The sequence below is a fragment of the Pinus tabuliformis genome, chromosome 5_2 (assembly GCF_031772625.1).
Source record: "Pinus tabuliformis cultivar Carrire ecotype Pingquan chromosome 5_2, CPIR1, whole genome shotgun sequence".
In the NCBI taxonomy this organism is placed as follows: Eukaryota; Viridiplantae; Streptophyta; class Pinopsida; order Pinales; family Pinaceae; genus Pinus; species Pinus tabuliformis.
Window position 1 is genome coordinate 467053495 of NC_142306.1, and position 144179 is coordinate 467197673.

The following is a 144179-nucleotide window of genomic DNA, read 5'->3' on the forward strand; positions in this document are numbered from 1 at the left end:
ACATGATGCATGGACAGCATGATGTATGAGATCATGTGCATGGGCAGCATAATGATACATGGAGCATAGATAGAATCATGATGAATGTAATCATAAGCATGGGCAACTTGATGATGAATGAGACCATGGAAGATGTAGCATGATGAGCAGCATGAAGATGAGAGCAGCTCAGTCATCTAGGTCCAGCACTGTGATGGGGCAGCATGGTGCTACACGGTAAGGTGCGGCAAATGGATGAGATGCAGTACTATGATAGGTGAAGGAGTCACCTTAGAGAATCAGTTGAAGCAATATGTCTTCAACTGATCTCTGCAGATATCAAAAGTCAAAATGTTGACTTCTATTGTAAATGTACTATCTCTCTCACTTTCTCTGCTGAACTTTGAAGAACATAAAAGAAGAATTGATCAAGGGTTTCCCCACATTGTGGGGTTTGTCCCTGGCTAGTGCCACATCTTGTGTCCTCTTGTCTTGGCTTATCTTCTGTTATTTATATTTATGTTCTATCTACAGTTTATCTTAATACTAATGTGATTGCTAACTATGAAAATTTAAATAAATTGCTCTAGCATAGAACATACCTAAAATTAACATGGTATCAGAGCTGAGGTGAAGACAATGCCCAAGCAAGAGTGAAAGAGCAATCACCAAAGACAGTTGGGACAAGACAAAAGGATCAATGGGTTCCTCATAATTCACCTAGGGTGAAGTCGAAGCAGAGAATGTTATTAGAATGGCGCAGCAGAAGGTTCTGATGGCCTACCTAAAGATCACTTCATTGGGAAGTTTGGATCTAAGGGTGGGAGGAAAGACAGATGCCTTGGTTACAATAAGTTCGGCCATTATGCGAAGGAGTTTCTGAATGGCAGGGACACTTCTCTTGATGAATATAGACAAATCATTCCAGGGCAAAGGGAATGACAAGCAATACAATTCATCAAGGAGAAATGGTCGACTCTTCAAAGAAAGCAAGGAACCCCAGGCACTTCATCGGATAGATAATCGTGGGATTATACTTGGAACTGATGCCACCTATCCTGGAAAGGATGTTGGGAATGTTATCCCTCAACTAAATGGGGATAACTCAATTCATTTACAGAATCTCTTTTATGTACCTGATTGCTAGAAGAACCTAGTGTCCATCTCGGAAATGGGTCAAAGGTTTCACGGTGGCACTCATCGATGGAAAGGTACATGTTTGAAAATAGATTTTTCAAAGATGTTTTAGAGTTCAGGGTTGTATCAAGTTCACTAGGGACCATGTCCATTGACTCAGCACTGGAGGTATGTAAGTTAGATGGTGATCGGGATGCCTGAATTCAAAAAGAGCATGAAGGTACATGTCTGAGATGTACCGAAGGAAAATCTTACAAGGGGACCATTCCCCTCATGTAGCAGGACCACAGGTTTGGAACAACCCGTGGAGCTTGAGATTCATGAATGGGAATCTCATGTATACAGGTGGAAGAAAGCCCTCTATGGCTTGAAGCAAAACACCTCAGGCGTAGTATGAGAGGATTGATAGTTGTTTGATGAAGTTGAGATTCACTAGGAGTGAAACCAATCCAAACCATTATCTGAAGATTGTGGATGATAGACCTCTCATATCAACACCTTATGCGGACGAACTATTTCTGACAGGTGCAGACCCTCTCATTTTCAGAAGTAAGAGGGATTTGGATTCCAGACATATGTTTTGCAGTTAACATGGTGAACTCATATTTGGTTGAACCTCACTAGATTGGTGCCAAGAATCTTCTGAGATATCTTCGAGGCACAATCTCTCATGGATTGAGATACACTACTGGAAATATCAAAACTACATGATTATTCAAACGTTGACTAGGTAGGAAGTGTAGAGGATCATTAGAGCACTTTTCAATGCTAGTTCTCTTTGGATTCTGCTTCGATATCATGGATGAGCAGGAAGCAGAAGTTAGTTGTTATAAGTATCGCCGAGACTAGATATATAACTACGAGTATGACCTCATATGAAGTTGCCTAGTTGTAAAAACTCCTCAGTGAGTACACATGACGAATACCACTGTGATTCTTTGTGACAACCAGAGGTGGGATTCAATTATTGAGGAATCCTATATTCAATGATTGCTCCAGCAGATAGACATCAAATACTGCCTTATCTAGGATATGGTAAGTTAATGAGCAAGGAGGCTCCATCGCACTGAAATGATGTACAGATCGCTACACTCTGCCAGAGCCCTGGGGAAAGATCAAATTTGTGATTTTCCCAAACTACTTGGAGTCACTGAGAGACCCTTGTAAAAGGGTCTTTCATGTTGCATACATTGAGCTCTGGGAGCTTTGGGGGCTTGCGGTTCTTACTAGAGCAACATACGACAACAGGGTGACTCACCCTTGTTGGAAATAATACTAAGAGGGGGGGTGAATTAGTATTATCTAACAATTATTTTTCATTTCACAATCAGATTTGTATATGCTACTTCAGTTATGGGAAACTGCGTATATATGCTACTATATCTAAAGCAACCAGCGTATATCAGTAAACTTATGATTCATTAAATGTTGATCTTTAATTAGTGCATCAAAACTTCATTAACCATAAGAACAATAAACCAATGCAGTAAAATAGAACAGATAATCACACACATGGACACAAGATATAAGGTGGAAACCAAATGTGGGTGAAAACCACCTACTGCAATTCGTCTCTATCTCATTTTAATAAGAAACTTCTTTTTACAATATTTCTATACTGGTGCAGTCTTATACCAATGCACAGGCTTCTACCTGTAGAAGGCTACAACCTTCTCTTGTTCTCCAGCTTCTCTTGGAAGGGAGCTACAACCCCCTTAGCTCTTGTACTAGCTGATGTACTAGAACGTAGGTGCTGACCTACAGAAGGCTACAACCTTCTCTTTACTTCCAGGGACCATGTTTCATAAAGTTTCAGAATGGATCCATCAATAACAATAATCAAACATCAAATACATCTGCATCAACCAATCTCCTTTGCTTCAATAAAAACTGAATCAAACAATTACTTCTCTGAATGTTGTAACCATAATACATTAACAGTAACCAAAAACCAATCCTGAACCCAAAACACTGCATCAATAAACAGAAGTGGCTAAAACATATTTCATGAGACGTACGCTACTTTAATATGTAGAACTTGTGTGTATACGCTCTTGTATTAAGGCCAACCAGTGTATACGTTGTTTTGGCTTACTGAACCAGCGTGTATACGCATCTCTGCTATGATGAACCTGCATACAGATCTATAAAAGATAATTTACCCTTTTCACTTATTTAGACATCAATTATACCCAGATTGTCAGATTTATAGATCAAATCATGCGTTAAATATAACAGATCAAAATCACATAAAGATACTACTATTCAAGCCTTAATATCTTGACCCATCAATAGAACTTATCCTTCTTCTTGCGCCTAGGTTCCTCCTTCATTCAAATCCAGCTATGCACCATAACCCAATGACCAGTATTCCAGATCTTGCTCTTCATAAGATATTCAATGCTTGAGTGAGTGCCTTTGCCTAAAGATTTCCTTCGCCTTTTATAATCTTAGGCCTTACTCAATACCATGGTCCAAAACCATAGAGAACCAATACCATGGACCCAATACCTGGGTTCAACACTTCGGACAAGATACCATGGTCCAAAAAATAAGTTTTCCCACATGTATGCGCTTTTCCTTGCATGAAAGTGTGTGCATACGTATACGCATCTTTTGATCAGCGATCCCGCGTGTATACACGACTTAGTTAAGAGGAACCTGCATATAACTCTTCTTCCTTCATTCTGAGAGGCTGAACTATGATCTGTCATCTGAGTGAGTTGCCATCAAGGACAACACCTATGTCATAGTGCCAAACTTGTGTCATAATGCCAAAAATCTCCCCCTTTGGACTTGATGGCAACCCCAAGTCACTCAAAGCCATTCTCCCCCTTTGTCATCAAGGGCAAAGGGTTATGCTCCCCCTGAGTACATGGTAAAATCTCTGCTCTACTGTGTTGTCTAGGCTCCCCCTAACTGTAGGCAAGGTCTACAAAAAGATGTTCGACAAGAAGAAACATGACTTTATACATCATAAATGACCTTCCTATCACCAAAGACTCATACATACATCCATCTCCCAACCAAGTGGGGATATACCAATATTGACTCATCCACCCAACCAAGTGGGGATACACCAGAAGTTTACACATGATAAAACAAGAACATTACATCATCCATCCCAGGCATAGTGGGGAAACCAACATAGGTCGTTACATGACCTTGATACTACAAGAAATACATGACATAGAGACTAAATATCTAAGACAAGACTATGATAGTCATCAGCAACTAATCATCAGCAGCATCTGTCAATCATCATTCAAACCAGCAACCATGATCTCCCTCTGCACCTATTCCACTTGAAAGAAAATGAACCAAAGATCTTCTAAGATAATGCCAACAATGCATTATTAGAAGTATATGCTCCCCCTGAACTTGTGCCAGATGGTCTCTATCAGACCCATATCAGACTCTTTTCATCCTGAGTCTAGCCCCACTGTTTGTCTTCAAACCATAATATACACGACTGTGTCTACAGACACGTGTGTATGTACGTGGATACACTTCATGAAACTCATGTACAACCACTGTTCTCTGAAACATATAATTTCAACAGCAAGATAATGCATCAACTACTCCCAGCTTCTATCTGAGGTTTTCAAATGTCTCCCTAGGTAGTGGTTTGGTGAATATATCAGCAACTTGTTCCTTGGAGGGGACATACTCCAATTTGACCTTTCTTTCAAGCACTCATTATCAGAGAAAATGATATTTGATAGGTATGTGCTTGGCCTTCGAATGCATGACTGGTTCTTTGAAATAGTGATTGCACTTGTATTATCACAAAAAATGGAGATAGGTGGAGTACAAGTGATTTGAATGTCTTGCAATGTTTCCATCATCCAAAGGAGTTGTGTGCAGCAAGATGCAGAAGCCACATATTCTGCTTCAGTTGTAGATAATTCAATTGAACTTTGTTTCTTGCTGAACCAGGATACTAACTTGGAACCCATAAAGAATGCACCACCACTAGTGCTTTTTCTGTCATCCATGCTTCCTACCCAATCTACATCTGTATATGCATGAAGTGTGAGATCTGTATCTCTAGGATACCATAAGCCATAATTTTGAGTTCCTTGAAGATACTTGAAAATTCTTTTGACTGCCTGAAGATGAGTTTCCTTTGGATTTGCCTGAAATCTTCCGACTATTCCAACTACATGCATGATGTCTGGTCGAGTACCTGTTAGATAGAGAAAACTTCCAATCATTGATCTATAGGTTGGTTGATGCACTACTGCTGATTCATCATTTGCGCTGAGGCTGCATCCTGTTACCATAGGGGTACATACTGGTTTCGAATCCTCCATCCCATATTTCTTCAAGATCTGCTTGAGGTACTTGGTTTGTGATAGAAAGATACCATCTTTGTTTTGTTGGACTTGTAAACCAAGAAAATATGTGAGCTCACCAAGTAAGGACATTTCAAATTCTTTCTACATCACCAAAGTGAAGTTTTGACTCATGGCTTCTTCATTGCTACCAAAGATGATATCATCAACATACACAACAAGTATTAGCAATTTATCATTATCAATTTTTATATATAGATTACTATCTGTTGATCCTTTTGAAAAACCTTGTTGATGGAGGTGCTTATCCAAACGATAATACCAAGCCCAAAGAGCCTGTTTAAGGCCATAGAGAGCCTTTTTGAGTCTGCATACAGGTTTTGGATCATTCCCAAGGATGAATCCATCTGGTTTCTCAATGTACACTTCTTCTTCTAAGTATCCATTTAGAAAGGCAGATTTCACATCCATTTGATATACTTTGAACTCCTGAAAGCTAGAAAGAGGAAGGAACATTCTTATGGAATCAAGTCTAGCAACTGGTGCAAAAGTTTCTTCAAAGTCTATACCTTCTTGTTGAGCATACCCTTTGAAAACAAGTCTGGCCTTGTTTCTAATAACATCTCCATTCTCATTCATCTTGTTTTTGAATATCCATTTTGTCCCTATGACGTTCTTATCATTTCTTCTAGGAACCAACTCCCAAGTTTTATTCTTTTCAATCTGCTCAAGTTCTTCATTCATGGCCTTGACCTAGCATTCATGTTTGCATGCTTCATAGCTGGAGAGCAATGCTAGATAGCTTGAAGCTTCTAAAATAGTTCTTCTTGTTTGTACACCTACCTCTTTCTACCCCAAAATTTGAGTTTCTGGATGATTCTTATGGACATACCTGGATGGATTCTTTTCTTCTACCCTTATCTGTTCTTCTGGTGCCTCATAGGTTTCTTCTTCATCATTAGTCTGATTTGATGTTGAAGGATAGTCCTCATCATCTCCGAAATCTTCAGATTTTACCTACCTTGGAATGTTTCCTTCTTCATCAACCACTACATCAATACTTTCAACAATTTTTCTAAGTATTTTATTGTAACACTTATATCCTTTGCTTTGGGGAGAGTAACCAAGGAGAATGCCTTCATCTGCTCTAGGTTCAAACTTGCCAAGGTTTTCATCAGTCCTTTTGATGTAACATTTGCTTCCAAAAATTTTGAAGTATTTTACCGTAGGAGTCTTACCGTACCAAAGTTCATGAGTTTGAGTGTTGTTCACCCGGACGTTTGTCTTGTTGAGAATAGTAATGCCAACAAATGCAGCTTCACCCCAAAAGGTTGTAGGAGTTCCAGATTCATCAAGCATAGCACGAGCCATTTGTTGAACCGTTCTATTCATCCTTTCCACTACTCCATTTTGCTGAGGAGTCCTTGCAGTAGAGAATTCCCTTCTTATTCCATGTTCTTCACAAAAATCGAAAAATTCATCCGAGGTAAATTCCCCTCCTCGATCACACTTGAGGCATTTGATTCTACAATCTAATTCATTTTCAACCAAGGCTTTGAATGCTTTGAACTTTTTGAAAGCTTCGTCTTTATGCTTCAGTAGTCCTATCCAACACATCCTGGAAAAGTCGTCAATGAACAATATTAAGTATTCTTCTCCTCGAGGTGGCCTTTTCCTGGATGGACCACATACATCAGTATGGACAAGTTCAAGTGGCTTACTAGCTAATCCTTCCTTCTCAGGGAAATTAGTTTTGGTTTTCTTACCGAATTGACATGATTTGCATATTGTATTGTCTGGAATTTTGATGTCAGGGAGATCATGAAATGCCTGATATTTGCATGCTTTCCTTATCTGAGAGAAGCTCAGATGCCCCAATCTTCTGTGCCATAGCTAGTGTTCATCATTCTTGCTTAGATAGCATTGTTGTTGTCCTCCCTTGAGAATGTATAAATTATTTGGAGTTCTTATCCCTTTGATCACTATTTCTCCTATATCAAGCTCACGAACAATACATCCATTTGATCGAAATATTACCTCATTTCCTTGATCACGCATTTGACTGACACTCAATAGATTATGTTTTAAGCCATCAACATACATAACATTTCCAAATTTGACCTTTTCTTTCAAAAGAATAGAACCTTTACCTTTTATGAGTGCAAGGGTGTCATTTCCAAATGGCACCTTCCTTTCCTTTTCTAAGGCACTATATGGCTGAAGTTTTTCTTTATCACCTGTCATATGTTTCGAGCATCCACTGTCGATGTACCACTGATTTTCTTGTCCTTCCACATATAAGGCTATACCACATCTTTCTGGTTGTGTCTCTTTCTTTCTCCATGTTTTGGGACTCAATGGAGCTTTCTCCTTCTGAGTTGTTTGCCGAAACCTACTCCTGCATTCAGAATCTTCATGACTGAAGTTGTTACAAATAGAACATTCTATTTCATTTTCAAGAGCGGAAAACTTATTGTAGGTCCTCTTCATGATCCTAGTCACACTCCTTTGATTTTGTTCTTCTCTACTCATGATGGTCTTGTAGGCAACACATTGAGATGCTTTGTGTCCAAAGTTATGACAATAGAAACATTGGCCATTGAAGAAATTCCTGTGATTATCAAACCTACCATCCAGGTGATTGTAGTTTCCATAGACATTCATTCTTGAGGCAAATTAAGAATGATTTACCTGAGGTTGGTTGTAGCTTATATTTATCCTTGAAGTAGATTGCCCCTGATGTACTTGGTGATCTTTGTTCATCCTTGAAGTAGATTGACCCAAATTTACCTGGTGATCTGCTTTATGCCTTTGTTGTCGATTGTCAACTCGTTCACTTCTCCTTGCTGCATCAAGATAACTTATGGAGGTGGATGGCTTCTGTGCTTGAGATGCTTCTTCAGTATATCCAAGACTTGTCTTGATTAGAGGAGAATGCTACACTTTGATAATCTCATCTAAAGTTTCAGATCCTTTAGCAAATCTAAGATTAAGAGCTTTTGTTTTCTCAATATTTTTTCTAAGTCCCACAATTTCACATCCTAACTTTTCATTGTGTTTTTCCCTTTCAGCAAGTTGGAATGTCAGAGTATCTATGATCATACTCTTTTCTTCTAAACAGATTTTAAATTTAGAAATTTCTTCATTGATATCATCTTCATCTATAGCATTCAAGAAATCATCATCTTCAAAAGCCATCAAAAGTCTATAATCATTACATTGTTCATCTTCATCACTAATTGAAAATACATCACTGCCTTCATGTGTATAATAGCTCTTCTTACTTACATTCTATTTTTTGTTCCATCTAACTGGTTCCTTACCTTTGTCAAGCTTATCTTTATGAGGACACTTGGCTGCATAGTGACTGACTCTTCCACAAGCAAAGCATTTGAAAGGTAGCTTACCTCTGAATCTTCTAGAACCCCGTTGAAGGTTCTTGACAAAGTTTTATTCTTCCTCTCCTTCTGACATATGTCCTGACTCATTGTAATCTCCTTTTCTTGAAGCTTTGAATGTGGCTTCTCTCCTATCTGATGGTCCCCCTTTTCTCATTTCGAAAGCAGTTAGAATTATGTGTAGTTGCGACATGGTAATGCCCTGTAGATCCTGTTTTTCTTCTATGGTAGAGACTTTTGGTTCAAACTTAGAAGACAAAGATCTTAGAACATTTTCAACCAAAGTAACTTCTTTTATCTCTTCACCCAAGTTTTTCATACGACTAACAATCTCATCTATACGTAAGAAATAATTAGCCACACTTTCATCATTATACATTCTGAGTTTTTCATATTGAATTCTGAGAATTTGTAGTTTTGCATGTTTTACCTGATCGTCTCCTTCATAGCTCAGAACGATCTTGTCCCATATTTCTTTTGTGGTTTTGAGCTGCATAACCTTGACAAATTCTGATTGAGATAAACTCCCTAATAGAGTATTGACAGCCTTTGCATTTGTTTCATACTGCTTCTTACCAGCCATATCTGTAGGAGTTACTGATGGAAATGTGTATCCTACTTCCACGATATCCAAAGAGATTGAAGATAGGTAGTGATTCTTACCTTCCAATAGACAAAGTTTCTCCCATCAAAGATTGGTGGCCTGATCGATGCCTCTTTTTTGTAGTTTCTCATGATGATAGATCTTCCTTCAAGCGATCAAGCTTCTTCTGAAGGACCTGCTCTGATACCAATTGTTGGAAATAATGCTGAGAGGGGGGGTGAATCAGTATTATCTAACAATTATTTTTCATTTCACAATCAGATTTGTATACGCTACTTCAGTTATGGGAAACTGCGTATATACGCTACTATATCTAAAGCAAGCAGCGTATATTAGTAAACTTATGATTCATTAAATGTTGATCTTTAATTAGTGCATCAAAACTTCATTAACCATAAGAACAGTAAACCAGTGCAGTAAAACAGAACAGATCATCACACACATGGACACAAGATATAAGGTGGAAACCCAATGTGGGTGAAAACCACCTACTGCAATTTGTCTCTATCTTCTTTTAATAAGAAACTTCCTTTTACAATATTTCTGTACTGGTGCAGTCTTATACCAGTACGCAGGCTTCTACCTGCAGAAGGCTAAAACCTTCTCTCTTTCGCCAGCTTCTCCTGGAAGAGAGCTACAACCCCCTTAGCTCTTGTACTAGCTGATGTACTAGTACGTAGGTGTTGACCTACAGAAGGCTACAACCTTCTCTTTACTTCCAAGGACCATGTTTCATAAATTTTCAGACTAGATCCATCAATAACAATAATCAAACATCAAATACATCTGCATCAACCAATCTCCTTTGCTTCAATCAAAACTGAATCAAATAATTACTTCTCTAAATGCTATAACCAGAATACATTAACAATAACTAGAAACTAATCCTGAACCCAGAACACTACAGTGATAAACAGGAGTGGCTAAAACATATTTCATGAGACGTACACTACTTCAATATTTAGAACCTGCGTGCATACGCTCCTATATTAAGGCCAACCAACATATACATTGTTTTGGCTTACTAAACTAGCATGTGTACACATATCTACTGTGTTGAAGCTGTGTACAGATCTATAAAAGGTAATTTACCCTTTTCACTTTTTCAAACATCATTTATACCCAAATTATCATATTTATAAATCAAGTCATGTGTTAAATATAACAGATCAAAATCACATAAAGATACTACTATTCAAGCCTTAAGATCTTGACCCATCAATAGAACTTATCTTTCTTCTTGCGCTCAGGTTCCTCCTTCATTCAGATCCAGCTATGCACCATAACCCAATGACCAGCATTCCAGATCTTGCTCTTCATAAGATATTCAATGCTTGAGTGAGTGCCTTTGCCTAAAGATCTCCTTCCCCTCTTATAGTCTTAGGCCTTACTTAATACCATGGTCCAAAACCATAGAGAATCAATACCATGGACCCAATACCTGGGTTCAACACTTCAGATGAGATACCATGGTCCAAAAAATAATTTTTCCCACATGTATGCGCTTTTCCTTGCATGAAAGTGTGTGCATACATATACGCATCTTTTGATCGGCGATCCTGCATGTATACGCGACTTAGTTAAGAGGAACCTACGTATAACTCTTTTTCCTTCATTCTGAGAGCCTGAATGATGATCTGTCATCTGAGTTAGTTGCCATCAAGGACAACACTTGTGTCATAGTACCAAACCTGTGTCAAAATGCCAACAACCCTCCCTTGGTGGTGCGTACTGGAACAAGATGATTCGCTCTCTTGTGGGACAAGATGATTCACTCTCTTGTGGGACAGGATGACTCACTCTCTTGTGGACAGGATGATTCACTCTTCTATTAACAAGATGATTCGCTCTCTTGTGGGGCAAGATGATTCGCTCTCTTATGGTATAGGATGATTCAATCTCCTATGTAGTAGGATGATTAGTTCTCTTGTGAGATTTAGATGATGTGTTCTCCATGACGATATTGTAGCAGGATGATTAGTTCTCCTGTGAGGTCTGGATGATGTGTTCTCCATGACGATTATGTAGCAGGATGATTAGCTCTCCTGTGAGGCCTAGATGATGTGTTCTCCATGGTGATTGTGTAGCAGGATGATTAGTTCTCCTGTGAAGACAGAATTGATTAGGTTCTCTTGTCGAGGCATCCCACCCATGCAGTCTGGGACTCATGGGAAGTACCTCTCATCTGATCAATGAGCAGGGAAATGAGGATAGGGACCATAGTAGTATTGATGGACGCATCGTTGTATTTACCATACTCCCTATGCTAGGATGACCTTCATTGATCTGGGATCAATGATACTAGTCTGGGACTATTGGTTCATACTCTGAGACTGACTTTGGGTCAATGGAGGACTGGTCTGGGACCAGTGGTAGGAGTTGTACCTACTATGACACTGACTTCAGGTCAGTTGAGACTAGTCTGGGACTAGTGGTACATACTCTGAGACTGACTTCGGGTCAGTGGAGGACTGGTCTAGGACCAGTGGTAGGAGTTGTACCTACTATGACGCTGACTTCGGGTCGGTTGAGACTGGTCTAAGACTAGTGGTACATACTCTGACACTGACTTCGGGTCAGTGGACGATTGGTTTGGGACCAGTGGTAGGAGTTGTACCTACTATGACGCTGACTTCGGGTCGATTAACATTGTACATACTATGAGACTGACTTTGGGTCAGTGAAGGACTGGTTTGGGACCAGTGGTAGGAGTGGTACCCACTATGATGTTGACTTTTGGTCAGTTGAGACTCGTCTGGGACTAGTGGTACGCAGTCTAAGACTGAATTTGAGTCAATGGAGAATGGTATGAGACATTCTCGATCAATTCTTCTTCTTCATAGTTCAGCAAAGCTAAGTTGAGCAGAGCAGAGCCAACAGAGCTGAGTAGAGCCAGCAGAGCTAAGCAGAGCATAGCAGAGCCAACAGAGCTTAGCATAGCAGAATAGAGCCAGCAGAGCTGAGTAGAGTTGAGCAGAGCCAGCAGAGCTGGGTAGAGCAATGCAGGGCACTGATGGCAGAGATAGTACAGTCAGACATATGGATCGATGGATGGAGTTCTCCCTAGTTGATAGGGAGTGTTAGAATTGGCAACTAGGGCCAAACTCCATGTGGGTCAGCTTATTTGTGGTAGCTGATATTTTTATTGGATCCCTCTTATCGAGTGGTGTAGGATTGATCTAAAGATCGTCTGATTCCAACAAGTATTTATGGAGATATGAATTTATTTTTATTATGGATTTATTATCTAACCGACCAGCATCTTGTGAAGGCTTGGAAGCCCAACTGACGTGTCTATTCAATCTCTATGTTTCTAGTATAAATAAGAGAGGATTTGGAGTCATTAGAGGACACACTCTTTAGGTGATCTCCTCTCCACATCTTGGGTTTTTGGAGAAGGAGAGATACTAAAGAGTATGATGGCCTAGCTATAGTACAATGCCCTAATCCATTAATGGAGCAATTATACGCACAGCAATGGAAACAGTTAAGTGATGCCCTAGATGTAGTTATACGTTGTCATAAAAGGAAATGCAGTCAAGGCATGGAGCCACAGTTAGAGGAGATCTAGCCGCAGTAATGGAGCATCCCTAAACGCAGTCAAGGGTGACATTGATACGCTGTCCAAGAAGCCTTCATACGCTACCTATAGCAGCCTAAACGCAGACATGTTCACGCAGACAATGGGATAGACCTAGACCATAGTCAAAGCATATGGAACCACACAATCAATACGACCTTTAATATATATGCTGTTCATTGATACCTAGCCGCAGATCTAAGGACCTATCTATGGTGTTAATGATACCCTAACACACAGTAAAAAGGGCTGACCTGTAGCCTAATACGCAGGGCATGAAGCTACAATCATAACCGTAGTCCAACATGGAAATGGAGCCATTGTAATACAAAGTTGTTGGTGACAACCTGGTAAAGGAAAGAAGCGGTCTTTCCAAGCATATTGGATAGTGTAACCTTGGACAAAGGGACTATATTACACACAGCAATCCTGAGATATAGATCCCAGTGTCTTATGGCATCGACAGGATGATAATCATGATAATGCACATTAGCAAGGGTAGCATGATAATCATGCACATTAGCAGGGGTAACATAATGATAATGATGCACATTAGCAAGGAGCTACATGATGCATGGGCAGCATGATGTATGAGATCATGAGCATCATGATAAATGAAAGCATGATATATGGGCAGCATGATGTATATGGGAAGCATGATGTATGAGATCATGTGCATGGGCAGCACAATGATACATGGAGCATAGACATTATCATGATGAATGTAATCATAATCATGGACAGCTTGATGATGAATGAGACCATGGAAGATGCAGCATGATGAGCAGCATGAAGATGAGAGTAGCTCAGTCATCTAGGTCCAACACTATGATGGGACAGCATGGTGCTACTCGATAAGGTGCAGCAAATGGACGAGATGCGGTACTATGATAGGTGAAGGAGTCATGTTAGAGAATCAGTTGAAGGAATATGTCTTCAACTGATCTCTGCAGATATCAAAAGTAAAAATGTTGACTTCTATTGTAAATGTACTATCTCTCTCACTTTCTCTACTGAACTTTGAAGAACATAAAAGAAGAATTGATCAAGGGTATCCCCACATTGTGGGGTTTGTCCCTGGCTAGCACCACATCTTGTGTCCTCTTTGTTAACGGGAAAAGTGTCTATTCAGAATGACCCTATCCCACTAAGGTGTGACAGTGACCTCAGAAACAAACAGGGAAAACTACTTTCGTATTCTTCTTTATGAACTATAAACGAAGAGGAATAGGATGAACCAACCTGTGTCTTGCGCTAGTCCTTTGATCCAATCTCTCTCCTCTTTGACAGCTTCCAGCTACCTGCTCCCTTACTTGCCCAGCGTCACCAAGTTCCTCCAAGATCACAGAAGAAGGAAACTACACAAAGACATGGATTTATATTCATAAATAGCTTAGGATCAGATTTAAGCTAAACATACAAATGTAACAAACATCAATGATACACAAGCATGTAGGAGAAAATCAAATAGTTTTATTGATAAAACAAGAAGATCCAGGAGGAGTTACAACCGATGATTCCCGATCCAGCATCAACCTCCTAGCATAGAATCCCCTCTTCACCTCCAACAAAGCATAAATCACCCAATACTCTGATATCTATCCCAAAACCAACAGCAATTCTCTACAATGTACAAAATTCCAGCCTTTGGATCTCTGGGATGAGGGATCCATATATAGATGTATGCAAAGAGGATGAGTCAGCTTATGGTTTGACTAGTGGCTTCTCTCTGTCAGTTCTTGCTTCCACTTGGAGACTGAGAGCCTCTTACTCATCCTTGGTCGAACTCAGTGAGGCAAGTGTCATTGGGGAAGATTCTGGAAGCTTCCATTGTCTGTCCACCTCGCGGAATGACACTGCCATTTGTCATTTCCCGCTCAACGCACCCCGGTAGTGCGTTTAGGTGCGTTGCAACGCACCTAGCTAGTGTACTTGGGTGCTATGCAACGCAGCTAGCTAGTGGAGCAGCTGAAATGATCCTGACTTGACTAATTCTGAGCAGTTTCTGGTGGAGAACTTCTGGGAGAAGCTGTAATTTGTTGACCTTGTTCCTTTAGGGGCCGGAACAACACTTTTAGGGACTTAGGATCCATTGGTTTATGGACATTTCATGCTTAGAGCTGTAAGGCACAAAAATGTCTATAACAGTTGCCCCCTAAAGTATGAGGCCGTTTATCGGGTGAAATGATTTATTAGGAGGATCCGAAGTTCTTTCAATGCTGGGAGGAGACCTGTAATAAGATACAATACAATACATTATCTTCATACTGTTTTCATGATTTAGCTGAGGCGGGCATTCCCATGCTCAACTTTATAAATTCATTTTCATGTACATAGGACAGACAATTGTCTGATGGTAGACTGATGATTCTGATAGAGTCATCATCCTTTTGGTAGGATGATTATCTGTGCTACAATGCTATACATTTCAATGTCTTTATTTTCCTGAATATATATCGCAGCCCGGATGGATGAAACTAGATCCGGGGTCTTCAATCTCGTCCGATCTTCACTCGAAGTACAAGTCGATCCATGTGAGAAATGTTTTTGAAGTCGAACATGGAAAGACATCGCTTGATTACCAGTCAATGATGTAAACTGTTAACAAGCGCGAGAGGAATCACCGATAATGATGATGACCCTCAAGGTACTGCAGTACAATTTACGTGGTGTGAATAAAGGACTTGGTGTCGAACACCACGCGAAATCTTTCGGTCAAAGGTCATTGATGTATACCTGTCGCCGGAAGTGAGAAACTTGCCATTGAGGCATGCAAGCTTCATAGTACTGAAGGGGGTGTTCCTAGATCAACTCCTTGGATAATGAGCTGGTGTCGACAAGAAGCGATCCGTCAAAGGAGGGCCTTAATGAATCCCACATCAATGACACGGAACAGAGCAAATGATTTTGATGGAGGTGAAAACAATCTGATGATATATGGTTCAGGATGGCGGTCATGAAAGAATGAAGTGTAATGTATGGTAGTGGATAGGACACGGATGACTTCTCTGGATGACTTCTCTTGAACATGTCGGCGACACTTATGTGATGGATTGGTAGCATTTACCCCAAATGTGGATGGTATGGCGTGACCATGGTGATGTGACCGGTGAATGAAACAACCCAACCCGACTCAGGTACGGAGTGGAAGTGTCATGTTCAAGAGCGACTTGCTACCAATAAAGATTCTTTGAGTTTCTTCCCAATTTTTCCCCAGTCATTGCTGACCATTACCTCTTTATTTTTGTCAAGCTTGAGGAGGATAACATATGCTTGTTCTATAATTTGCCCTTCGGGAAAACCCATCGCTATGTTTTAACGAGCCTAGCGATAGTGAAACTCGTTCTCGTCTAAAGACAAGTTTGTCGCTATTAATCTTTTTAACGAGTCTAACGACAAAGATAACTCGGTCCTTTTCATTTTTAGAGAGTCTGAAAAGGTACGTAAAGGTAACTCCGAAATTCCTTTTTCGTCATCTAATCCCTTAAGTCCGAAAAAGTATAAAACAATACAGAAGGGATGAATTTTCGATAGTTTTAACGAGCCGAACAAAACAAGCGCTCGATCTTTTTGTGCAATAATCCCTCAGGTCCAAAAAGATTAAAATCTAGAGGAGGGATAGAACTTCCGGTCGCTTTAACGAGCTGGAAGGCCAAAACTCGGAAATCTTTTCATATTTCACGAGTCAGTTGAAAAGAGATTAAAGAAGACTCGTCTTTTGAGGAACGAATGATAAAAAGGGTAGCAGCTAATTCCAGGTAAGGTTTGGAATTTTCCAATCACGGCAGTGTCACAAGGATGGCTAGTGAAATCACTCTTCGCAGCTATTCCTCAAAATGGGTAAACAATCAAATGGAGGTGAGTGATCGGCCAATGGAAAAGTGGAGGTGACGGTGCAAACACGACCAAGGCTTTAATGGCTGAAATGCTTCATTCACGGTGGTTATTTACCGGAGAATAGTTCATTTTTTAATGAGCTTAAACGCGGGTGGAAACATTTGCTCGGTCTTATGTTTATTTTTTAACGAGCTTGAACTATGCGCTAAAACTACTCGATTAATCCAGTCATATGATAAGAATGTCTCATAAAAAACGGCAACTTTTAGATTTTTGCCCCACATCCTTTCTTTATGTAAGTTAGGAAACGATTAATCCAAAAAACAGATAAATAATCGCTCTTTGCTTGCACTCCAAAAGGTTTGCATGCCCGCAGGTATAAAATATGGTTTCAAGATTACCCCTCAATTTGCAGACAAAACATTTGTTCTATCAGGAGAGGCCTACCTCTTACAGGTTACCAAAGATTGTCTTATTCGCGCAGCAAGCAAAAAACTTCTTCGGCGATGTCTACCGAGATTAAAAAAGGTGAGCAACGACGTCCGCCACTCACATAACTTTGACAAGAGAATCTTATTCTAGAATAACCCCTCTTCCACTGATGGACGAGGTACAGACTAGTCATATTCTCCCGCGGAAACCTACCCTATACCCGAAGTTTTCCTGCCGAAGCAGACCAGGACGCATGCCCCCTGGGTTTCAGTCATATCCCTCCGAATTACTCGCGCTCATCGGGAGGACGGACTGGGAATTGAGACATTTCTTGCATGAAGAGACCATTTAGGGATGGTATATGACTATTTGCTATGCGTGATCCGGGAAATGAAAGCTGGTCCACGAGCTTGACCACTCTTCCTTCGTGCGGAAAACACATTACTCTAAAGAGTGAGGAGACGATGGCTCCCATGCAATAAATATAGTCTCATCCAAGGAGTAGGTTATAATCCAAGGGTCCTTGAACGACCATGATGTTCATGTGAACTGTCTTCCCTCTCAATGTTATGGGCACATCGAGAAGGATCCCTAAAGGCCGACTGGTTCCTTTATCAAAGCCTGTCAGATTTCTCATCTCAGGCAACAGCGATGGCAAACCAAGCGCTTTCCAAGCAATAGAGGAAAGGATACTCACAGAAGCCCCCTCATCTATGATGGTACCAGCCATGACCATTCTATATATTTGAAAGATAATTCGGAATGGTACACTTGCTGGTAGGCGGGGTCTGCCTAGTTGATTCCAATCGAAGGAGACAACTAGGTTGCTTGGAGGTGGGACCGAGTAGACGGTCGGGTATGGCTCTGACGAACTTCCCTCCTGCGGTAAGGGAATGGGTAGATTGACCCATGTTCGTTGGAGTCTGTGTTGATGAAGAGAATTTGGACGGTGTCATCCTTGTTCTCTTCAGTGACTGTATCATTCGAAGATAAAACCTCTGAAGGCAAGACCGGGTCAACTGCCGCCTCGACCTTTTGACTTTCGTCTGGTATGGATTCAGTTGGTTTATCTTCAATGATAGGCACTTCAGCCGACCACTTGAGAGGGCCAGCTGGATTCTCAACTAGCGACGGACTCGGCAAGAGTTTTTTATATCCAGGAGGAAGTCGTAACGGTGAAACCGGACGATCATCGAAAACTCTTTTCGCTTCATCTAAGAAGGGACAACGGTGGATGGCATGATTGCCTTCGCACAGTTTACAGGGAAATCTAGCTTTCCCTTTTTGTCCTGGGGCTTCAATTTCGCTAGTTGACGGTGTGCTTTCAACGTGATCATCAGAGGTTGATGACACCAGATTGTGCAAACGAGGAGACCAGTCCCTTAGTATCTGAGGGATGCAAGGACAACCTTTGTGAAAGTGGTCTCCTTTGCAAATGACACATGGCGATTTAGGCCTGGTCGGTGCAGTGTGTGGATTTTCGTTAGACGACACTCGTTTTCCCCCATTCGCCTTTGGCTCCTTCTTCTTCTTCTCTTTCTTCTTCTTCTCCTTCTTCTCCTTAGGAACCTGACTTTTGGCTTTGCCAGCCCCATCAAGCGAAGAGGAAGGAGGAGAGGAAGAATTAGAGGAAGTAGAAGGTTGGTGGGCAACTCTGGACTCGTCTAATTGCTGATTCGATTATTCAGGAATAGTGGTGTTCTGAACGACATTGGTTGAGAAGAGCCATACTGGCAAGCCAATTGTCAGTCCTGGAAGCGACAATGTAGCCATATGGGGTGCACCAACATCTCCCCAAGAGGAGAAGGGACTAGGATTTCCACCAAGGGGAATTCCTTGGTTGGTAGACTCCATTTTCTCAACCTAAGATCAACGTAGGAAAAGGGTATTAATATTTCGTTTAAAATAAATTTTTAGACGCTTTGACACAACTTGTTTTTTCAGTTTTAAAGAGTCGAGAAAAAACAAAAGATGACTCTAGTCTCCTTCGATTTTTAATGAGCCTGAAGTGACAAGTGCTCAGATGGACCTTTTCCGTTAAGGAGTCTGAAAAGGAACGAAAGGGACTGCTCTGGAGGTCTAGGTAGAGGGAGTACCAAACCAATCGCAAAACTGCAGAATAATTTTTACGGTACGGCAGTCAATCTTCCCGAATGCTGTGTTCAGTGCATTGCGATCAGTAGGGCGACCGACACGGCTTCCTATGGATGAAAGATTTTAAGCCTATAGGGGTCTCCCAATATATACTCGACGGTACGTGGGAGCACAAGTCCGTACTGGCACTTATCATCTCAAAGTGGGGGAATCACCCAACCATCAGTGAGGACAACAGTTACCAGGCTTTACGACGCCGGAATACGTCTCTATCCTAGACCTCTAAATGTTGTGCGTTAAGTTCCAAAGCGTTGTTAGATTCATTCAATTTATTTTAAGTTGATCTTTCTTAGAAGTTTTCCTTTTGGGATCACCACGAGATGTAGATGTAATTCCTAAAATGCAATCTAAAGATGATAAGCAAACTTTTTTCTCTTTTCAGCAATGAAAATCCTAGCTACAAGGGGAAAAGAAAGACACAATCTTTTCTCAAAGAGCAAAGAGCACACTGCAAATGCACTTTTCCTAAATCAAGCCAAACAGACTGTCAATATGCAAATGCACATGTGCATGTATTTGTTTTTCACTTTCTTAATATTGATGCCTAAAAAGAAAGTTGTTGTACAAATTTGAATTCGTTTTCAAGTGAAAAACACAAACAAGCTTCTTTTCAAAATCAAAAGGTATAGACGATTACGATACTTTACGATTTTGAAATAAACACTTGTTTCGACACTAGAAATTCACAAATTCAAGCCAAAGGCAAAAGTAAAAGCATAATCAACTGTCAACAGCAAATAAACTTTCTCCTAAGATCAAAATCGACACTTACGACAGATCTAAATCAAAGGATGACAGTATGGCTATTCTACTTTTACAATGGGAAATTGTAAATGACGCAACAAACACACAAAAACACATACAGTTTCTTTCATACAACTGAGGCGGAATTAAGGCAAAGAAAAGGGGCTTTTAAATAGACACACACACTGATCACATGCTGCAAAAATCAGAGACAAAACTGAAAAAATTGAGCAAAGAACCTCAGCTGCACAAGGCTAGGCTGATCAACGCACCTGCTACACAGAGAAACTGGATTGCAACACAGGTTGCCCTCTCGGGAACTGCGCTGAAATGCAGGATCTCTTCACAGAGCCTGCGCTGGGGCAGAAACGAGAATTCTACCCGGGTTCTGGGTCACGGTTTGCAGTTTAATCTATGGTTTTTGGTCGAGTAAAAGCAATCAGTAATGCACAATTAGAGGGTTGATTTAAAAGAGGTTTAAGAGCTATCACAAAGGGTAATCAGATCATTTGTGAATCAGCTGTTCAAGTCATAAACAGATCCAGTGAATGGATTGAAGCAGCAGATGTCTACTTTGCATTTGTTAATGACAAATGCAGTTCGATTCGCTACTTCTAAGTTTATGAAACAAACAACAAGAGAAACACAAACAAACTAACTAGACACGATCCCCAGCGGAGTCGCCATTTTGTTAACGGGAAAAGTGTCTATTCAGAATGACCCTATCCCACTAAGGTGTGACAGTGACCTCAGAAACAAACAGGGAAAACTACTTTCGTATTCTTCTTTATGAACTATAAACGAAGAGGAATAGGATGAACCAACCTGTGTCTTGCGCTAGTCCTTTGATCCAATCTCTCTCCTCTTTGACAGCTTCCAGCTACCTGCTCCCTTACTTGTCCAGCGTCACCAAGTTCCTCCAAGATCACAGAAGAAGGAAACTACACAAAGACATGGATTTATATTCATAAATAGCTTAGGATCAAATTTAAGCTAAACATACAAATGTAACAAACATCAATGATACACAAGCATGTAGGAGAAACTCAAATAGTTTTATTGATAAAACAAGAAGATCCAGGAGGAGTTACAACCGATGATTCCTGATCTAGCATCAACCTCCTAGCATAGAATCCCCTCTTCACCTCCAACAAAGCATAAATCACCCAATACTCTGATATCTATCCCAAAACCAACAGCAATTCTCTGCAATGTACAAAATTCCAGCCTCTGGATCTCTAGGATGAGGGATCCATATATAGATGTATGCAAAGAGGATGAGTCAGCTTATGATTTGACTAGTGGCTTCTCTCTGTCAGTTCTTGCTTCCACTTGGAGACTGAGAGCCTCTTACTCATCCTTGGTCGAACTCAGTGAGGCAAGTGTCATTGGGGAAGATTCTAGAAGCTTCCATTGTCTGTCCACCTCGCGGAATGACATTGCCATTTGTCATTTCCCGCTCAATGCACCCCGGTAGTGCATTTAGGTGCGTTGCAACGCACCTAGCTAGTGTACTTGGGTGCTATGCAACGCAGCTAGCTAGTGGAGCAGCTGAAATGATCCTGATTTGACTGATTCTGAGCAGTTTCTAGTGGAGAACTTCTGGTAGAAGCTGTAATTTGTTGACCTTGTTCCTTTAGGGGCCAGAACAACACTTTTAGGGACTTAGGATCCCTTGGTTTATGGACATTTCATGCTTAGAGCTGTAAGGCACAAAAATGTCTATAACACTCTTGTCTTAGCTTGTCTTCTGCGATCTATATTTGTGTTCTATCTGCAATTTATATTAATATTGATGTGATTGCTAACTGTGAAAATTTAAATAAATTACTCTAGCATAGAACATACCTAAAATCAACACATCACCCACTGTCTGATAAGCAATCTCTCATGCCAGTAGTTTATCCGAAACATAATATGGGAGAACATGGGGAGTTCTAATACTCCCAAAAACTCTGATATAAGTGAAAAATTCCTCACCAAACCATCTTTCCACCAGCAAGATGTCTATCTTTGCTTCCTTTGAAATCCTGGGGACTTTCTTATTAAAACTGGTCTAATAAATAGGCAACATGATTCCATGACATATCTTATAAAAATGGGTGCCAAGCTATGATTCCCGCAATATTTTATGATAAACGTGAATGGGTGTAGGATCATTTAAAGTCCATTTCCAGCCCATGTTTGGAAAATGTGAGAAAAAACATATAGCATCCATGACATAAGCACTCACGTAAAAGGGGGGGATAACTCGAGTGGAGACAATTCTATTACACCTGTATTCTCTAATGGCCATGGCTAAATTATCCGACAAAATAGTACTCCAGTTCAAAATGGTAGAATTTACAATTGCATCAATCAAGGGAACCCATTCAATGGAAAACTTGGTGGTATCAGCTTTTTCAAATAGCCTACACAAAATTGCAGCTGCAAAATTATGTGGGGCTGACAGAGGTGTGATGGGGTACATACCAGTTTTCTCTCGTCTAAACTTGTTGGAGCCAGACCTCCAATTCTACATAATTTTCTTTGGAACTTCATTATTTTCGGCAAAATACTCGATAAAAGCTTTGTCATAGATCTTCTGTGGCTGCAGAAGATGGTACATTTGGCTCAAATTGTCTGATTTGAATGATCCCATAACGTCTTTCCTAGAGTTTCTAAACGTTCTATCTGAAACATCCACTTCATCAATAATCCATCTTACCATAGCTATGCATGGTAATATTGTTGGTCTTGTAGAAATCTTTTGTTGCCTTATTTTCCAGGGGGCTTGGGATTTCTTCCTCTAGTAAATTGTACATTGCCTCCCAAGATGTAGTCCCAACATATTTGTTACAAGTGGTATCAGAGAATAGTGGTTGCATGTCTGACTGCTCAGGTGCAGTAGCCTCTGTGGTATTTTTTCCTTTCTTAACCATTTAAGTGAGTGTTGTGTTATTCGAAAACTTCTTGAAATTTAGGCAAATGGAGAAAACAGGATAAAAACATAGAACGATGAATGTAAGCGAAAACACGTTTATCACAGTAAATTTTGAAAGAACATAGGATGGAGCTATTATTTCAAACACGAATAAGAAATATATATGTCATCTTGAGTCGTTAAACAAATAAATGCCTTTAAACCTCATTAACTATGCATTAAGGCTTACACAAGATTTTCTTTATGTCTTGTCAAAATACCGCATCACATGTTTCAAACTGATATTTCCAATTGGTTTGAATTATGTGTGACACTGATTCTTGCGATTTCGTTGAATCGTAATATCGCAAATCACAAAGTGCAAATCTCGTAAATCAAAAAGATTGCATAAATCACATATCGAGAAGATCGCAAATCGAAAATCGGGAAGATCGCAAATCGAAAATATCGGAGATTATGAATAGAGAAATTCAAAGTCATTTTAAATTTTTGTGATTTATGATGAGCATCATTCCTTTTTCCTTTTTGAGCATGTTTCCTTAAATATATATTTACAATATGTTGGACCCGAATGTAGTTTTATAATAGTTTTAATATTCCGTCGGGTTTGAATTACATCGCATTTCATATTTTCTTGTGGTTTGTATGTTTGTGCTCTTTTAAAAGCCGTGATGTGATTGTGATAAAGACTTTGAGTAATAGTTTAAGCTTTAAGTATTATAGAATCTAAATGCTATCTCTAGGTCTTTTACGGGGATTTCACTTATTGCATCTTGCGGATTCTGCCTCATTACTAACCCCCTTCTTATTATTAGATCCTGCGATTTCTGATAAAGCAGGAATGTTTCATCATGAAATGACTTGGTTTTCTATCTTAGTTTCTCCAAATTTTTATTCTGAATTCTTACAAAAGGCGAGCTCTTATTCGCTAAGTCTTTTGGAGATTTTTTTTAAAAGGGTCCCCATTTATTAATACAATATTAATTATTAGATCAATAAATGGGGGGGGTTGTTGAATATTACAATAGGTGGCCATACATATGGCATATGGAGCACCTAAAATGAATTTTTACATATTCCATCAACTAATTATATCCAACATCCATCCAATATTATTACCTATCATAGCTAAAACCATATTTTTCCCCAGACATAGAGGAAAAAGACAATGCATTATGGATATCATGAGAAATGTAATTCATCCTTAATATGCATGTGTCTTTTAAACAAATAAAAACATGCACAATTTAGTTATAGCTAGAAATGACAATGCTTGATATGTATTTTTGAGATGAGATTGACAATGTGGTGTAAATCCATACTAGGTCCAAAATTTTAACTATCCTAATGCATGTAAAACCTAAGATGGTAATGAGGTAATTAGTGCTAATAGTGGTGAGGAAGTTAATGACAATAAATATGGTTTCATGGGACCATTGGAGGCATGCCTTACTAAGAAAATACTTATTGTTTATTTTCCCTTGGATAACAACTCGATATGTAGTGGGTTGTAGAAACATTGTCTTCATGTGCTTGCACCTAATATGTCATATGTCAAATTTAAGCACTATAAGAACTTGTCTTATGGAATATTTAGCTGGCACAAAATTTTATTATTTTTACAAATAAGTTTATTTCAAACTTTTACATATATTTACATATTTATGTTCTATGAATAAAATGCATTATTTAGAAATGGGAAAAAGTGTCAAGATAGATTTGATCACTTCTTTCGATTGTGTTTACATGGAAATCAATACTTTGGTTGATAAATTATCAAAAAAGGGACTCTAAAGTTTAGGAAGGCTAGATGATTCTACTTGAGTTTAGAAATGGTTTTCTTGTCAACATTCTTTAGTCAATCTAAACTTTCTATTTATATGTTTTTTTTCTTGGATTAGTTTATATGTATTATATATATTAGTTTTTTTTCAATTCTAAAGGTCTATGATGGAAGCTTATACAACTTAGATGACTCTTACATACTTAAAATAAAATTATATTGCTTCTATTCCTCTATACTAGTCTTTCCTTCTATTCCTTAACTCTATTCCTCTATACATATCCCTATACTAGTCTTAATTTTAAATCATGATGGCCTAGCAAACCTACCTCACCAACTCAATTTAGTTTGAAGTGTCAATTATTTATTATATCCCTTCATCAACTTAGCATTATATTTTCTCAAATGTTCCATTTCTAATGTTTCTACATTATAGTTAAAGTTAGATCTTTATGTACAAAGTAATTAACCTTTCCCACTGAATGTAATTTTAGGTGTTGGCACTTTCATATATGGTTTCACTCAACCTAAAATTCTATGTTTTCATTTCTATTTATAAATTTTATATATTATACTTAGTATTAGATTGCAAAAACCTAACATCCTTATGTATTACATGATTATGTGCTTTTTATATGATTTGAATCAACTCTTAATTTTTCTACTTTATCCATATTACAATCAATCCCCTTCCAACTAAATTTATGCAGAGCCTTCTCCCATGTCACCCCCATCGGTAGGCCATCACAGTGTGGATAGATTGACGACACATGGTCGGGGTCATCAAAGATCACGTAGCCCGACCAGATTCATGTTTCACTGGAAGATCCTAGCTCCAACACCAGTGGGAGTGTTAAAGGTTGTGTATCTGTCTCTTCGATGATGTTGCACAGAGTCCAACTTCACCTATCCTAGGTACATCTCCTACATTTTTAAATCTTCTTTAATTTATGTGTTAGGCCCCTATAATACTAGTGATTCCCCCATTACCATTGTCATTGTATCCCTTATTTTTATTATTGTGCCCCTATTGTCCTAATATTGTTATTATTGTGCCCCATGTAAATAAGACCAGTTTTCCATGTTTCATGTTTAAAGAAGGTTATATGTGACAAGCTCCCAGTTCAAAAAATATTTCCGGAACTTGATGAGGAAGGAAAAATCATATTGGAACCAAAAGCAGTCACAGAAAAAAGAACTCGATAGCTACGAAATTGATCAATTTCAAAGTATCTCATCAAGTGGAAGAACTTATCCGCTAAAGGTTAGACATGGAAGGATGAAGATTTTATACAGAAGCATCCATAACTACTCAAGCATTGAGGACAACACTTTTCAGAAGGATAGGGGCATGTTAGACCCCTATAATATTAGTGATTCCCTCATTAATATTGTCATTATATCCCTTATTGTTATTATTGTGCCCCTATTGTCCCCATATTGTTATTAGTATGCCCCATAGAAACCCACTATTGTTATTTTTGTGCCCATATGTTATTACTGTTATGTCGGATTGATTACATTGTGACCCCTTAGACTCATATATATATAAGGGAGGTTTAGTCATTTGTATTATCCAAGAATTTTTCATTTGTGTAATGTAAAGGTTGCCCCCTCGAAGAGGCTAAATTCTAAGGCGTTGATCTATCTTTTCTATCTTTTTGTGAGCTAGTTTCCTAACATTATGTGTTTATGTCTTCAAATTGTCTTTAATTTTTAAATCATCTTCAATTAAGTGTTTTAATTTAATGTATATGTTATTATGTTTAGTGTGTTATATATGTTAAATTGTGTTTATGACTTGCAAGGCCTAAGCAAGGCGAAGCTAGGCATGATAGTGCAGCTTTAATCCCTTTGTGGGACAGCGCCACGACCACTATAATGCTTGATGATGTTAGGGCCCAGCATGCCTAGATTACATGAGAGTTTGGTACACTCCCTACTGGCATGTAAAATAGACATAGCTTGAATCTAATGTTGGAGAGAAACAATAAGTCAAACTAGGCCTACCATAGGGTAGGTCCACAAAGGACTAGGAGGCAAAATGTTAGAGGAATAGATGATTGGGCGGTGGTGAAAGCCACCACTAAGTAAATTGATGTGCATGGGGAATTGTTTGATATTCCTTCAGGTTATGTTGGACATCATGGTCTGATTCCACTCAAATATTTTAGGAATGTTGATGTGCCTCCTTTTATTTATGATCGATTCATTGGATCTTGCGGCTAGATCCCACACCTTGACCATACCCCCTTTAATTTTCCTGGAATTTATTTGTGGATTTTTTGTTGCATATGATGTGATATTACACTAGCACAGGATCACAGTTTTATGGATCTAGCAAGGGGCATAGCTATGATCATCTTGAGGCTTGTAGGGACCCTACACATGTACCACTACCTCGGAGATTAGTGCCACCACTATCTCAGACTATGCAATTGCTAATTGAGCTAGAGGACTCGTCACACATTAGCATTAATACTAGGGATACCATTGTGTAGATCATGTGGATCACATTGGTCAATGCACACATCGCATTGCATGGAGATGCATGGAGAGAGGATCATACCACCATCATTTCCTCATGACCCTTTAGTTGAATTTGTTGTTGATTCAGTGCTTGAGATTTTACTCCGTGACCAGCTTTTGGCATATGCATGTAGATGTTGTGATGTCATCCATGATACTTAAAGGATGTACGACTAGCATTGCACAGGCGAGGTACATATATACGAAACTTTGGTCTCTTATCGTCAAATTATACATTATTTATAGTAATAATTTCATATCATATTTCATTTATATTAATAAGTTCATGATAACATGTAGACACATGGTTATATGGATGAGCTTAGGAGATCATCCAAGGTATCAGTCGATCATCCAAAGAAGCCTCAATTAGTGTTTGTTTCCATGGGGTCATTGACACCTCCACCTCCACATCATCACACTCACATGGAGGAGAGTCATTTTTTAGAGCCACATGGACTAGCACTTGAGGTAAAAAAATTATTCCTAAGATTTCAACATTTTCTTTTGTTAAGTTACATGCATTCTAATTGATTCATAGGCTACTTATAATGTCTTTGTCATTGTCTACAAATGCCCATTTTCAGGGTGGTGTCAAGACTGCAATGATGTGGGTGCATGAATGAGGTGGGTGTTTTAAAGGTGATCCCAATGTGGGCCCATCAACACAAACCCCAAATATTGAGTCACAAGCGTAGGACCTCCAAACTCAGATTAATGAGACCCCCATGATCTCACACGCCTTTCATTTGGACTTGAGTTAGGCTAGTAGATTCATATGTAATTAAATGTGGAAAAATCATTTACTCTATATTGTTTATTTTGTAAATAATAATAGTTAATTTGAATTTGAATTTATTATATTGTAGTACCAGGATCCTGACATCATTTTTGACTCGCGGTCACATAGGAGTAGTGGTACTTAGACCACATACTTTGCATATTTCTAGGCCCATTTCATAGGGCACATTCACTTGTATACTATACTTTGTATATTTTCATATGGATAGTTTATGGATACATTAACATTATTTCTGTTTATTGGTATTCATGTAATGTATTTTGTAAATATTTTTGTATGGACAGTTTATGGATACATTCATTATTTCAGTTTATTGACGTTTAATAATTATTTTTTATGAATGTTCATTAAATTTCAGTTTATGGAAGTTTATGGATGTGAATTATTTCACTAGTTTAAATAAATTTCTACAATATAACTTTTATTTAAAAAGATAACAATGATATTTTAAAATATAATTTTACTTTGTATTACTAACTTTTATTGTCCATTTTTTGTGAATATTTCAATATGCTAGACTGAAATTATCTCTCCATGGTATTGTAAAATAAGAGGTTAACTAATCCATATGTTATAAACTCAAAACTCCATAGTATAAGAAAAACATTATGTCGTCACCATCAATCCATGAATATGGAATTTACAAGATTCAAGAAGTAAAATAATGATGTAGTCACCATCAAGCCACGAATATGGAATCTACAATATTCAATAAGTAAACTTTTACAAAAAAATCATTTGGATTTCTAGTTTCATGGACTAAGAAAATAAGTACAATTTTACCATGTTGAAAATCACTTTGATACTTAAAATAAACTAAAATGGATTGGTTAGAATACAAATGAATTGAAATGATAATATAAATAGATTTCAATAAGACAAATGTATATATATATATATATATATATATATATATATATATATATATATATATATATATATATATATATATATATATATATATATATATATATATATATATATATATATATATATATATATATATATATATATATATATATATATAGATATATATATATATATAGATATATATATATATATAGATATATATATATATATGTCTTTCATATTAATGTCTTTCAAATTAATCACATCATTAGGATTTGGTCAACATTTCGAACCAACTAATGTGGTTCATCCTCAGGACAAGGTGAAAAAATCAATCAGTCTTCAAGAATAAATAGTATGGATGCATCATTGCCCAGAGTTAGCCGTTGAAAACTAGTCATTGGTGATTAGTTAAAAATATTCTAAAAATGGTAGTTAGGAATTATTAATTAATTAAAATATTATAAATTTAGTTACAAATATTTTAACTAAATTTATAATATTTTAATTAATTCATAATTCCTAACTTCCATTTTTAGAATAATTTTAACTAATCACCAATGGCTAGTTTCAATGGCTAACTTTAGGCAATGATGCATCCATACTATTTATTCTTGAAGACTGATTGATTTTTTCACCTTATCCTAGTAATGAACCACATTAGTTGGTTCGAAACATTGACCAAATCCTAATGATGTGATTAATCCGAAAGATATTTATTTACAATATGGATCACAAAAGTCTTAGATCTAAGAAAAATGAATTTAAACTTGAAAAAAATGAGTTATAAATATTTCATTAAAAAATGTATATGTTTAAAGTACATATTCTAAATTGGCTTGAATGTACATATCTCAAAGTATATGTATTTTGATATATTTACATGTGTATACTACATTTGGCATATCATTGCACAAATTAAAATTAGGATGGCATGCCCAAATACTAGAATGGATAATTGAGGAATTCAATAACTCTTTCCACCCTCACCAATGACATGTGCTTCTCAAAAGTTAATCTTTCTCTTGTTTTCCCCCAACAAAGATTAAGCCTAGTTATGTCTAGGATCAAAGTACATCTCCATGACTATGAATAAAAAATCAATGTTTATAAGTTTTGTCCTCAAAGTTATAAATTAACAAACTTAAAAAAATTAGTTGTTATTCAATAATTTGTAATAAAAATTCATTGCAACCAAGAGGGGTATGGGTGCATGGTGTCCTCCTCATAAAAATCCTCTCTACAATCTCACTTTACAAAATTTAGACAATCATTTAATTCAATGAATTATGAATACATATAAAATTCAATGTTTGATCATTAACAATTTCATCTACTATTCATCACACCACAAAAAGTGATTATGGGATTAAGAGATTAGCATCCTTCACTAGGAAACAAAGCCATTGGTCAAACATTATTCTTAGATGTAATAATAGTGGATGTGACTACACTGGGCATAGTAGCATGTGAAGGGGATACTCTTTCCAATGGCTATAATCACCAAGTGTTGAACTAATTAGATACATGATTTAATTATCTAACATGAATAACATACATGTGTAACTTGTCAAATACCTATGAGACAACAATTATGGATTATCATTCATTACCTATATGTGAATTATCACTATCAAACATCTGGAAACAACGACTACTTGATACATTATTTTCAAACCCAACATAGTTATATCTCTGGAAGATATGACAATGCAATCAACTAAAATGGGTGATGAGGAAGGAACAATGCCCTATCCAACTAAGTGTTGCAAACACACATAATTAAAAAACTGATAAATGTATTTGTAGTGAATCCATTCAACCAACAATAATGAATAGGTTGTATATTAGAATTAAATTCATTAGTTTGTTTTTATCTATAATTTTTTATTTTTAATAGTGCGTATTATTGTAATGGTGATATGAATTCTAAAAAGGTGTCTATTTTATATGGATTCACTCTATGCTTCATTTTCACATTCATTTTGATTTTATTTCTCTATTATTTTATTCCTAATAGATAATATCAGAGGGAAACATCTCTCTATGAATTTTATTCACATTCAAAATTACAAAATTACAAAAGTATTCAATTGTCATATACATAAACTACAAAATTTGTATGTTCATCTCTTGTTCAAGATTAGATTACAATTGACTATTATATACTCAGCTTCATGGCTCACCATTTGCATCATCTACTCATTTGGCCAATGGGTGATAGGAATACAAGTATCCATTACATTCATAGTCATATTTGGCCATCTTCTATCTCTTTGGTTCACTTGTCTTTGTTTTGATTTTTGTGAGACTGAATCGAACTGCTATGACTAGATGATTGTATTAGCAAGATATATATACAAGCATAAAATCTATATATATAATGTGACCACCCTTTTTTTTTACCTTTTCAAAAAAATGACCCATCAAAACGATGTCACTGTGTTTAGATGTGAACTTTCCATCTTTATACCATTGCACCAACCTACTTTTTACTTGTGTTTGTCGCATAAAATAGTAGGCCATGTTCTCTTCTTTTCATGAGGGGGCAGTGACAACAAAGACATTGCCTACAACTGAAATACAAAATATGTATTAGTTATATGTTTGATATTTTAATTTATTGATGGAACCATTAATGATGGATGCCACAAACCTTCTCTTACAACCTTAGAGACTCGATCATGATCAAGTGAAATAGAAGCGTCTTCAGCATGCATTCCTTGCCACGTCGTAATTGGATGAGGCCCCTTTGGATTAAGAGGGGACATATTTCCATAATTTCACGTACCCATATTTTTCACATTGATCAAGTCTACATCTATTTGCACCAATGCAAAACTCACAAAAACATGTGAATTTTCTTATATCGATGGAAAATATTCCCCCCATGTATTTACTCTGCACTGATTATAATCCCCTTATTTCTTCTATAGTATTACAATACCAAGGAATGGATCTACTCACATCTCCAAGTTCAAAATTCCAGAAGAACCTATGCACATGCCTAATTTGTTTGTGACCTTCATGTCCTAAATGGGATCTGCACTAGTTGACCACCTCTACTAATGATTTTCAATCTTCATCATGGATCATTTGGTACCTCCTAAGTGCTCGCTTCACGGAAAGCACCTACACCATCGTGCTCACCTTTTCAATGTCCCATTTCAAAAAAATGCAAGTATGCTAAAGCTTAGTCTCTGTGTGTATTTGACTCAACCAATAAAAGTTGTGTTCTGCCTTGAACTATTCTACACAACCATCTGACCAAATCCTATGTTTTTTGAATGATATATCATTTTTTTTTATAATTCATAAATCAGGCCAAAGAAATTTTGCACGAACAATGTGTCATACTCATGATCATCACTAATGTAGAAGTGATACTCCTTAATCACATCACATGACGCGTTAGTCTTATCCCTACCATCAACATTCAATTGTGCATGTCTGTATAGAACATGCATGAATATGGACACTTGGTCTGAGTGAGAGTAATCACTTTGTATCTTTGTTTGAGGAGAAAATTTGTAATTTTGGGAAAAGTCTACCACTGAAAATATTGGGCTTGAATGGAATATCTCATGAAAATGCTTAAATTAACAAGATTTCCACCTATATTTATGCAACTGTTTGGCGTATTTATAGATCTAGTTATAAAAATTCCCCATGAATTTTGAAATAGGAATCTCATCCTCAACATAGTTGATCCTCCTAGGTGCCAGAGTTGAAGAAGATGGTTGATTTACCACGACATACTCATATCACTTCCATGTGACCATGACATCTGACATCCTAGACTGGTTGGGATCAATAGGAAAGTTCCTATGGAATAATTCCAAATCACCACATTCAGTGCATCTTCTCCCACCTATACATATTTTCTTGTAAAACAACTCTTCTGACAACCTCCTGCACAATATTAATGAAACAAAATTGCACATTGTGGGAGGAGGGTCTTCATGCTAGTTATTCTTGGAAAATTCCCAAATTGTGTCATAATGAAATTGGAATTCAACTGATATCGGAAAAAGCATGTTTCATGATTTGTATTAGGCTTAATAAACCATGGTTTCAATTTCTGAAACATTCTTATGGATTTCTTGACATGGCGATTACTTTCTTGAAATTCCTTGAATAGTGCAACTTCTATCATTTCTACAATGTGCTTAGTGTGATCTACATACTCACCTTTATATAGTCAATGTCACACGACATGATTTCTATTTGGAATAGCACAAGAATGGCTCTCCAAAAACTCTACCACAAGTAGTTTGATTCCTATTGTAATCCTATCTCGATAGGGTTTCCTAGTGATAAGAGCCCAACAAGAAGCTTCATCATTTTCATTTACTCAATGCCTGAATTTTGTTGAGAAATGGCAACAAGAAATTCCAGTTTAATTTGTCCTTGAATTAAAGTGAGAATTAAAATCGAATTATATTCTCATAACAACTTGTAAATAGTTAATTAAGTTTAATTAGCATAGGAATTTCGAGTTGGAAGTCTTTCTGTAGTCAAGTATAGGTTCTCCCTAAGTTTTAGGGGTCATGTATGAGTTTAAATTGAGTTGGAAATTAGATCACTCAGTTTATTGAGTTAAGTTCAGTTAAATTAGTTCTAAATTGTTTTTGGAACTAATAGAGGACTGACAGTGAGTTAGTGCACTAATGCATACACTAGTTCTACTCCAATTAACTGAAGATTCCCTCATGAGAAAATCATGCATGTTAGTTCAGAGAAAGACCCAGTTGAGACTAGAGTGCAGGTACAATGTACTATCAGTGGTATTATTTACTGGAGTGTAAATATCATGCAGGAATCAGAGATTGATCCTATTTTTGGATTTCACATTTTTGGAAGCATTAATTCCCTTTAAATACGGGTTATTCATCCTAGTAATTACACAAGATATTAGGAGCTTGGAGAGCTACATAATTGGCTAAGTGTTGGCCAAGAGCTAGCTTGTGAGCTAAGAGAGTTGAGCATACTTGTGTAGAATTTTTGTAGTGAGAACAAGCTTTGTATCTTCACTCGTATTTCTAATATATGCAATATAGATAGCGGGGTTTTGAGCAGTGGCTTTCCCCAGATAAATCTTGTGTTATCTACCATTAATTTATCTTCCTCTTGTTCATATTGTTTCATTGATCTATTGGCTTCCGTTGGTTGAAAGTAGAAGTAGATTCTTGTCCTATGCTTTAGTACATTGCATGAGCTTGTGAATATATAGGATTTTCTACATGGTATCGGAGCTGAGAACAGTATAATAGAGGAGATTTCGAAGTTTTTAGTTTTGGGTTACAGGTGAAATTTGAATTTGCAATACATACTTCAGGATTGGTAGATGGCATTATACAGTGTGCGGCTTGAGTATTCCTTTGAAGGAAACTCAAATTTTATAGTCTGGAAGGACAAAATGGAGGTTGTGCTAGAGGATATTGTCTTGAAGGAATTCTTTGATCAAGAAATTCCTAAGCCAACTGCATCAGATGCACAAAATTTGGTTGAATGGAAGAAGTGTGTGGCGAAGGTGAGGCGAATAATCCTTAAGTGAATTCGATACCACATTATCTCGAGTCTCCATCGAAAGGAAACATTGTATGCTATGTGGAAAACATGACAGAATTGTATCAGAACAAAAGTGACCAAAGGAAAGTGGCACTAAAGGAAAAACTTTTGAAAATCAAAATGGAAAAAGGCGAGAGTATTCCAAAATACTTGACCACGTTTACTCAATGTCACGATGAACTTGGAAGTGTTGGAATCACAGTTGCAAGGATGATATGGTGAGTCTTTCTCTTCTTGGACTCCTAAAGAGTTGGCATAGTTATTAGGACTCTATCAATGGTCAAGAGAAGCTGCCAGATTGAGAACAACCGTGATCTGATTTGATGCAAGAGGTGATCATGAGGAACATCAGGGATGGATCTTCATCAAAGACTGATGATGAAGAGAATTGTGCCTTAGCAATTAAGGCGAAGAAGGAGAAAGGTAAAGCTTCCTATTCCAAATCGGATTCTTATCATGGAGGTAAGAAGAAAGACATGACGAAAGTTAAGTGCTTTCATTGTCATGAGCTGGGCCATTTTGCTACAAATTGTCCACTCAAGAAGTCCAAGAAGAAGTCCTCAGGAGGAGCGGTGTGTGAGTCTTTGGCCTCTCAATTCGAATTGGACTTTTCCCTCATTGCATGCATCGTGTCATAAATGATGGGAAGTGTATGGTACTTAGATAGTGGAGCTTCATTCCACATGACTAGAGATAAAGAGTTATTCAGTAACCTGGAGGAGAAAGATCCAGATGCATATCGAGATGGGTGACAACGGGAAGTATAGTGTTACTAGATTGGGCGCGATTACTTTTCATAGGGAGCATGGGGCTCCACCCACCTCGAATAATGTTATCTATGTGCCCGAGCTCAAGAAGAACTTGGTATCCATTGCCATGCTTTATGATAGAGGCTATGATGTGATCTTCTCAAAAGGAAAGGCGTTCCTTCAACACATAGCCACAGGTCAAGTAAAGAAGATAAGGATTCGGGTGAAGAATCTCTGTAAGTTAGAGGTAGAGGATTGTCCTGCTTTGAGCACAAAAGTAGAAAGGGTGTAGAGCCAAGACATTAGTGAGTAGTGGCATAGGTGATTGGGCCACTTGCACCATGGGGCTTTGAAGATATTGTAGCAGATCTCTAACAGTCTTCCCAAAGGTACACTTGAGTAGGTTGATACATGCAAGGGGTGTACTTTGGGAAAATACACCAAGTCTTCCTTTCAAGATAGAGAAAGTCAAACAGAGGCTATTCTAGAGCAATTCCATTCAGATGTTCGTCGTACATTCTCAACAGTATCCATGGCCAAACATAGGTATTATGTTATATTTTTTGATGACAATTCTCATAAATGTTGGATATTTTTCACACAGAAAAAAGATCAAACTTTCACAAATTTTTGTGAGTTTAAAGCATTGATGGAGAAAGATTCGAGCAAGAATGTTAAATCTCTATAGAGTGATAATGGTGGTGAGTATGTCTCAAATGATTTTAAGAACTTTTGTGTAGCGAAAGGGATTAAATAGGAGTTGACGACACCCCATAACCCTCAGCAAAATAGGGTGGCCGAGAGGAAGAACAGAAGTATAGTAGGGGAAGCAAGGATGATGTTGCATGATTAGGTCCTACCACTACACTTGTGGGTTGAGACATGCAACATAGAGGTTTATGTTCAAAACTATAGCCCACACCAGATACTTGAGATGAAGACACTAGAGGAGGCTTATTTCTGTAAGAGGCCAAATGTTGGTCACTTCAGGATTGTTGGGTCATCGATATATTTCCATGTGACCAAAGATGCATAGGAGAAGCTTGAGCTAACAGTAGAGTTGGGGATATTTTTGGGGTACATTGATACACCTCACAACTATCAGTTGTACTTGTCGACCAGCAAGATGACAATGGTTCGCAGCTATGTCAAATTCGATGAGGAGAAGGCCATACAAGTTTCCCTTAAGAGGGAAATTGAGCTACATGTATATGAGGAGCTTTTATCTCCTAAGGTTGAGGAGCCTCATATTGATGTGGAGAGGCCACATGCAGAGGATCTGGGAGTGGAGACATCCACTTAAGCAGAGTCTTCCAGCGAGCGAATAAAGCGCACTAGAGAGGCTGACAAATTGTTGGATGATGCAGGGGAGAATGTGGGAGAACCCACTTCTCAGCACACGAAGAGGAGGTCACCTGAGAGGTACACTAGATACATGGCTCTTATTGGAGAATGTGTTGTGACAGAGCCATCTTCCTTTAAGGAAGCAGTGCAGCAGCAATTTGGGTTGATGTCATGGTCGAGGAGTATGACTCCGTAGTTCGTAATAGTGTTTGGGATGTGGTCCTAAGACTAGAGGATAGGTTAGTGGTGAGCTCTCATTGGCTTTACAAGGTAAATAAAGTTGCATAAGGGAGTGTGGTGAAGCATAAGGCTAGATTTGTGGCCCGTGGTTTTTCATTGGTAGAGGGGATTGACTATGATGAGACCTTTGCTCTTGTTGCAAGGTACTCATCAATCAAATCTATATTGTCACTATCAGCACAGATGGGTTGGAATATACATCATATGGATGTGAATACAACCTTCCTTGATGACATGATTGAGGAAGAGGTGTACATAGAATAACCTGAAGGTTTTGAAGCCTTTTACCGTGAGTCGCATGTGTGTCAGCTCAAGAGAGCGTTGTATGGGCTGAAGCAAGCACCCTATGCTTGGTACACTAGGATAGATAGCTACTTCACCAGGTTGGGTTTCACGAAGAGTAAAGAAGATGCGAACTTGTACCACATAATGGTGGAAGCTAAATTGTTGATCATTGTACTTTATGTTGATGATCTCATACTGACAGGTGATGATCAATTGATCAAGTCTTGCAAGGAGGACCTTGCAAGAGAGTTTGAGATGAAGGACATGGGGCTCATTCATTCTTTCTTGGTATGGAAGTATGGTAGGAAGATGGGGAGTTGTTTATTTCTTAGGGCAAGTATGCCAACGAGATACTTAGGAGATTCCACATGGAGAGAAACAAACCCATGGAGACTCCTCTAGTAGGTAAATGGAGGGAGGAGGATCATACTTCAGGGGAAGTAGTGGAAGCTATTGTTTACATTCAGCTTGTGGGTTCACTCATGTACTTGGTGAACACACGACCGGATATATTCTATGCATTTAACCAACTTAGTGAAGTGATGGTTAGGCCTACCAAGTTGTATTGCAAGGCAACAAAGCATGTGTTGAGGTACCTCATGGGCACTTCTCAGTATGGATTATGGTACAGACAGACAAAGGGAGTGAAGCTTCAAGGCTTCACCAATTCAGATTGGGCAGGGAGTCCATCTGACAAAAAGAGCACATCAAGAGGGATCTTCAGTATTGGGTCAGTAGCAGTTTCTTAGTACAAAAGGAAACAGAGATCGATTGCTCTTAGTTCGGTAAAGGCAGAGTACATGGTTGTGAGTCAAGCAGCATGTGAGGCCATCTGGATGAGGAAGATCCTGGTTGGTTTGTTTGGTCAGCAGATGGCTCCAACTATGATTTATTGCAATAATCAAAGTTATATCAAACTCTTTGAAAAGGCATTTTCAAGATGTAAATTTGACTTTCACAGAGACAAGATCAGGGTAGTTTATAATCCATTTCTTTTTGAGAGGGAGTGTTGAGAAATGGCAACAAGAAATTCCAATTCAATTTGTCCTTGAATTAAAATCGAATTCTATTCTCATAGTAACTTGTAAATAGTTAATTAAGTTTAATTAACTGAATTAACATAGGAATTTCGAGTTGGAAGTATTTTTGTTGTCATGTATATGTTCTCCCTAAGTTTTAGGGGTCCACTATGAGTTTAAATTGAGTTGGAAATTAGATCACTCAGTTTATTGAGTTAAGTTCAATTAAATTAGTTCTAAATTTTTTTTGGAACTAATATAGGACTAACAGTTGGTTGTTGCACTAATGCATCCACTAGTGCTACTCCAGTTAACTGAAGATTCCCTCATGAGAAACTCATGCATGTCCTTTCAAAGAAAGATCCAATTGAGACTAGAGTGTAGGGATAGTGCAATATTAGTGGTATTATTTACTGCAGTGTAAATATCATAAATGCATCAAATATTGATCCTATGTTTAGGTTGCACAGTTTTGGAAGCATGAATTCCCTTTAAATACAGGCTATTCATCCTAGGAATTATGCAAGAGATTAGGAGCTTGGAGAGCTGTAGAAATGGTTGTGTGTTGGCCAAGAGATAGCTTGTGAGTTGAGAGATTTGAGCATACTTGTGTGGAATTTTTCTAGTGAGAACAATATTTTTATATTCACTCATATTTCTAATATATGCAATATAGATAGTGGGGTTTTGAGCAGTGTCTTTCCGAGATACATCTTGGATTATGTGACATTGATTTATCTTCCTCTTTTTCATATTGTTTTCATAGATCTATTGGCTTCCATTGGTTGAAAGTAGAACTAGATTCTTGTCAAGTTCTTTAGTACATTGCATGAACTTTTGAATCTATGGGACCATGACATCTGACATCCTAGACTAGTTGGAATCAATAGGAATGTTCCTATGGAATAATGACAAATCACCACATTCAATGCATCTTCTCCCACCTATACATATTTTCTTGTAAAACAACTCTTCTAACAGCCTACTGCATAATATTAATGAAACAAAATTTCACATTGTGGGAGGAGGAGGGTCTTCATGCTAGTTATTCTTGGAAAATTCCAAAATTTTGTTGTAATGAAGTTGGAATTCAACATGATATCGGAAACAACATGTTTCATGATTTGAATTAGGCCTAATAAACCATGGTTTCAATTTCTGAAACATGCTTATGGATATCTTGACATGGGGATTTATTTCCTAAAATTCCTTAAACAGTGCAACTTCTATCATTTCTACAATGTGCTTAGTGTGATCTACATACTCACCTTTATATAGTCGATGTTGCACGACATTATTTATATCTAGAATAGCACGAGAATGGCTCTCCAAAAATGCTACCACAAGTAGTTTGATTCCTGTTGTAATTATATCTCGATATGGTTGCCTAGTGATAAGAGCCCAACATGCAGCTTCATCATTTTCATTTACTCAAACCCTAAATTTGGTATGCTTGTGCAATATTTGTCTTGATACATGGAGCAATTTCGATATTGTTTCCAACATTTATTGTCTTGATGTACTTGGTGCAACAATAGAATTTTTTAATTTCCCTACGAGTAGTTTGAACATTAGGTTTTCTTGATTTTCCAAAAATAGAGAATGTCTTTGATGTAGTTTCAGTGACATTCACATGTGTCTTCCTTCTTTTAGCATCTTATACCCCAAAATATTTGTGGCATGTGTTAGTTTCTTATTTTTGATCAACCCATCAAGTATTTGAGCTTGTATGACAACTAAATGTTTATCAAAATACTGTTGAATGATGTTACTGACATGCTCTCTAACAGTGTGATCAGGGACAGCCTCCCCAAGGTCCTCTCTTGTGATTGCATCCAAATTTTCTGTAAACCTTCCACCCCTTTCCAAGCCACTGCATCTCCTTGTTATCCTCTCTATTTGAGAGGGAAAAACGCATTCTTCTGGTGGTTGATCAGCTTGAGTGCACATCTTGTTCATATAGTGGTTGACCAGCTTGATAGGGAACATATTGTTCCCCATTTTTTTGATCAAATTTTCATCCCTACATAATGGAATATAAAATATAATAGTGAGCGAATCATAATTATTCAATATTATATGGTGGCTTAGGGGGAGTCCTTTGAATGGATCGAAGGAGTGATGTTGTGAGTAAATAATATCTTACTACCAATGCCTAAGCAGGTGTGTGTACACTTACCTTTTTGTGAGCTGTAAGGGGAGAAAATCCCCCTTTAATGGGAGGAAGACTTTGAAGTTTTTGGAACCGGTGTTTTGGGCCAAGGTCCATAATCATGACTGTTGAATTGAGTGTAGGGAGATGTCAGGAAGATGCAATTTGTTTTCCCAATTAAATACACATGTTTATTTAAGAGGACAAGCAAAAATTATGCAATAAATTCAATAAATATGTTATTAACAAGTGCCAAGTGCTTTGAAATCTACACATTCATGCCACGGGAAAATAAAACATCCTTGGACACCTATGTGTCTTGTCCACTCAATGCAAGTCACTAGAACCTTTCTGCAAGCCACCACTAATGGGGGTCTCAAGCACATCCGATGGATGGTACACACATACTTGGTGAAAAATGGTTATAAATATGGAGAATGGAGAGCATACCAATGGCTGCTGAAATATGATCCATGTACCATTGCTTCCCACAATGGTCACCTATAGGGTATGATAGTTTACCTAAGATTGGTCACTATGGTACCTTATCCAAATAGGGGAGAAGTAATTAGACCTCAAACAGTATTTGATCGACTTGTTAGCGCTTGAAATTTCACCTCAGGCTGAGAAAGGTAAACTTCAAGGCAACAGCAAACCACTTAGCCTCGTAGCTAGCCCTACGGGGCAGGAGAGGGCTCTCTCCGGTCTATCTCGGTAAAGGTCTTCAACGGGCGAGACAACCAATGAGGAAACACTGATTTTAGGCTAGTAATCTAATAAAAAAGGTTTAATTTGGGATTTTTAGGGTTTTGGTGGAAAATTGGGGAAAGGCAATTCTGGGTGCGGGGATTGGACACAGTTTTTGCAGGGGGTTCTTTAGGGCAAGGTAGGAAACTGTACTGATGCCCTTAAATTAAGTGAATGGATAGAAATGACCAGTGAGGAGCTAAAGAGAGCAAGAAACCTTCAAGAGTTCTCTTTAGACAGATGAAAACATAAATATTAAGCAAACTTAAAAGCAGAGCATGGCAATCATGAATTCTACTTTAACACTTCATTTGCCTAATTTGCAGAAGGAAAAGTAAGAAGATGAGTCACATAAAAAACTTACAAGTACAAAGAGAAACACACCATCAATACATGTAACCACAGGAATCCCAAAAAGGACTGCAAAACCCTGGTCTTTCTTCCTTTGCCAAAATTGCAGAGATACAATGAGTAGTACAATAGAAGTTTTCTCCCTCAAGAGTCCAACCATGAAAATGACCAAGAAAGTACATAATATAGGCAATCTAACATCTTTACTTGCCTCTAGGGGTCGAGCTCATCATCCTAGGAGTTGTTTCAACCAATTCTAAACTGAGCACTAAAATCTAGGCAGTCAAAACAACTTGCCTCTATAAGCTAGGAAACCAATTCATTCATTAAATGTTTGCTATTTCATGAATGAATCTTCTAGAATAGGTAAATAAGTGTCATATCAACATGAAAATACATTAATTACATCAAAGAGGGTGAAAAATCCCATCACAAGTCAAAACTGGTCAAAGCTGGGCGAATTCCTGAGCTGTAGATGAAAAAATGGCAAACTTTCCCAACAGGTCGCGCCCTGATCCTGAACAGGTCGCTCTACTTTGGAGCTGATTTTGAGGCACTTCCAGGTGTCCAAATGAGGCAAAAGTGGGCTTTTTGGAAAGTTCTGGATGTCTACTTTCCAACCCAAGTGTAATTTCTGAATTTGGTGGCCATTTTACCCTCCAAAATTGCAATCTCCCAAGACTGCTTCCTGTGTGTCAAAAAGGTGGCAGAAAGTCATTTTTTGCTTGTTTTTTTACTTTCTGGAGGCCCACAACTTGGTGAAATTTCTTGGCAATTGCTGAGCAAGTGTATCTTTGCATGAAAAATCCAAAAATGCTGAGTTTTCCCAAAAAGGAGTTGCCCAACAAAAAGGTCGCGCGCGGCGCGCGACCCGTTGGTGGAGAAAACCTGTTTTTTGCCCAAAAATTCACAAATGACCAAAAATGCTCAAAATTTTTAGAATTTTGTGCTGGAGTTAAGTCATTTAGCATCATGCTCCTTCAAGGAAGCCTCAGCCAAGATGTGGAGGGGATCGGGCCTTTTCCTTCGTTTTAGTGCTTTGGCCAACCGCCCTTGGATCACCTTCATTTTCGCCTTGCATACGTGCATTCGGGCCCAATAGTGGTTTTTCATGTTCCGGAGAAGGTCCTTATCTCTATTGGCCTTGGCCAGCAGCCTCTCCAAATGAGCATTGACCCGGAGAAGCATAGCCTCTCGCTCAACGGGTACCAAATCACCGAGTCTCTTGCGCGCCAAGTTGCGGTCTTCATGGATCCTCCGCAACTCATCAAGAGTGTGCTCCTCTTCAAGTTGCTTGTTACGCTGCTCTAAGTAGGTGATTGTCCAATTTTCCATTTCCAGTCTGTGCTGCAACGAGTCATTTTCAGCCTTTAGGTGCTGAATGATCTCCTCTGACTCTAGGCTAGGAGAAATGATGTCAAGATCAACAACCTCTATGTCTGGAACACCTGATGGCCCCTCATCAATCTTGGGTTGCTTGCCTCTCTCTGGTACCTGTGCTGCTGAAGAAGGCGAGGCCCCTTCCACCTGGTGTGGAGATAACACTTGCTGAGCTGATGAAGAAGGTGAGACCCCTTCCACCTGGTGTGGAGATAATACTCGCCTAGCTGATGCAAATAAAGCCCTGTGGCCTCTCTGATATGTGACCAATGGAGGAGAGATGACATGTCTGGTCTCAGGGATATCATGTTGTTGTGATGGTCCTCCCTCCTCATGAACAACCTCAGGGGGTGGTGATGCTGGTGCAGTGAAAAAATCTCGAGAGATAAAATCTTCCCATGTGATACCCTGCTGAGCCAACTGATGTATGACCACAAGCTGGATCAAACCATAATGATAGAGGCTCTTGTATTGTTGTGCTGGGCTCCTTCTCTGCATCAAGGGCACCATCTTCTCAATATTCTGGCACAGCAAAAAAGGGATGTTCATCATCCGTACCCGTGTGAAGTGCATCAACAAGCGAATATGGTACGAATACACACATGAAAATCTGCCCTCACAGGTGAAATAGCGCATGATAAGCCTCATCAAGGGAGCATACTCATCCCTCAAAAATCTGAAAGGAAATACACCAGTCATGTGCCTCGTATAGGCAGGTTTAATGTAGGGCTCATACTGAAATCTATCCAATAGTTTGCGCTTGTTCCACACTTCTCCAACATTAGGTATCCCTGTTGCTTGAGCAATCATCTCAGGTGTCAATGTAAAATCCACCCCTGCAAGGTTCACATGCCCATCATGCAAATGCAAAACAAACAAGCGGGCCAATTCCCTGTGATGCTGAATTTGAGAGATCCTCTCGCAAAATTCATAACATGACTGATAACGGAAACATGTGACTGCAATTGGACAAGCCTGCAAATCGGTCAAAGAGGTGGGCTCCTCTCTCCTATGGTGACCACTCTTACCACCCCTGTGAGGCCTCCTTTGTACCTCAACCTCTGGAGTTGACTCACGGTCATCACTTTGCTCATAGTCGGTTTCGGTTTCTGACATGGTTTCGAGAGAAAAGTGGCTGGAATGTACTGTTGCTTCTGCTCAAAAATCTGCTATTTTGATTGTTGAAATGTTGTTTCAAGGGGACAAATAGCACAAGGGAAATGTTAGGGAAGGGAGACTTTTAAGGGAAATTGGGAAAAATATATGAAATAGGGAGTTTACGGGAAGGAATCATATTAGTTTGCAAAGGTTTTATGAGAGGTAGGGTTTAGGGTTAGATTCTTGATTTTTAGGAATAGGGTATGGTTTTAGGGCTTTTGGTATTTTTGGTAGAGAGATTGAGTATAAATGATGAGGGAGGTGGAAATGGGATGTAAGGAAAAAGTGGGGGTGAAAAGGATGACCTTGAAAACAGCAAGACAAACCCTAGCCTTACTAACACTTTGACATTCTTAAGCAAATATACATTGGACTCATTATTTCAAAATGATGACTTTAAAATACATTCTCATGCTTTTCAAGCTTTGGCAAACAATGTATTTTAATGATGGGAGGCCTACCTGCAACCTTGAAGCAATCCGGGGTTGTTTTGCAGTTTACAGGCGAATTTTGGTGGAAGAATTCCCAACAGGTCGCGCGCAAGGCTGAACGGGTCGCGCGCGCCCAACAGGTCGCGCCTGTGCTTTTCTTGAACTGCGATGGACACCCTGACACGTCGCGCTAACCCAACACGTCGCGCGCAGGCTTGAACAGGACGCGCGCGGGCACTCTATGCAATTTCGCCAAATTTCTCTTCAATCACTCTTCACTATTGCTTTGAGGCACAATGATGACTAAATGGAGGGAGAGAGGAGCTTTGTAGGCTCGATTTAAATTAATTTCCTTTCAAACCTTCTTTCTAATGTTTATATCATGACACTTTTTCAAAACTTGAATGTTGCTGATTTTATGGTTTCCTTTTGTCCTGAAATTGGTTGAACTGATGTTTTTTCTTGAAAATTTTTGCAGGGATAGCTTCTGAGGAATCTTGGCAAAGGGGACCAGGGCTGCATGCTGACTTTCGAAGAATTTTGAATTTTTACAATTTTTACAAAAATTTGAGAAAATGACCTTGGGCTTTAAAAACAGGGTTTTTAAATCCAAGGTAAAAATTAACTGTACAAGATGAAACCTTTTGAAGAAATACTTTGATAGTCATCCCTCTGGCCTGCTGGGCATTTATTGACTTTTAAAGACATGACCTTAAAGACAAATTGGACCTAAACCCTAGACCTAGGACTTTTGACCTCAAGACAAGACAAGTAACCTTGAAAGAGTTTATTGACTGAAACAACTTGATCAAGCAGTGCCAAGAGGGGAATAAAGACACCAGCTCCTCCATCAGGGTCATGGCATGCCTAATGGAATGCAATGAGATGACACTGATGAGACACCTACTTATGCAAATGCAAAGAGCTTTGATCGCTGATGGAGGGCTACTAGACCGACTCTAACATTGGCTCCAATGGGGATGGTAGCTCCTTGGAGGTACCAAGAACCTTAGACCTCTGGGAGAGCAGACCAGTGCCTTATAATCATTGGGCAATGGAGTCATTATTTACACATGCGACCCAAATTGGGACAGCTTTATTGACTTTGACAACTGACTGAAAATTGGACTAACTTTGACACAAACTAACTCAACTTTGTACAGAAAATTGACTGATAAAAACAACATGAAAAACTCACACCAACTAATCTCCATCTTCAGAATTATAGCCTTCACCGCGGGCCCCAGACTAAAGATGAAAGATCAGTTCACACTTGCAGCGGAATAAAAGTAAAATGGTAATTACAATGATAATGACTAGAGCAGAAAATGCTCAGACATGATACCTTTTGAGCAGCCGGCCATTGACCGACCCTCCAAGACAATCATCACCGTTCATTTCTTTGAGAAGAAAGGCATTTGGACCACGGTATGCTGCAATTTTGTAAGGACCTTTCCATAAATTATCAAACTTTCCATGTTTCCCTTTGTCTTCATTTCGGGCATCCCACCTCAAAACAACATCATCTATCTGGAAATCATCCGGCTTTGCTTTTCTGTCATAGATTTTCTTTATGCGCTCTTGCAACTTAAGAGTATTTTGAAGAACCTCCTCCCGAGTCTGCTGTAAATGAATCATTTGACTAATCCGCCTTTGCATTGGATCCTCCTCACCACCAACTTCTTGAAGCAACTTTGCTACCGGAATACTAAGTGAAGTAGGAAACACCGCATCTGTTCCGTAAACTAGTTCAAAAGGTGACATACCAATTGACTTTTTCTGACTTACATGATCAGCCCATAATGCATTTACTAACTGTTTGTGCCAGATCTTCTTATTGTTTTCCAGCAACTTCTTGATGATGTTTACCAAAGATTTATTCGAAGATTCAGCCAGCCCATTTCCTTGCGGATGATAGGCGGTTGAATGCCCCAAGCTGATGTTATATTTGTAGCAAAAGTCAACCATCTTCTTTGATTTAAACGTTGCTGCATTATCTGTGATCAACTTATGTGGACAGCCGAAACGTGACAATATGTTATTTTCAAGGAAAGAAATAATTACCAAGTCTGTGGCCTGCCGGGTGGGAATGGCTTCAATCCATTTCGTGAAGTAATCGATGGCTGTCAATATCCATCGATGCTGCCCGGAAGATGCTGGATGAATTTCGCCGATGAAATCTAAGCCCCACTGCTGAAACGGTGCGCTGACTTCAATGGGCTTGAGAGGCAAGGGCTCTAATTTCTGCTTTCCTTGAAAAATTTGACATTCATGACAACTCTTGACTGCTTTATATACATCTGAAAACAACGAAGGCCAATAGAAACCTGCCCTTAGGATCTTGTTTGCTGTGGTCTTCCAAAACAAGTGACCCCCGCAGTCACCTTTGTGAAAATCCTCTACAGCTCTCTTAGCTTCCTCGTCGACCAAACAATTCAGCAAAATGCCACCGGGGTCTTTCCAATATAGTGCAGATTTGATGATGCAAAATTTGGCAACCTTTAACTTCAATGTCCTAGCTTTGTTTCGAGGCATTTCGGGAGGTGAAGACAAATTTTGAAGCACATATACAATATCAGCATACCAAGGAGAGGAAATAAAGATATCATATACCTGTAGCGCTGAATTTTCTTCATCTTCGTCGGACAAGGCAGCAATCAAATTAATGTCTAGGACATGGAGATTTGTTTCAGCCATCAATTTAGCGAGACCTTGGCCCTTGATCAGCTTGGTAGGCTTGATTTCCACATCATACTCCAATAGTGCAGCAATTCACTTACCCTGCTTTCCTTCCGACTCCACTTGTACCAAAACATCTTTAACAGCCGCATTAGGAACATATGCCAAAATGTGAGAATTCAGTATGTACACACGGAAATCTTTCAAGGCTTTTACCAATGCCAATGCTTGTTTTTCAATGATATTATACTTCAGCACTCCGTCCCTTATAATACGACTGAAAAAAGCAATAGGCTTCTCAACTCCATCTCTCTTTGCATCAGCACAGCTGCCAATGTATGCTTAGAAGCAAATGAAAATAAAATAAAATCTTGTGTATAATCTAGGCTGATTAGAGTTGGGGCTGAGGATAAAATTAACTTTACCAAATTAAAAGACTTTACCGCCTCTTCGGTCCACTTGAGCTGGCTGTCCTTTTTAAGCATGTTAGTGATTTCTCTAAGGTGCTCGGCAAGATTCGGAATAAAGAGGCGCAGAAAATTCAACTTGCCATTGAAGGATTGAATCTCTTTCTTGTTTCGGGGCTGCTCTAACTGCTGAATGGCTTCCACACGTGCAGGATCTATACGAATGCCATCTTTGGAAATGATGTGGCCCAACAACTTGCCCTCACTCATGGCGAAAAGACTCTTCTTTGGATTCAATGAGATACCATATTTTCTGCACTTTTGAAACACCATTGTCAAATGATACAAATGTTCTTCATCAGATTTAGAAAACACAATTAAATCATCAAGATAAACGACCAAAAAGACATCCTTCTCATTAGCAAAGGCCATGTCCATCGCCCGCTGAAAGGTGGCACCTGCATTTTTCAATCCAAATGGCATCTTGGCATAATGAAATGTTCCCCATGGAGTAGTGAATGTAGTCTTTTCGCGGTCATCCTCATGCACCAAAATCTGATTGTACCCGAAATAACCATCAAGTAGTGACATCCTTGATGCCCCAACTACCCGCTGCAATATATGGTCCATTTTGGGCAACGGATAATTGTCCTTTAGCGACACCTTGTTCAGATTTCTAAAGTCTATACACAAGCGGATCTCACCAGTTTTCTTTCTCACGGGCACCAAGTTGGAAATCCAATCGGAAAATCTGATTGGCACTATAATTCCAGACTTGTACAACCGGTTAACTTCCTTCTCGATCAATGGGAGCAACTTAGGATTAATTCTTCTCAACTTTTGTCGGAAAGGCTTTTGATTTGGCTTTATGGGAATGGTATGCTGAATGATACTTGTGTCATAAGTTTTCAAATCTAAATAATCCCATGCAAAAACATTAGAAAATGAAGACAACAATATGATATACTCTTTCTTTACCTTTGGCGACAATGCTTTCGATAGTTTCACCATCTTTGGATTTTCAGCTGTTCCAAGATTCACTTCTTCGACACCTTCTTCTGTTGGCCTCAAGGTTGGTTTGCGAGCCACATCATCTTGATCGAACAGCTCTTCCAAAGGAATTAATCCTTTAGGAATGAAATTGTCTTTAAGCTGCAATACATCCATTTGATTTACTTCCTCAGGTTCTGTATCTATGGAACTGTCTTTGAACTGACCTTCAACTTGCAGAAAATCCTTGATTTCTTCATCATCTTGGAAAACATGCCAACATCTTTGATTGTCTGGGACTGTAGGACGGTGCTTCACATAAATCTCAAACTTATTGCTGGAATTCATGGGGATTTTTAGATTACTTGCTGCCTTAGCCAATGCATCCGCAACACCATTTTGGATACGGGGTACACATGTCAAAGTATGTTCTGAAAACAACTTTAAGATATCTAAGACAGCATTTTGATATGCTCGCATACGAGGATGCTTGGCCTGAAACTCACCTTTCACTTGCTTTATAACCAGCTCGGAGTCGCCATATACTGCTATCTTCTTTGCCTTCAATTTCCGAAGAATTTTCAGGCCAGCAATGAGAGCCTCATATTCCGCCTCATTGTTTGAACAATCAAATGCCAATTTGTAAGAGCATACTCGTACCTTGCTTGGGACTTTGTTTCGGACAGAAAATGGGCTTCGAATCCACACACCTATACCAGCACCATCGCTGCCCACAACGCCATCAAAATCCATGGTCCAAAGACCATCCTCATCATCTTCTAAATGTTGAAATTGTGATGTCTCTGCATTTTCTGTTTGCTGCCCTTTCATTCCAGCTGTTGGCTCCATGACAGCGGTCCTTTCTTCACTTTCTTTTCTCAAAATTTCTCTAAAATTTTCTGTAATATCTGGTATATCTTCTGCTTGAACCAACTGGCTATCTATCTCATTAAAATTATCAGCAAACAAAACAAACGATTCCAAATCTATATGTACATAATTTACAGGATGATTAACTGGCTTTTCCTTACTAGTGATCATGTATTTCATCTTTTGCTCCCTATATAACTTCCTCATCTGACCAAAGACCGGGATTGTAGCATAAGAAAAATCAAGCTGAAGTGTACCTTTGAGCTTAGCTCCCCAAGATCTCGAAAGCAACATGTCGAACCATGGAGGAATATCCGCCACCACCACATCCATCAAAACATTCTTTGCTGGGATTTGATCTAGGCTCACCACCAAGTCCTTGATCAAACCAATACATTTTACCCGGCTGGAATCAAATGAATACAAATCATGATATTTCCTTGTGATGTCTAGCCCCAGCTTTTCCATAATTACTTTCGGCATCAAATTATGCGAAGCTCCCAAGTCAAACATAGCATTATGTAAAACATACTCATGCAATCGCAAGCTGATATAGAATGGAGGAACATCACTTTCAGGAGACTCACCATTTAAAGCAGGCCCAAAAATCAATTCCAGCTGATCATCTTCTACATTCACCGTGTCTAGCATTGGATCAAAATTCAGCATCTTGGAGATTTGGCCTCGGTAAGTGCTGTTCTTCATGATTTCCGTTAAAGGAATGGACACTTTCAACTTTGAAATTTCATTCTCCAAACTGAAAGCTGTAACCTTCTCACCTTCTTTAACCGGAACTTCTCTTTTTTCCACTTTATCTCTCGGTGTACTTGCTGGCTGATCTAACTTGTTTGTTGATGATGATTGACTTGCTGAAGGATCAATTATGTCTTTTCCTTTTGTCTGTGGGGAAGCTGAATCATTCTTTGCTGAAGTATCTTTCCTTTTCTGAATGGGATTTATGGGAACAGCTCGGTTTCTTAATTGCCTCTGCTGAGCGGACAAAGCATTGAGATATCCTCTTTGGTATTCCTCTGATTCTTCCTCAAGTACTACCTCATTTGATAAGATATAATGCTCATCCTGATGTATGACTGAATTTCTCACAAATTCTTCTTCTTCTGTAATATAGGTAGGCAGATCATCAGGAGTGAAAAAGTGATTTTCCTCTCCCACCGTATCACCTTCATCCTCTGATTCTTGCTAACAAAATTCTGCTGAAAAGGAGGTTTAATTTGCTGTTGAACTGCTGCCTCTTGTGCTCTTGTTTCACGCTGTTTGATTCTATATTGCGGCTGCTGCGGACCTCGGAAATTAGGATTACGGATTTGCGGTTCCGGCTTGCTGAGATGAGTATGTTCAAGTGCTCTTTCAATCTTTTCAACCTTACGGAGGAGCTGATCTGATGTAGAAGCTTCTTCTTTGATTGTGACTCGCTTTTCCGCCTTCATCCTCGCTCTTTTATCATTCAGATTCTCTTCAACACTAACAGCAATTTTCTGCATATCCTCCAATGTAGACGGATCTCTATCTCGCAATGAATAAGCCATCTCCGGATCAAAGCCATCTGGGAATTTAAGAAGTGCTGATTTTCTTGACGGTCTCAAATCATCAGGAATAGCATTGTACACTGTATTAAATCTGATTATGTAATCTTGAATGGACTCACCATGATTACGCTTGAGGTTGTTGTATTCGGCATTAATCTGAAGCAGATCCTTTCTGATTTCCCATCGATCTAAAAACGGCCTTTGAAGTGCCTCTAAGGTAGCAATGCTCCGGGCTGTCAAACCTCTGAACCACTTTCTTACTTCGCCATCAAATGTTTGTACAAACAAACGCATAGTTACATCCTCTTCATCTATCTCATATAGATCAAAGAAAGTCGTCATTTTGTCTATATGTTGCTGAGCAGAAATACTCTGTGGAGTGCCATCAAACATGGGAATTTTACTCTGATAATCGGCTGGCATATCATGCAGATTTTGGGGAAGAGCAAGAGGAGCAAATCGGGCAGCCATTGCTTTAGATAGATTAGGTCTAGGAGTAGCAGGTGGAGTGAGTGTAGCTGTAGTATGAGGAGTATGAGGAGGAGAAGTGGTATGGGATGTAGAGGGCGAACCAACTGTAGATTCCGGATAAGTGATTATAGGAGAAACAGAAATAAAAGGAGGATTGGACTGCTCATGCGCCGTGATAGTGGATCCGATATGAACAGATATAGTTTCAACGAACTCAGCAAGATTTGTAGCGTGAATATCTGACTGAAGAGATCTTAGGATGAAATTGTCAACCAATCTATTGTGTCTCTCAATTTCAAGGGCGGCTGCAAAATCAGGGTTGGGAACTAAAGAATCAAGTGCACTTTCAGATTTAGTTTTGAACAAGGACAACTCAAAACTCTCGTCAAAATCAATGTCTTCAAGATACTCAAAAACAGCAGGACATGAATGAGATTTGAATATATGACCAGAATCTGAAGCCAGTTTGGATATCAAGGAACAAATAGCCAATCAGCCTGTGAAAACTCTTAACCAATCATCCAAAAGTTTAGAGTTTACAAATATACTGGGGTGAAATACAATCGAGGTGGTTGTATTCACAAGCTCACGGAGATTGACTGAAGCAGCGTTTATCTACTTCCGCTAATGCAAAGCAAAAGCGTTTCGAAGGCTACCTGGCGTAACTTCAGGCTCCGTCTAAGACTTATGAAATAAACACATCAATCCACAGACAAGTTTGTTCTCCCCAGTATGGTCGCCAATATGTTAGCGCTTGAAATTTCACCTCAGGCTGAGAAAGGTAAACTTCAAGGCAACATCAAACCACTTAGCCTCGTAGCTAGCCCTACGGGGCAGGAGAGGGCTCTCTCCGGTCTATCTCGGTAAAGGTCTTCAACGGGCGAGACAACCAATGAGGAAACGCTGATTTTAGGCTAGTAAACTGATAAAAAAGGTTTAATTTGGGATTTTTAGGGTTTTGGTGGAAAATTGGGGAAAGGCAATTCTGGGTGCGGGGATTGGACACAGTTTTTGCAGGGGGTTCTTTGGGGCAAGGTAGGAAACTGTAATGATGCCTTTAAATTAAGTGAATGGATAGAAATGACCGGTGAGGAGCTAAAGAGAGCAAGAAACCTTCAAGAGTTCTCTTCAGACAGATGAAAACATAAATATTAAGCAAACTTAAAAGCAGAGCATGGCAATCATGAATTCTACTTTAACACTTCATTTACCTAATTTGCAGAAGGAAAAGTAAGAAGATGAGTCACATAAAAAACTTACAAGTACAAAGAGAAACACACCATCAATACATGTAACCACAGGAATCCCAAAAAGGACTGCAAAACCTTGGTCTTTCTTCCTTTGCCAAAATTGCAGAGATACAATGAGTAGTACAATAGAAGCTTTCTCCCTCAAGAGTCCAACCATGAAAATGACCAAGAAAGTACATAATATAGGCAATCTAACATCTTTCCTTGCCTCTAGGGGTCGAGCTCATCATCCTAGGAGCTGTTTCAACCAATTCTAAACTGAGCACTAAAATCTAGGCAGTCAAAACAACTTGCCTCTATAAGCTAGGAAACCAATTCATTCATTAAATGTTTGCTATTTCATGAATGAATCTTCTAGAATAGGTAAATAAGTGTCATTTCAACATGAAAATACATTAATTACATCAAAGAGGGTGAAAAATCCCATCACAAGTCAAAAATGGTCAAAGCTGGGCGAATTCCTGAGCTGTAGATGAAAAAATGGCAAACTTTCCCAACAGGTCGCGCCCTGATCCTGAACAGGTCGTGCTACGTTGGAGATGCTTTTGAGGCACTTCCAGGTGTCCAAATGAGGCAAAAGTGGGCTTGTTGGAAAGGTCTGGATGTCTACTTTCCAACCCAAGTGGAATTTCTGAATTTGGTGGCCATTTTCCCTCCGAAATTGCAATCTCCCAAGACTGCTTCCTGTGTGTCAAAAAGGTGGCAGAAAGTCATTTTTTGCTTGTTTTTTGACTTTCTGGAGGCCCACAACTTGGTGAAATTTCTTGGCAATTGCTGAGCAAGTGTATCTTTGCATGAAAAATCCAAAAATGCTAAGTTTTCCCAAAAAGGAGTTGCCCAACGAAAAGGTCGCGCGCAGCGCGCGACCCATTGGTGGAGAAAACCTGTTTTTTGCCCAAAAATTCACAAATGACCAAAAATGCTCAAAATTTTTAGATTTTTGTGCTGGAGTTAAGTCATTTAGTATCATGCTCCTTCAAGGAAGCCTCAGCCAAGATGTGGAGGGGATCGGGCCTTTTCCTTCGTTTTACTGCTTTGGCCAACCGCCCTTGGATCACCTTCATTTTCGCCTTGCATACGTGCATTCGGGCCCAATAGTGGTTTTTCATGTTCCAGAGCAGGTCCTTATCTCTGTTGGCCTTGGCCAGCAGCCTCTCCAAATGAGCATTGACCCAGAGAAGCATAGCCTCTCGCTCAACGGGTACCAAATCACCGGGTCTCTTGCGCGCCAAGTTGCGGTCTTCATGGATCCTCCGCAACTCATCAAGAGTGTGCTCCTCTTCAAGTTGCTTGTTGCGCTGCTCTAAGTAGGTGATTGTCCAATTTTCCATTTCCAGTCTGTGCTGCAACGAGTCATTTTCAGCCTTTAGGTGCTGAATGATCTCCTCTGACTCTAGGCTAGGAGAAATGATGTCAAGATCAACAACCTCTATGTCTGGAACACCTGATGGCCCCTCATCAATCTTGGGCTGCTTGCCTCTCTCTGGTACCTATGCTGCTGAAGAAGGCGAGGCCCCTTCCACCTGGTGTGGAGATAACACTCGCTGAGCTGATGAAGAAGGCGAGACCCCTTCCACCTGGTGTGGAGATAATACTCGCCTAGCTGATGCAAATAAGGCCCTGTGGCCTCTCTGATACGTGACCAATGGAGGAGAGCTGACATGTCTGGTCTCAGGGATATCATGCTGCTGTGATGGTCCTCCCTCCTCATGAACAACCTCAGGGGGTGGTGATGCTGGTGCAGTGAAAAAATCTCGAGAGATAAAATCTTCCCATGTGATACCCTACTGAGCCAACTGATGTATGACCACAAACTGGATCAAACCATAATGATAGAGGCTCCTGTATTGTTGTGCTGGGCTCCTTCTCTGCATCAAGGGCACCATCTTCTCAATATTCTGGCACAGCAAAAAAGGGATGTTCATCATCCGTACCCGTGTGAAGTGCATCAACAAGTGAATATGGTACGAATACACACATGAAAATCTGCCCTCACAGGTGAAATAGCGCATGATAAGCCTCATCAAGGGAGCATACTCATCCCTCAAAAATTTGAAAGGAAATACACCAGTCATGTGCCTCGTATAGGCAGGTTTAATGTAGGGCTCATACTGAAATCTATCCAATAGTTTGCGCTTGTTCCACACTTCTCCAACATTAGGTATCCCTATTGCTTGAGCAATCATCTCAGGTGTCAATGTAAAATCCACCCCTGCAAGGTTCACATGCCCATCATGCAAATGCAAAACAAACAAGCAGGCCAATTCCCTGTGATGCTGAATTTGAGAGATCCTCTCGCAAAATTCATAACATGACTGATAACGGAAACATGTGACTGCAATTGGACAAGCCTGCAAATCGGTCAAAGAGGTGGGCTCCTCTCTCCTATGGTGACCACTCTTACCACCCCTTTGAGGCCTCCTTTGTACCTCAACCTCTGGAGTTGACTCACGGTCATCACTTTGCTCATAGTCGGTTTCGGTTTCTGACATGGTTTCGAGAGCAAAGTGGTTGGAATTTACTGCTGCTTCTGCTCAAAAATCTGCTATTTTAATTGTTGAAATGTTGTTTCAAGGGGACAAATAGCACAAGGGAAATGTTAGGGAAGGGAGACTTTTAAGGGAAATTGGGAAAAATATATGAAATAGGGAGTTTAAGGGAAGGAATCATATTAGTTTGCAAAGGTTTTATGAGAGGTAGGGTTTAGGGTTAGATTCTTGATTTTTAGGAATAGGGGTAGGGTTTTAGGGCTTTTGGTATTTTTGGTAGAGAGATTGAGTATAAATTATGAGGGAGGTGGAAATGGGATGTAAGGAAAAAGTGGGGGTGAAAAGGATGACCTTGAAAACAGCAAGACAAACCCTAGCCTTACTAACACTTTGACATTCTTAAGCAAATATACATTGGACTCATTATTTCAAAATGATGACTTTAAAATACATTCTCATGCTTTTCAAGCTTTGGAAAACAATGTATTTTAATGATGGGAGGCCTACCTGCAACCTTGAAGCAATCCGGGGTTGTTTTGTAGTTTACAAGTGAATTTTAGTGGAAGAATTCCCAACAGGTCGCGCACAAGGCTAAACGGGTCGCGCGCACCCAACAGGTCACGCCTGTGCTTTTCTTGAACTACGATGGGCGCCCTGACACGTCGCGCTCACCCAACACGTCGCGCGCAGGCTTGAACGGGTCGCGCGCGGGCACTCTATGCAATTTCGCCCAATTTCTCTTCAATCACTCTTCACTATTGCTTTGAGGCACAATGATGACTAAATGGAGGGAGAGAGGAGCTTTGTAGGCTCGATTTAAATTAATTTCCTTTCAAACCTTCTTTCTAATGTTTATATCATGACACTTTTTCAAAACTTGAATGCTGCTGATTTTATGGTTTCCTTTTGTCCTTAAATTGGTTGAACTGATGTTTTTTCTTGAAAATTTTTGCAGGGATAGCTTCTGAGGAATCTTGGCAAAGGGGACCAGGGCTGCATGCTGACTTTCGAAGAATTTTGAATTTTTACAATTTTTTACAAAAATTTGAGAAAATGACCTTGGGCTTTAAAAACAGGGTTTTTAAATCCAAGGTAAAAATTAACTGTACAAGATGAAATCTTTTGAAGAAATACTTTGATAGTCATCCCTCTGGCCTGCTGGGCATTTATTGACTTTTAAAGACATGACCTTAAAGACAAATTGGACCTAAACCCTAGACCTAGGACTTTTGACCTCAAGACAAGACAAGTAACCTTGAAAGAGTTTATTGACTGAAACAACTTGATCCAGCAGTGCCAAGAGGGGAATAAAGACACTAGCTCCTCCATCAGGGTTATGGCATGCCTAATGGAATGCAATGAGATGACACTGATGAGACACCTACTTATGCAAATGCAAAGAGCTTTGATCTCTGATGGAGGGCTACTAGACCGACTCTAACATGACTCATAACCAAAGCGGTGGGTAGCCACTAAGTGAGCACACTAACCATCATACCTTGAGTTTTGCCTCCTAGTCACACAGTGTCACTTCTCTCGAGAATCCTTTTCCATATGGTGATGAAGGATTTTTTAAGCTCCCTACTCATGGCTAAGACATAATAGGATTTCATATTCCAATTTATCATAATCAATGCCAACAATTAATAAACATTTTTTATGCTCTACAACATGTCTTACAATTAGAGAATTCAATGATTTTAGCATCTTCCTGTTATGCAGGGTGACCAAATTATTTGTTGGAAGCAAGTGCATTGTTGAATGAAAGAAACTCTTTTATGTAGGAGGAAATATCATATCAATATGTAACATGGGAATATCCTAATCATCAATAAAGGGATCTACGTTTGTCACATTAGTTAACATTTTTCATAAAGAGGATTGTTTTAGATCATTTCCTTGCTAGTGGAATATTGTATCAAAAGAGAAAACAATGTTGAAATTTTTCCACAAGACATTCCTCACTATTTTACTTGCATACAAAGGTTTATCTCTTACATGAGGTAATTGACCAATGTCACCCACAATAATGATGAATATACCACTAAAAGGATTAGATTTGTAAATGAGAATCTATCTGTATGAATAACATTGGACCTATAAAGCTCATTTTTCAAAGAAAATATATCCAATATGTGTTGAATTTCTTCTTGAAATATTTATGGAGATTGACCATGCATTTGTTTCATATATTTAAGAGGAATATTGAGAGAATAATGTGTTTTTTTTTTGCATGTATGTTAAACAAATCAATACCAATTGAAGTGAGCAAAATCAAAATCCTAATACCAATAACTACCAAATTAAAAAGAGCTTGATAAATATAATGAATAAGTGAGACTTTCTAGTGCCAACTATGAAATTAGAAATAGGTTGATAAATATAATGAATAAGTGAGACTTTCTAGTGCGAGCTATTCCTTAAATAATCACTTTAAGATGATTGGAATTTTCATATTCAATTGGATGGCATAAAATCATCTGAAAAGAAAGTAATTCTTTTATTAACAATGAAGATGTTGATAAAAAATTGTTCCCATCTAAATTATGAGAAACATCACCTTTGGATTGGAATTTATTATAAAATTATAGAAACTTTCTTTGCAACACCATCTAAGAACATAGTTTGTTCCCAATTAAAATATATATCAAAGTCTTTTCAAAAAAAATTATGAAGGTATGAAATGTTGACCTTATTTGTCAAAATTATTGGAGACAAGTCATCATTTTTTAGAATATTCTTAAACATCAACTTCTTGTGTTAGGGAGTCATCATCTTCTTTAGCATTTTTATATGACAAGGGGACCTAATCAACATTCCATTCGTTATATCCAAAATTCCACAAATTTCCAATCATTATTTCACTTTAAAAGCCTATATTTAATACAATGTTATGGAATGGTAAATGTAGCAAAGCAACTTTGTCCAAAAAAAGTATTGAGTTCTTTTTAACCCTTATTGGGAATGTAATTTAGAATAATGACTAAATTTGAGTTCAATGGAATGGACACATCTATGTTTCCATGTCTCTTTCTTACACTGGCCATAATCTGAATGGAAATTGGCATCCACCCACATTATTTATTGACCCATGGTATTTATCCACTCATGGAATACACCCATGGTATTGTAAGTGGAATCCACACATGGTATTCATCTACCCAAGGTATTTATCCACCCATGGAATTTACCCATTATATTGTAAGTGGCATCCACCCATGGTATTGTAAGTGAGTTCCACCCATGGTATTCAATCACACACGGTATCTACCCACCCATGGAATTTACCTGTGGTATTATAACTAAAAAAAGGCTATAAGTAACAAGTAGCATTTTGTAAAAGCATATATTGTACACCATAATGTAGCTTTTGCAGTTATTTTACATTTTAATAACAAGTTTCTTGGTGGTTTTGTTTGATGTGTGTTCTCCTATTTTCTTCTAGCATTTCAATTTTTCATATCTTGGGGGTCTCCCTCCAAGATCCATTTCAATTTTTTAGATCTTGGGGACCTCCCCCCAAGATCCAGATCAGGCCATGAAACATAATATATATATCTATATATATATATATATATATATATATATATATATATATATATATATATATATATTTCTATTAACACCATTTTATACTCCTTAAGATCTATTAAAGACCTTGTGGACCCTAAGAATATGAAAGGTGTTTATGTAATTCTATGTTCTTATGGGACACCCTACATTGGTGAAATTGGTCGCTCAATAAATCAAAGGATTCATAAGCATGTAATAGAAATAAAACATGGGAGGACCTACTCCTTAGCTTTGGAAGAACATGCAGAAAAGACAAAACATCACATATGAATTGAAGAGGCTCAGGTCATTACAAGGGTTGATCATTTCTATCATCGGAATTTTAAGGAGGCCATTGAGATAGAAAGGAAGCTTAGTAATCTAAACAGGGACGATGGTTGGAAGATTAGTAATTGTTCGGTCTTTACCCTTATATATAGATATATATAGCCCCAAGGGTTAGCTCAACCGATTGAGTCCCCGTTGTTAAGTGCCTCGCTGATCAAGAGGTCAAAGGGTCAATTCTCCTTGATGCCCTTGGTGTTAGGCCCTGCTGGTCTGGCCAGCAGGATTTGATTCCCTTCGGGTTGATCTGCCTGGATTTTCCCATAAGAGGAAATGCGTGCGTGTGTGTGTGTGTGTGTGTGTGTGTGTGTGTGTGTATGTATACTATTATTCTCATCTAATTACTATTATTTCTTATTTTCTTTGAACTTCCTTCCTTTATAACCTTCTATTGAGTGCCTTTTTCCTCTCTAATTAGTTTGATTTTAGTCATTTTGTTTATATATATATATATATATATATATATATATATATATATATATATAGTCATTTGGTTTCACTATATGTGTGTGTGTTTGGTATATATACAAAGAGAGGTTTTATATATAAAAGAAGTTTATAAATTTATTTATCTTTTATAGTTCAAAATTAATTAATTAATTCATATATAAATTGGTCAATCGTTTTATTTATGATCTTTATATCACTTTTTAAAATTTATTTTTAATACTTTTGTTAATTTTATTCCTTTGATTTAGTCTCAACCCCTATTTATGAATCTTGAATTTTTTTTGGATTTTTTATTTTAATATACATTGATTTACTCCCCCTTGATTAGTTGTTAATTCCTACCTCATTTATTCCTTTGACTCTTTATTATTTAATTTTGACCAATTTTTGTTTGACCTATAATAGGTTGGTCCCTTTTCTTTCCTTTATTTACTTTTAATATTTAAAATATATATTTTAATTCTTTTTTATTTTATGTTTATTATAATGTTCTTTATTAACAAATAAATTGTCCCTATTCAAAATTAGTTGTTAGATTCTAGTTGTTAGAAGTAATTATCTCTACTTTGCCCCACTTATTTAATCTGATGCCATGATCTGATTCTCCATCTAGTCCTGATGATGAATCACACAGGATGGTTCGAAGCGCGTCGACAAATTATCTCTAATGTGATTATCACTGAAAGGTTTCTTAACAAAAATTATGAAGAGTTTTGTATATTTAAACAATAATATTTTGGCATGATAATTGATTAGCATCCCTTGATAGTTTCGTTAATACTTTTTTTCCAACCTTCAAAAGAGAGAATTTAAACTACACAAAACAAGAAGTAGATTTCTTGTGTTGTAATGTCAAGGTATCCAAACGTTTATATAAGGAACCTTTTTAATGCATACAAAGAAGGATATCTAATGTCTTTTATGTTTTCAATTATTTTCATCATATCTTGACAAATTTATAACCTCTTTTATACTTTTGAAGCATACTTTGCAATATATTTCACGACTACATGTTGAGAAACAACTAGCTGAAAATCAACATTAGATTGCCATAGTCTAAGAAGATTAACATTGTAAACATTTAGCATATCATCAATACATGCATGCTAATATTTCTTTTGCATTTATAATATATGAATAATATTGATTAATCATGAGCCTTATGTGGAGCATTGTAGTGATATGCAATAATAGACTCCTTTTTGTGCAAGAAAGAATCTACACTACACTTTGTATGTATTTGAACACAATTGAACAAATTCTCATAACCTTCATGAGGATTGCAAGAAGAAACTTGTGAGGTGATAAAAAATTACGGATAATCATTTAAGATTCAAGGAACCATTATGTTATGATGATGGATGTCATGAATATTTCATGTTGTTATATGTTTAACAAAGAATGTTTTCTCAACATGCACATTGGAAGGAGGGATACTCTTTCTCCTTCTAGATCTTGACACATTTTCTCTTGTTTAACTCCTACAAAGATATCAAGCTTTAATCAACTAATGTTTCTAGGTTTTGGAGCACCTATGTGACAACTGTTTTTGCTAATCCCTCTTCTTCTTTTTTGTCGGTCAAAAAACCTACTTTATATTATCATAACTTCAAGAACAAAATACATCATTGCCAAATAGTCTAAATACATCATTGCTACCACACGAGTCAAAGTATTAGGGTTTAGAGCTAACATGAGTCCTTCTCTAAAAAAGATTAAGCCTGTGAAGATGCCAAGGCAACCTGTGTCATTGGTTATTTCCAATCCAAAAGTTGCACAAAAAGGAGAATTTACCAGAAATACACATTACGAGGGTGGGTTCGGAGGAAACGGTGGTGGGATAGCAAAGAACGCAACCATCTCATGCGTATGGTAGTCAATGTGTTCCACCCAAGTCTCCAGAGCCCAGAGGTGGTCATTTGTTCATCAGAGCTGTTCCTGAAGGTTGTCTATGGAATCCAGGAGCCCGTTCTTCGTTTGTTGGATGTTTTTGATGTAGGTCACCAATACATCCCGATCATCATAATGTTTCTCCTCAGAGTCTCCATGCTCAGATAGAGATTATTCAATTGTGTCGCAATGGAGTCCAAGGTTGTCAAAGCCTCTGCGTAACCCAGGGAACAACCTGGGGACATGGCTGCCTCGGCATTAGAATGGCAGCTCTCAGTCGACTCTAAGATCGAACTAGGCACACCCTATTGCGGAATATTTTCCATGCGGTTACCAACTCCTCTTCGAGCGCGGCCTCTCTATCTCAGCATACAGCCAACGCCACCACCACCAGTTGCACCACCGGAGAGTCAAATCTAGCTACCCCGTGCAACCCACCCCATAGGCCTGATATGAACCAAACACAAAAACACACTGCTTACCACCCCTGTGTCAAGGCGCCCTAACCCGCTAGTGTAATTCTTGTATCCCTCTCCATTGTTTGTTTGTGAACTGGGGGGCGTGTTACTAGTCTGTGAAGTGGATGGGCCACTCCAGGGAAAGAACCAAGACCCAAATTCTCCACCACAATGCCTCTAGAGACGAGAAACCCCTTTCCATTGATAGAACTAGAGTGAGGAAGGGGAAATGAATGCACACCACCCACACTCTCCAACCCCGGAACTGTATCCCTCATCGCGCCAGCTTCTCTATTTCTCCCTTGGATCCCACATCCATATTAATTGTAGGTTCTAGTCCCCCGCACAACCACCTACCCCGAGCTCATCCTACACTGTTGCCCCAAGCCTCAACCTGAGCTAGGACACCAATACCTCACTACTTTGTCATGCCACACACTCCCTCCTCATCACCCAACAACTGAAAATTTCCACCCTCCTACCTACGTTGCACATTAAGTATCACTCATGGGAGTCCAGCCCAAGTCCCAATGGGCCTTTAAGGAATTCGTGCTATGCGTGGAGGCCCAACTGGCTCCACACTCCAACGCGTGGTCACTTGTCCCGTGGATTTGACACCCCATCGGGGACTGCTAATCCCTCTTTTAAATATTTCCATGAATTGTAATTCATGTAAATAATATGGAAATGTTACAATTTTCTTTGGTTAAATCATATCCTTTGTTTATGTGGGTTACCCTCAACCATTACAATTTTTAGGTGGTTCATAATTTGCAATGGATTATTAATCTCATTGTAGGGAGATTTAATTGTATGCTAAATCCTTGTCATTTAATTTTTCAACCTAGGGGTTTCGTAAACTTAGAAGCAAACCAAAATATATGGAACCTCAGATGAAACTATTGTAGAAAGTTTGTTTAGAATGGAAATGCATATTACAACTATAACTAAAGAAAATTGTAAAATAAATCACATGCAAGAAAACTGAATTCGATTCTAAGGGTGAAATGGATAAATTCCATGGCCTTTCTAAAAACTTATAAACTAATCTATGAACAACTATAAAAAGAAAACTATGATAATCTAGAAAGCAGTAAATAACAACTAGTGAGAAAGCAGTAAATAACAACTAGTGATTTAGTTGTCAAGCAAGAAAACTAGGATAACTAGTAAGCAATCAATTTAATTACAATCAAATCAAATCTAGGAAATGAAATCATACTTGCAAAAATTAAATCATACTTGCAAAAAGGAAATAACAAAAATCAAACTATGTTACAATTGTATGCAGATTGCGGTTGATGGGGATCCTTCCATTCCTCAATGAGCACACATGAACATCTATCACAACTTAAGAATCAAACAACACTCATAACTCATAATTTTGGAGAAAATGATATTATTCATGTTGAATGAACAATCATAAATATGATGCTAATGAATAACTGATAATTGTTGGCTTCCTTTGAAGGATGCACCTCTTATTTATACATGAGTTAGGGTTATCTGTGTTAGGTTCCTATACCAATAGATTTCATTTTTCATGATTGACTATGGAAGTGCCAAATATGTTCATCTTTTCATGCTGCAAAGGTTCCATATTTTGTAAAGAAGTGAAGAAAATTAAAAAATGTAAAGAGGGTATGCCCTAAAAGAAAAATCAAAGGGCAAAAAGAGTAAATTGGTCAACAAAAGAAAAGAAAATGAACCCCAAACCAAAAGACCAAGAAAGTGGCCAACCAAAATGCCACTGCTATCTTATTTGCAAGTTTATAATGTGCAAATATTGTTGCTGATCACACTTGATGGATGGCCCAACAGTCCAATCTGGACCACTCCATATTTAAATTTGCTGTTGTAGAATAGAGAAAAAATATCTGTCCAAATAGTTCAAGCTTGGCAAATAAGTAGACAGATAGAGAAAATAAGGAGCCCAATTGCTTAATCTAGACCCTTGGAAGAGATAAGAGTAGACCTAGATAGGAGGGTAGTCAAAAGAAAAGAGGATAATCAGGGTTTGCAAATTCAAATGCACACAATCAAAAGGAAGAAAAAATGCTAGGTGTAGGCTGAGTAGGCAGTTGGAGGTTGCAGAAGCCAGTTTATGGTCACTTTTGCCTTATCAAGAAAGGATTCATCTCATCAATGATACAAGGACCATGACTGTTATTTGGTTGCATAGCAACGGAAGCATGACTAAGTCCCCCATCACTTCTCCATAAATCTTTTACTAACATCCCCTCAAGGACCCTGGGATCCGCCCAACTATCCTGTTCCACTTCATTCTATGAGAAATGCTAAGCTAAACTCTGAGTTGACTTGATGAAAAGAAGCCACATTTCTTGTGTAAAAATGATCATTCCCTACTCCTTTTATTTCTCTATGTCTAAGTTTCACTTTATAAACTTAGCATTCACTCATGTTGTTTCATTCCACAAAGTCATACTAACCTCTAACTCTATTATTTAGCTCCCTCAAACATTTTTCCTACCCCTATTCTACAAAAAACTATATAAAACCCCAAAAAATACTAAATATCCCTACCCCTTGGCACTATAGCCATATAATACAAAGTTAGGGGAATATTAAGTCCGTTTGGGACTTGTATTAGCCCTTCCGCGTCCAAAATACTTGGGATTAATTTAACATTTGGTTAAATTAATAACCATGCTGACCCCCTCACACATAAACCTTACCATATTACCCACCGCGCTAATATATTTTGGGTTTCATTTGATATTTGATTAAATGAATAACCATAACCACCGGCGCCGAACACACAAAACCCATTAACCCAAATTTTAGACACCCGTGGCATTTTATAATATTTAATATATGGGCGGGTCCCCGCAACGTATTGTACCAGCAGCTATGCATCCCGTTAGCTGTTAGATTGCGCCCGGCAGATCAGACGACCCTCGCTGATATTGGAGCCACCCTGCTGTACGAGGGTTAGCTCCCAATAGAAAGTGGTTTTGCTGCCGTACGCAGGGACGCGTGGCCCATTTCGATTGCATCGGGCCCGCGCTGACACAAACCATCCCCGTACCAAAAGCAGTCCGATGGAAACCACTTACCGCTCGTCCTCCCCGCCGCGCACGTCACCCCCACGTCAGCTTTTGCGTCAGCACCTTCGCTACGTTACAATCCGCCGTGGCTGCCCCGTCACCCATCTACGTCAGCCGCCACATTACCCGCCGTACCTTGCTACAGGACTAGGTGATGTCATGCTGATGTCAGCACAAAAAGCGCCAAAAAGTCTGAAAAACCACAAATTTTCGTTAAAAACCAACGAAAGTGATGTTTTGTTTGTTTTTTATGCAACCAATAGCGAAAGTCTCTGCATGAACATTACGTCCAATCCGCCATTGACGTCCCAGTCTGCCACCCGGGCATATTCAACCTGCAACCCAACCTCCTCGGCTCTACCTGCAATTGCATTCCATAGCATAGTCTCCAACAAACAGGTATTTACCCGGGAATGCCCATAAAACCTTGTTTTTCGTAATTTCTCTGCAAAAGATCAATTTAAAGACATTCTCGTTTGCAAACTCCTCCACTCTGCCTCATTAAGCAACCATATTTTTGAGCAAAAACCTGCCAATTTCTGTGACTCTGATAAAATTATCCATTAAAAGCTTGAAACCCAGCTCCTGTTTGCCTGCATAACCACCAAAAACCTGTAAAATCCCCGCTTTCTCCACTATTTTCAAGCTTTCTTGTTGGAGAACCCTGCATACTCTCTATTCCCGTTGAGTTCGATTCAACAGGGCCACCTTTGCACAGAACTCAGACTATAAATTCCCTGTCAAAAAATCCACTGTCAAGACTTTGTTTCCTACTGAAACATAAGACTCAAATCCCACTATAATCACAGTCAATCATGGAGGCTCCAGTGGCCCTGAATATTGCACCACTAAATGCACCTCATAAAGAGTTAGAGTGGATACCTCTTGCTGACAGAGACTATCAAATTGATGATATGGAGGGAATCAAGCCTCACCTTCAGGTTTTCTGTGAACTAAGGAATAACTTCAGAAACAAAGCTGACCTGTTAGGAATATGGGAATCTAACATGCCCATATATTACCTGCCCTTAGTGAATGTCTTCCCTGACCTCATCCATCAGTGTTGTGCTAATTATGAGCCTTCTCAAAGGGCAGTGATGGACCCTGCTGGAAATGTCCTCTTTTACATTACCCCTCAGTCCATAAATGAGATGCTACAATTCAAGCCAACTCAGCCTCTGGTCCCCCTTTCCATGAGACAATTGTTGGATCAAGCCTCAAAGTTGCCCTCTGCAGAAGTTGACCAAATTGCCAAGCTGTTCATGCCACCAGAGTGTTACTCCAGATTCACAATCCCCTATCACCATGCTTGGTTTACTGAGGAGGGAAAATGCTCATAGACATGATCTCCTACATCCTAGGATTCAGAACAAGTGAAATTGTGGATGAGACTGTCTTTGCTTTGATGTCCATGTTTACTCCAGGACAGCCCCCTGTTGTCAAGTATGACTATGCCACCTTCATAGCCAACAAGATTCATGAGTAGTTCATGAACTTAGAGAGGGAAAGGGTATTCAAATATACTTCATATATATATCATTTGCTGTTGTACTATCAATCAGATAGTTTCCTGGTTTTCCTTAAGAAATTGGATGCTAGGGGGGAGCGAAGGTCTGTGATATTTTGGTCATCAGTGTTCCATCATGTTAATTACTCCCCATACACATACTGTGAGTTCATTGACCTCTTTGTCTATCCAGCCACTTGCTTTTTTTCAACAGATCCTCATCTCAGGCTCACTGCTGAAATGCAAAGAATCCTACATCTCTCAAAAAGATACAGCATTGGTGACTGGTACTTCTACCAAAACCACATTGTAATAAGAATTTATGGCTGTGAATTAGTCCCCTACAGACTGCCAAAATATGTCCCCATGATACTCTTTGCCTTGGAGTACTATCAGCAATTCAACAGTGCAGACTTGACTCACTTCTATGGTGCTAGGAAAAAAGCACAGCTCAAGATAAGACATCAACTGGGCCCTTTTATCTTTAATAAAAGGGAAGAAGCATGGAAGGATGTTGATACTATTCTGAGAGAGAAACTTAAGCTCAATCTAAGTTTCTATTGGGCACCTTATGACCCTAAACATTTCATAGGCTGTAGAAGAGTTAAAAACAAGCTCACGGGATATCTACACCACAGAATCCATGAAATTGAACAATATTCCAATCAACAAGAATGGGTAGAGGGCACACTAGTGGAAGAGTGTTGAGTCTTGAAAATGTCATTCATTTCCATTACACTTTCACTATTATGTCCATTATATCACCTCCATTTTACCTCCATTTCACTACTATGTCACCACATTCATCCCACTTTCATTATCATTGGGCCACCTTTATGTTTTTCCAATCTTTATTATTTCTAAGCCTTTTAAGTGAATTTTTGGTTAAACATTAAAAAATAATGTGCATATGCTTATACCTAACAAATGGGTTGAGATTGTTGACATGTGTAGGTTGAAAGGAGGCTTCTAGAAGACTCTTATGTGGTACTCTAAGGCCAAATTCGAATTTGAGTGGAAAGAATCATGGGATCATGAGGATATGTGTCACATCTTCTAATTGTATTGTAACTCTAAGAAGACATGTATCTTATAAATTCCTATTTTGATTAGGACTCTAGAGGTAAAGGGAAAGATTCATGGACTCTCATTAATGAGATGGCTTCTCATCTTTTGTATAAATAGGAGATCTCTCTCCTTCATTTGTTAGTCTATTTAGCTTAAGCTTGTTAGTCTTTTAGCTTGTGAGTTTTTTAGCTTGGAGTTTGTAGTTCTTCCTTGATGTCTTTTGAAAGCTTTGGAGAACTTTGTTGTACTTTGTACTTTTGAAGAATTTGAATAAAGCTTTGATGTTCTCAACATGGAAGGAGATGTGAAGTAGATGTCATGGAGCACATTAGAATGTAAGGTAGAGTAGATTTCATTTTGTAAATTTTGCTTTGATTTCATTATGTCATTTGATTGCTTTCAAGTTGATAGATTAGATTTTTCATTCATGCAATTTTAATTCATGCAATTTTAATTCATGCAAGTGTGTTCAACCGGTTGATTGTAGATTAGTGATGCACATAGCCTTTTAATGACTAATGACATGATAGAATCATCTTGTCCTCCTGCTGATTTATTTTCTGAGTTCTAATTCCAGCATTGTTATTTCTTTCAGTTTTGTTTTGCTCATTTACTTTCCTGCAATTTAGATATCATATTTCTTAACTTGTTCATGATTGCTTCCCATAAGGTAGATTGAGCTAAAGGGTAAAGGATCAGAAGAGTTGAAGTAGTGTGATTAGTTTCCTTTATGTAATTTAATTTCTTGCAATTTAGATATCATATTGCTTAACTTGTTCATGATTGTTTCCCATAAGGTAGATTGAGCTGAAGGGTAAAGGATCAGAAGAGTTGAAGTAGTGTGATTAGTTTCCTTTATCCAATTTAATTTTCTGCAATTTAGATATCATATTGCTTAACTTGTTCATGATTGCTTCCCATAAGTTAGATTGAGCTGAAGGGTAAAGGATCAGAAGAGTTGAAGTAATGTGATGAATTAGTTGCTTTGCTTTCAGTCTTTGATTTGCTTTAAGTTCAGTTTTTACTTTCTTTTTTTCATACAGCAGCAAGGATACTGGGTCTCATAGTCACTAGCTCATTGTTTGGTTGTTGCATTCTATTTTAATTGAAGTAGCTGCACATTTACACTTTTGTTTAAGTAGCTGCATATTTACACTTTTGTTTAAGATCTTTTGAAGTGCTAAGTTTTGGAAGTTACCATTAGGGACATAGGCTTTGTCTTGAAATCCATACTTGTCTTTTAAAAGTATTCTTAAGACCTTAAAACAAAATAAAATCTATAAAACAACGAAGTAAGAAAAAGGTTAACTAAGCACATATGGTGCACCACACTTCATCAGTTTACGATACCCGGATTGATAATTTATGTAGAGCAATTTAAGACATTAAATTGACTAGACATTTTGGCGCCGTTACCGGGGAAGCGTAATTAGGAGACCTTATTTCTTACATCTAAAAAAAATTAATAATTCTTAAGTATGCTCTCCTCCTACACTTTGTGTGATTTGGAGGATCAGAAAAAGGATTGTTATAAAAAAAAAAAAATTAATAATTCTTGAGTATGCTCTCCTCTTGCACTTTGTGTGATCTGGAGGATCAAAAAAAGAATTGTTATGTAAAAAATAAACTTCATCATTTCAATTGATTCAACAAAAAAAAAAAAAAAAATGAAACTCAACTGCTTTGATAGGTTCAAATTGTCCAAAATTATCTGGTTATGGTTTGTAGTGGTCTTCAAAACATTGTATCCTATTTTAATAAGGTTTTGCAACTTAGCTGCGGAAACTGCCCTGATTCCGCAGCTAGTTGAGAATTCCGCAGCTGTTTTAAGGTTTAGCAGGTTACAGGCATCCAATGAAAAAATCGACCACATGGGCATCTCCAGAATTGTCCCGACATTGATCCTATCCTAGTCACCCACCTCAGATAGAAAAAAAACCAGCTTATATAGCTATCTCTATTCCTAGCTTTCACTGTGGCTTCAATAAAAAAATCAGCCTCCTTGATCAAGCTTTGGCCTGAAACAAACCTGCAACATAAAAAAATGCACTATATATATATATATATAAAATTGGATTGAAGCAAGGACTTTTTAGAAAAAAATCTAAAGCTACGAGCAGCACATGGGGGCTAGGTTGTAGAATTATAATTCACACTAAAAAAATGACACTGAACCCTGCTCACTCCCATGACAAAAGAAAGACAAAAGCACATTAAGCTTTTTGTTAGGGGGAACGAATTGGGCCATGATGATGACCAGTGGTAGGAAGCTCGGCTGGTTGGCTGGTTGCTGCTTATGGGGGTTTAGTTGGGTGAACAGATGGATAGGCAAATGATAATTTTTTTTTCCATGAGGGAAACAGCAGAGGCTTAACAGGCAAGTACTTGGACTCTTTTGAGGATTCGCTCTTCTTCTTCTTTTCATTGCTGAGAAAAGGTGAAAATTATGGTGGACAGATTGACATGTATGAGAATGCACAAATTCGTATCATCCAACCACTAATTCGGAAAATTTGCAGGCCGAATGCAGAACAGTGAACATAATAACTCAGAAAAACGTAAACACAGAAAAATGTCAAATTTCAAACGCTCGATTTTCCCAAACAGAGACGAATTTGGAAAAACTAAAACATGGGTTTTTTTGCCAGGTGGGTCAATTAGATAACCCAGAAACCGTTTGAAGAAATTTGTGGCGGTCTGGGAGAAATCCTCGGTTCTTTGGAGCCTCTTTTTTGCCGCCGCGTGAAGAAAAACGGAATTTGAGTTAATTAACTGATAGTTTGATGTGTGATTGAATTCGGCGTGCCTGAAGAAGGGGAATTCCAATTTGGTTCTGTGCTGGCACCTACTCCACCTCTACCACGTCTTCCACCCTTTGCCACCACGTCCTCTGCCCATATGCCACCCGTTGCAATTCATTAAAACCTGTTAAACAACAGTTCCAATCCAAGACGGCTCTCCATTATGTGATCTGGTTGGGTACGACTCTTCACAGCATCACTCTATTTTTAATTAATGATTATGGTATTCAGAATCTTGTCTAGGATTACTGCCAGTTTTCTAATAACTAAGGACAAAATGGACAGTTGTTTTATAAACGTGCTTGCGTCCATTCTACAGCCACCCAATTTTAAAACTTTGTCGGATGCACTTTCTTCCCCTATCGTTCTATTGACCTCACAGCTTCATTTCCACTATGCTCACATAAACCTTCACCCCATTTTGTTCTCTATTCCACCTCATTCCATGTATATGTTCTCTGATATCCACTTACAGTTGCTGGTCTTCTTCATAAACCCTGACCATTTTTGCTAATTCAAATGAGTTTTAAAGAATAGAAGGAAGGATGGGAGGACTGTTGAGGGCAGAAACTTGAGTTAAATTAAGTTACATCCTTCATATTTTTTTCCCTTTTCCACGCACACAGCCACTCCATTTCACAATATTTTCTACACTCTGTTTTCATTAGCTGCGGAATCCAACCACTTTCCGTAGCTAGCTCAACTTTCCGCAGCTGACTCAACTTTCTGCAGCTGGCTTAACTTTCCGCAGTTGTTTTGTTAAACTCTAGGTTGCAGGTGTCATCAAGCAAAACAAGCCACATAGGTAGCTGGGGGAATGTCAGTACATAGATGGTGTCCTATTCATTTGGTCAAATTTGATGAAAAAGACCCCAGTCAAAAGGAAGTCAAATTGTGTGTTATCACTAAGTCGCCACACTAAGTCGCTGCATGTCAAGAAAAAATAATAATTTTGAATCAATGAAATGAATAAGTTATTTGCTCACTTTTCTGAAGGTATTGATTAATTTTGGATTGATGATGAAAGATGAATGGCTAACTTTTTATTCAAGATTTTTAGCTACAGAAACTGTGCACATTCCGCAGCTAAAGTCCAATTCCGCAACTGTTCTCCAATTCTGCAGCCAGAAAAACCTCATTGTTCAAATCAACCTAACTTTTTCATACAAAATCAGATTTTGATGATTTAAGTACCATTGGAAAGATCTCAACAAGATCTACACAATGAGAAATCCATTATTTGAGTTTGAAATGGCAAATAATGAAATAAATTGCTGAAAAGAAGCAACATCAACTTGAGGCACTAATTCCAATTCAGGTATAAATTCTTTTGATTTTTCTTTTGAGAACTTGTTTCATTAATAAAAATTCTTAGTTTTGTGTGTAAATATCATAACTAGAGAGATTGGTCATCTCTCTCCTTTGATAATCTTACATTCCATTGCAGAAGAAGTATTAGTTTTTTTTGCAGGTTTCAGGAGGAAGGACAAATGACTACAAGAGAATGGTGTCTCTCTAAGAGACCAATTTGTTTCATAAGAGGATGATCAGCAACAAAGAGGAAATATGCTGATGCAAATTCAGATCCAAACACTTGAAAAACTTTCAGATACTATTGTCTCCATCACATCCATACTTCATAATAAACCATTCACCTCATTCCACTCCATACTTTCCACTTACATTCACATATACTTTCCATCTCTTTTTGTCCATTCATAACCCACAAATAAAAGCAAGAGGCTCATTCATATGCTTATTGCCCATTGCCATTTCTACTCTCCATTGCCATCTTCCATTTTCATCTTCCATTTCTTGTCATTTTCAGTCCCCAAATAAGCCCTGCTTCAATGCAAATTATTGAGTCCATAGTCCTTTGAGTCTAAGTTCTTTGTAAAAATGCCTTGAGGCTTGCATGCCTTAATGGCAAGTCCTCATGCTGACAAACAATGGGAATACATTAATGTCCTTTGTTCGTTAGATCTTCTAGGTGACTCGACATCAACAAATTCATTCATACCTAGCAAGATGTGTTTGGGCATCTTGACTCTCATTGTCATCAATGGTGAGAGTTCTCGTGTTGACTAGTGGCATCCATTAATGGCCACTAAGCCAACAATTTCCTACTATGTTCGACATTAGAACATCTTTTCACATAGTAGGAATTGTGCCAATGAGTTTTGAAGACGTGAAGACTATTATTTTCAGCATTTTGGAGCAGATTCAACAAGTTTTAGTAGAAGCAATAAAAAGTCATCCTATCTCTCTATCCATGACTCCTCTTGTTCAGCCACTTGAAGAAGAATATGATCAGAAATTTTCAGCCACCACACATACAACTCGTCCATTCCAAAGGGTAAGTGAAGGTACGTCATTTTCTAAGTTTTGACCATAGAATTCCATAAAAAGCTAGAATGATAATTGTTGGAAAAATATTTCTCTTCCTCATTTCATAAAATTGCCAATACCATCAGTTGGGGGGGGGAATACATTCATATTCATATCTTACCATGTCCATATCATATTCAGGAGCTCACATACTTCCAACATATATTAATTATTACATTGCTATTATGAGCAAACAATGGCTTTTAAAAAAAAAAAGTGCTTAAAGGATAAATTGGATACAAACAAAATCATGGTTGTCACACAAGAACCAACCATCACGCAATCCAATAAAGATATACTTTGCAACAATAATCAAAATATCATTATGCAAAGTTCAAAGATCAAAATAGAAGGCAACAAAAAAAAAAAATGGTTGTAACACAAGAACCAACCATGTTGCAATTCAAGTGAAACACTTTGCAGAAATATGAAGTTATCAAATGATATCATGCAAAGTTAAGCCAAAGCTCAAGGATCAAAAGAGTTAATGTAATATATATTGCATGAGGACATGCAATAGCTTCAGTTGGGGGGTATGTTGAGTCTTGAAAATGTCATTCATTTCCATTACACTTTCACTATTATGTCCATTATATCACCTCCATTTTACCTCCATTTCACTACTATGTCACCACATTCATCCCACTTTCATTATCATTGGGCCACCTTTATGTTTTTCCAATCTTTATTATTTCTAAGCCTTTTAAGTGAATTTGTAGTTAAACATTAGAAAATAATGTGCATATGCTTATACCTAACAAATGGGTTGAGATTGTTGACATGTGTAGGTTGAAAGGAGGCTTCTAGAAGACTCTTATGTGGCACTCTAAGGCCAAATTCGAATTTGAGTGGAAAGAATCATAGGATCATGAGGATATGTGTCACATCTCCTAATTGTATTGTAACTCTAAGAAGACATGTATCTTATAAATTCCTATTTTGATTAGGGCTCTAGAGGTAAAGGGAGAGATTCGTGGACTCTCATTAATGAGATGGCTTCTCATGTTTTGTATAAATAGGAGATCTCTCTCCTTCATTTGTTAGTCTATTTAGCTTAAGCTTGTTAGTCTTTTAGCTTGTGAGTTCTTTAGCTTGGAGTTTGTAGTTCTTCCTTGATGGCTTTTGAAAGCTTTGGAGAACTTTGTTGTACTTTGTACTTTTGAAGAATTTGAATAAAACTTTGATGTTCTCAACATGGAAGGAGATGTGAAGTAGATGTCATGGAGCACATTAGAATGTAAGGTAGAGTAGATTTCATTTTGTAAATTTTGCTTTGATTTCATTATGTCATTTGATTGCTTTCAAGTTGATAGATTAGATTTTTCATTCATGCAATTTTAATTCATGCAAGTGTGTTCAACCGGTTGATTGTAGATTAGTGATGCACATAGCCTTTCAATGACTAATGACATGATAGAATCATCTTGTCCTCCTGCTGATTTATTTTCTGAGTTCTAATTCCAGCATTGCTATTTCTTTCAGTGTTGTTTTGCTCATTTACTTTCCTGCAATTTATATATCATATTGCTTAACTTGTTCATGATTGCTTCCCATAAGGTAGATTGAGCTGAAGGGTAAAGGATCAGAAGAGTTGAAGTAGTGTGATTAGTTTCCTTTATGTAATTTAATTTCTTGCAATTTAGATATCATATTGCTTAACTTGTTCATGATTGCTTCCCATAAGGTAGATTGAGCTGAAGGGTAAAGGATCAGAAGAGTTGAAGTAGTGTGATTAGTTTTCTTTATGCAATTTAATTTTCTGCAATTTAGATATCATATTGCTTAACTTGTTCATAATTGCTTCCCATAAGGTAGATTGAGCTGAAGGGTAAAGGATCAGAAGAGTTGAAGTAGTGTGATGAATTAGTTGCTTTTCTTTCAGTCTTTGATTTGCTTTAAGTTCAGTTTTTACCTTCTTTTTTTCATACAGCAGCAAGGATACTGGGTCTCATAGTCACTAGCTCATTGTTTAGTTGTTGCATTCTATTTTAATTGAAGTAGCTGCACATTTACACTTTTGTTTAAGTAGCTGCATATTTACACTTTTGTTTAAGATCTTTTGAAGTGCTAAGTTTTGGAAGTTACCATTAGGGACATAGGCCTTGTCTTGAAATCCATACTTGTCTTTTAAAAGTATTGTTAAGACATTAGAATAGGATTTGCATTTGCATTAGACACTTTAGGAAACCAACAAAAACAAAACCCCAAAACAAAATAAAATCTATAAAACAACGAAGTAAGAAAAAGGTTAACTAAGCACATATGGTGCACCACACTTCATCAGTTTACGATACGCGGATTGATAATTTATGTAGAGAAATTTAAGACATTAAATTGACTAGACATTTTGGCACCGTTGCCAAGGAAGTGTAATTAGGAGACCTTATTTCTTACATCTAAAAAAAAATTAATAATTCTTGAGTATGCTCTCCTCCTGCACTTTGTGTGATCTGGAGGATCAGAAAAAGGATTGTTATATAAAAAAAATAAATAAATAAATTAATTAATAATTCTTGAGTATGCTCTCCTCTTGTACTTTGTGTGATCTGGAGGATCAGAAAAAGAATTGTTATGTAAAAAAATAAAATAAAAAATAAAAATAAAGAAGAGACAAATAAACTTCATCATTTCAATTGATTCAACAAAAACAAAAAAAAAAATGAAATTCAACTGCTTTGATAGGTTCAAATTGTCCAAAATTATCTGGTTATGGTTTGTAGTGGTCTTCAAAACATTGTATCCTGTTTTAATAAGGTTTTGCAAATTAGCTGCGGAAACTACCCTGATTCCGCAGCTAGTTGAGAATTCCGCAGCTGTTTTAAGGTTTAGCAGGTTACAGGCATCCAATGAAAAAATCGACCACATGGGCATCTCCAGAATTGTCCCGACATTGATCCTATCCTAGTCACCCAGCTCAGATAGAAAAAAAACCAGCTTATATAGCTATCTCTATTCCTAGCTTTCACTGTGGCTTCAATAAAAAAATCAGCCTCCTTGATCAAGCTTTGGCCTGAAACAAACCTGCAACATAAAAAAATGCACTATATATATAAAAAAAAATTGGATTGAAGCAAGGACTTTTTAGAAAAAAATCTAAAGCTACGAGCAGCACATGGGGGCTAGGTTGTAGAATTATAATTCACACTAAAAAATGACACTGAACCCTGCTCACTCCCATGACAAAAGAAAGACAAAAGCACATTAAGATTTTTGTTAGGGGGAACGAATTGGGCCATGATGATGACCAGTGGTAGGAAGCTCGGCTGGCTGGCTGGCTGCTGCTTATGGGGGTTTAGTTGGGTGAACAGATGGATAGGCAAATGATAATTTTTTTTTTCCATGAGGGAAACAGCAGAGGCTTAACAGGAAAGTACTTGGACTCTTTTGAGGATTCGCTCTTCTTCTTCTTTTCATTGCTGAGAAAAGGTGAAAATTATGGTGGAAAGCTTGACATGTATGAGAATGCACAAATTCGTATCATCCAACCACTAATTCGAAAAATTTGCAGGCCGAATGCAGAACAGTGAACATAATAACTCAGAAAAACGTAAACACAGAAAAACGTCATATTTCAAACGCTCAATTTGCCCAAACAGAGACGAATTTGGAAAAACTAAAACATGGGTTTTTTTGCCAGGTGGGTCAATTAGATAACACAGAAGCCGTTTGAAGAAATTTGTGGCGTTCTGGGAGAAATCCTCGGTTCTTTGGAGCCTCGTTTTTGTCGCCGCGTGAAGAAAAACGGAATTTGAGTTAATTAACTGATAGTTTGATGTGTGATTGAATTCGGCGTGCCTGAAGAAGGGGAATTCCAATTTGGTTCTGTGCTGGCACCTGCTCCACCTCTACCATGTCTTCCACCCTTTGCCACCATGTCCTCTGCCCATATGCCACCCGTTGCAATTCATTAAAACCCGTTAAATAGCAGTTCCAATCCAAGACGGCTCTCCATTACGTGATCTGGTTGGGTACGACTCTTCACAGCATCACTCTATTTTTAATTAATGATTATGGTATTCAGAATCTTGTCTAGGATTACTGCCAGTTTTCTAATAACTAAGGACAAAATGGACAGCTGTTTTATAAACGTGCTTGCGTCCATTCTACAGCCACCCAATTTTAAAACTTTGTCGGATGCACTTTCTTCCCCTACCGTTCTATTGACCTCACGGCTTCATTTCCACCATGCTCACATAAACCTTCACCCCATTTTGTTCTCTATTCCGCCTCATTCCATGTACCTGTTCTCTGATATCCACTTACAGTTGCTGGTCTTCTTCATAAACCCTGACCATTTCTGCTAATTCAAATGAGTTTTAAAGAACAGAAGGAAGGATGGGAGGATTGTTGAGGGCAGAAACTTGAGTTAAATTAAGTTACATCCTTCATATTTTTTTCCCTTTTCCACGCACACAGCCACTCCATTTCACAGTATTTTCTACACTCTGTTTTCATTAGCTGCGGAATCCAACCACTTTCCGCAACTAGCTCAACTTTTCGCAGCTGACTCAACTTTCTGCAGCTGGCTTAACTTTCCGCAGCTGTTTTGTTGAACTCTAGGTTGCAGGTGTCATCAAGCAAAACAAGCCACATGGGTAGCTGGGGGAATGTCAGTACATGGATGGTGTCCTATTCATTTGGTCAAATTTGATGAAAAAGACCCCGGTCAAAAGGAAGTCAAATTGTGTGTTATCACTAAGTCGCCACACTAAGTCGCTGCATGTCAAGAAAAAATAATAATTTTGAATCAATGAAATGAATAAGTTATTTGCTCACTTTTCTGAAGGTATTGATTAATTTTGGATTGATGATGAAAGATGAATGGCTAACTTTTTATTCAAGATTTTTAGCTACATAAACTGTGCACATTCCGCAGCTAAAGTCCAATTCCGCAGCTGTTCTCCAATTCCGCAGCCAGAAAAACCTCATTGTTCAAATCAGCTTAACTTTTTCATACAAAATCAGATTTTGATGATTTAAGTACCATTGGAAAGATCTCAACAAGATCTACACAATGAGAAATCCATCATTTGAGTTTGAAATGGCAAATAATGAAATAAATTGCTGAAAAGAAGCAACATCAACTTGAGGCACTAATTTCAAATCAGGTATAAATTCTTTTGATTTTTCCTTTGAGAACATGTTTCATTAATACAAATTCTTAGTTTTGTGCGTAAATATCATAACTAGAGAGATTGGCCTTCTCTCTCCTTTGATAATCTTACATTCCATTGCAGAAGAAGTATTATTTTTTTTGCAAGTTCCAGGAGGAAGGACAAATGACTACAAGAGAATGGTGTCTCTCTAAGAGACCAATTTGTTTCATAAGAGGATGATCAGCAACAAAGAGGAAATATGTTGATGCAAATTCAGATCCAAACACTTGAAAAACTTTTAGATACTATTGTCTCCATCACATCCATCCATCACATCCATACTTCATAATAAACCATTCACCTCATTCCACTCCATACTTTCCACTTACATTCACATATACTTTCCATCTCTTTTTGTCCATTCATAACCCACAAATAAAAGCAAGAGGCTCATTCATATGCTTATTGCCCATTGCCATTTCTACTCTCTATTGCCATCTTCCATTTTCAACTTCCATTTCTTGTCATTTTCATTACGCAAATAAGCCCTGCTTCAATGCAAATTATTGAGTCCATAGTCCTTTGAGTCTAAGTTCTTTGTAAAAACACCTTGAGGTTTGCATGCCTTAATGGCAAGTCCTCATGCTGACAAACAATGGGAATACATTAATATCCCTTGTTCGTTAGATCTTCTAGGTGACTCGACATCAGCAAATTCATTCATACCTAGCAAGATGTGTTTGGGCATCTTGACTCTCATTGTCATCAATGGTGAGGGTTCTCGTGTTGACTAGTGGCATCCATTAATGGCCACTAAGCCAAAAATTTCCTACTATGTTCGACATCAGAACATCTTTTCACATAGTAAGAATTGTGCCAATGAGTTTTGAAGACGTGAAGACTATTATTTTCAGCATTTTGGAGCAGATTCAGCAAGTTTTAGTAGAAGCAATAAAAAGTCATCCTATCTCTCTATCAATGACTCCTCTTGTTCAGCCACTTGAAGAAGAATATGATCAGAAATTTTCAGCCACCACACATACAACTCGTCCATTCCAAAGGGTAAGTGAAGGTACGTCATTTTCTAAGTTTTGACCATAGAATTCCATAAAAAGCTAGAATGATAATTGTTGGAAAAATATTTTTCTTCCTCATTTCATAAAATTGCCAATACCATCAGTTGGGGGGGGAATACATTCATATTCATATCTTACCATGTCCATATCATATTCAGGAGCTCACATACTTCCAACATATATTAATTATTACATTGCTATTATGAGCATACAATGGCTTTTAAAAAAAAAGTGCTTAAAGGATAAATTGGATACAAACAAAATCATGGTTGTCACACAAGAACCAACCATCATGCAATCCAATAAAGATATACTTTGCAACAATAATCAAAATATCATTATGCAAAGTTCAAAGATCAAAATAGAAGGCAACAAAACAAAAAAAATGGTTGTAACACAAGAACCAACCATGTTGCAATTCAAGTGAAACACTTTGCAGAAATATGAAGTTATCAAATGATATCATGCAAAGTTAAGCCAAAGCTCAAGGATCAAAGAAGTTAATGTAATATATATTGCATGAGGACATGCAATAGCTTCAGTTGGGGGGTATGTTGAGTCTTGAAAATGTCACATTTCCATTACACTTTCACTATTATGTCCATTATATCACCTCCATTTTACCTCCATTTCACTACTATGTCACCACATTCATCCCACTTTCATTATCATTGGGCCACCTTTATGTTTTTCCAATCTTTATTATTTCTAAGCCTTTTAAGTGAATTTGTGGTTAAACATTAGAAAATAATTTGCATATGCTTATACCTAACAAATGGGTTGAGATTGTTGACATGTGTAGGTTGAAAGGAGGCTTCTAGAAGACTCTTATGTGGCACTCTAAGGCCAAATTCGAATTTGAGTGGAAAGAATCATGGGATCATGAGGATATGTGTCACATCTCCTAATTGTATTGTAACTCTAAAAAGACATGTGTCTTATAAATTCCTATTTTGATTAGGAATCTAGAGGTAAAGGGAGAGATTCATGGACTCTCATTAATGAGATGGCTTCTCATCTTTTGTATAAATAGGAGATCTCTCTCCTTCATTTGTTAGTCTATTTAGCTTAAGCTTGTTAGTCTTTTAGCTTGTGAGTTCTTTAGCTTGGAGTTTGTAGTTCTTCCTTGATGGCTTTTGAAAGCTTTGGAGAACTTTGTTGTACTTTGTGCTTTTGAAGAATTTGAATAAAGCTTTGATGTTCTCAACATGGAAGGAGATGTGAAGTAGATGTCATGGAGCACATTAGAATGTAAGGTAGAGTAGATTTCATTTTGTAAATTTTTCTTTGATTTCATTATGTCATTTGATTTCTTTCAAGTTGATAGATTAGATTTTTCATTCATGCAATTTTAATTCATGCAAGTGTGTTCAACCGGTTGATTGTAGATTAGTGATGCACATAGCCTTTTAATGACTAATGACATGATAGAATCATCTTGTCCTCCTGCTGATTTATTTTCTGAGTTCTAATTCCAGCATTGTTATTTCTTTCAGTTTTGTTTTGCTTATTTGCTTTCCTGCAATTTAGATATCATATTGCTTAACTTGTTCATGATTGCTTCCCATAAGGTAGATTGAGCTGAAGGGTAAAGGATCAGAAGAGTTGAAGTAGTGTGATTAGTTTCCTTTATGTAATTTAATTTCTTGCAATTTAGATATCATATTGCTTAACTTGTTCATGATTGCTTCCCATAAGGTAGATTGAGCTGAAGGGTAAAGGATCAGAAGAGTTGAAGTAGTGTGATTAGTTTCCTTTATGCAATTTAATTTTCTACAATTTAGATATCATATTGCTTAACTTGTTCATGATTGCTTCCCATAAGGTAGATTGAGCTGAAGGGTAAAGGATCAGAAGAGTTGAAGTAGTGTGATGAATTAGTTGCTTTGCTTTCAGTCTTTGATTTGCTTTAAGTTCAGTTTTTACTTTCTTTTTTTCATACAGCAGCAAGGATACTGGGTCTCATAGTCACTAGCTCATTGTTTGGTTGTTGCATTCTATTTTAATTGAAGTAGCTGCACATTTATACTTTTGTTTAAGTAGCTGCATATTTACACTTTTGTTTAAGATCTTTTGAAGTGCTAAGTTTTGGAAGTTACCATTAGGGACATAGGCCTTGACTTGAAATCCATACTTGTCTTTTAAAAGTATTCTAAAGACCTTAGAATAGGGTTTCCATTTGCATTAGACACTTTAGGAAACCAACAAAAACAAAACCCCAAAACAAAATAAAATCTATAAAACAACGAAGTAAGAAAAAGGTTAACTAAGCACATATGGTGCACCACACTTCATCAGTTTATGATACCCAGATTGATAATTTATGTAGAGCAATTTAAGACATTAAATTGACTAGACAAAGAGCTTACTAAAGAAGAGATAACAGAAAAAGCAATCAAAACCTTGAAAAATCAGTTGACCTGGAATCTTTTGGACAGGTGTTTTTCACAAGTCCTTGGCACCTTGGAGAAGGCACCTCATCTACCATGGTTTCCCAGCAACCTGCCCAAGTAAGTGCTCCACCAACAGACATATCTAAAGGAAAGGAGGTGCAGCATTCAGAACAGCAAGTGCACCATTCTGAGAAGCAAGAGATAATGGCAGACCGGCCAACTTCAACAGATGAACAAAGTCAAGGGAAAGACCCTTCAACACAAGCAAAGGCAACTGAAATCCCAGTATTACAGACTCCTCTTAATGAGGAAAGGGCCAAGAAAAGGGATAGACAGGAAGAAACACCCACAGGGACATCTGCAGATCAGCAAGGAGAAAAGAGACAAAGATTAAATCCTTATTCAGAAGAAGAATTGCCAGAGGGGCCAACTGAACAACAAGTTCCCCCAAGTATGGAGACGTCAGCCAGCTCCTTCCAGCCAGAGCAAGAAAGACAACAAGGTGTGGAGGTTACATCCACCAGGCAACAGAGCAGACAGGGCTCTGACATCAAAAAAGCATTCACTGATATCAAGGCTAGAAATGAGCCAGTGAGGTTCCAGCTTTACAACCAACTGCTAAGAATGGCTCCCACTAATCAGCAAAGGCTAATGGCAACCTATGACATCCAAGAAGGGAAAATGACCCTTAGTCATTTCAGACCTATAATGCAGCAACCACAATCAGCTGCTGACTATATCAGAACCAATCTGGAAGTTCTCTCCAAGGACATCCATCCAATGGACCAGATTGAGTTACACAAGCAAACCGACAAAATGGTATATTCTACCTTGGCAGACAAAAAATTGTTGGCCCATAGATTGAAAAACTCATTGCACAATACTTCTACCTAGTTGTAATTAGAGAAGGCCTCCTCAATGGCTAAGGATAATAGAATCAAATCCTTGGAGGAGATTATCATAGAGTTGGGACATGATCCCAAGGATCCGAAGGGCATTCAGGCCTTGATCAAAAAGAAAGAGGAAGACATAGCAGCCCTCAGAAGACAACTCAGGCTGCCAGCTACACTACATCCTCAAACTACAGAGGTGGCACAACAAAAAGAAGAGGAGGATGTGGTTACCTTGCTCATGAGGATGCATAAAAGATTGATAGAAACAGAGAGTGCCTTGGAGGCATCACTACAAGGGAGACAGGGAGAGTTGGCCTCTCAGCCAATTCAAACAACTCACATTCTTACAGCTGCACCTCCTACGGCCACCACAACAGTCCCTCCCACTGATCCAACATCCATAGCAGGTACCTCAAGTTCAGCACCAGTTTCAGCAACAACTACAGCAGCAGCAGAGCAAGAGACCAGCCTGAGTATGGAGGAAATGATGAAAGAAATAAAGGCTCTGGAAGTACAGATGGCAGAATTGAAAGAGGCCAAAGAAAAGCTGGCCAAAATTGAGGTAAGATATGATAAGTCAAAAATGGATGTAGCTGAGAAGACAAGAGAAGTAAAGACCCTAGAGAAAAGGATAAAAGAGCTGGAAAAGGAGCTTACTCTTGACAAAACCCTAGCTGAAGTTAAGAAAATTTTGTGGGCCAAAATTGGCCAATCCATTACAGACCAATGGAAATCCATTGAAACTATTCATGAGCAAATGGAATTGATAGGCTTAGCTCAGTTTGAAAATCAAAAGGCTAGAGCATCTTTAGGAAATATGCCTGAGCAAGCCAACAGAATGATCCAATTTCTCAACACTCATACCAAAGAGTAGTTGGCAGCAATAGGTATCAGGAATAGGACAGATACCATCTTACTAGTAAAAAGGGTGCTGACCCTAAGGAATTTTGTGCAAACTCTGGAGAGAAAATGCCAAGAAATGCAGGCAGAGGTAAATGACTTTAGAATAAAGTTTGCAGCATTACAGAGCAGAGGGCTACCCAGTTTATTAACCAGCGCTGGAAGACTGCTGTCACATGAGCAATATGCCAACAGGGTAAACAACTATGCCTCCAATCAAATTACTGCATCTTCGAGCACCTCAGAAGAAACAGGGCCTCCATCTGGACAAAGTCTCTATGACAAACTAGAAAATCTGTTCTATATTAAACATGAGATAAACCATCTTTTTGAAGTCCAGCCCAACTTTTATAAATACACTGAAGCTGATGAAACACTGATAAAGATACAAAGGCATTAGTTGCCTACAGAGGATTGGTGGAAAGGAATGTTGGAGACATTACTCAGGTATTTTGGTTTATTTTTATTTTGGTCAGCTACAGGGCAGCAAATGTAGAGGCATGGTCCACCTGTCAAAAAAATAAAAAATAGCACAAAGCAAAAATGGAATGGTCACTACAGCTCGTCAATGAAAAAAAATCAAGCACTGATGACAAGGCCAAGACAACGACAAGCAACATAGCAACGTCAAAGCAGCAAACGCAAAATGAATGCGTAGCAACCAGTTGACTCACTCAGCTCAGAAAGTCAAAATACCTCTGACAAATTGGACAGCTAGCACATTCATATTTATTGCAGCATTTATTCCCTCATTTACTACTTCTTAAGAGTTTGTAAAGGAAGTTATGAGTTCAAGACTTATCTTCATGATATTTTATATCTCCCTTTTTGTATAAGTACCTCCCCATAATATGTATTTGGGGTTGGTGATTTTCTTTCTAGACTGCGTTGTAATTTTTGAGACTCTCTAATACAAGTGGCTATTGAAGTTCATGGTTTCTGCACCACCTGAATGTGCAAATGATGTTCTGGGACCTGCTACAGAATTCTTACGTCATTCAATGGAACCATAAGTTGTTCTAAACTATGTTTTATGTTTTCTGTGTTTACTAATTTCATATATGTTCCATAATCTTGGTAACAGAGAAGAAAGAATAGCCCAGGATTTGTTTAAATGCACCCTGTGTTCAATCTCTGCTATCAATTATGTTTTCTTTAGAATTAGTCATGAATATGAATTCTTAACTGCTCATGTTTGCACTGATTCTTTCACTTTAAATACTGTTTAGGAATTCTTAATTACTCCTGAATAATATTCATGCACTTTCCCCTTTCCAGCATAATGAAAGATTCTTGATTGCCTTTCATTCTCTAGCTTCACTCCATCGATTTCTAGATTTGAAAATTGCTCCTAGACTGCCTACCTTGCTCTGTAGCATTACCATTTACCCAAGAAACACTTTCAGTAGTACACCATCATTGACTCCATTGCCCAATGGTATAGACTGTTTTGGAATTGCATCCTAGCTTTTCCTGAAATCACCATCCAACAAACTTAAAACGAAACTCTGTGCATCATAACTAGCCTAAAATACACCAAAACAAAGCTAAATTACAAAGGGAGAGCCCTCTCTGGTTGCAGGTAGGCTAGGACCTGCAGCTAAAAGATTGGTTAGTGGTTACCTCGGCCGTATTCCTTTCAGGAGGCAGGGAACAACCTGAGTGATAACAATCTGCTCAATAAATGCAGATCCCTTAAATATCTAATAGATCCATACTTGTTTCAACTTATCCCTAAATATTAACTACAAATCCTATGACTCATAAAGACCTCCATGATCTTTCTCCTTGGAATATGGTCCATCTCTTGAGTTGAAATTCGAATTTGTGCTTGGGATGACAAGTAAGACCCTTATAGAACCTCCAAATAAGCCTACACATGTCACAAAACTCATAACACACATATAGGTATATGAAACTATGTTACTTTCCTAGTTTGTAATCATTAATTCACTTATGCATAAAATAAATAACTTTGGAAAATAAGGACTCTAACCCATATGTATGTGAATATGATTACTTGATGTAGGGTTTTAGAGCTAGATATTCATGAGATGAAGGCTAAATGGACATGAAATGATGGAAATATGGTTGAAAATGGAAGACAATTTTGAGACTCAACATACCCCCCAACTGAAGTTGTTGCATGTCCTCATGCAACTATTGCATTGATTCATTTATCCATAAGTTGATCCTTTTGAAATGATTTGCTTCTTTATGAGCTTTGACTTGTATGGATTCTCTTCAAACTTTGTGTTATCATATTCTCTTTTGCAAAGTGTAATATATTTGATTGCAACATATATTTTTGATGGTTGGTTCTTGTGTGACAACCGAAATTTTTGAGTATTGGTTCTTGTGTAACAATACTTTTATTTTTTTGTTGCATCAAAATACATGAAAACATTGAGAATTTTCTTTTCAAGTCCTCTAGTAACTATCAATGAATTGATAATTTTCAAAGCATATAATCTTTTGGAATCATACTGCAACAATAGTTGATTGGGAAGAATATGCGAGTTGGAATGAAATGAAAATGTATGATGGTGTATGAAATGTAAATGTGAATTGATGTCCCTTCCCCCCAACTAAAGGTGTTTTCAGTTTATGATAATATGAGAAAGGGAGTATAAATGGAGTGATGAATTTTCCAAAATTACAATTTTAGCTTTTAAGGAATTGTATGACTAAAAATTAGAAAACAACATACCTTCACTTACCTTCAATGTGGATGAGTTGTGTATACTAAAGAGTGTGGCTGCTGATGTTCGATCATGGAGTATGTAAACAAAGGAATTTGATCTGCTTCTTTGTTCTTTTTTTGTTGATGACAAGATTGGAATCTTTATTGCTATTGTTACAAATTGATTCCTGTTGCAAACTGATGAAATGATGTAGTCTTCAATCATTACAAAACTCGATAGTACAATTCTAGTCATGTGAATAAATGTGTTGATGTCGAGCATGAAAAGAATTCATTGGATTACCAGCCATTAATGAATGTCATCAACCAATGCGAGGAAAACTCACCATTAATGTCAATGAGTGCCAAGGTACCTAGGTACATCTTTCGAAGTGTGAATAGATGGGCTAATGTCGAGCCACTTGCAAGATCCAACAATCAAGGGAAATTGATGTATTCCCATGATTGTCAGTGAGAGAACTTGTCATTAAGGCATACAAGCCTCAAGGTATTGATAAGGACTCTAGCCTTGAACCTAAATAATGTGTTGATGTCAATAGGCCAAGACTTGTTAGAAGGGACACCTTAATGAATCCTCCATCATCTAACGCAAGCATAAAACAATAATTTTGAAGGAATATGGATGAAAAAATTTGCAGTGGATCAAGGTTTATTTGATGAAATGAAAAGGAAAATGGAATGGATCAGCTTTGTAGGGGAGATGAATGGTTTTATTTTTGGGTTACAGGTTAGTGAAAGTGAGGTAGGGAAATGACTATGAAGGAAAATGAGATGAATATTTTATTCACTGAATAAGTAGGAATGCAATGGTAAGACTAGTATCTAAAAGGTTTTGAAATGGTGTGATGGATCTAATTTAGCATTATTTATCCAAAATCATGTGCTCATGCTTGGATATTTCATCTTTGATGTTGCTCTAATCATGTTCTTAAGAAATGTGGTCTTTGAGAGACATTGTTTGCTTGTGGTCATCTGTTTATCTTCCTGGAACCTGCAAAAAAAACTAGTACTTTTTCTGCAATGAAATGTAAGATTATCAAAAGAGAGAGGTGATCAATCTCTCTATTTATGACATTTACACAAAAAAAACTGAGAATTGGTACTAATAAAACAAATTCATGAAAGAAAATCAAATGAATTTTTACTTGTTTCGAAACTAGTGCCTTAAGTTACCTGTCATGTCTTGTCAGCAATTTATTCATTCTTTTATTGTTTCAAATTCTTATTAAATCTTTCTCATTGTGTATATCTCATCAAGATCTTTCCAACGACGTTTGAATTGTCGAAAACCAATGTCGTATGAGAAAGTTATGCTTATTTGAATTTTTTGTGAAACAGTGAAAATAGTCATGTGTGAGTGTGACATGGCAACATGATGCTGATGTGAAAGATGAAGTAGGCAGATGATATGGCATGCTGATTATGAATTTATTATTAGAATTCATTGTCAACAAATAGATCATTGAATTGAATACATAGCTACATAATTTTTTTTTAGTTACAGAATTGTTTTTCAGCTGCAGAATTGCGCATTTCCTACATCTAAAAAAAATTTGCATGGACAGTTAGGTATACACAGCTATGCATTTTTGTTATGAACAATTAATCAGTCCAATTTTTGAATTAATAAATACCTTTTCTAGAAAAACTAGCAAATACCCTACTTGTTTTATTGATTATTTACTGGAAAATTGTTAGTGAAACAGAGAAAATTGCATTGAACAATTTTTTTATTTATTAAAAAGGCAAGGTATTTCCGATCTATTTATTTCACTTGTAAATTTTCTTTGGCTGAGTAATGTCAGAGAGATTTCCAGTTGTTGATGTCGTAGGCTTGTTTTTTGTTTTGTCTGCAAGACTCAGAGAAACATTATCATTCTATATAAAAACACTTGTGCCATAATCATTTGTACAATTATGAGGGGATTAAGCTCAAAGTTCATTGTAAAGCTCCTGCACATGTCAACTATCTCCAATGATCCTAACCACAACATCAGGCTTGCTTTGACAGGTTGCCAATAGTATAGATAATGTAATAATAAGCATGAATAATATAATTCCAATGGTGACTATTGATGTGATCAAGATAGTGATAGCTAGGGACGTTAAATAAAATTTGGTGTCATCCACTTGAAGAAACTGGCTCGAATTATACAGACCTGAACCTTGTCTACTTAGAAGGTTCTGTGAGGATTCACCAGGTTTGTAATGGCTATTGAGAACCGACATGGACGCAGACAATTCACTCGACATTTTTGAATTGCTAGAGGCGTTTAACCGGTCTCAAGAGAAGGGAGAGAAGAGAGAAGTAAGATCTTCGTTTATTCTTTGCATAAATGAAAATCACTGGCGGAATATCATTGTCCAAGTTCATACTGGAGTCAAGTTGAATTCATTGTGGATAAAAATTGGATAAATGCCCAAAATACATGTCATAAAAACATAACATGTTATCTATGCTATCATCAGATCATATCTCTGAGTGTTAACTTGGTGGATCCACCTCTTGTAGATCAGGTAAACCAAATATTTTGGTCATGGATCTGATCCTTCCAGTGTGCCCACAACTGAAGTAGTTGACTATGCATTAAATTGAAAAGTCATTTTTCCACATAATCTACAAAATAAGGCTCCAAAGAACCCCGAAAATATCTCAAATGGTAACGAATTTGAGAAAATTGCTTCTGTAAAACATAATTGACCCCGTTCTGAAGAAAACCCATGTTTTAGTCTTTTGAAATTCTCTTTCAATTTCTCATAAAACGTATTTTAAACTAACTGGTCAAAACTGCCATGTATTTCCTTTGATCTTTGCCTCGAGGTTCAAGCAGTCATTTCTATACAAGTATTCTACTCAAGCTATCTAGGTTCGTGGTCTCATTCATCAAGAATTTGCACCAGTTTCATGGAGCTCCTTGTGTGAAAAAAAAAAACTCGGCAACCGAATAGGTATTCAAAGTCTGCAAATAGCCCTAATAGTGATCCTCTCATCTCATCATATATCTGGCAAAATTGAGCGTCTCTTGGGATGCTGCGATAAGTTAAAATCGGAAATTGAGTCACAAATCAAGCCACGACGATATGGATCCTTGATCTCCGTCGTGCAGATCAATATTTCGCAACGTGTTAAAATTTTTAATGCCACCACGAAATTTGATTTTTATTTAAATAGATTCCCTTACGAAAAACACACGCATAATTCTAATAAAATTTGACTGTGAAGTTCTATAGTTTTCACAATTTATTATTTTCTTTAATTTGTTTGCAAGTATGTTTCGAGGTCGATGTCCAGACTGCAATTTGTATTTCATCGATGCTTATCATGACTCTTGTTCTACGGATAGGTGCTTATTACCAAATACCTCAAAATTCTGCCTTCCGGGTTTTTCCTCAGGGGCTCTTTTTCCTTTAGCTGAAAAGTGCTACTTTGAGATCGGCTCTCTTACTCTTAGAGAAGGGGGTATATACATGCAGGCCTGGAAAAATGGATGCTTGAGTGATTCAGCTGCAGTTGGCCTCTTTGTTGGATCCCATGCACACAGTGAAGCCATGAGGGCTTCAGGTGTGTTTGCAGAACAAAATACTTGCAATTATGTACAAAAATTCAAATATTAATTGTCTTTTTAAGATATATGCTTCATTTTTTAAATTTACAATATATATGTATATATATATGTTTTTTAAAAGAAACAATAAAAAACAAAATTTATTTGTTTAAAAAAAAATTATTTGTTATTTGTTATTTTTTATTATTATTATATTTATTTTTATTTTTTCCGGGGGAAAAATAAAAACTTTTTATTAAGATATAAAAAGTTTTACAAGCAATTGTGACACATGCCATCTCATCTGGCTCAGCAAACTGCTGTTCTGCTCAACATTTAAGGAGCTGTTCTTCTGTTCTATTGGAGACGGAACCTATACAAGCAGCCTTCCAAAGGAGGCACCATGGAAACCATGAAAAACTATAAGCGAAGCCATAACCTGGGGTCTCCTTCAGCAGAAGGAAAACAACCCCAATCATCAAAAAATAGAAATGTTTTGAATCCCGGTGTAAGTATCAAACGGAAAGAAAAAAAACAGAGTCTGTATGCTGTGTCTAAAAGTACTGAAACTGATAACAGAAAACTAATTTATACGAAGCTGGAAAATACAAAAATAAACAGAAGCTATATAGAGCCGCTACAAAAACTGCTGTCAAAAAAGATGAAGAAAGTCAGGTGTCAAAGAGACTGTGCATAGGGAGGCATATTTGATATGACTGAATGCCCCTGTCTGATCTCCTCTATGGTCCAGCTGCCCATATCCTGTTGTACACCAGCCTTAGATAGCTGGTCTGCTTCTTCATTCTTGTCCCTGTAAATGTGGCAGATAGAAAAAATATTAAAAGATGCCTTTAATAAAGAGATTTCTTCCACAAGAGTCCTCAAAATCTGATTATGACAAGATGCCTTTCCATTGACCCAATTTATGACATTTAGAGAGTCCCCAAAAATCTGTATCGTGTTTATGTTTCTGTGAAGAAGCCAGCATAAGAGGTAGCGAAGAGCTGATAATTCCGCATAGTTATTAGTGCCAGAACCCAACCCAACAGAAGCTTTCAAAGTGTGTTCCAGATTGATATGTATGCATAAGCCAGCTCCAGCCCTGTTATTTTGTGAAGCCCCATCAAAGAAACCACAGGGGATGCCTTCCTGAATGTTGATTTGATTTTGCTTTGGGTTAGGATCTTTAGGCTCAGGGGGCGGTAAGGCAGTGTAGATGGCAGCTATGTTAATGGCAGTGACGGAAGAAGGAGTATCCTTATCTTGGAATATGCTTTTATTCCTGGCAAGCCATATTCCCCAGCAAAATATGAGCGGCAAGTTCCTCAAGTTTCCTTCTGGAAAGTCTTGCCACCATTTTCTCCAAGCTGTCTCCAAAGAATCATGTCCCCACTGAGCTTTAATCTTGAGCAGCACAGTGACCTCCTCCCAAATCTGTCTTGTGACAGCACAAGTAATGAAAAGGTGAGTTATGGATTCGTCTTCAGACTTGCATAGGGGACATCTACCAGGCCCAACTAAGAATCTTGCCTGTAAAATTTCCCAAGTTGGAACCTTCCTTTTTAAGATACACCAGAGAAAAAGCCTGGCCTTTGCTGGGCTTTTGAGTTTCCACAGATTTTTGGCCCACCAATCCGGAACACCCCAGCCTTTCTTTCCCATCAAGAAGAGATAACCATCTTTAGGCGAGTATTCCCCTGATTTACTCTGGGCCCACATCAAGCAGTCAGGTTCATCTTTTATCCTGACATTTGAACGTTGTAAACCTTTAATGAAACCCTCCCACTCAGCCTTCCATCTGACATTTATTCCCAGATCGACATCATCCTTCCACGCCTGTCCCCAAATAGTAGACTGTCCGATCTTCTCCACCTGATTTAGTGCTGTAATACCTTTACTGTCCAGATGTCTGAGTAGTCCAGGTGATAAGGCAAAGTCCTCATTGCAGCCTACCCAAGGATCTCTGCCAATCCTGACAAGTCTACCATCACCAACTTTCCAAGCTATGCCTTGTTCAATTACAGAGAAAGCATCCACCGTGGCCTTCCATATGGCAGAAACATTTTTAATCTTCTTATTTTGACTCCTAATCCAATCTTCCAAAGGGATGGGGTCTATGTATTTCCTTTTTACCACTCTTGTCCATAAGTTTTCCAGAGTTATTAGCCTCCATCCGGATTTTGCAGCTAAAGAGAGGCTGAAGTCTGGAAGTCTTTTAATGCCCCATCCTCCCCATTCTTTTGGTCTGGCCACTTTGTCCCAGGCCATCCAAGGTAACACTGAGTACTCCTTTGTGCCAGCCCATAGAAATCTACAGCATATTTTCCTGATTTTCTCCAGCACTCCTTTGGGTATCCATGTCAGGGCGGCCCAGTATACCGGAATAGCTAGAAGAACTGATTTAATAAGAGTCAGCCTCCCAGCTCTGGATAACCATCTGAAGCTCCAATGTGATATTCTGGCTTCAATCTTGGCAATGAGCCAATTCCAGTCCTCTTTTTTGTAACCAACCGGCTTTAACCAGAATCCTAAATATTTAAAAGGAATATCCAGAGACTGTATGGGGAATGGGAATAAATTAGCCAGACTATTCCTTTCCCTTCTTTCAAAATCTGCCACACAAGCTTGGGACTTTCTTGAGTTTATCTGCATTCCAGTGGCTTTTAAGAAAAGATCAAAGATGCATTTTAACTCCTTTAGTTCATCAGAGGAACCATTAGTGAAAATCAAAATATCATCAACAAAAAGAAGGTGTGTGATGAAGAGATTGATTGCTACCTCGATACCCTTTACCTTCTCCGTTCTTCTGGCTTTATGAATTAGTCTGCTTAGCCCTTCTGCCACAAGAAGAAACAGAAGGGGAGATAAAGGGCAACCTTGCCTTAGTCCCCTCTGACTGTTGAAAAAAGAGGAGGCAGCACCGTTAACCAGAACAGCAAAGCTGACATTTGTGATGCACCCCATGATCCAGCTAACAAAGGAATAGTTGAAGCCAAGATGTGTCAGCAGCATCCTCAGATAGAGCCAACTGATCCGGTCATATGCTTTGGATAAGTCAATTTTGAGCACAGCCCCCTTCTTTTTCTTCATTCTGATACTATGAATAACCTCCTGGGCTACACCAATGGCTTCATGTATTTGCCTTCCATCCAGGAAGCCAAATTGTTCCATCGATATGTTTTGAGATAGAATTGGAGCTAATCTGAGAGCAATAACCTTTGCTATAATCTTGTAGATACAGTTGCACAAGGATATTGGCCTGAAGTCTTCGAAACTTTCCGGATCATCCTTCTTCGGAATAAGAGCAATAAAAGTTGAGTTGAAAGGTCTATAGACTGCTCCTTTCTGTCTCGACTCTTCAACTACTTCAGTTATTTCAGTTCCTATTTGATCAAAAAAATGGAGGAACAACTCGATTGTCCAGCCATCTGGGCCTGGACTCTTATCCTTGCCCATGAGCTTCATAGCTGCTTCAACCTCTTCCTTTGAGACCGGGGAAGACAGATCTTCTGTTTCATCTTCCTCAATGAATCTAGGAAAGCTTTGCGCCGTTTGGAGGACTTCTGCAATAGTAGCCTCCCCAGAATCTGAGAAAATATTTTGAAAATGTCTTTTCCCTAACCCAGAGATCTCTGAGAAGGAATTAACAATCCTCCCTTCTTCGTCTTTAAGGCGCCAGATAGTATTTGCAGCTTTCCTACCTTTAGCAAAGTTATGAAAAAACTTAGTATTCTCATCCCCAGATTTTATCCAGATTGCCCTACTTTTTATCCTCCATTCTTCTTCCTTATCCAATAGGATTTTATTTTGTTGCTTCTCCAAATGGAGGATTCTGTCTTTGGAAGACTGGGAGGAATAACCATCTACCCCCATACTTTCCAGCTGCTTCAATTCCTCCCTAATTTTTTCCATCTCCTCATTTTGCTTCAGCTTTCTTTCCTTTGCCCAGGAGATAGTGGCTTTCTTCAGATTTTTAAGATTCTCCATGAACAAAAAACCCTTATCCTCATCTGAATTTGGTGCAGGGTGATTCCATGAATTATAAAACAGATTGCAGAATGAGGGGTCTTGTAGCCAAGCAGGATTGAACTTGAAAGGGGCAGGTGGCTTGGGAGGAGGGAGAAAAAGGTCTAGAAAAACAGGGAAATGGTCCGAGTTTCCTCTTTCCTCAACCCACTGTTTGATCATGGGAATTTTTGTTAACAGAGGCTCAGCTACCAGGAAGCGGTCAAGTCTTTTAGCAATTCGATCTTCACCTATTCTTCGATTTCTCCAAGAAGGCTTTAATTTGATCGGAGAAGGATCTGTGAGGTTATTATCCGAGATGAGGTTAAGGAAGAAATCTGAAAGAGGGTCTTCTCTAGCAGATGGCCCCCAAGCTTCAGCTCTGCCTATGGAGAAATTTAAATCACCACCCAAAATCAAAGATGGGGTCTTCATCACCGATTTCATCATCAGATCTTCCCAAAAGGATTCCCTGCCCTGACAGGGCCCATAGACATTTACTAAAGAGATGGGAAAAGGGAAATCTGGGGAGATAACCTCCATGCCCATTACATTTTTCATTCCCCATTGGTTTAAAATTTTTACCTGTCCTTCTTTGATTCCAATGGCAATGCCCCCCGAATGACCAGAAGAGTCAACAGCAGAAAAAAACCACCCAGGCAGAAGAGCTTTTAGCATGGCTTCAATCTCAAAGGCCTTCCCCAATGTTTCTTGCAGAAAGATTACATCTAGATTTGAATTGTTTATCCACTCTTTTAAAGCCAGTTTTTTAGGTTTGCTGGCTAAACCTCTACAATTCCAGGATGTCAAGATCATTTTATAACACTCTCAGGGGGATGGGCTGCTCTAAGAACCCCCGGGATAGAGTATTGCTTTCCATCTGCAACATCAAGTTTTGCTTTAAGCTTTGCTTTGGTCATATCCGATTTCCTACCTCTCTTATTTTTAGGGCAACTTTGATCAGAGGGCTGTCCCAATCCGCCTACAGTCCCTGGATCACTAAGTTTCCCTCCCATAGATCTCAAATTATAAGGGCATGAGGATCTGGCAGCTGAAAGAGAGAGGGGGGGTCAATGGTCTTCACGGTTAATATCCAGAGCTGGTAAGGCATCAACAATAATGTCTATGGAAGGGGAAATAGAATTATGTTCCATAGTTTCAGCATCAATATATTCTTGTACATTACAGTTTTGAGAAGTAACATGTGGAGGAACAGTAACATGCTCAGGTAAAAAGTGAGTAGAAGGAAAGGTCCTTGACATACCCTTTTCTTCGCCTTCACGTTGATCTTGTAATTCTGGGACTGTCTTGACATTCTCCTCCGCGGTCGCCGATTCTATGACCGGTTCCTCCACATGCACCGTCGAACAATTTGCGATTTCCTGAGATTCCTCTTGGATCGGAACATTTACATCCGCTGGAACCTTATCAATTTCCTCTGCCTCCATATCCACTACTCCTTGCATCTCCGGGATTTCATTATCCATGGGAAACTGTTCAGGTGTTTGGGCATTTCCTCTGTTCGCTGAGGCCCGCCGGAAGTGTCGCCTTCTTCTCATCTGTGGGCAATCTTTTGCCAAATGCCCATACTCATGACAGAGATGGCATCGGAAAGGCAGATATTCATAATCTAATATCTGCTCAAAAACGAAATCCTTGTACTGGAGATTAATTGTTTTTGCTAAGCCTCTGCTCGGATTAAGGGTGGCCAGTATACGCGCCATCGTTCGATCCTTTGTATTCAAAAAGGTCATATCTGCCTCCAGATATACCCCCAACCTATTACCAATGGTTTTGAACACTTCTTTAGTCCACAGGAAGGAAGGCAAACCCGGGACACGAATCCACATCGGAAACTCGTCGATTCTCTCCTTGAATGCATCAAACATGGGAGTCCATTTCTTTAGCAGGATAGGAATGTTCCCGATATGCCAATTGCGCTGAAAAACCCATTCTGTCGAGTCTTTATCTACAAAGCAGAGCTTAAACCAGCCCTTCCCTAGAACTTGGGCTTCGAACTGTAGCGGTCTATCCGTCACAAAACAGGACTCCCCCCACACTTGTAGAAATTCAGAGGAATATTTCTTACCTCGTGCTCTGCCGACCAATGTGCATTCTGCGACAGCTAGGGCTTCTTCAATAGACACCTCCATTCCAAGGACCAAATTGCCTTCTATCTCCTGAGATCCAATGGGTCTTTGCGACTTCCTCTTCGCCCCTTTGAATCCTAAATCTTCCACCTGAGAACCATAACCCTTTCGACCAACATTCCTTTCTGTGTTTACCTGCGGGATGCCCCCACTAGATGCTATCTCCTGCTGAGACGGATTTTGGCTCGCCAAATCTGCTTCCACGTTCCCTGAGAGTGACAAACCCTTCGCCTGTCCATCCGAACCTGCCCACACCCCAGCTGGAAGATCTCCGGGACCCTGTACAAACGGCCCTTCTAAAGAGAGGGATTCCCTTGGCAGCGAAACCCTAGTAATCGGTGGAAGCCCCCCAGAGGTCCTTAACGGGCTATTACTTGCAGCGAGCCCTAAATTTGAAAGATCTTCAAAACCCTTAGACGGCTGTAAACGCGAAAGAGCTTTTTTACCCTTTGGGTCCGAGGGTAACCCTTCCTCTGCTGCTCCTCTAAGAACAGAATCGATGCCATCCTTCTTAGTAACGGCCGCTGTGCCTGAATGATGTTCCGCACTGCCCGCAGCCTTGTCTACTAAAGGGAACAAAGGGGTATCGTTCGGGTTTATCTCTCCCAACCTCGACAGGTCGAATGCCCCAAAATAATACTCCACAGCCTGAGCATTGGTCTCTTTCCCCCACATGGACAAGATGTCCTCAAATGCGGGGTCCAAATCGACTAATTCTGCGGGGTTAACCATAGTTACAAAGCAGCAGACACTGGTCAATGGAGGAGGCCCTCACGGTTCGAGTTGGAGGAAACGTAAAAAAAAGCGGGTGATCAAACTGTAAAAAACATTGATATGGTAACTCGGGAAAAACAAAAGACCTGGTCCGGCACCAGGTTTTACCTCCAACTGCCAGTCAACAATAAACCCGCGCCGGCAGCTGTTCTGTAAACCTCTGACCTGAGCAGACTATCCGTGGCCCTTGCGAGGTTCCAAGCTGCTTCCTGGTTCCAGAACCCTTGCGAGGTAAATCAAAAGAAAATTAAATTTGATTTCAGTTATTTATTTTACTAATCAAATTTTTTTTTCAAGTCATACAATGTGTAGGAGAGATCATAATCTATTCTCTTTTTTTTTTTAATTGGATTCAGAAAATAAAAGGAAAAGAATCAATCACACCTGAAATTATCGCTCTTTAACTTTCACTTGTGCTCCTTGTTCACAATCGCTTGTTTTATTGCAATTTTTCTGCCAAGGGTTAGTAAATGGGTGGTTCTTACTGCAGCACAAAATTGAAAATTTATCCTAAAATCCACAAAAACTTGTTTTTATTTGTTAGTCCTATTTTATTGAAAAAGAAATGAAACATGATCTCAAGTATAAGAGAATTTCCAATGCATCCATTTGCGTAACAAGATCATGAGTAAACTCATATCCAAGTTTGAAAAATAAACCCTAGTGAATTCCTGGACATGATCATGAAGTTTTTATGTTAAAAATTGTAGCCTAATGACTAGTTGAGAAAAAATTTGAATGTAATCTTTAGGTTTTATCTTCTTCAACTGTCATAGCACAAGCTCTTCAGATCTTGTTTTTGCTATTAGATTTTTATTGTGTGCGTGTGTTTTTTTTTTTAGTGAATGGGGGTTTTTGAATTGTGGATGTTTTATTTTGTTTCTATGTTTTCTATATGCAAATGCAAATAAAATTAAATGAAAATGCCTAAATGCAACCAACCCTAAATGAAAATGACCCTAACTGAAAATGCTTCCTAAACAATTCTCCTAACTTAGTTACATCTAAGTTTGCTTCCCAGACAACAACGCCAAAATTTAGGGCGATTTAATTGTATGCTAAATCGTTGTCGTTTAGTTTTTCAACCTGGGTGTTTCATAAGCTTAGAAGCAAACCAAAATATATGGGACCAGCTTAGAAGCAAACCAAAATATATGGAACCTCAAATGAAACTAGTGTAGAAAGTTTGTTTAGAATGGAAATGCATATTACAACTATAACTAAAGAAATCTGCAAAAGAAATCACATGCAAGAAAACTGAATTAGATTATAAGGGTGAAATGAATGAATTTCATGGCCTTTTTAAAAAGTTATAAACTAATCTATGAACAACTATAAAAAGAAAACTATGGTAATCTAGAAAGCAGTAAATAACAACTAGTGATTTAGTTATCAAGCAGGAAAACTAGGATAACTAGTAAGCAAGCAATTTAATGGCAATCAAATCAAATATAGGAAATGAAATCATACTTTGCAAAAAGTAAATCATACTTGCATAAAGGAAATAACAAAAATCAAACTATGTTAAAATTGTATGCAGATTGTGGTTGATGGCGATCCTTCCATTCCTCAATGAGCACACATGAACAACTATCACACCTTAAGAATCAAAAAACACTCATAACTCATAATTTTGGAGAAAATGATATTATTCATGTTGAATGAACAATCATAAATCTGATGCTAATGAATAACTGATAATTGTTGGCTTCCTTTGAAGGATGCACCTCTTATTTATACATGAGTTAGGGTTATCTGCTCAATAAATGCAAATCCCTTAAATATCTAATAGATCCATACTTGTCTCAACTTATCCCTAAATATTATATACAAATCCTATGACTCATAAATACCTCCATGATCTTTCTCCTTGGAATATGGTCCACCTCTTGAGTTGAAATTTTAATTTTTTCTTGGGAGGACAAGTAAGACCCTTCTAGAACCTCCAAATAAGCCTACACATGTCACAAAACTCATAACACATATATAGGTATATGAAACTATGTTAATTTCCTAGTTTTTAATCATTAATTCACTTATAATGCATAAAATAAATAACTTTGGAAAATAAGGATTCTAACCCATATGTTTGTGAAGATGATTACTTGATGTAGACTTTTAGGGCTAGATAGTCATGAGATGAAGGGTAAATGGACATGAAATGATGGAAATATAGATGAAAATGGAAGACAATTTTGAGACTCAACACTCACTTCTCAAGTGGTTTCCGATTTGCAATGAACCATTAATCACACTAACTGACTTTTCATTGAACACAAACCTCCATTTATCATGAAGAGTGATTATTGGTTTACCATGAACCATCATCATTGTAGTTATGGGGATATAGTTTCCTTCTCATGGCTTAAAACCATTACATTGATATCATTTGACTAAATGAAAATGCATTATGCATGTTCATCTCAAAATAATGTAACCCATTTTAAAATGGGCCCATCATTGAAAACCACTATCAAGGATATCATCAATTTTCTTGGGGGATTTATGCAATTTCATTTTTTTACGAATTCTTCAGTTGTTGTTGCATATCAATTTTTAAATATATGGTATTACTTCCACTACTTATTTTATCTTGGTTCTATTATTTCATTCTCCATCATTTCCTTTTTTGAATCATATTTCCTAATGCATACAATATATAGCAGGTAATATAAAAAAGTGAGATAGAATTACCTATATTTGTATCAATTGGTTGAATTGGATAATCTTCTTCTTGTTTTTGTTCTCTCAATCTTGCTTGTCATTTCCTCATTTTTTCTCTAGCAATTTCTTGGGATTCCTCTTATTTGGGAACTTGAGCCCCTTTCTGAGAATGAATCCTTCAATTTCCCATGTGTTTAGTATTGTTTTTCCATAAACGAATGTTTTATGTTATTTTTCCATGAAAAATTTTTGTATTGTGTTTTGTTTTATTATTTTTGGGTGGAATAAGGAGTTCGATCGAGCGGTAGCTTGATCGAGCTCCTAGCTCCATAAAAATGTCAAATAATATAATTAATATTTAGTTGTTCATGTTGATTGGGGGTGTTTGTGATTAGAAGGGCTCGATCGATTCCTTCTTTAACCCCATCAGAATCTCGATCAAGGGTTTGTTAAACCCTTGATTGAACCATTTCAAACTTTACCTAAATCTCTCAATTGATATTTTTAGTGCTCGATCGAGTTGTCAAGGGCCTAAAAAATAGAGTTTTATCTCCCCTTCTACAGATTTCTCTACAACACCATCTTGTAGCATGGTAAACTTAAGGTAATATATGTCCTTAGGTGGTGGAGTTGATCACATTGGATTTGTGAAGGAATCCTCTATCCAATGGCATATGAGTTTGAAATTTTTGAATTCATATGATATTTTTCATCTAATTTCTTTTAAACTTTATGATCGAATTTTTTTTGGAAATTTTCAAAAGGGATAAATGAAAAATCAATAACATAAAATGTACAAAGCAAAAAAATAATAATAAAAAAAAAATTGCATTATCTTCATTTACAAGTCCTCTTCAAAAGGGAACTCTTAGTTTTTTAATTTATTTAAATAGTAGAAAAAAATAATGCATGAACATGTGTTTGAAAAATGCAATTCAAATATTAATTTGCTAACTTTGAAAAATAATAAAAATATATATATAATTTTGCATAAAAAATTAAAATTTCAATATGCATAATTTAGTGCAATTTGCGTAGATCATGTGTGTGTGTGTGTGTGTGTGTGTGTGTGTGTGTGTGTGTGTGTGTGTATATATATATATATCTGAAATTATACATTTTAGGCTAAGTTATTCCATACAAACACGTGCATACCTATTAAGATGTGTGAAAATTTGCAAGAACAAGCATTTAATTTAATGGAAAATTGACAGATTATATGATACTAATATTTTTTGAAAAAAATATACTAATATTTTTTGAAAAAAATATCATTAGGAAAACAACATAATTCTCCAAAAATTGTCATTTTACTCTGAATCAAAATTCACAAAGCTTAAATGAGGTTTGAGTGCTTCAATTCCATAAAAGAGTAAACTCTTGAAATTTCATCGCCACATTTGGCCCAGAAGTGTAAACCATCTTCATAGATCCACCATGTTAATATTTAAAGGAAGGATATGTAAAACTTGTGAGAGCAATTTGAAGAGGCTCATGTTAAATGAGTTCCACAAAAATCCTTATTCTGGCCACCCAAGGTATCAAAAGATCCTAATAGCCATCAAGAGGTCTTATTATTGGCTGATTTTTAAAAGAGATGTGGTTGAATTTATTTCCAAATACATAGAATTTCAGCAAGTAAAGGTTGAATGCAAGCACCCAATAGAAATTTTATAGCCAATCCCCATACCATAATGGAAATGGGAAGTGATTTCCATGGATTTTATCACAGGTTTTCCAAGGACAGCTAAGCAACATGATGCAATCATGGTTGTGGTAGATAAGTTAAGCAAGGCAACTCACTTTATGGTTTTCAAATCCACTTATGCAGTGAGTGATGTGGATCAAGTATTCATAAAAGAGATTGTCATGGTTTCACAAAGTACCCAAGAATATTATGTCAAACCGAGATGAAAAATTTACTTCAAAATTTTGAAAAGAATTGTTTGTTGGCCTAGGCACATAATTAGCATTTAGCACAGCATGCCATCCATAAACATATGGGAAGACCAGGAGGAAAAATAGAGTGTTGGATGACATGCTCAGAATGTATGCAATGCACCATCCAAGGAAGTGGGAAGAGTTTCTTCCATTGGTGGAGTTTGCTTACAACAATGAGCATCAAGAATCATTAAACATGAGTCCCTTTGAGGCACTTTATTGTAGGAAGTGCAACACTCCTATTAGCTATAGTGATCCAATGAATAGGATCCATATTGGCCCTAATATGCTAAGAGATAAGAATAGGAAATGGTAACCATGAGGCATAATTTAAAGTGGCTCAAGATATATATAGGAGCTATATAGACCAGCATAGAGTACATAAAGAGTTTAAAGTAGGTGAGCACGTCTATCTACAAGTTAGAACCAAGAAAAACCCTTTAAAAATTGGGTTGTGTGTCAAGTTTGCACCGTCGTATTGTGGACCGCTTCAAGTTTTGAAGAGAATAGTACCAACAGCATATAGACTAGCCTTGCCACATATAGTGAAGGTTCACAATGTTTTCCATGTTTCTTTACTTAAAATATGTGTGTGGGATGTTAATCATTGAATTAATTGATTTGTGCTACAGGTAGAACCAAAGGGATAATTCTTGTCAGAACCTTTGTCCATTCTAGATCGGAGGTAGATGGCACTCCAAAATTGAGTAATCGAGTAGGTCAAGGTATCGTTGAGACACTTTGGACCAATGGAGGTCACATGGGAGATGGATGAGAAAATAACGGTATCATACCCATTTTTGTTTGCTAGTTAGGAAATAGTAAATATGACTATAAATGTATTTTTTTTATAGAGTTGTCTATATAAATCTCACAGTGGCCTTTTATGCATAGTTTAAAGCATGTTTGTAATTGTGTTCAAGTATATAACACTGAGGATGGTGTTCCTCCAAGGGGGTGGGACCTGTGACATATATTTTTGTCAAACCCTCTTATAAATATTATTATGAATTATAAATTCATGTGAAAGATGCCTAATTTGAAAGTGTGAATGACTGAGGTGGGACACAGATTCATAGATCTCTAGGAGAAGGAGTTTCTTGTAACCATGCCTTGCATTTAAGTTACCACCTAAATCCCTATTGGGAGGGATGGCCCTGTTGTGCAGGAAGTTAATGGAGTAAATAGTCTCCTAGGCAGAGAACGAGTCTGCAGACTGCTTCGCAGACCATGTTAATAGAGTCAACATGCAATAGGAGTTAGGGGGTGAGCAAAAAAAGAAGGAGTAACGGTGTGAGGACGGGATTATGATGATTATGTGAAAAGAGATATTATGCATGAAGAAGCAAAAGAATGAGGGATTGGATTATTTTTCACCTGTGTACCTCCTACGTTTACACAACCTGGTAAGATCACCTATACGATCTATGTGATAAGGGAGGCTTGTAGAGGTGTGCAAGTATTCCTTGTAATTAGTAAGCTAGTAGTTATGCATGTGCTTCTTATTAAGACCTAATCATGCATGTTTTTTTAAATGCTAGAAGAGAGTTTAGTGGAGTAGGGATGCTCTGTGATAGCCAAGTTGAGAAATTTGTGGGGCTTGTTGGCCAAGAACCATCAGGGATGTGGATATATTCCTAGGACTGAAAAAACCACTAGAGACTAGATGGTTAAGAAATTTCTAAGAGGTTGAGGTACCCCAGATCTAGTGGGTTGATAACACCTTGTGTAGCCTTATGGGGGCTTAGAACATAGGTCTCAGCACCACTGAGAATTTACTAGAAAGTGCACTCTTATTCCCACAGAAGTAACGTGGTTGAAAAAACCTCCTTCATATTCAAACATATCTCAAGTCTTTCTAAAAGACTAAACTGAGACTCTATGTGCCTTGCTTGACCCCTTTGTTGATTTGTTGTTGGATTAAAAGCCAATGTGGTGTAATAGTTGGATTTGAAGAAAACACCAAATACATGGCTCTATTAATCATACGTGAGTGAATGGTTGAAAACTCCTACGAAAATACCTCCTCAGACCCTAAATCTGGAACAGGGGTGGTTGACTGTAAGAAAGACTACAGTGCATTCAACATAACGTTGGGTGGAGAGTAGAAGTCTCAATCTCAATTGCTAGTGTTGCATACCATATGAGATAATTGGTTTAGATTATGTTTTATATGTTGTTACTTTATTGTAATGGATGATTTATGGTATTGTGGCATGTACAATTATTAAGGAATTCATGTGCTCAGTGTGTGCTTGATTTGTTATTGATGGATAAATAAATATATGTGTGTGTGTGTGTGGGAGCTCGAGATTTCGGGCCTATAATATTTTTATGTTCATGAAAATTATTATGGCATCATGAATGGTTTAATTCACTAATACAATGGTCTTAAATCAATTGAAAGAACTTTTTATTAACTTGAGAAATTATATGCCTGAGCACTTCTCTAGAAAGTGTTGAGGGTTTCAAGGTATAAATTCCAACTATGAATCCCTAAGAGGAACTTAACCCTGGTCGGGATTTAGTTCATGGTGTGTGCAAGGAGTAACAACTCAAAAAAAAAACTATGAAAATCAATTTTGGTGTGATAATATAATAAGGTAGAAAACACCAGAAATCAGGCAGAACTGGGAAATTTTGGGAGGTTCGGGGCTTGATAAACGTGAGTTCAGGGCTAAGTAGAGCTTAAGGCTTGGGAAATGTGAGATTAGGCCAAGTAAAACTCGGGGCTCAAGAGATGTAAGTTTAGGGACGAGTAGAGTTCAAAGCCATGAGGGCAGGCATGAAGGCCCAAGGAATATAGTTTGGGGATGAGAGAAGGCCTCAACCCAAAAATACTCACGATAAGGTTGCTTTTCAGGCTTCGGGGTCCAAAGTTTGAATTTTAGATATTTAATGGGAATGGTTGAATCCTAAATTCTTCGTTATAACATGTTCTTGTTACAAAACACACAATTAGGTTAGTTTGGTGGAGCCAAAGCAAAGTGTAATGTGGTAGGAGCCACATGAGTATGACCAAATTCCATCTAGGAAACGAAGGGAGTTTTGGACCACCTAGGTGGGGTGGGGCTCCCACGTGAGTGCTATGTGGTAGTACCTTGCCGACGTGACGAAAGTTGTATTGGACAAAATTTAAACTACCATAACTTCTTATTTGGGAGTTGTATTTCAATAAAAATTACATCATCGAAAAACTCTCAACAAGATGAACACGATAGTGGTGTTTATTCTAAGTTTTAAAGAAGTTGAAAAATGAGAAGTTTTGTGACCCCATTTCCATGATGGGACTATGGAGGTCGGGTTAAATGAAAGTAATACCTCTCACACAGCTTGGAAAATCCAAGGGTGTGGGAGGTAGCATTACAAAAGGTTCCATCATAATTGGGAAAAGGGTCCACCATGGAAATTTTAAGGATTCATACTTATCTTAAAATGTAGGAACCATAGAAAATATTAATAAATATTAAAATTGTGACTATAAAATGTTTAGTGATATTTTTATAAGAATATTCAAATTTTCAAGAATTTTATATAGTTTCTATAAACTTTTGGTAATTTTAATATTAAAATGATTTTATCCTATAGAATTTAGGAGAATCATTTTAGGAAAAAAATGGAAATCGGTGAATCCTTTGCTAGAAAAAAAAACTTGAAAAATTATCCCAATGGTGAAATTTAGCCCCTAAAATTTTCCATAAAAATGGCTATCATAACCCAAGGGGTACTTGGCCCTTTCTAATTAGTGTTGTTATTAGTGTATGTTTTATAGTAGTATATATATACTTGATTTTCATATGTAGGATGTACGTATGTATATATGTATCAAAGATTGGATTCAAGTCTTGTATCATGGGGAAGTTGAGTTTCATATGTACAACCATTAAGGACATGGACCGCCCTTGGGGCCCTATCACAATTATCATATTCAAAGCAAGTAGTTTCAGCACCTACACTAATGAATTCCAAATGATTTCCTTCCATAATTCCCATATTTTCTAACTTTAAGGCTTATATCACAGTAAAGGAGCTTCTAGTAAAAAATAGGCATATCTCATTAGTATACTTCTCTTTGTTAATGTGATGGTAAAACTTACTTCAAATAATGAGAGAAGTACTGTAATAATATACAACCATAGGTTCACCTAATCAATATCAAAAACCTTATCCATGTGGATATCTATGGCCACCCACCTATTCCACTGGCTCACAACACAATTATTTTATTTTGGTGGTTTTTAGGTATTAAACTTCTAGAGTTGTTTTAAGACCCTAAATGGAATGTTTTGGTGAAATAGTCCAAATATCGTTATTTATATTTGTTATTAGTTGGAAAATTTACTTCTTGGATAGACCTTTCCAATGGACTATTGTGTGCACCAAATGGATATTGTATGACAAAGTTACGACCCCAAGAAGTTGATGTTTCAACTTACCCCATCAAGGCCCAAAATCCTTTAGTGATTCATCTCCTAGGGTTAGATTTTTGGATGTTCATGGTTTCTCATTACTTATTTATGATAAAAAATGCCTTTGAGCCTCAATATAACCCAATTCAACAAAGGTGTGTAGCCATCACATCTCTTCTCAAAGATAAGCTACCACCATTTGAGCTAGTTTCGTTTCATTTTGCATGTATGGAGTTTCAATATTTTCCATTTATTAATTGAAGTCAAGGTTCATTATATCTCTATGTTTTGGTTATAAATATGTATTTCATATTTTTCTCTTCACAAATTTATATTAATGGTATTAGAACAGCGTACTCCTTATCTATTTTTCTATGCATATCCCCATCAAGGTCGAGGTATAAGGAGTTGAGACTCGAAATTCTTGATTCCTTGCAAGACCATCCTCACCAACCCTACTAGCCTCCAATGGCAAAAGAAAAAAAATATGAGGGAGCTTTAGACCATATCACATTGTTTCTTGAAAAATCCCTTGAGTGACAAAGAAATGAGATCATGGATAATTTTTCCTAGATCCTTTGACAAATTTCAATAGGCAATGCATCTTCATCAAGTGGTGACTTTGGAGGTGCCACCCCCTTTAAGGTACAAGTTAATTTTGATATTCATATATTTGAAGGCTAAATAGATGTATATGCTCTAAGAAAATGGCTAAAGCTACTAGAAGGGTATTTTTTGGTCCATAATTTTTTTGATAGAGAAAATAGTACCTTTTCATTCCTTAAGTTCTCCCCCCATGTCAAGGATTAGTGGGAAACTTACTATAAGCAAATGACCACGGAGGAATCTACATTATTTTCAGTTGCACCCACCTGGGAATATTTTAGGGATGTTGTTAAGGAAAAATATTATTCTATTGGAGGTTGCAAAGACCAGTATATGATATGGGCCATAGTACGACAAGAAAGGGACCAAGTACTGCCATAGTTCACAAATATCTTTAATACTTTGCACACCAAACCCAGTGTCAAATAATTTGAGTGACATCTGATGTGAAAATTCCATGGTTATTTGTATAGATACATCTCGATAGAAATGGAGTTCTTGGACAACTCCTCTCTTAGCAAATCATACCAAAATGTTGTCAAAATTGAGCAAAAAATTAAATAGAAGAAGTGAGACTTTAGATCTTTGAATCCTTCACAGGAGAAGTAGGGAAAGGGAATCCTCAAACCGTAAGGATAGAGCTAGGTGTACAACCCTAGGACAACCCATCAAATCTTCAAACAAAGAATGGTAATGGGAAGAGGAAGAAAGACATGGGAAAGTGGTGTGAGTTCCATAAGAGCCCCACTCATAACACCAACAAATGTTCCGCAAAGAAACCATTGGTGATTGAGAAAAAATTCTTGAAGTCATATGCAAATTCCAAATCTAGACCAAACCTATACATGGGGAAATAGAACATCGATGTGAAACTTAATGCTACCATTTCCACAACCAAGGTCCAAAAAAGAGAGCCCGAATATCCAAAGGAAGTTGAGCACCTCTTTCACTCACAAATGTGAATGAAGGGTGCTCCACTACATTCTCATTGTCAATAGTGAGATCCAAAAGAACCTCATATAACAAAGGTCATTAAGTATTTGGGCCTATCAAAAACACCACACCCACAACCATATACCATCAAGTGGCTCCACCAATCAATATTTGCATCATCCAACAATGTTTATTTCCTTACAACATCAAGCCTTTCAAGGACAAGGTATTGTGTAATGTTTCTGGCCTTGAAGTTTGTGATGTCTTGTTAGGTTTACCATTCTTGTAGAAGCATAATGTTGTATATGAGTCTAGACCTTGTAGTATTATTGTTACATTGGGTAGACAACTATACAGGATACCAAAGGTAGCTCTGCCTACTGCCATTTATTTAATCTCTACCAAAAAATGCAGTAAGGTCATCTCCCAGACTAGGAAATTTGTCTTCTTCATGATTCACTCTCAAATTAAGGAGAATATTATGGACACATCCATGGCCTCCACATAGGGTTCCTCCACATAGTAGAGACAAGTGGATAAGGTCGTGGAATAATACGTAAATCTCCTCCTCGCCCATGGGGTTACCTATGCACTGTTTGATAAAGCATTCAATCCATCTAACCCCCAACGAATCTCTACCCAATGATATAATATACCAAAACTCTCTTCTGGAAAATGAGGAAATAAAGCCTCAGATTCAAGAGCTACTATAAAAAGGTAACATCTAACCAAGTTCCTCACCTTATGGAAGCCCAATTATACTCATGCAGAAGAAATATGGGACCTCAAAACTCTACATTGATTATTAAGCTCTGGAGAAAATCACAGTCAAGAACAGGTACCCAAGTTCCTCAATTGATGACCTTCTTGAATAACTAAATGGGGCCAAGTACTTCAATAATATTGATTTGAAGTTTTAGTATCACCAAGTCCCAATAGAACCAATTGATGCATGGAAGATTTCTTTCAAGTCTAAGCAGGGTCTTTTGGAATGGTTTCTCATTCCCTTTGGTTCAATAAATTCCCTAGAAACTTTCATGAAGCTAATGGATGATATCTTGTGGAATTTCACCAACTCTTTGATAGATGTATATCTAGATGACATCCTCATCTTCAACAAGAGTTTGGAATAGCACTTGCAACATATTCGGCATGTCCTTCACACTCTGTGGTGGCACAAGCTATGTCATAACTTGGAAAAATGCTCATTTCTCATGGACAAAGTCCAATATCTAGGTTACATTATTGACGAGGAAGGTGTGCATGTGGATCTAGCCAAGATCCAAGCCATTTGGGATTATCTAACCCCGATGACTCTAACCGAACTTCACATTTTCTTGGGCCTTGCTAATTTGTATCAAAGATTTGTGTTGTGGTTATCTTATATTGTTTGGCCCTTAAGTCAAGTGACCAAGGGCTGAGAAAAAGAAAAGGGCTTTTGGTCTAAGTCACAAAAAAATGCATTCGATCAACTGAAACACCATCTTTTCTCTACACCTATCCTTACTCCACCAAACTTGAAACATCCATTTGATATTTAAACAAATGCTTTTGATTATGTTATTGGTGCAATCCTCATTGAGTAATGACATATGATGGCCCATCATAGTGAAACAATATTTGATGCTATCCAAATATACCTTACTTATGATGAGGAGATGTTTTCCATTATGTAGACCTTCCAAGAATGGAAACATTATATTTTGGGGAAGGAATTGATCATCCACATGGATCATAGGCCTCTTCAATTTATGTAGGCAGAAGGGAAGTTAGAGAATAACCACCATAAAAAAATGGTCCACATACCTTCTAAAATTCCATTTGAACATCAAATACAATAAGGGTAGCACCAATCACGTAACAAATTGCCTCAATCAGCCCCTTTTGTGACATTTACCACCATTCTCAAATATTTTGGGCATGAGACCTCTGGATGGCCACAAATATACAACAATGACTCAGAATTCACTACCACATATCAAATGTTGATGGCAGGAAAGTAATTTTCAAAATTCCACATCCAGGATGCACTTTTGTGCTACCTAGGACACCTTTTTGTTCCTTGAAGTGAGTATGCCAAGTTGTTCTAGGAGGTACATTACAATTGGGTAGCAGAGCACTTCAATGTGGAGAAAATAGTGATACTACTGTGGAAGTATTCTTATTGGTTGATCAACAATATGTTTACAAGTATATCAATCCCTACATTACATGTGCCTTTTCCAAACCAAACATTATGAAGCAAGACATGTACACCCCTCTGCTTACTCCTAGTTGGCCTTGGGAATCCATATCGATTGACTATATTTCTAACATTCCTTATTCCAATTGTGGTAATGAGTGTCTGTTTATGGTTGTTGATATATTTTCTAAGACATCCATCATGACTACTTCCAAGAAGAGTATCATAGTGTAAGCCACTACTAATCTCTTCTTTGAATGGGTGTGGGTATATTTTGGGATCTTGCAAACCATAAAAGTAGATCAAGATAGTAGGTTCCTAAGTAAATTTTGGTTGATCCTCTAGTCATCGAACACCAAGCTCACAAAACTAACTTCATTCCACCCCAGATTGATGTTTAGATAGAGGTATTCAATAGGATGATTGTGCACATTTTGCGCATGCACAACTCCAAGAATCCACAAACATGGTTTGAGAGTCTCCCCTATGTTCAACATAGCTAAAACAGAGCTCTCCATGGCTCAATTAGCCAAAACCACTTTCAGGTGGGCTTGGGATTTAAACTATTGGGTCTCATTGATGTCACACATCCCCTTGCAACTACATAGGAAGAATATGAACATGTTCAATCTAAAGCTGAAAAAGCTACCAAATTTATTGAATGAATTCAACACATCCACCAGTAGGTCCATGATATCTTGCAAAAATACAATACTAAGTACAAGAAATTCCATGATCAGCACCAAGTGCCAGATAATATTCAATTGGGGGACAAGGTTTGGTTTTTTAAACAGGAACACCTTGCAGGGGTCCATCAGAAGCTTCATCCACTACATTATGGACCTTACACCATTACCAAGGTTGTGGATGACAATGTTGAAAGAATTATTGTTATTGATGTCAAAGGGTGTCTTGATGAAGATAAAAAAACAAATAGGTTTAAATGGGACTCCAAGATATTTATAATGAGTATTTACTTTCCCTTTAACTCCCCTTCATCAAAGAGAAGTCAAATTTTTAAGGCAGAAAAATCCTGAATTTAGCCCCTAACACGGCGACTAAATTCAGCCCCATTACCAATAGACATTGTTTCATGAGAGTCCGGGTATAAATATTGTCAGGTCGGGAGGTAACTCCTCAAATGAAATTGTATTATTCATTTAGGTTGTTCATTGTTATGTACAAGAGGGAGTGATTGTTCAATTTCATCTCCCGATGACTCTCCATTTCCTCTATTATTTATTTAAACTAATTATAGTTGTTCACCCAATCCCTATGATTAGGTGTCAACATTCCCCCCCTTAATCTGAAGGGATGTTGGTGAGTCCAAGCATCGTTCTGAATCTTTCAAGCTTTTCTCTTCCAAGCGCTTTGGTGAAGATGTCTGCAATCTACTCATTAATGGAACAATGGAGAAGATGGATTGTTTTGTCCCCAACATGATGTTGAAACAGATGATATTTTGTATTGATATGCTTCATTCGATCATGGAATTTTGGGTTCTTGGCCAACTTTATTGCGGAGGTATTGTCAATCATGAGTGGAGTCAATTGTACTTGTTTTACCTGCAAATCTTCCAGAATTTTCTTGAGCCACACAATTTCTTTTTTTGCCTCAGTTGTTGCCACATATTCTGTCTCTATTGTGGAATCTACTGGAACTGATTATTTGTGTGATATCTAGGAGACAGCTCCTGATCTAAGACTCATAGCATAACCCAAAGTAGATACCCCAGTTTCTTTGTCTCCATCGAAGTCTGAATCAGAGTATCTAATAAAGCGGAAGGCCCACTTGTGTATACTTGAGTCCAAAGTCTTGAGTTCCCTTCAAGTACTTTAGAACTCCTTTTGCAGTAGACCAATGTCCTTCACAAGGCTTTTACATAAACTTGGACAAGATTCCAACAGCAAATGAAATATCTGGTCTAGTAGTAGTCAGGTAGTTGAGACTTCCTACAAGTTGTCTATACTTTGTTGCATCCTCAAATTCTTTTCCTTCAATGTATGTGAGCTTTAAGTTTAGTTCCATTGGAGTAGTCAGAGGATTGCATTCAGTCATGCCAAACCATTCAACAGATCTCCAATGTACTTCTTTTGAGAAAGGAATATGGACTTCAAATGTTGAGTTATTCCAATACCAATATAGTAATGAACATAGCCCAAAAAAGTCATTTCAAAACCTTTCCTCAATTCCTTCTTTATGGAGGCAATGTAGCTCTCATTGTTCCCTGTCATCAAAATATCATCTACATATACCACAAGATATACAACTATTTTTCCAACCTTCTTGACAAACAAAGTTGCATCATCAAGATCATAATGTTTGAAATTGAGTTTCAAAAGATGCTCAGTTAGTTTTTCATACCAGGCTCACGGTGCTTATTTGAGGCCATACAAGGATTTAACAAGTTTTCATAATTTAAGTTCATGTCCTTTCACAGTAAATCCTTCAGGTTGGGACATAAAAACATTCACTTTTAGATCTCCATTCAAGAAAGTAGTTTTTACATCCATTTGATGGACTTTCCACCCGTTCTGAGCTGCTAGGTCAAAGAGTGTCCAGATGGTAACCCATTTTGTTGCGGGGGAAAAAGTCTCCTCATAATCAACCCCTTCCTTCTGTGCAAAACCTTTTTCCACAATCCTAGCTTTGTGCTTGTCAAGTGAGCCATCAACTTTATACTTGTTCTTGTAGACCCACTTGCAGCCAATTGGTTTGGTTCCCAATGGAGGATCAACCAACTTCTAAGTGCCATTCTTTATTAAGGCATCATACTCCTTTTGCATTTCTTCTTTCCATTCATCATGAGAAGTAACTTCTTTGAAGGAAGTTGGTTCAGAATTTGTAGACAAATTCAATTCACAATCATAAGAAACATCCATATCAACAGGTGAATCAAAGTCATCTACATCACCTCCATTTTGTCAGGTTGAATTTCTAGCTCCTGTCTTTCCAACCTCATCGAGATGAACATTTTCAAGTGTCTTTGTCAACCACTTTGGGGGACCTTCCTGAGATGGTCCGGGCTGCTCCATTGATTGAGTTGGGACTAAATCAAGATTGAGTCTCCTAATTCTGTCAATCACATCACTCAAAGTATCATCCATTGTTGGAGTTTCATGCGAGGGAGAGAGTGCTTCTGAAGAAGATTCCACAAGTTGATCTAGTATAAGAATCCCCCCTTCAAGAAGTGGAATCTGATTATCAAATTCTTGAAATGATTTTTCATTTGCGAATCTATCCAAGCGATCAAGTTGACGCTCAACAACATTGTCAGTTTTGGATGATTCAAGAAAGATTACATCTCTAGATACAACAAAATTTTTATTGAATTCATCATAGAGACGGTATGCTTTGGAGGTGTTTGAATACCCCAGGAAGATACACTTACGACTTCTTACACCAAGTTTGTTTCTATGTACATTTGGTATCAAGGTATAACATGTGGAAACAAAGACCCTGAGATGTTTTACCAAAGGAATGTGCCCATACCACATTTCATAAGGAGTCTTGCTTCTAATAGCATTAGATGGACATCTATTCTTTACATATATAGCACATAGAACTGCATTAGCCCAGAACATCAATTTTACATTTTTGAAAAACATCATGGAGTGCACCATATTTAAGATTGTCCTATTCATTCTTTCAGCTACTCCTTTTTGTTGGGGATTATAAGGCACAATTGTTTGATGTTTGATCCCATGTTGGAAAAGATAGTTTTCAAATTCATTTGAAGTGTATTCTTTTCCATTATCAATGTGAATAGAGCCAATATGAGATTGTGCATCATTTTCAATCCATGTATGAAAGTTCTTGAATGTTTTAAAAGCATCAGATTTGTTCATCAATAAATAAACCCAACACATTTTGGTGTAGTCATTAATAAATGTCATCATATATTTATTTACATTTGCAGAAGGAACAGGCATTGGACCACATAAATTTGAATGAATGAGTTCAAGTTTTCTATGTGCTCTGGAATGTGAATCATGAAAAGACTGTTTTCTATGCTTTCCTAGAATGCAAGCATCACATTACTTAAGTTTCCTAGGAATTGTAGGCAAACCAGTAACACCATTTTTTTCAACAAGCGGAGGTTGTCATAGTTCAAGTGTCCAAATCTAGCATGCCACAATAAACTTTATGGAAATGTACCTTCTTCATAATGAGAATTGTATGAGAAATTTTGTGCACGAGCAGAGGTACCCTGCAGCTAGAGAAGCCTTTATTCTTCTATCCCCATCATGACAAGTGAGTGGTTTGATGCTTTTCTCACCTCAAGATTGCCATCAAACATATGAATGGAGTGTTCTTGCTAGCGGATGTGGACCAAGGACAACAATTTTATCCTCAATTGTGGGAGATATAAAACATGATGCAGAAGAAAGTCTGGAAGACCAGGCAATTTAAGCCTGATTGTACCAAGCCCTGATGGCTTGAGTTTTGATTTGTCTGCAAATTATACTGCTCCATCAACATTGTCAGTAAAATCTTCAAAACAAATCTCTTCTAAAATTCATGTGGCAAGTTGCTCTTGAACCAAGCAACCAATCATTTTTCCAAGAAGCAAGTGAAGCATTAAATAAGTCTTCATTTACTCCAATATTATAGTGTGCTACAACATATTGAGAAGATTCAAGTGATTTACCTTTCTCTTTGTCATTAGTTTTACCTTTGGGTTGGTTTTTTTCCTCATCAATTCTGTCCCAAGGCAACTTGCATGTGGATGCATCATGTGATCCATCTCTTTTGCAGCGTATGCAGTACAAATCTGACTTTTCTACTTAAGAGTGTCTGCCCCCCTGCCTTTGAAATTTCTTCCTCTTCCTCTTCAACCACCTCTTCCTCTGGAAGAATCTTGAGCAAGATTCTTCTCTCTATGTGCAAGACACACAGCCTCTTCAGAAGACTGAGGAGATGTCTTCTTCCCAAAATCTTTCTCTCTTTTGGCAAATTTTTTCACAAGGGATTCAAAGGTAATATCTTTGAGGTTTCCATTTGCTTGTAATGACTTAAGATAATTTGAGTTAAGTGGGATAGAGTGCCTTGAGGAAAGCTATCAGAGGAATGTCCAGTTCAACATTAGTGACTTTGATATCATGCATAATAGATTTTACTTCAGATGAAAGAGCAAGAGGATCATCATTTTGTAATTCAAGGGTGAACAATTTAATCATGAGTTGAACAACTTCAAGTGCAGAGTGTGAGTCATAGAGTTCCTTTAGTTTTTGTAAAGCTTCAAAAGCATTTGAAAATGGAAAATTATGGTGACTCACCTCTTCATTTACTGATGCTACAATCACTGCATAAGCCTTTCTGTTCTTATTTTCCCAAATGGTGAATTCCTTTTCTAGGGTAGGTTGTTCTGGCTCTTTGTCTCCAACACACACTCCTTTCCACAGCTCATTAAAAATGAGAGTGTGTTTGATTTTCCAAGACCACTCAATATAATTTTCCTTGTCGGTGAGAACCACTCCCACAATAGATATCAATGAATGCATTTTAAAAATCTATGTACTGTAAAAAAAAAATGTACTTTTGGTGGTAATTTTGTAAAAATAAAATAAAATATTGGTGTGTATATATATATATATATATAAGACGGAGGTATTATTTGGGGAAGGGTTATATGGGGGAGGTGTTAACTAGACAGGTGGAGGAGGTATTAAATGGAAAGAAGTTAACTGTGGTAGGGTTATATGTAATACGATTATGGATGGATTTATATGGCGATGGCGGATTCGGGGCCCACGATAGGTGGTATGTGGGAGGGAGAAACCAACTTCTCAATAAGGATAATCACATTGGCATAATGTAAAGCAAGAGCAGAACCTCCAAGAGTAGACGGCGATGCATGAATTAGCTTCTTACATTTAGAACCAAACTGTGCCCTTATATTTGGAGATTTGTTATAGATAGGACCAAAGTGCAAATACCTTATAGGTCCACTTGCAGGTAGGCCTTCTGTTTGAGAAACAAGCCCTCTATGTCCTGATGTCAATGCCGATGTCATCATTGTATCGCAATATCTCGATTCTATGTTACAAGGCTTCGAGGCTACAACGCCTTCGACATACAAACTGCGACGCTTCGGTGGATGTTGAGCATTTAAATTCAAGCATTCCTTGAACAACCAATGCACGGGAGGACCAATGCCAAAAGTTGTATGAATAGAGTTATATGAGTGTGGGGTTGTATGTATGACCAGGGATTAGAAGCGATGCTGCAACAGAGAGTGATGTTGCAACAAAGAGCCACGATGGGTTATACCACAACACAGTCAACACAATGTCAGGTTCACCACAACGTATACCATACGCAACAAAATACCATTCAATGCAACGCAACACAATAATACTGCACTGATACTACATATCAAACACAGTTATGCCATACCACATATCAAATAGTCATGCCATTCGTGCATCAATATAATCAGGATTTTACATGTATGGAGGAGGTAGAAACTACACCATAACACCTTCAGGAAGCATCTTAAGGAGCAACATTTATGTAAATCAGAGGAAACGTCGGGTAGCAAGGTAGAGTAGCGCTTATATAACTGGAGGACCAAGAATGGCGGTGCCAGTATTCGGTGGGTGGGAATAGGCAGAATCCCTCGACTATTCTCTCGTCTTTGCCACAGGGCTCATAATGTCATAAATAGAAAACACATATGACGGTGCACTATTCAGGCCTCTGGAGCATGACAAAGCTGTCAGTTCTACAAAATAGGCCAAACATAGGCTAGGAGGGAGTTACAAGGGCAAACTGTAATGCCAAAGATAGAGCTGGCTCTGATACCATGTTAGGCCAGGAGGTAACTCCTCAAATGAAAGTGTGTTATTCATTTAGTTTGTTCATTATTATATATAAGAGGGAGTGATTGTTCAGTTTCATCTCCCGATGACTCTCCATTTCCTCTATTATTTATTTATACTAATTACATTTGTTCACCCAATCCCTATGATTAGGTGTCAAAATGTAAGTCTTGGATCCTCATTCTATCCATCCAACTTGGTCAAGAATACAGAGAAGCATTCGAGGAAAGAAAGAGGATAAATTCACAACTCGTGAAATAAGGAGCATAACAAGGGATTCTCATTGGGTTTTGGTCATATTTTTCTGTGATTTTTTCGTGGGTTCTAGGATTGTATGTGAACATATTTTTGGCCCTTCCCTTAGACCTGGTCTTGACATACATTGGAGCACATCTCTTCAAACCTTTTAGAGAATACCCCTCTATACTTTAGAAATGGATTTTTCAGCCTTTGTTAAAGAAGTTTCAGCCCTATATTAAAGTAATTGTTGCCCTATGTTAAAGGAGTTTCAGCCTTGTGGAAGGATTGTAATAGACCTCTACAATTTCAGCACTAAGTGAAAACCCGTGACAAGTAAATTTTTCAAACCTGTGGAGATGTGTAATAAGAAAATTTCAACCTTCTATTGGAGCAGTTGACATAACCTCGTTGGATCATTTTTTTAGTATACATTCTAGGCTTGTGGAGCATGCTTATTGGTTCTTGAAGCAAACATATTCAATTCCTCCCTTGATCAAAATTTCAGCCTTGTTGAGAGATGGAATTACACCCTTTATGGTATAGATATTAGGCTTATTTTAGAATATACTTTGGCCTCCTTTTGAGTCATTTTTAACCATTTGTTTAAGACATTATTGAATATTTTATGGAGCACTTTTCAAGATTAGCTGAAGCATTTTTCAAATCTTGTTGGAGCATCTTGTAGAAGATTTGTTGTGCGGAGTTGGAAGAAGACTTGAGACCCTTGTTGAAGCATTTTTGAAGCTTATTAAATACATCCTTTAGAGTAGCCTTATTGAAGAATTATTGAAGTAAATCTTGGAGCATTATTGGATACATTTTGGAGAATTTTTGAAGTATCTCTTGTAAATTTTTGGTTGGACAAAGTTGGAGCTTGGAGTTGTTAAAAGGTCCTTAATTTTTACCAAGTTGGATCCTGGAAGTTGTTGAGAGGATTGGAGTCCTCATTTTTTACCAAGTAGGACCTTGGATATATTCAAGGTTGGAGCCTTGAAAAATTCAAAGAGTTTTTTGTACATGTTGGAGCTTGATTTGTTGTACAAGAGGATTGGAGTCCTCACTACTTTTATCAATAAAATTATTTTTGTTCTATCTCTTGTGTTCTCGTTTATTTTGTGATAAAAAAACTTAAATGGAAAAAAATAGCAATTGAAAGAAATATTTATTCACCCCCTAACAGTATTTCCAACAATTTGTATCAGAGCCAGCTTCTTCAAAGAACAACCTAACAACTAGAAGATGGATTTTTGAATCACAGTGGCTAGTAAGGATTCTAATATCCCCCAATTTGATGGAACAAATTTTACCTTTTGGAAAGTTAGAATGAAGTTCTACTTAATGTCTCTTGGAGTCAAAGTTTGGAATTTTGTCACAGATGGATACAAGATCCTGTTTTCTCTTCCAACAAACCCTAACGAGAAGAAAAGATATGTGGCAAATGAAAAATCTTGGAATTCTATAGCAAGTGGTCTGTCAAATTTAGAATTGACTAAAGTTATGAATATTAAAGTATCTAAAGAGATGTGGGACAAACTCATTAGCATCTATGAAGGAGATGGTAAAGTCAAGAAGGAAAAGCTCTAAATCTTTAGAAGCTAGTTTGAAAGTCTTAAAATGAATTAAGAAGGAGACATTTCTTCTTATGTTCTCCAGGCAGATGAAGTTTTCAACTCTCTCAAAGGACTAGGTGAAGACATCAAAGAGAAGGCAATTTTCCAAATAATTCTAAGATCACTTCCAAGCCACTTTTACGCCAAATTCAAAGCCTTAGCATTAAAATACTTGGATGACTTGAAAATGGATGACCTTCATGGAATTCTTATTGAATATGAACTGAGAACATGAAACTCAACTCACAAAGAAGTTGCTTTGAAATAATCAAAAACATCAAGGAAGGGAAAGATATGTGACTGCAATAGTGATGATTCTGATACTGAAATATAATTGGCACAATTTGTCAAGAAGTTGAAGAAAGGCTCCAAACTCAAAGGTAAGTACCCTCTCATTTGTTTTAAATGTGGAAAAATAGGACATTATGCAGCAAAGTGTCCTTTCAAGGACGAGAATGATGATGAAGATGAACCTAAAAGAAGATATTTCGGAAAGAAAGGTTCAAACAAAAAGAACTTCTTCTCTAAAAAAGAAAAAGATGATTGTAGAGTTTAGCCCAACAAGAACTTTAAAGATCAACGCCTCTCTCTCAGCCAAACAGGAAGAATAGTTGTGCAATGTACTAAGGCAACACTTGGATTCTTTTACTTCGGATTATAAGGAAATGAAAGGTGTGCATCCCTCAGTTTGTACTCATCGTATTTACATTAAGGATGGATGCAATCTATGCACCAACCCTAGAGAATGATGAACCCATCTCTTAAGGAAAATGTGAAAGAAGAATTACAAAAGCTACTAGATGCATGGTTCATAGACCCCGTTTCAAATAGTGAGTGGGTCTCACCTCTTGTTTTAGTTCCCAAGAATAATGAGAAGTGGAGAATCTGTGTTGATTATCAGGAAATTAACAAGGCTACAAAGAAATACCATTTTCCTTTACCATTCATTGACCAAATTCTAAATGGACTTGCAAGGAATCTTTTATTCTCCTTCCTCGATGGATTTAGTGGATACAAACAAATACAAATAAACCTTGAAGACCAAGATATGACCACATTTACATGTCCTTGGGTTACCTTTGCAATGTCCCTGCTACTTTCTAGAGGGAAGTTATGAGTATTTTTTCTAAACTTGTTCATGACTCTGTTGAAATATACATGGATGATTTCACTCCTTATGGATGTGACTTCCATGAAGCTCTCTCCAATCTGTGCAAGGTCTTGAATAAATGTATTGAAATTAATCTCTCATTGAGCCCTGAGAAATGTGAATTCTTGATGAATGAAGGGACTTTCCTTGGCCATTCCATATCCAAGGAAGGGATACAGATTGACCCAAACAAGATTTCCATCATCAAAAGGGTCCATACCCCTCAAAAGCAAAGAGATTTCAGGAGTTTCTTAGGATTAGCTAGGTATTATAGAAGGTTCATCAAATATTTTAGTAAAATGATCTCAACTTTGTTTGGATTACTGGCCAAGGAATAATATTTTTGTTAGAAAAGAAATTGTCAAGAGACCCTTTGAAGTATTGAAAGAAAAATTGACCATTGCACCCATCCTTAAGGGTCCCAACTAGGCATTTCCTTTCCATATCCACATTGATGGATCAGATAAATATGCACGGGAGACCTTAAGACAAGTAGAAGATAAATCTCCTTATGTTATCTATTTCATTAGTGAGAATTTGTCTAAATCTTAGTTGAATTACACTGTCACTGAAAAAGAAATCTTAGTTGTAGTACATTCTTTAAACAAATTCAGCCACTATATCACTAGGTATCAAACTTTTTTTCATACTGATCATGTAACCATTAAGTACTTAATGAATAATCATGATGTCAATGGCGGGATAATTAGATGGTTGTTATTGTTACAGCAGTTTGATTTGACTATTATTGACAAACCAAGGAAAGAAAATATGTCAAGTTATATTGTCTAGACTAACCTTTCCTATAGGTAATGAGGAGATGGTGGATGATCAACTTCTAGATGAACATCTCTTTTCCATCTCAGTGCTTTATCCTTGGTTTGCTAACATAGCCAACTACTTGGTTTTTGGGAGGTTCCTGTTGAGAAATGGCAACAAGAAATTCCAGTTTAATGTGTCCTTGAATTAAACTGTGAATTAAATTCGAATTATATTCTCATAACAACTTAAAACTAGTTAATTAAGTTTATTAAACTTAATTAACTTAGGAAATTCGAGTTGGAAGTATTTATGTCGTCATGTGTATGTTCTCCCTACTTTATAAGATTCCAGCATGAGTTAATTGTGAGTTGCAAAATAGAAGACTTAGTTTCATGAGTTAGTTCGGTTAAATTACTTCTCAAACTAATTGAGAGAACTAATAGTGAGTTAACATTCAGTGGTGTCACTAATGAACTCCACCAGTGCTACTCTAGTTAACTAAATATTTACTCATCAGAAACTCATGCATGTCGATTCTGAGAAAGACCCAATTGAGACTAGAGTGCAGGGACAATGTACTATTTGTTTTAGATTTTTCTGAGTTACACTGATAGTGCATGCATTCAAGAACTGATCCTTGAGGGGTTATGCAGTTTTTACAGGCATTATTTCCCTTTAAATACAATATATCCTCCATAGGAATTACGCATTGGAATAGAGACTTGGAGAGCTTGTGAAGAGGCTAATATTTTGCCTTGAGCTTGATTATGAGTTGGAGATTGAATTTGCTGAGTGTTGGGATTATTCTAGAGAGAACAAGCATTGTAATTTCATCTTGATTTTCCGGATTAATACAAAACAGATAGTGGGGTTTTGAGCTGTGGATTTCCCAGATATTTATTGTGTTATGTGCCTTTTATTCTCTTCCTCTATTGATTATTATTTGTTAGATGTTTATGGGCTTCTGCTGTAAAGAGTAGAAGTAGATTCTTGTCTCTTACTTTAGCAAATTACATTAGCTTGTGAATATATAGGATTTTCTACATGGTATCAAAGCTGAGAAAAATATACTAGAGGATATTTCAAAGTTTTGTGTTTCTGGGTTACAGGTGAAAGTCAAATTTGCAATACATACTTTAGGATTGACGGATGGAGTTCCATGGGTTGAGGCTTGAGTATGCCTTGGAAGGAAGCTCGAATTTCATAGCTTGGAGGGACAGGATGGAGGTTGTGCTAGAGGACAATGGCTTGAAGGAATTTGTTGAACAAGCAATTCCTAAGCCAACAGCTACTGATGCATAGAACTTGGCCGAGTGGAAGAAGTGTGTGGTGAAGGCAAGGCAGATAATCCTTGAGGGAGTTTGAGATCATATTGTCTTGAGTCTCCATGGAAAGGAAACCCCGCATGCTATGTGGAAAACATTGATGGACTTGTATCAGAATAGCAGTGATCAAAGGAATTTGTCACTGAAGGATAAACTTCGTAAAATCAAGATGGAGAAAGGAAAGACGATTCCAAAATACCTGACCAAGTTCACTCAATGTTGGGATGAACTTGGAAGTGTTGGAATCACGGTTGTTGAGGAGGATATGGTGAGACTTGCTCTTCTTGGACTCCCAAAGAGTTGGAATAGTTATTAGGGCTCTGTCAATGGTTGGGAGACGCTGCCAGATTGGGAATGACTATGATCATATTTGATGCATGATGAGATTAGGAAGAACACCAAGGATGGCTCTTCATCAAAGACTGATGATGAAGAGAATTGTGCCTTAGAGATTAAGGCAAGGAAGGGAAAGGTAAACTTTCCCATTCCAAATCATATTTTTGTCATGGAGGTAAGAAGAACTACATGACAAAAGTTAAATGCTTTCATTGTCACAAGATGGGTCACTTTGCTACAAATTTTCTATTGAAGAAGTCCAAGGAGAAGTCCTCCCAATTCGAATTGGAATTTTCCCTCATTGCATGCATGATGTCTTCAATGATGGGAAGTGTATGGTACTTAGACAGTGGAGCTTCTTTCCACATGACTGGCGAAAAAGAGTTATTCAATGAACTAGAGGAGAAAGATCTCAAGATGCATATCGATATGGGTGATGATGGTAAGTATAGTGTTATTGATGTGGGCACTATTACTTTTAAGATGGAGCATGCAGCTCCACTCACCTTGAAGAATGTTATGCATGTACCCAGACTAATGAAGAACTTGGTATCTGTTTCCATGCTTAAGGATAGAGGCTATGATGTCATCTTTTCAAAAGGAAATGCATTCTTTCGACACATAGCCATGGGTCAAGTAAAGAAGATAGGGATTCAAGTTCAAAATATCTATAAGATAGAGGTAGAGGATTTTACTTCTTTGAGTTCAAAAGCAGAAAAGATGTTGAGTCGAGATGTCGATGAGTTGTGGCATAGGCGATTGGGCCACTTACATCATGGGGCTTTGAAGATATTTTAGCAAATCTCTATTGGTCTTCCCAAAGGTACGCTTGAGTAAGTTGATACATGCAAGGGTTGTACTTTGGGAAAATACACCAAGTCTTCCTTTGGAGATGGAGACAGTTGAGTAGAGTCTATTCTGGAGAGAGTCCATTCAAATGTGTGTGGACCATTCTTGACAGCATCCATGACCAAACACAGATATTATGTTATATTTGTTGATGACTATTCTTGTAAATGCTGGGTATGTTTTATGTATAAAAAGGATCAAACTTTCACAAAGTTTTGTGAGTTCAAAGAATTGGTGGAGAAAGAGTCTGGCAAGAAGCTTAATGATCTATGGAGTGATAATGGTGGTGAGTATGTATCCAATGAGTTTAATAACTTGTGTGGAGCGAAAGGGATTAAACGAGAGTTGACAACACCCCATAACCCTCAACAAAATGGGTTGCCGAGAGGAAGAACAAGAGCATAATAGGGGAAGCAAGGGCGATGTTGCATGATCAGGGCCTACCACTACACTTGTGGTCCAAGGCATGCAACACAACAGTTTATGTTTAGAACTGTAGCCCACATTGAATACTTGAGATGAAGACACTAGAGGAGGCTTATTCCAGTAAGAGGCTAGATGTTGGTCACTTCAGGATTTTTCGGTCATCAGTTTATTTCCATGTGAACAAAGATGCACGGAAGAAGCTTTAGCCAACAGCATAGCTGGGGATCCTTGCGGGGTACACTAATACACCCCACAACTATCAGGTGTACATGCCAACTAGTCAGATAACAATGGTTCGTAGGGATATCAGGTTCGATGAGGAGAAGGCCATGCGATTATCCCTTGATAGGGAGCTTCAGCTACATATAGATGAGGAGATTTTAGCTCCTACGATTGAGGGGCCTCAAATTGATGTGGAGTAGCCACATGCAGAGGTTTAGAGAGTGGAGAAATTCACTGAGGAAGAATCTTCTAGAGAGGGAAGAAAGCGCACTAGAGAGGCTGACAGATTGTTAGATGATGCATGGGAGAATGTGCGAGCACCCTCTTCTCAGCGCAGACTGATAAGGTCACTAGAGAGGTACACTGGATACATGGAACTTATGGGTGCATGTGTTATGACATATCCATCTTCCTTTCAGGAAGCAATGCAGCAGCCAGTTTGGGTTGATGCGATGGTGGAGGAGTATGACTCCATAGTTCGAAACAGTGTTTGGGATGTGGTCCTAAGATCAAAGGACAAGTCATTTGTGAGCTCACGTTGGCTTTACAAGGTAAAGCAAGCTACATATGGTAGTGTGGAGAAGAATAAGGACAGATTTGTGGCCCGTGGCTTTTTACACGTAGAGGGGATTGACAATGATGAGACCTTTGCTCTTGTTGCAAGGTACTTGTCAATCAGATTTATTTTGGCACTATCAGCACAGATGGGTTGGAAGATCTATCATATGGATGTGAATATTTCATTCCTCAATGGCATGATTGAGGAAGAGGTGTACATAGATCAACCCAAAGGTTTTGAAATCTTGGACCATGAGTCACATGCTTGCTGACTCAAGAGAGCATTGTATGGGCTGAAGAAAGCACCCCTTGCTTGTTACACCAAGATAAATAGATACTTCACTAGGTTGGGCTTCAAAAAGAGTGAAGCAGATGCGAACCCGTACCACATAGTGGTGGAAGGTAAGATGTCGATCATTATACTTTATGTAGATGATCTCATACTGACAGGTGATGAGAAGCTCATCAAATATTGCAAGGAGGACCTTGCAAGAGAGTTTGAGATGAAGGAAATGGGGCTCATGCATTACTTTCTTGGCATGGAGGTATGGTAGGGAGAGGGGGAGTTTTTTGTATCTCAGGGCAAGTATGCCAACGAGATACTCAGGAGATTCTACGTGGAGAGCAGTAAACCCATGGAGACTCCTCTAGCTGGTAACTATAGGATGGAGGATGCTACCTCAGGAGAAGTAGTGGAAGCTACTGTTTACAGGAAGCTTGTGGGTTCACTCATGTACTTGTTGAACACATGAATGGATATGTGCTATGCAGTTAACCAACTTAGTCAAGCAATGGTTAGGCCTACCAAGTTGTATTCGAAGACGACAAAGCATGTATTGAGATACCTCAGAGGCACTACTCAGTTTGGGTTATGGTACAGACAAACAGAGGGAGTGAAGCTTCAAGGCTTCACCAATGCATATTGGGCAGGGAGTCCATCCGACAGGAAGAGCACATCAGGAGGGATCTTTAGTATTGGGTCAGCGAAAGTTTCTTGGTACAGCAGGAAACAAAGATCGGTTGCACTCAGTTTGGCAGAGGTAGAGTACATGGCTACAATTCAGGCAACATGTGAGGCTATCTAGATGAGGAATATCATGGTTGGTTTATTTGGTCAGCAGATGGATCCGACAATGATTTATTGTGATAATTAGAGTTGTATCAAACTCTCTGAAAATCCAGTCTTTCATGATCGGTCCAAGCATATTGATATCTGGTATCATCATCTCAGAGATTGTGTATTGAGGCGGATCATGTTGTTAGATTACATTCCCACAAAGGAGAAATATGCTGACATCTTGACAAAGGAATTGTCAAGATGTAAATTCAAGTTTCACAAAGATAGGATCAAGGTAGTTGATAATCCCTTTCTTGTTGAGAGGGAATGTTGAGAATGGCAACAAGAAATTCCAGTTTAATGTGTCCTTGATGTTGTAAATAATACTAAGAGGGAGGGTGAATCACTATTATCAGATCAATAATTTTTCATTTCCCAAATAGATTTATATACGCTACTTCTCTGAAGTGAACTAGTGTGTACACACTATTGTGATTAGAGAAACCAACGTATACCCAGAGAACTTGTGATTTAGTCAATTTATCATGTGTTGATCTTTAACTAGTGCATCAGTAACTTATTAAAAAATGCATTCAAAACAGAATAAACCATCACACATAAGCAACACACATGAACACCAAGATTTAAGGTGGAAACCCAATGTGGGTGAAAACCACCTACCTTTTTTGTCTCTGTCTTCTTTTAATAATAAGAAAATATTTTTACAATCTTGTATTGGTGCAAACTCATACCAGTATGCAGGCATCCACCTACAAAAGGCTACAAACTTCTCTCATGTTCCAACTTCTACTGGAAGGGATTTGCAACCCCCTAGCTCTTGTACTAGCCAATGTGTTTACTAGTACGTAGACGCCAGCCTACAAAAGGCTAAGACCTTCTCTCTTCTTCCAGGCACCACATTTCATAAATTTTCAAACTGGATGCTCCTGGTACACAACAATACACATGAAGGCCTCATTTCATCAAATTTTCATACTAGACCCATTAGAACTTTCAAACTACATCAACCAATAATCAGTTAATTTGAAAAGTCATATCACTGTCACCAGAACACGGTGTTGAACCCAAAACCCCGTATTATCATTCAAAACCATCTACAACCTCAAAAATCATGCATCATAATGTATAAACTACTTTACTGAACCTAACCTGAGTGTATATGCTACTTCCTTTAATCAAACCTGCGTCTACCTTAAAAACTACTGAAACATAAAACTTCTGAATCAAGTTTGTACCAACCAGCAATACTAAACATCTATTGTCAATTTATAGAGCTTTACATAGGAAATAGCAGAGATCACCCTTCTCACTTATACAATCAATCAATCAGATATCAAACTCCTTATGCATTCAGTTTTACATTCAGATCTAGGAATACTTCATTGACAGACAATAGTAAAACAACATAACTGATCAAATCAATCAATCAGATCTGAAGAAAAGGCTTTTCTTTTGCATACGCTACTTGGAAGATTAGAACTTGCATGTATGCGTGCTTTTACCAAGATGAACCAATGTATATATCTGCAAATATTAACACATAACTTCGCTGCAATTCCAAACTTCAAACAAACCCAGATCACGACATTTAAAGAATAAAATAGGTGTACATAATCAGATCTAGACCAACCAATATCTAATCACTCAATGATAAGTCATTTCAGGTCTCATGATCATGATCCAACATTGAATTCAAGGTGCACAAAATATTTCAGATCAAATCACAAACATAGCCCCTGCAACATAAAATATACTACAGATAAAAGTATTCCTTAGAAACCCCTTCACTTGCACACATTGGCCTTACAATCTTCTCCTCCTTATATAGTGGTAGGCTTTTCTCAATACCCTGGACCAAAACCACTTAAGACCTGTGGTATTCTTGGATGGGATCAAATAGTCGTTACTCCGCTCAATATGATGGGCTAATACCATGGTATTGACCCCTGGTATTGTCTCCTCTTGAAATTCCTTGATTTTCCAACATATACACGCTTTTCTTCTTGTGAAAGTGCATGTATATGTATACGCTCTTTTTGTTTTGTGAAACAATGTGTATATGTTGTTTTGACTAAGTGGACCTGCGTATACATCTTAAACTTCTTTTCACTATCCTTTACCTTCAACTTCTTCATTCTAATTAGTAGACTTTAGTTCATTCTTCTTGTTCTTCTGTACCAATGCCCTGTTACATTTGAATGGACCTGTTACACTGTGGGTTTCCTTTCATCAAAACTGAACTGTCCTATGAGTGATTTTCCATCAATGACAACACTTATATCATAATGCCAACAATCTCTCCCTTTGGACTTGATGGCAACTGTTAGAGATATCAAGCAACACAAAAATACTCTCCCCCTTTGACATCAAGGGCAAAGGGTGGACCAAGATATTCTCCCCCTTTTATATACATTATGTTGTCCATGCTCCCCCTGAGTACATAATGAGTTTGCAAAGATATGTTTCAACAGAATGACATGAATCTATAACTCAACTAAGTGAGTATGACCTCCCTATGACCAATGATTCATGCATACATCACTCACCCAACTAAATGGGGATACACCATATTTGACTCATCCACCCAACCAAGTGGGGATATACCAATTGTTTATACATGACAGAAATACAACAATTATTACATCATTCATCCCATGCAAAGTGGGGATACAAATTACATCATATGTCTAATAGGACTCATTCAAATATAGACCATGACAGAAGAAGTCATATCACACCCTAGATATTTACATGACTTATGCAACAAATGATATAAGTATCTAAAGCCATAGCTGAACTCAACAACCATGATGCCAACAATGCAGAATGTGAGTGTAGGCTAATGCTCCCCCTGAACCTGTGCTACTTGTGCATTGTCAACAAGTCATTCATCAAGGCATCTTTGTCAATCAAATAAAAATCAATGAACAAAGCATATCATCAGACTGTAATCATCAATATCAGACAGAGCACCCATATCAGAGTCTGACCCACTATTTTTCTGTCAAAAAAACATATACGCTCCTTCAGCTACATAAAACTGCGTGTATACGCGACTATACTTCATGAAACCCATGTATAATAACCGTCCTCTAAAAACTGGATTTAACAATAGGATGAGGTAGCAACTACTCCCAGCTTTTGTCTGAGATATTAAAAAGTTTCTCTAGGAACCGGTTTGTTGAATATATCAACAACCTGTTCTTTGGAGGGAACATACTCTAACTTAACCTTTTGTTCAAGCACTTGTTCTCTTAAAAAATGGTACTTAATGGGTATGAGCTTGGTCTTGGAATGCATGACAATATTTTTTGAAATATTGAGGGCACTTGTATTATCACATAGAATGGAAATGGGTGGAGTACATGCGATTTGAATTTCTTGCAATGTTTGCATCATCCAAAGTAGTTGTGTGCAACAAGATGCAACAGCCACATATTCTTCTTCAGTGGTAGATAAGGCAATCTAACTTTGTTTCTTGTTGAACCAAGACACTAGCCGTGAACCCATATAGAATTCACCTCCACTAGTTCTCTTTCAATCATCAACATTTCTTGCCCAGTGTGCATCTGTATATGCATGAAGAGTCAGATTCGTATCTTTAGGATACCATAGTCCAAATTCCTGAGTTCCTTGAAGATATTTGAAAATTATTTTAACTTCCTAAAGATATGATTCCTTTGGATTTTCTTGGAACCTTCAAACAATTCCTACTGCATCCATGATATCAGGTATGGTACCTGTTAGATAGAGCATACTTCTGATCATATATCTATATGTTGGTTGGTTTACTGTTGGTGATTCATCGTTAGAACGGAGACTGCATCTTCTTACCATTGGAGTACATACTGGTTTAGGATCTTCCATTCCATACTTCTTCAAGATCTGCTTGAGATATTTTGTTTGTGAAAGGAAAATACCATCTCTTTTTTGTTGTACTTGTAGACCAAGAAAATAAGTAAGTTCACCAAGTAAGGACATTTCAAATTCTTATTGCATTACTGAAGCAAAATTCTGACTCATGGATTCTTCATTTCTACCAAAGATGATATCATCAACATAAACAACAATAATTAGCAGTTTATCATTTTCAATATTTGTGTATAAATTGTTATCTGCAGAACCTTTTGTGAAACCTTGTTGTTGTAGATATTTGTCAAGGCAATAATACCAATCCCTTGGATCTTGTTTCAGACCATAGAGAGCCTTTTTGATATTGCATACGAGTTTTGCATCATTTCCAAGAATGAATCCTTCTGGTTGTTCAATATAAATTTCTTCTTCTAGATCTCCATTAAGAAAAGTTGATTTTACATCCATTTGATATACTTTGAATTTTCAAAAACTAGAAAAATCAAGAAACATCCTTATGGCTTCAAGTCTGGCAACAGGTGCAAAGGCTTCTTCAAAATCTATACCTTCTTGTTGAGCATACCCTTTACAAACAAGTCTTGCCTTATTTCTAATAACTTCTCCATTTTCATTCAATTTATTCTTAAATATCCATTTTGTTCCTATAACATTTTTATCATGAGGTCTAGGAACTAATTTCCAAGTATCATTCTTTTCAATTTGGTCAAGTTCTTCATCCATGGCCTTAACCCAACATTCATCTTTGCAGGCTTCATTTACATTCTGAGGTTCTGTGGAGGATAGTAATGCTAGATAACTTGAGGTCCCTGTAAGAGTTCTTCTTGTCTATACTCCAAACCCTTTTTCTCCTAGAATTTGAGATTCTGGATGATTCTTCTGAACATACCTAGATGGAGTCTTTTCCCTATTTGTTGTATCTTCTTCTGGTGCTTCATTGGTTTCTTCTTCTATATCATTTTGATTTGATGCGGGAAAGCATTCCCCATCTTCCTCATTGTCATATTCCTCTGTTGATTTCATTTGTTCCGGATTTCTACATGCTTCATCAATTACAACATCAATGCTTTCAAAAAAATTCCAAAGTATTTTGTTATAACATTTGTATCCTTTACTTTTAGATGAATAACAAAGAAGAATTCCTTCGTCTACTCTGGGTTCAAACTTACGAAGTTTTTCATCATTCCTTTCGATGAAACATTTGCTTCCAAAAACTATAAAGTGTTTTATAGTAGGAGGCTTACCATACCAAATTTCATATGGAGATTGATTGTTATTTACCTGAACATTCGCTTTGTTGAGAATAGTCACGGCAGAAAATGCAGCTTCACCCAAGAAGGTTGCAGGAATTCCAAATTCATCAAGCATCGCTCGAGCCGTTTGTTGAATTGTTCTGTTCATTCTTTCCACCACACCATTTTGCAAAGGAGTTCTTGCGATGGAGAATTCCTTTTTATTCCATGTTGTTCAAAAAAGTCAAAGAATTCATCTTATATGAGTTCTCCCCCCTCGATCAGATCTGAGACATTTGAATTTTCAATCTGATTCATTTTCTAATAAAGCTTTGAAGGCTTTAAATTTTCCAAATGCTTCATCTTTATGCTTTAGTAGTCCTATCCAACACATCCTGGAAAAATCATCAATAAATAAAATAAAGTATTCTTCTCCATGAGGTTCCGTTTTCCTTTTTGATCCACATAAATTAGTATGGATGAGTTCAAGAGGTTTACTTGTTGATCCTTCTTTTTCATTGAAGTGAACTCTGGTTTTCTTACCAACTTGACATTGTTTGCATATGGTATTTTCTGGGATGTTGATATCTGGAAGATCATGAACTGCCTTGAGCCTGCATGCTTTTCTTATTTGAAAAAAGCTTAAATGTCCCAATCTTCTATGCCATAGCCAGTTTTCTTCTGTTTTTCTTAGATAGAATTGTTGTTGTCCTCCTTTGATTATGTATAAGTTGTTTGGAGTTCTTGTTCCTTTGATCATGCTCTTTCCTATATCAAGCTCACGAACCACACATCCATTTGATCGAAACACAACTTCATTTCCTTGATCACATATTTGACTAACACTCAATAGGTTATGTTTTAAACCATCTACATACAAGACATTTCCAGCTTTAACCTTTTCTTTCAAGAAGACAGAACCTTTACCTTTAATGATAGCTGGAGTGTCATTTCCAAATGAGACATTCTTTTCCTTTTCTAAAACATTATATGAATGAAGTTTCTCTTTATCACCTATCATGTGTTTGGAGCATCCGCTGTCAATGTACCACTAATTTTCTTGTCCTTCTACATACACATCTATGCCACATCTTTCTGATTGAGGTTCATTCTTTCTCCATATCTTGGGATTTAATGATGTTTTCTCCTTTTGAAGTGATGGCTGAAATTTTCTCCTGCATTCAGATTCTTCATGACCAAAGTTGTTACAAATCAAACATTCTACTTCATTTTCAAGAGGAGAAAAGTTATTATAGGAACTTTTCTTGATTCTTGTTACACTCCTTTGATTTCGTGCTTCTCTAGTCATGATGGTTTTGTAAGCAACACATTGAGCATCCTTATGCCCAAAGTTCTGACATGAAAAACATTGCCCATTAAAGAATTTTTTGCGATCATAAAATCTTTTGGCATTGTTTACCTGTTGGTTGAAGCTTCTATTGACATACATCCTTGGAGTAAATTGGGTATGATTTACCTTATGAGTAATTTTAGGCCTTTGCTGACGATTGACATACTGTTCACTAGTTTTTGTTGCGTCAAGATAGCTTCTGGTGGAGGCTGATGGCTTCTGTGATTGATATGATTCTTCAGTATATCTAAAACCAGTATTTATCAGAGGAGAACGTTGAACTTTTATGATTTCATTTAAAGTTTCATATCCTTTATCAAATCTAAGAATAAGAGATTTTTTCTTCTCAAATTCTTTTCTTAGACCCACAATTTCACATTCTAGATTTTCATTGTGCTTTTCTCTTTTAGTGAGTTGGTGTGTCATCGTATCTATGATCATATTCTTTTATTCTAAACAGATTTGAGTTTAGTGATTTCTTCAAGAAAGTCATCCTCTTCTAAGGCATCCAAAAAATTCATCATTGTCATAAGCCATGAGTAGTATATAATCTTTTTTAGTTTCATCTTCATCACTATTGGATAAGCCATCACTATCTTCATGCGTATAGTAACTCCTTCTATTCACAACCTGTTTTCTATTTCCATTTGCATATTCCTTTCCTTTTTCATATTTATCTTTATGAGGACATTTGATAGCATAATGGCTGACTCTACCACAAGCAAAGAATTTGAAAGGTAGCTTACGTTTGAATCTTTCGGAACCCCGTTGAAGCTTATTGACAAAATTTGCCTCATCTTCTTCTTCTTAAACGTGTTCTGATTCATTGTGCTCTTCCTTTTCTTTTCCCTTTGCTGATGCTCTAAAAGTGTCTTCTCTCATATCTGATGGACCTCCTTTTCTCATTTCAAAGGTAGTTAGGATTCCATGGAGTTGAGTCACAGTAATAGTTTGAAAATCCTATTTTTCTTTTATGGCAAACACTTTTGACTCAAATTTAGAAGACAAGGATCTCAAAATTTTCTAAAATAAAGTATCTTCCTTTATCTCTTCACCCAAATTATTCATACAATTAACAATCTCATATATACGTAAAAAGTAACTAGCAACATTCTCATCACTATGCATCTTAAGAGTTTCATACTGAATTTTGAGAGTTTGAAGCTTAGCATGTTTTCCCTGAGAGTCTCCTTCGTAGCTCTGAAAGATTTTTTCCCATATCTCTTTGGTTGTCTTGAGCTACATGACTTTGACAAATTCTGATTCTGGCAGACTTCCCAATAACGTATTGACATCTTTGGCATTGCTTTTGTATAACTTGTTACCTACAGAGTATGTAGGAATTGCTACTGGAAATTGATATCCTCCTTCCACAATTTCCCAAACATCGGCGCCAAGCAATAGTAGATAGGATCTGGTTCTTATTTTCCAATATACTAAGTTGCTCCCATTGAAGATTGGTGGTCTGATGGATCCCATGCCTTCATGATTATTCATCTTGAAAGATCTTCCTTCAAGCTTCTTCTGAAGGACTGGCTCTGATACCAATTTTTGGAAATAATACTGAGAGGGGGGGGGGGGGGTGAATCAGTATTATCAAATCAATAATTTTTCATTTCCCAAAAAAAATTATATACGCTACTTCTATGAAGTGAAATAGCGTGTACACACTACTGTGATTAGAGAAACCAACGTATATCCAAAGAACTTGTCATTTAGTCAATTTATCATGTGTTGATCTTTAACCAGTGCATTAGTAACTTATTAGATAGTGCAGTAAAAACATAATAAACCATCACACATAAGCAACACACATGAACACCAATATTTAAGGTGGAAACCCAATGTGGGTGAAAACCACCTGTTGTTGTCGTCTCTATCTTCTTTTAATAATAATAAAATCTATTTACAATCTTGTACTGGTGTAGACTCATACCAATACGCAGGCACCCACCTGCAAAAGGCTACAACCTTCTCTTGTTTTCCAGCTTCTTCTGGAAGGGAGATGCAACCCCCTAGCTATTGTACTAGCCAATGCGTTTACTAGTACGTAGGCGCCATCCTACAGAAGGCTACGACATTCTCTCTTCTTCCAAGAACCACGTTTCATAAATTTTCAGATTGGATGCTCCTGGTACACAACAATACACATGAAGGCCTTGTTTCATCAAATTTTCATACTGGACCCATCAAAACTTTCAAACTACATCAACCAATAATCAGTTAATCTGAACCCAAAAACCTGCATTGTCATTCCGAACCAGCTACAACCTCAAAAATCATGCATCAAAATGTATACACTACTTTACTGAACCCAACCTGTGTGTATACGCTACTTCCTTTAATCAAACTTGCGTATACCTTCAAAACTACTAAAACATAAAACTTCTGAATCAAGTCTATACCAACTAGCAATATACTGAACATCTACTATCAATTTATAGAGCTTTACACAGGCAGTAGCAGAGATCACCCTTCTCACTTATATAATCAATCAATCAAATATCAAACTCCTTATGCATTCAGTTTTACATTCAGATCTAAGAAGACTTCATTGATAGACAACAGTAAAACAACAAAACTAATCAGATAGATTAGTCAGATCTGAAGAAAAGGATTTTCTTTTGTATACGCTACTTGGAAGAGTAGAACCTATGTGTACACGCGCTTTTACCGAGATGAACCAGCATATAGATCTGAAAATATTAACTCATAACTTCGCTACAATTCCGGACTTCAAACAAACCCAGATCATGACATTTAAAGAATAAAACAGGTGTACATAATCAGATCTAGCCCAACCAATATCAGATCATTCAATGATAAGTCATTTCAGGTCTCATGATCCTGATCCAACATTGAATTCAAGGTGCACAAAATATTTCAGATCAAATCACAAACATAGCCCCTGCAACATAAAATATACTTCAGATAGAAGTATTCCTTAGAAACCCTTTCACTTGCACACATTGGCCTTATGATCTTCTCCTCCTTATATAGTTTTAGGCTTTTCCCAATACCTCAGACCAAAACCACTTAGGACCGTGGTATTATTGGACAGGATCAAATAGTCGTTACTACGCTCAATATTGTAGGCTAATACCATGGTATTGACCCCCTGGTATTGTCTCCTCTTGGATTTCCTTGATTTTCCAACATATGTGCGCTTTTCTTCTTGTGAAAGTGTGTGTATATGTATACACTCTTTTTGTTTTTTGAACCAGTGTGTATATGTTGTTTTGACTAAGTGGACTTATGTATACATCTTAAACTGCTTTTCACCATCCTTTACCTTCAACTTATTCATTCTAATTAGTAGACTTTAGTTCCTTCTTCCTATTCTTCTGTACCAATGCCCTGTTACATCTGAATGGACCTGTTACATTGTGGGTTGCCTTTCATCAAAACTGAATTGTCTTGTGAGTGAGTTTCCATCAAGGACAACACTTATGTCATAATGCCAACACTTGAATTAAACTAAGAATTAAATTCAAATTCTATTCTCATATCAACTTAAAATTAGTTAATTAATTTTATTAAACTTACTTAACTTTGGAATTTTGAGTTGGAAGTCTTTCTGCCATCATGTGTATGTTCTCCCTACTTTGTAAGAGTCCAGTATGAGTTAATTGTGAGTTGTAAAATAGAAGACTCAGTTTCATGAGTTATTTCGGTTAAATTAGTTCTCAAATTGATTGAGAGAACTAATGGTAAGCTATCAATTAGTGGTGTCACTAATGCCCCCACTAGTGCTACTCTAGTTAACCGAATATTTAATCATCAGAAACTCATGCATGTCAATTCTAAGAAAGACCTAGTTGAGACTAGAGTGCAGGGACAATGTACTATTTGTTTTAGATTTCTCTAGGTTGCACTGATAGTGCATGCATTCAGGAACTAATCCTTGAGGGATTGCGCAGTTTTTAGAGGCTTTATTTCCCTTTAAATACAAGTTATCCTCCATAGGAATTATGCATTGGAATAGAGACTTGGAGAGCTTATGAAGAGGCTGAGATTTGGCCTTGAGCTTGCTTATGAGTTGGAGAATGAATTTGTTGAGTGTTGGGATTGTTCTAGAGAGAACAAGCATTGTAATCTCATCTTGATTTTCCAGATTAATACAAAACAGATAGTGGGGTTTTGAGTTGTCGCTTTCCCCAAATATTTATTGTTTTCTCTATGTTTATGGGCTTTCGCTGTAAAGAGTACAAGTAGATTCTTGTCTCTTTATTTATAAAATTGCATTAGCTTGCGAATCTATAGGATTTTCTATAGTTCCCTCCTAATCTATCATCTAGAGATAAAAGAAAGATTGTAAGGAAAAGTGCTCCTTTCACTTAAATTGGTGGTAACCTTTTTAGATTGGGACCAGATCATATCTTGAGGAGATGTGTAAGGGAAGAAGAGGTCTTTGACATCCTCTCGGCATGTCACGATGTACCTTGTGGGCGTCATTTTGCTACTAAGAGGAAAACCATTAAATTTTTACAGGTTGGTTACTATTGGCCCACTTTACGTCAAGATGCAAGGAGATACACCACCAAATTTGATCAGTGCCAAAGGATGGGGAAACCCACACCCAGGGATGACATGCCCCTACAAGCTCAAGTGTCCTTAGAGTCATTTGACAAGTGGGGCACGGATTTCATTGGGCCAATTGATCCACCATCAGGACATAAGAGGTACATCATTGTTTGCACTAATGACTTGAAAATGTGGGTTGAGACAAAGGCAGTCAAAGTAGAAACTGAGAAGAAGGTGGCTAAATTTTTAAGAGAAAACATCTTCTACAAGTTTAGGTATCCAAGGGAGGTATTCATTGATCAAGGAGCACAATTCACATCAAATCTAATTGAATATCTCATGAGGCAACACCATATCAAGCACAAGACATCCACTGCCTATCACCCTCAAGAAAATGGCTAAGTGGAGGTCACAAATAGAGAATTGGAGAGAATTCTCACTAAGGTTGTTAGTAGAAGCAAGAAATATTGGGCAGATAGACTAGTAGAGGCCACTTGGGCCTACAACACCACTTGGAAAACCACCACTGGGTTCACTCCATATGACTTGGTTTATGGGAAGAAGGCTTTGCTTTCTATTGAGTTTGAATATAACACTTTGAGGATGGCAGCTCAGTTGGACTTAGACTTCATTATAGCACAACAAGAAAGGTTGCTCCAACTTAATGGCTTAGATGAGTTCAAGATGCAAGCTCTCCTACACACTGAAGTCATACAACTACAAATAAAGGTATGGCATGACAAGCATATCAAGGAAAAGAATTTCAAGAAGGAGATTGGGCCCTGTTATATGATTCTAGGTTCAAAGATTTCAAAGGAAAGCTAATGACAAGATGGTTGGGTCCATATCTAGTAGAAAAGTGTCATGAAAATGGATATGTCCAAATCAGAACCATTGATGAGGAAGGTGTTCCCTTACTTGTAAATGGTTATAGGTTGAAGCTATATAGAAGACCTTTGTCCATGGAAGAATTTATTAGTTTAATCAGCAAAGAATTAAATGTGATTGGTATTTTCATAGCTTCCAGTCCACAATATTCTTAGAATTTTGAAAAAAAAAAATAATAAGAAGAAGAAGACCTAGATGAAAACCTCTATGAGGCATCTGAGGCCAACTCCAAGGTTGAAAACATGTCTTAGTTAGCCCAAGAGAAAAAAATAAAAATAAAAAATAAAGATCCCTAGGTGAAAACCTCCTCTGGGGCACCTAGGAATGGCATGCAGGTTGAAAACCTCCACAGAGGCATCCTGTTTGTCCCAAGAAAAAAGAGAACAAGGAGAAAAAAAAAAGAGAAAAGAGGAACAAAAGGAAGAAGCTCACACCATTCCTAGTAACCTTTCTCTTATTTTCTAGGACTACACACAATTGGAAGATTTTATGGCTACATGACAAAACCTACAAACTCTCATCCATCCTTCCATCCATACACCTCATATCCATACTCTCCACTCATATAACCATCTCTCTCCATCATCCAATCAACAAGAAATTTGAATTTCACCTCACTTTGATGCTACAGGAAGGATATGTATTGCTAGAAGACATCTTGTACTGCTAAAAGACGTCCTATAATGCTACAGGAGGGGGATCCAATGATAATAACATCCTGAAAGGCCATTATGCCTCTAGGAAATTATAAAGGGGGTCCTCCAATTATTTACTCATCACCCATCCATTACCCATCGACTCCATTTCACCAATACTTGCTCAAAATTTCCACTCTATCCTACCTCTAAAAAATGCAGAAGCCATTGTTATCTATTTCTCCAATATATGCCCTACTTCCTCATGACTCTAACCTTATCTTCATGGCTTATCATCATCTCCCTAAATGTCAAAATTAAATATGAGGACTTCAAGGGAGGATTAAATGACTATTACAAGGAGAAAACTCCTCTTGTAACAGCCTATGCAGTCACAACAGAAATCCCTGATATCTTTTTTTTTCCACCCACAAAATGAATGATGGAACCATGTCTGCAACCAAAAAGGGACACATCATCCTCAGGAAGGCATCACACCACCAGAAGCATCTTGGACATCAGAGAGGCACCTACACACACACAACAAAGTTATTAGTCAAGGTATCATCAAGTTATGAAGACATGCATAGGAAACAAGAAAAAGAGTCAAATCCCTCTGATATCATGATGTTATATGGCCTAGCTCCAGCATGCAACCATCTCCAACAATTCGATCCACAATTAGGATCAAGTATGGCAACCCTCACCTCTTCCCTATGCATAAAATGACTAAAATGTGTAATGGTCGAGAGAGGAGTTTTAATAGGCTGGAGGTGGCCAGTGAACTTGGCCACCCTCGGCTAGTGAACTTAAGTTTGTATTAGTCACCCATGCAATGTGGATATGTAAAATCAAAGTGAGGTGGTGTTCTTGAAGAGTGGGGTGATAATCACAAAGAGAGTAAAATGATTACGAGTGGGGACAACGGTCCAAAAAATGAAACTTGTGTATATTCCATGTCACTAGAGCACTTCGAGATTTTACCCCAAAGAAAATATTATGTACTGGGCTCGACTTCATTTGCACCCTCTCTCATTCTAAAAGCAAGTAGAGGAAGAATGAGCTATTGTATCAGACCACCTAGGGTTCAACCGATAATTTTCGAACCCTGTCTACAAGTGCTACACGAGGAAGATATAGGAGGTCTTGAGATGCTACAAGAGGGTCAAGAAGGAGCTACAGGAAAAATTGGAAAGTGAAAAGGAACCACAGTCGCTTGAAATTGTCTCAAAACCATCATGCACATACTGAGTTGTTTTGACAAAAAGTAAGTAACACCCTCATTCCTTGTTTTTACATCCATTTACATGAGAAGTCTGCCTGAAATTGATAGCCTATAACAATCAATTAAGCAGTAGGAGGTATTTTTGGAAATTTTTGTGGTTAGAAGCAGAGATTTTTTTTTTTGGTCGATATCAATTCTAGCATCCTTCTCCCTCACTGCTACCAAGGAATTTAACATTGTTTCACCACTAAGATTGTTTTAAAAAAACTGAATTTCACATCTAAGTAGCACCAAGGAGGGAAAGTAGAATAAATGGGGGAGAGGATTTAATATAAGAGAACCCTTAGACACCAATAGGATTTACCAATACCCTCCTGTAGTGGAGACCTTCATGAGACACCAATGGTTTGGTTTCTTTGAGTTGTTAAAGGGGTGTGATGATGATCTCACTCATGAATTTTCCATGGCATTACATTCTTAAGGAAAAGGCAGTGCCAGTACTATTGTAAGAGGGTTGGCCATATCTTTAAGTCCTTAAACCATAAGCAAAGTGACCATCTTACCCCTAGGAATTCAGTGGAGAAAAGAAGACAAGGCAATGAGTGTCACGCCTAGGAAAAACTTCTTCATTTTGAAAGACTTAACCTGTAGGAGATAAGAATGGGGTAAGAAGAGAAAGCCTACCTTACCCTTGGGATGAGGTAGCTTACCATATCCTTAAGTATATATCTTATGAAGGGAGATTGTTTGTGGTTTATGCCAGCATTTTGGATTTCTCCATGAGCTTAGATTCAAGGGAGAATTGCATCTCCCTCAAAGACTTGGTGTTCCCCATTTCCTCCTATAGTCAATCATGGAGATGAGTCAGAAGGTGAGGGAAGGAAAGCACTAGCACTTAGCTCACCATGGCCTAATCTAGTTAATTTTGATGGATTCTTTGAGCCATTTAAGGATCCCTGTCTTATGGAATAAAGTTGTGGATGGAAAAGGAAACTTCCATAGAAATCCAAGCCATCATACCTAGAGAAACACTAGCCTCTAGCATTGAATGTAAATAAGGAAAAACAAAAGAAAAGGAAAGAAAAATAGAGGAAGAGAAGGAAACAGAGACAGAGAAAGGAGAAGCAAAAATTAAAGAAGAAGAGGAGAAGAAGAAAGTAGAAGGAACAGTAAGCCCTAAGGAGACTTCTGAACCCAAATACGTGGAGAAACAACCACATCAAACTAGTCTATCTCCAGGGATACTGAACAGGAAGTAGCTACAACATTGGCTACATTGGGCACTCATGTCAAGCCCAAGAGGAGGCAACCAAGACAAGGTCCCCTATATTTCAAAACCAGGAAGAGCACCAAAATTAGACAGGGGAAACCATAAGCTCCCACAAAGGTCCCTATCATTATTGATGAATCGCCAAGTAAAAAGGAAGAAGTAGGACCCAGTGAGGGAAATATTGAGGAGGTCACTTCTCCTAAAACCAAAACCAAGTCACATGTAGCATCTATGGGTAGGCCCACCACTATGTCAGTGACCTTCAAGAAACCTAAGACACAAATTGTCTTTGAGCAAGCAAAAGAATATTAGCTCCAGGAGAGGCAAGGTTTGCTACAGGAGAGGTAAAGTCTGCTACAGGAGGAATAGGGGAAGCTACAGGAGCAAAAAAAAAGAGCTACAAAAAGAAGCAACCACCTCAAAGACAGTCGAAAAGGATCTCCAAGAGCTCCAAGAGCTTGATCAATAGCCTATCTTGGGGTCCTACTACAAATTTATTGGAGGAAGGATTATCCTTGAAAATTTTACAGTCCCACTCCTCTATGAGCTGGAGATAGAGAGAGGCAAAACCCACAAGTGGATGAAAATTGCCAAATCCAAGAATGTGGAAGATGTGGGCCTCATGGAGGAGAAAGTAATTGAAATGGGTAAGGAATTGAGTGATTTGAGACTAAGGGAGTCTATTATGAAGGAGAAGTTATAGGTAGAGAACACAAGGTTGAGAGAGAGGTTGTGTGAGAAATAAACACAACTTGCCATCATGGAAAGTCTCTCTATGGAAACCCCACAATGCAGGAAGCCATCAAAACACTATGCACTCTTCCTCAAATAATAGTGGATGTAGTTCCAAATAAAAACTCTAACACAATATGGGTCTCTACCTTTTCAGGACTACAGGCAGTTTATTGAGTTTTGCAAACAAACTAGCCTGGAAGATAGAGAAAAGTTAGTTGAATTCTACATGCACAATTTCACTTTGACATATCTGAATTTATAGGATCCGAATTCAAGATATGGAGACACGCAGATAATGGTTTTAGCATCTTGGTTGACTCATGAGGAGACAAGGGTTGAGGATGTGAAAAAGGTAATGAAAAAAGAGAGAAGGAGCCCTTGTATATTAGAGCAAAGTTAGTGAGCCCTAAGGTTGTCATCAGCAATCATAACATCATCTCCAATGATGCTAGTTTAGCACCCAAATACATTGCAACCCAGGAGCAAGCCATTCTACACTTTGAAGACACCTTTATAATGTTGAGAACAAAAATTCTGCAAGATTTCCAGAGAAGATGGCATGCCTTACCCTACATTCTACAAGTCAAAGAATATCACTCTCTTGAAAGGCTAAGGAATGCCTTGGAGAGAACACCATTATATAAGAGAATCATGCAGAGGATGAAGATCAGATGGATAGGACTCAAACTCAATCCACCCTTGTTGCTAGGCTTACAAGAAGGAAGAGACCAAACAAAAGAGAAGAAGGAATGGACTGAGATAGAAACAAATGCATTTTTTTACCCACAAGAAGGCACACCATCTAAGGTGCCTTGGGATGTCATAGAGGCCACCAAGGCCATGAAAGAGCTTCACATCGATGACTAATTTTCTCAGAGGGTAAGAAACACCTTCAACAGGGGGGCGACGATGAGTCCCATCAATAGGTATATTTTGAAGATCAACGTGTCATCCTCCAACCTTAAAACTATCCATTTCTCACATTAATTCACATTTTTTGTTATAATATGCTTAGTAAGAAGAGTAAAAGGTGTTTTTCATAGTATGTGGCCTAATGTGGTTTAATTGCAGGAAAAAGAAGCATTTTTTAGGCATTTACTATGCAGGGGCTTGATGGAGACAACCAGGAGAGAATCTAGGAGGTTTTTCCACCTCCTTAACTCCCTAACTCGGCTTGGGATCACAACATCCTCTCTCACTGGTTCGAATTCATTGATAGCTAAGTAACTCCTAGTACAAGTAAAGCTCAAGAAGGACCAGATCCACTTCCAAGATAAAGGAGGGAATCACTCCTATTTTCAAGGGAGTTGCTATCAACTACCCTTTTGTATAAATAAACAAGATGAAAAGCTCATTAGGATTCAAAAATTTTATTCATTTGGGTTTATCTATTAAGTTGGGAGCTTGACATTGTTATTTTTACTTTCATGTGATGTATGAGACTTTTACTTTCTGATAATGAGAAGTTGGTTATTAAGTTGCATCTGAGTTAGTTTCAGAGGGCTGAGACCCTTGGTTTGGGCCCAACCCAGAGGCTTTAGTCCCTCTTTTGTACTTGTGTTTTTTTCTTGGTTCCAAGAATTTCATATCTTTCTTTCATTTCAATAGAGGTTAAGCTATAAAAAACTATGATTGCAAGCTTCTACATCACCTCTCTTGTGGGAGAATGGTTGGAAGGATTCACAATCTCAGTCCAAAAATATTGTGTTTATGATTTCTTGGAAATAGATGAATGTTAGTTGTTCTTCTTCACATTTTCTTTCTGTAGCTTAGAAGTCAGTTCAGTGATTAGAGTAGTGTTATGGCATAAAATAGATGTTATTCAAATTCAACTCATCTTTTCCATCATAGTTTATATCACTATGTTAATGATCAATGGATGTATGCATGTGGCTAGTTGCAGAGTTGTGATGATCTGTAGGTAAGGGAACCTCTTTCGCCTCCATCTTTGACTCCTCCATCTTCTCTTTTCATCCCTCAATTATGTCCCAAAACTCTGTTTCCACGATCACTCTGCCTAGTAAATTTAGAACACCGTGAGTATTCATCCTGGTGCAAGACAGACCCTCTGAGAGGTTCTGGGCTTGGGTATTGGACTCAAACCAGCCTTCCTTAACTCTCTCTAACCTCCATCCACCTCTTCATGCCCTCAAGACATCATCTCCACCCTAGAAAGGCTCTCAGGACCCTCCTGTAGCATTACAGGTCCTCCAGTAGCAATACAGGACCTCCTGTAGTAACACCTGTAGCAAGCTTGTAGCACCACTTTTCTTCACTTATTTTTCTCCTCACTTCAACCTTAGCTCATTCAAGATGAATAATGACCCCAAGTTGTGATTTGATGGTCAAGGGAAGCTCCTATACCACTCCAACCATTCCTGTTTCTGCGCTGCAAAATAAAGTAGAATTAGTGTTTTTCAATCACAAGTATCATGCAAGTTAGGTTTCTAATTTCGAAGCAAGTGTGAAACAGGTAGATGATACATGAAATTGTGTTGTTTGTTTGATGAATTATGCAAGATAGAATAACTTTCTTTTTGCAAGTATATTAACCCTTTTCCTTTCATTAAATGATTAATTAACATCTACAAGTTGAGCAAATGGCATTTCCACTCTCATAACTAGAATTTTTTTTCAATTGTGCTTTCATTAGAAAGCTTTCACCATAGTCTAGTAGGAGGAATGGCCTTTGAGCACCTTGATCTAATGTCATGACTGAGGGTGGCATGAGTATAATCTAACCTATTGTGCATATATCATTGTCACCTCTAAGTTTGTATGAACCCCGGTTGATAATTTGAGTTGAGGAGCCCTTGGGAGTTGCAATATTCTTGGTGCAATACCAGGGCTCATTGCCTTCATCAAAGAGAAATTATTTTTTAAGGCAGAAAAATCCTTAATTTAGCTCCTAACAAGTCGGCCCAAGTCAGCCCCATTACCAAAATATTTGTTGTTTCATGGAAGGATAAACATATATAAATATAAGCCGTGGCTTCTCATTCTAGCCATCTAACCATTAGAGAAATTTTGAGGTCTAAAATGGGTCTCAACACAAAAATGTACAACCAAAAAAAAACTTTATAAGAACCAATAGGATTCAAGATGATGATGTCAACCATGGGGGATGATTCACGATTTCTAGAGTAAAAAAGTAAAAAGATTAAAAAATAAAAGAAACTACTTTTTTAACTCGTATTTTCAACTTATCTCCCTACAGTTTTACTCAAATTTTGAACGGGAGCAATCGCTAGATGCAGACTTTAATTCCACATCCAAGAAGTGCATATGTTGCATACTTTTGATGGCCCCTCCTACACGAAAAATGAGAAATACATGGAAAATGTGATTGCAATCATGTTTTTTAATGTATTTCTCATTTTTCGTGTAGCAGGGTCTATCAAAAAGTATGGAACATGGGTAATCCTTGGATGACGAATTAAATTATGCATCCAATGAGTGCTCCTGCTTGAAATTGGAGTAAAATTGTAGGGAGATAAGGTGAAAATACGAGTTGAAAAAGTAGTTTTTTTCTTTTTTTTCCCTCTAAAATTTGATGATGTAATCTAATCTAATTTATTATTTCTACTATTATTTTATTATATTCCTTAGAAGGCCCATTTTAGACCTCAAAATTCCTCTAATGTCGGTCAAGAATACAAAGAAGCATTCGGATCTTAGGCAAGAAAGAGGAGAAGTTGAGAACTCATGAACTAAGGATCAGATCAAGGAGCACAATAAGGGATTCACATTGGGTTTTGATCATATTATTCTATGATTTTTTGTGGGTTCTGGAATTATATGTGAGCAAAGTTTCGTCCCTTCTCTTAGACCTGGTCTTGACATACATTAGAGGAGATCTCTTCAACCCTTTTGGAGTAGACCTCTCTATACTTTAGAACTGGAGTTTCAATCATGTGTTAAAGAAGTTTTGGCCGTGTATTAAAGGAGTTTGGGCTATGTGTTAAAGGATTTTAGGCACTGTGGAAGGACTATAACAGACCTCTGCAATTTCGACCCTAAGTGTAGACTTGTGACAAGTAACTTTTGTGGACCTATGGAGACCTATAACAAGACAATTTCATCCTTCTGCTG